Below are 140691 nucleotides of genomic sequence, written 5' to 3' on the forward strand. Positions count from 1 at the left end.
CACATAAGCAATTGAATAGGATAGAGGCAGTAGATTGATCATATACTATAAATAAAGACAAATATACAAGACAGATTCGTGAACGGCATACATACCTTTGCCAGTTTCACTAGCTGATCGTAGTTATCATGTCCATAGAAGAATGGCTCCTTATGAAATATCTGTATAGAATAAGGCTCAAGCATAAGCATCACAAGACATCAGTTATGATTTTCTTTTATCAGATAGAAAACCTAAAAAAAAAACCGCCAAGAAGGCCAACTGATAATGAAATGGAACTTCAGAAATCAAAGAGAAAACTAAGAAATATGTACTACTTTTTTATCAACTAGTTGAAATCAAGTTTAGACCCAGTCACTAAATCACTGAAGCAAATCTCTCATCAAGCACAATCCCCACTGCACTATAATCAAGTACAGTGGTATGACATTTTGGATAATGATTGGTGAACCTTTAAACTTTGAAAGTCTTTACTGTAACAATTATTTTTGTTTATTTTAGCACAACATTTTCTTTTCTTTTTTTCCTTCTTTTTATAAGTATTTGTTGTAAAGTGAATGCCTAGACTTCTCCTCAGTATTACTATAGATATCCAAATCTTCATGATTCTTACCATCAACTGATAAACACCTAATATTGTCACCGAGATGCACATTAAGGTGAGCATAGCCTGATAACAGATCATTCTTGCAAGTTTCAGTCATTTTTAGTTTCATTAGAAACTAGAACTGTGAGAAATGCAGTGGATAGTGACATTAAATTGATAGTTTTGAGTACAAATGAGATTTTGAGGCAGAGGGAGGGAAAGAAAAGGGAGAGACCTGTGGTGGTGCAGCCAAAGATGCTTTCTCTGTGAATATACCAAACACCCTTCATTTTTATCATGCAACCTTTGAAGAGAAAGCAAATCATCATTTCATATCTAGACAGAGCTGTAGGAGCATAATAAATGAGATTCAAAATATAGACTAAGAGATCACATTTTGATGTGTAGATACAAAACCATAAATGAAATAGGAGACTAGCCCATTGTGGAAGAGACTACGTAACACAACTATTGGCTCCAAAGGACCAAATTTTATTACTCAATCTAATTCAAAACAAATACTAAAAAAAGAAAACAAGAGGCAAGTTCAAAGGAGACCAGAACAGAATCATGCATTGTATGTACTTTACAGTAGTTTTTACATTGTAAATAAAAGAGAGTAGTCCCTGGACATATAAAAACAGAAACAAAACTCACTTAGCCACAATAAATAAGGAGCCCCTACATGAGTTTTCAAAAAACTCTGAATCAAAAGCAAGTTTGTTTCAATGAAAATAATCAAAGAAATTACAATGTAACTGTTTGGGGTTGTTATCATCAAAAGCAAGATTCTTTCAATGAATATAACTGGAATTTCAAGGCAATGCCTAACATTTGTTTCTGTATTTTACAATACATCCCATATGTAATGGTCTAGCACCACAACCATATTCATACATATTACCTTAATTAAGTTCACATACACAATTCTAATCTCTATTTGAAAGACCTTTTATAAATGGATAATAATAACAATAGCAACAATCCTAACAAATGAAATTGGCTTGTTTATCCAATTTTATTAAAGAGACAAACTGATACATGAATCAAAATATAAAAAAAGATACAGCTTGAGATTCATTTGGTGGAGCATACCTCAGCTTGGCATAACATGAAGATCTGGTTATACATGCAACAAGCAAGTTCCCTATGTCAGCACACATTGGAATGATCAAATCCAATTTACATAGCAACAATTATTCTTACAAAATGTGCAAGCCATGATATCTCATTTTCATATGATTGAAAAAAGAGCAACAAAAGAGAGACCTAAGAAAGTGTGTGATACCGAAACTGAGAGACAATGGCTTCAAAAGCTCCAATGTTGAAGATCAATTTTCAAGGCTTCAAGGGACAAAAATCCAATAGATGATATTACAAATCTTTTAATGATATACCAGAAATGTCTATAACTAAATCAGTGAGTCACTTACTTCCATAGTAGGCCATTTGCGAGCATCAAAAAACAGAAAGAAATAGACAAATCAAGACCAAGCAATTTGAGCTTCTTAGGTTCGTTCCTGCAACATGAGTACAAACATGGCTGTTTAATAAACTAACAATTTCAATTTCTGATAAAAGATTAACCAACTTTGGAGCACAGTTTACATCATAACCCTAAACCATAATGTATCGATACAACATTAAATGTAGAAACTAAGATGATATCAGACACAAAAAATTAAGAAAAAGCACAACACCTCGGGAAGCAGCTCTTGTCCTCCTAAACAGTTCATTCTAGTTAATTATATGTTTCAATTCACGGAGGGATTGGAGAATTCGATGCCAGACCAAGGTACTCTGTTTGGTGAAATTGACGAAGAGATTATGTCTCACCCAAATTCAAAACCCAGAGTAGAAGAAAAGTTTCATCTGCAAACCAAGTTTGATTTCCACTATCAACCTGGGCAGTTTGATGAGGACGATGATGAATAGTTTCTCAGTTATAGCATTATTCTATTAAGCTCAATCCACATACCAAAAGCAATCAATCCCAACAAAAACAAAATCAATTTTTCTAATTAAAATTGTTCTCTATGCTAGCTATTGAGTATTATATCAAAATAAAAAATGAACACAAAACAAAAATCAGAAAAGTGAAAAACAAACCTCGTGCCTGCGAACACTCAAACGCAGCCAAGGGAACCAGTTCTTCAATCCACCGGAAGAGAAAGTTAGGGTTTATGTTGGCTAGTATCTAGATGTCTTAACCCACCCTGGAATAACCTATCAACCATTGGCCAAATTTTCAATTGGAGATGTTAGTAACCCTCACTTTCTAGAATTGATTCAAGAGACCCAAGTAAGAGGAATAAGAAGATGAAGATAGATGAGTTACCTGAGAGGAAGACGAAATGACAATGGAATGAGTTTCTCTGTGTGTTTGCCATGTGACGAGAGGAAGAGAACGAGAGAGGAAACCAGATCTGGATCTGGTTTTTATCCTTTTTTTTTTTTCCCTCACACTCGTATCTTATTACCTAAAACAAGCGACGACTTGTTAGCTTTGTCACAATTGACACAAGCACATGCGACGGCATGTAACTGCAGTCGCAATTAATATAAGGACAAACGACGGTAATGCAAAGCCGTCGCATCTTATTTATATGCTTACGACTGCAATTAAAGGAGGAGCAATAGTTACGGCAAATTTGCGCCGTGGACCTTTGCTGTAGCCATTGCAATTCTTTTTTGTAGTGATACATATATATATATATATATATATTATATGATATAAATCAACAAATAGAGGGGAAGGTGGAGGTAGATTTAGATTACTCAAGTTGCTTCATCTAAGAGATTTATATATTGCTAGTTCAAAATCTTGAAATTTTTTGTTAGCTCAGTAGTTAGAGCATCCACTACCTAATGACGAAGTCATGGGTTCGAGTCATCATAGGGGTAGGAGTGAAATCCTTTGATCCTCTTTTAGAAAAGAAAGGGGGAAAAAAAAGAAAAAAAGATGATCAATGGCAGATTTAGATTACTCAAGTCTCAATATGCATCATTTAAGAGATTTATATATTGCTAGTTCAAAATCTTGGAATTATTTGTTTTTGTTATATAGGTAGGCCAAAGGAAGACAAAAAAAAAGAGACGAAGCCAAGATATGGAAGACAAAGCAACAGTTATCAATGGCAGAGTGATGAAGAAGCCCATAAAACCATCATCAGAAAGAAAGCAATTTTTTTTTCTTGTGTGTTTTAATTTAGGGTTAAAACAAGGGTAATATTGGAAAGTTGTAGTGAAAATTTATTTTGCTAAGTCTATTTACATATTTGCTGGGTACAAATAGTTAGACCATTTTTTTTTCTCAAGCCTCAAATCCGTGAACCAAACGAGCTAGAATAACTAAAAATATTACATGACTTTTGTCGAACTGGCTGATTACGCCCTCACAACCAGTTTGAAATCGTTCACCCATTATTCACTTTTGGAAAAATAAGACAATTCCCGTAGTCCTCAAATAATATCTAGGTTCTCGTTGTGTTTGCAATTAAAATAAAGAGTTGTGCAAGGGCCATGGTAATTTTTTTATGGATAAAAATATCAATTTTTTTTTCTTTTCAAAACAAAAATATCAAGTGTTAAAACTCAGTTCCATTAGCTATCTTGCTCTTAAATATAGAGAGCGGGATGAAGCTATCTATAATTTAAAACATTTATTTTAAGTTATTTTATGTAATTTATAAATACATTTAAACTATTTAATATTTATTTAAAAAATAATATAAATTTAAAACTAGCTAAAATAGATAGCATTAATGCAAATGTAATTTTAAAATGGCTAACTAAAATGACATTTTAGCTAAAGTGACTAAACATTAATAGTGTTCACCTAAAGTAGCCACTTTGCATAGTTACTAACCGTATATATTAGCTGGGTAGGGATACTTACCAACTCAATTATTTTAGAACGTATGCATGTAAGAGTACTATATCTGTAGCAGTGTCTTCTCTTCTCTTCTCAAGAGTGAATCTGAAATAATTCAATTGGGCGCACTGTGGGGTGATACAAGTGCTTTGGAGTTTGGACTATCTGGGGGGATAATTTGCAAAGTGGATCTAACAGACACTAAAATATACTTTGATTGTTTTCCTGGTGGTGTGTAAAGAAGTTTGCAGGAAAAAGTAACGATGGAATTGTGAGTTATCAGCAGGTCATTGCCCCCTACAGTGCAAGCATGGTGTGACACAGTGACTTACATAAATATATGACCCAGCAAAACCAGAAGATCCCCAATTTTGGGTGCAGAGCGAGAGAGAGAGCCCTCTTTCTTCTCACGGTCAAAGAGGTGAAGCCATCTAAATACCATTGAATGCTCCACAGGAAAAGTCATATGAAATGAAGTCATAGAAGGCAAAGGTTAAAATATTCAATTATAGCATGCAAAACGAACTGGAAATGCAAAAAGGGGTTGGGAACTTTCAGTTCATTTCTAACTGGCTGTCCCACATCCCCTCTTTTTCTAGTTCACCCCTCTTTTCCTTTTCAGAGTTGGGAGTATACACAGCTTAGCGCAGAGTTACACACACACAAGTCACAACATACACAAGAAACCCAACAACCCTCTTCCAAATCCCCACAGCTTGAAGCCAAACTTGCTGAGCCTGTCCATGACCTCTAAAGCTGTCCCTTAGTCCAGTCCTTCCTGTAGAGAAACACCAAAACTCAGTCTCTCTCTTCTTCTTCTTCTTGCATATTCATGACCCCATTTTGTCAGCTTCTTTTGAGTCTCTCATCTCTCCCTGTCATTTCTGCGTGGCGTGTCACCAAATAGCCTAATGATACTAGCTACTTCAGACTTACTTACTATAACTCCATTAGAATGAAGGGAAAAAAAAAAAAAACCTGTTTCAATAATTAATTAGAAGCCATGTTGAAATCGGTTGATGGAAGGAGGTGGAGGGGGTTGTGTTCCTGAGTAGCTCATAGACCCATCCCTAGCTCCACCACCAACACCGCCTCCTCCTCCCGATCCAGTCAACTCCGAACTCAGGCTGCTGCTGCCTTGCCCAAACCCCCCGCTATGCGAGACCGGAGCACCAATACAAGTATAGTTGTTGTAACCGTTGTTGTTGGACTGATGATGATCTTGTACACCCGCCGTGGCGCCATAGCTCACATTCAGATGATGGCCATACTGGGACGCACTAGTGTTGTTACCACCGAGGACATGACCGACATAGTAGTCATTTTGGTGTTGATAGTGTGAAGAAGGGTAGGACATGGGGCGTGAAGGAGAGGGGTATAAGTAGGGCTGCGAGGGCTGTACGGCCTGCGGTGGTTGACCTGGGGCCGCTGCTGGCGGCGGTGGTATGAGTTGTGTGGAAGGAGAACCAGAAAACATTCTTGCAGGGAATCTCAGAGGTAATGTTGTTGGGTCACCGGGAGCTCCTGCAATTGGGTGGGGATACCCTCCTGGAGATGTCATCGGATGGCAGCAGCTATTTAATCAAAACCATAAAATTTTAATTAGCAAACTAATCACTGAAAAGATCAAAATGTGGGAGAGAAAATTGATCAAAAATTCACATGCAAAGTTTGCTTTTTTACATTACCCTAAATGAGGAGGGCCAGGAGCGGCTAGGTTATCGTTGTTGAAGACCAGCTGACGAGCACGGTTTAGTGTCTCTGTCTCCCTCTCTGTAAACAAAAACCCCAACACACAAATCAAATCACATCAGAAATCCACAAAGACTTTCAATAACAAACCCCAACTTTTGTTTTTTACATTTGACATGACCACACTATAGGCTTCATGGCTAGATCGATCCATCATCAACCTGGCAGTATCCCCAATTTTTTTCTCAAATATAAAATTACCAACTTTTCGAACTTTATACGGAGAGAAACAACAGATAGTGAGAGACTGGTGAAGTGAATAATTTAATTTAAGTTAGACTTGCCTTCAGACCAAAAAAAAAAGTTAGACTTGCCTTGGCGGTGGCGGTTCATGTGTCCCCCAAGAGCTTGAGATTTGCAGAACTTGAGGGAACAAAACCTACACTCGTAGACCTTCCCACTCTCGTCTTTTCCATCTTTTCCGCCGCTTTTCTTTTTTCTATGGCCTGCAATACCAACCAATCAATCAAATCAAAGCCTTCTTCGATGAGACTAATCCTAGCTATCCGTAGCTAGCTAAAATTAATTACCCAAATCTCATATATTAACAGACATCAGTTTTAAGGAGAAAGTTAATTATGTACCCAAAATGTCCATGCCCTATGTAGACAGTTTTCATGATTCAAGGTTGTAACTTGGATGAAATAACAACTTGTTTCTAGAGTTGAGAAAAATAAAAAAAAGGAGCTCCGAAAAAAGAAGAAACAAAGGTTCACTTTAGAACGGCCTACGGCCCCTTTGGTCGGAAATTTGTGTATACCGCTACCTGAGGAGGAGGAGGCGTCGCCGTCGATGAATTGTTTACCATTTTCTCGGTCTCTATCTCTATCTCTGTCTCGATTATGATCATCAGGCAAGTTGTTGAGGTCTAATGGATTCCTGCAAAACACCAAAATAACAAATCCTACTTTAACATTAACGATGTACTAGACTTTGTGTGGGTTAAAGATGGAGTTGGATGAACTAGAGAGGAGGAGAGTTTGAAAGGGGTGTTAATGGGACTCTAATTAAGGACGATGATGACTTACATGGTACCGACAGAGAAAGACAGAAACGAAAATATGAGGCAAAAGCCCAAACCCAAAGCTATTTGTATCTCTCTCTCTCTCTCTCTCTTCTCTGTCTGAGTCTCTCTCTCAGATGAGATGTGGGATGGGGTTGGAACTTGGAAGTGAGTAGTAAAGCTATAGCTTTTAAGAGAGAAAATAATTCAAGGGACTTTGAGTTGGAGAGTACTGCAATGAAGAAGCTGGTTGAGTGATGGTGGAAGATAAAGAGCTTTGAAAGTTCTCTATCAGTTTTCTCTGCCAAACCCTTTGGATTTTGGCCTCATCTCCCTCTCTCTCTCTCATACAATAAATTAAAATTCAAAAAGGAACAAAGGACGACAGTACTGGGTCTCGTGACTTTAAAAACGGCTTTAGGTATGTGAAGTGCCATTTTGGGTTCGTTGTTAAGAGAACAATTTTCCCTAATTTTATAGTACTTGAAAATCTAAAACTCATTAGATCAGTCATTATTTATAGTGTATTTAACACAACAAACTAATTTAACTGCTCCTAACACCGAAATACTATAAAACACCCGCTGTCTTATTACATAAGATTTTCAATTCCTTGTTTGCTCATTATATCCCCATTTTCAAAATTCATAATAATGAAGATTACTGCTCTTCACCACAGGAGGAGATATATGTATGGGAATCAAATAGCTAGCTAGCTACTTAGCTAGTCTCTGTCCTTATGCTTGTCCTGTGATAGCGGTAGCTCAGCTCTAGCCAGGCATGTATATAATTAAAGCCAAGCCAGAACCAAAAGAGTGAAAGCTGGTATTTATAAGCTTTGGAAGTTGATCAGGGCAATCAGTGAAGACATATATTACTTACCTCTGTAGTGAATGATCAGTAGCTACGATCAATAAATGTTAAAGATATATAAGATCGAGAATGATATATAGATCGACATAGATATATGATGAGATTATATAGGTTATGTAATGAATGGTCCACAGTTTAATGCACAAAGTTACTAAGCTAAAGACTAAGGGCTCCTGGGTATAATTGTACCACTTTGACTGCCATGGATCATGGAAGTGTTACTATCAATGTCTGATTATCAATATTTTCATGATCTAACTTGGGATGGGCTCAACCTCAACCCCACCTAGCCATGTCTTGTTTTATTCCTTACTAGTACCTGGGTTTTTGTTCGTAGTCATTTTCAACCAACGTCGAGATTAAGCAAATTAATCAAGGGTCGATTGAGACTATATATGTGAATGTCCCATCCAACCCATATTCATATACTTATGTCGATGAATGAGTACTGGTTTGGTTGTCTTAAAACTTCGTAATAATGCAATGCAAAGTTACTTTTAGACAAAAGCACCAACGCCTCCATACCCGCTGTGGACCATATATATGATTATGAAAGAGAATGTTTGGCTACGTACATTTTGGTTTACAATATGAACGGTTTGGTACGAGTTCGCAATTGAATCTAATTGATTAATGCTAAGTACGTGAATCATTTCTATCTTTTGGAGAATCACCTAGAGTGCACCTTAAGTAGCAACTTATGTGGTGTATCCATATCATTAATATTTCTATATTTTCTTAATTACAAAATTTTTTTTTTGTTTTTTTGTTTTTTACTTTCTTGATTTTATCTCTTAAACTCTTTTTTTTTTCTTTGTGATATTATTTGGGCAAACGTTTTCTCTATCAGACGTTGTTTTCTTTTTTCCTCCTCTTACCCCTCCTCAACCCTCTCACCTCTTCTTCAATTGATCAACGCCTTCTCAATTTGATCTCGGTTTCCTCGCAAGCATCGTCAACAAACGCTCTGCCTAAATGTGGTTAGTTTTTTTTTTTTTTTTCCTGAGTATGAAACACGATTAGAATGGGCAAAGGCTCTATTAACAATGCTTGTAAGGAAACTAAAATTAGAATGAGAATGTGTTGATCAAATCCTAATTCAAATCCACTTCCCCCTAAACCCTAATTTTGAACAAGCTATGCTATTCGTGTTTCATACTCAGGAAGAAAAAAAAAACTAACCACGTTTAGGCAGAGGGTTTGTTGACGATACTTGTGAGGAAACCGAGATCAAATTGAGAAGGCGTTGATCAATTGAAGAAGAGGTGAGAGAGTTGAGGAGGGGTGAGAGGAGGAGAAAAGAAAACAACGTCTGATAGAGAAGACATTGCCCAGATAATATCACAAAGAAAAAAAAAAGGGTTTAAAAGATAAAATCAAGAAAGTAAAAAAGAAAAAAAAAAGAATTTTTGTAATTAAGAAAATATAGAAATATAAAAATAAGAAATTATGCTTTAATGATATGGATACACCACATAAGCTGCCACCTAAGGTGGGCTCTAGGTGGTTCCCCAAAAGGTGGTTCACCTAGAATTACTCAATCTAATTAGGGCAGTACTCTTTCTAATGAAAAATCTTTGTCGATGCCGAAATTAAGGAGATAGAGATGGGGATCAAATGTGTGAATAACTCGATTACTTGAGAGCATTATATATATAGCTACCTAGTTGTAATCCCTTCGATCTTATTAGATAGCTTAGTGAAATGGACGGTTAGGAAGCTCCATACAAGATAGATGTTGACTTGCGTATCTATGGCGCAATACATATGACGCCATTTTACATTGAGCGAAATGGTGTGTTCTATTGATCTATCATGGAATCCTTGACGGCAAATATATAGAAGGATTCAGTAAAGTAGGCAGTAGAACCCCCCCTGCTTATCTTTCCTTTTTCTTCAATCCATGTGGTTTTGCTCAACAAGTTTGTATTGTTTTGATCTTTTCCCTAGGGTGTTAGGATAACATATGTGTTTAAATATTTCAAAGAGGTTCAGGCATCAGCAACCAAACTGGACAAGGGATACATGTTCAGTAACTCAGTAAGTACGTGAAGGCCGTGCCCTAGGAGCAACTTCTTTATCCAAGCCCTTAAGCAAATATTTACGAATTAGTGGGTTACTAATCCAAATCTTGGGCAATATGACATATAACAATAGTGTTCATTTGTTATCACCCGTGGCCAACTCAACGAGACCGTGACAGATCACAAATGATAACCACATTTTTAGTCAAAAGAATCATGATAACTAAGGTGGGTATTAGAAAAAATCAAAATAGATGCTGATAAATACATAAGTATTCAGGTGGTTGATGGACCACTCTACACATAGACCTCGAGATGGACTCATGATTAGGATTTCAAATACAAATTTGTAAAGTCCGTCCATGCAAGCATGCATAGGCCGTGCATCCGAATACTGAAAAACAATATTGTTCAAGTGGTCCTCTCCACCAAACACCAATTTATATGAAACCATCTTCTTCTCTTTTCTTCTGTACTTCAGCGCAAGCTAGCTAGTTACCTTCATCTTCTAACATTATTCCAGTAATAATCGTTTCAGTCATCCTTTCCAGTCATACATTCATACATCTCTTTCTCCGGCGCAATTGAATTCGATCGTGGATCCCAAATCGAGCTCTATGCAACAGTTTCAGATTTATTTATCATACACATCAATATTGCTGTATCAATTTATGAAGCTTTTAAATAAGTAGTGGCACAAAAATAAAGGAAAAACGACATTCAAAAAAAGATAGAGAGGGAATCAACGTACTAGTTGCAGCAGACCTGCGCAGATTGTTGAAGCTTAAGCGTTTATTCTTACCTGGATTAAAGAATGCAACCCTCCCAACTTCACGTGTACCCAATTTGATGTTTTATTGCCTTAAGTGTGAAAGTCAAAAGCTCACTTCTTCTGGGCTGTAATTTATTCATATGAGGCCCTGAGTTTCAGTCGGTGTACACACCAGGCCCAATCAAAGGGGTCGGAATACTAGCAATCAGTATAGGTGTTCGATTTTCAAAACCTAAATTGCATCACTTCAGTTCAGTCCGGTTTGATTTCGATTATTTTCAACAGCGTTCTAATTAGTTGAAAGTGTAATTCTAACGAAAACATTTCCTTCTTCTATTTTAATAAAACAAATATTTTTTCTAAAAGAAAGGTTTATTAATTTAGATGACCAATCAATAAGTTAGAGTCTAACATACACTTAAAAACAAATATTACTTATGCTGAAATATCAATATTCATTATTTTAATATGAGCCGACTAACATGCGTTGAAATATAAAAAAGACTAGAGAAACTGAATCTCTAAGAAATAAAGTAAGTACAACTAAATTTACAATAACAAAAGAAGAAAAGAATAATTTTATTCAAAGACCCCTAGAACGATGAATTACTGTTTGAGAGCCTACAATAGAAATTAGGGTTAATTACATATAAGTGCATATTTAAATTTTTTTTAGCAATAAGACCACCAACTAATTTTTTCACTCATAAGGCCACTAGATTAAAAAGGGTGTTATATTTAGGATATAAACACCAACATATTTACATGAATGCCACTAGAGTAAAAAGTCAACAATCATTCTCTCTCTTCTCTTCTGCGAGGTCTCCGGCCGACCTCCGGCTAACTTCCGGCGGGTCTCCAGCCGACTTCCGATTAACTCCGGCGACCACAAAAGCTACTGTCATTAACATCAAAAGCTACTATGGCTAGCAACAAAAATTACTCTGATGAGATTTCCGGCAATGTCACAAAAGCTACTATCACAAGAAACAAAAGCTACTGTCACAAACAAAAGCTACGCTGGTGAGATTTCCAACAAGATCATAACAGCTACCGGTGTTCTAAAAATCGGCCGCCCAGGCGGCGCCTAGGCGCTGGACGGCAGCTCTTCGCCTCGACTAATGCAAAATCGGAGCTTTTGGGTGGGCAAGGAAGGGGCGGCCGCCTAGACGGCCCAGGCAGGCGACTAGGCGCTTGGGCGGTCGGGCTAGGCGGGTCTGTTGCTGGGTTTTGCTGGGCGTCGGCATCAGAATCTCTTCCTTCCCCATCAGATCTTGAGTCGAGACATCATCGTTTCATAGCTTTGGATCACAAAACACATCGATGAATCCCTTTGAAACAATAGCAACAAGGTTGCTGACATAATTACAACACCACAACCACAATCAAAGACTTGAAATCCAAACCAAAAATTGAAGAAACCCAAACCAAAAATTGAAAAATCAGGAATGCCCAAAAGCAACAAGCATTACAAAAGACAGTAACAAAAGAAAAATCGTTGGTGAAGGCCATGACCGCGAGCGAAACGCCGGCGAAGACGATCTGGGAAAGATGCAGAGGAGGCTAGCTGTTGGCGGTGCTGGGCATGCACTGAACGAATTGAAAAGGAATTGAAAAGGAGAGCAGATCTTAATAATCTCAATGAGACTATTGGGTTTGTCGGGATTTTGATTCTTGAACAAATTGAAAGGTAAAGCAGAGCTGCAGAGGTAAACAATGAAAGTTGGAAGTGAAAAGAAGAAATGAGAATGGGAGCTCGGCTCTGACATGAGCACATGGGCTGATGGGCAATGAGAATTAAAAATACTTTTCATATAATATTCTTATTACTCTTATTTATAAATTATAATAAATCTTTAAATATTTATTTAAGTCTTTATATATAATTATATATATATATATATGTACATAATATATTTGTATATGCATTAAAATTAAATTATAAATTTAAAAAAAAAAACCGCCTAGGCGCCTGGGCGCTAGTCTCTTGGCTACCGCCCGACTAGCGCCTAGCAATTTTTCGAACCTTGACAGCTACTGTCACCAGCAACAAAAGCTACTGTCACTAACAAAAGCTACGCTCCCCAAAACCAAAAGTTATTATCCCTACCAACAAAAGGTACTGTCAAGCATAACAAAAACTACTCCTAAAAACTGAGAAAGCTATTCCCAAATACTAACAAAGCTATAGAAATGTAAAGGATACAATAAAAATAAAAATGCTACTACAATCAAGTAAAAAAATCATATTCAATATTGATACAAAAAGTATCCAAGGTTCAATAATGATATAACTATGTAAAAAGCTAATTCCATAGTTGTAAAAAGTCACTAATATAGTTGTGAAAATCAATTACAATAGTTGTATAAAGTTGCTGTCAATGTTGTAATGCCACTGTCATTTTTCAATAGTGACGTCCTAATCCCATAGGCATAATATTGCCACCTTCAGCACAAGACTTCATTTCAACACTTCTTGGTTAGCCGAATAATCTCTTGGCTAATAGAGACTTCAATATCCAAATTCACATGATTTTCGAAATCTATTACTACAAATGCAAAAGGGAAGAATTCTGCAAGAACAAAGATACAATAAAATATTAGTTATGAAATAAAAATACTATAACACACGTATACTACCAGACACGTACAAAGCTACTGACAAAGGTACAGAAAACTACTATAACACACGTACAGAGCTAGTAGACCAGTAATAAAAAGCTACTGACATAGGTACATAAAGCTACTATAAAACAGTTACAAAGCTAGTAGACCAGTAACAAAAAGTTACTAACATAGGTACAGAAAACTACTATAATACATGTACAAACCTACTGAACCAGTAATAAAAACCTACTAACATAGATACTAATTACACAAAACTAGCTCATTATACATGTTGATAGTGTGACACAAAACCCAAACAAGAAATGCTAGGGTTATGAAATCACAGCAAGAAGAAAAATGAATTTCATTCATAATCATGTTTTTCTAATTTAATAAGCTATTAAGAAAAGACCACTTGAAATCAATCAAAATGAAAACAAATAAATTACTGACATTAGATTGAAAATATACTAATATAGGGATATAAAGCTACTATAAATATGTTGAAAAGCCACTATAGCAACTATAGAGAGATACTGAATAAAACTAAAAACCTACTGACATCAGCTTGAAAATATACTAACATAGGGCTAGAAAACTACTATCACTATGTTGAAAAGCCACTATAACAACTTTAGAGAGCTACTGAATTGAAATCAATCAAAATTAAAACTAAAAACCTACTAACATCAGCTTGAAAATATACTAACATAGGGATGGAAAGCTACTATTACTAGATATTCCATGTAATCTAATTGGGCCGTAGTGATTAAATACCAAGATGTTCCATTCACTAGTGTTCAATTGAAGAGTAAGGATCCATTCTCTAGTACTCAAGTGAAAAGTAGGGCTCGTTACTACCTATGAAGACTATAAATTCTGCAAGAATAAGCTTTTTCTAATTTCCATTCCAAGGAAGAACCTTTACTGAATTAGCAATACACTGAGATGCTTAACGTAAGTAATCATGAACCACTTTTTGCATGCTTGTTATATCTCTATGAATGATATTGAAAAAGGCAAAAGAACAATATGTTTGACTGAAAGACAATAAAGGTATGAATATTTTGAGGAATATAGAAAAGATAAAGTCGGAGAAATATACCATAATGAAGTTTCCAGTGTTTTGGCCATCTACAGGCATGTAGTTATTTGAAGAAGTCCTACTGCCTTGTTTTGGCCATCTTAGAATCTACATCACCAACATGATGGTAGGCTTCTGCCTTGATAAAAAACATAAACAAATTAGACAATATTTGGTAGGCCAAGATTGCTTGTAATATAAAATGTTTATGCAACAATAAGAAAGTGCCTTTTTATTTCTTTCCCTTTCCTTTTTCTGAATGTGCAAGTTGTTTTTCTTGTTTTTAAGACCAATATACTACTGCATAGTCGATTATAAACACTCTCGGTACCTTTATTTGTCAAATCTGAACTACACTATAGCCATAGACACAAATTTATTTGTCAAATCTGAACTACACTATAGCCATAGACACAAATTTAAAGCATATACCTCTACTGTTTCAGTCATCTACCATACACAACTGAAAAATGAACCTAATTTTAAAAACCTCTCAAATCAAAAACTTCCATTTAAAACTTACTCCGTTCAAAACCTAGTGGATCAGTTTGTACAGAATGGACTTTATTTGAAAACAATTTCATACATATCAACAAGCATAAATCCACAAAATGTAGCCACACATGCACATAATTCCAATATAGATCAAATCAAACCAACAGAAATATCTCAGTCACTTACCAACACAAATCAAATTGGGGAAAACACTTACCGTAGGGCGACCGGCAGGAACGAGGGCTGCGACGGAAACGCCAAGCTTATCCTGGTGTTGATCGACGAGGCTGGAGATGTCTGCATTCCAAAACGACGCGTTTCCTCTTCCTAAGAAGGTTCTCAGTGCACGCCGACGCCGGAACACGAAACGGACTTCGTGAGAGCGGTTATGGAGAGTAGAGACGGCTTGACGTGTAGATCGTTGACAGGGAGGGTGGTGAATTGGAAACTGAGCAAAGGCGTTGGAAGCGAGGAAGCCTTGTCAGAGTCAAAAATGGTTGAGACGGTGAGGGCTGAGTTGTTATTGATTTGGGTTTGAGATTTGGATCGGCGAACATAGAGAGATTGATGGTGAGGGAAAAATGGGTATAACATAAAAATAATTTGATAGTTTTAAGTCTTAAAGTGGCCTTATGTGTACAAAAAATATGAGGTGGCCTTATGACTAATTGAAGTTTTAAAATAACACTTGTGTGTAATTTTTTTATAGAAATTAATAAGATTTAACTACACAATAAATATAATAATTTAAATTATTATATTCGTGCGGTTCGATTATGTTTTTATTGGTTTTTCTTAAGTACTAATTGAAAACCGCACCATAAGGACTTTTTTTTTTAGAATAATAGTCAACCATTTTATTAATAATAATAATAATAAGAAAGATTACAAATTATAGATGTAGAGACTACATCAAACTGAAAAATAGCAAAAAAAATATTAGATGTAATAAGGCATCGGAAATAAAACCTAGCGAGGCAAGCACTAATTCAGTTCTGTTGTAAATATTATTATTTATGTGGCTGTCCACGTAAATACTTATTAGTTATGTACTTTGATGTAAACTCTACCTCTATATAAAGGATGATAATGAGACTGAATGAGAATACTTCTATTTCCTCCCAACTATTCTCTCTTCATCTTCTCTCTACTTTATAACACGTTAAGATCTTCACTCCAAAGAAAGTGATAGATATTTGAACGCATCTTTTGTGCATGGTCATAACAAGATAGTCTTCCCGCCGTTAGGGGAAGGAAAGACTACTGTCATTTTGAATAACGGTGTAAATTTGTGTGGAATGTATCCACCAGGTCTAAAGTTTTAAGCTCCCAAAAAGAGGAGATTATACAAACCCTATAATGCTCTACATGAGATTATAATTAGTAAAAAGATCCACATTCTCTACGTGATTCATCTATGAGAGATAATTGTCCTAGAAGTGACAATGTATATCCCAGAAGTGGCATGGATACCCAATATCAATAAGCTTACTATAGCTAATGCTTGCATATAAGAATGTGTGGGATCTATGATTAATGATCATCGAGGATATGATAATTTATAAATGGTAGCTACCAAAGAAAAATCATTAAGGGCTATATTGATGTGTACCACATTTCATTATGAATGTCGACAAAATATATTACTGGCCAAATTGGAAAGAGGCAATTTCAATGAAATTGAATATTTGAAACGTGATCAAATACTTGGACCTTTAACCCTACAAGTTACAAAAGGGTATTTACTAAAATGAAGATAAATCACTACGATACAATGTCTATTTATAGAGACATGAGATTATGAATACTTTCCCTTATACGAATGACAATTTTATATAAGGGCCAAATACTAGTTACACTACTAAAAACAATTGCATTCGCTTCGGCAATTTACGACGGCATTGGTTTCAGTCGCAAAAGCCTAGCATTAGCGACGGGATACACGACGGCAGCTTTACTGTTGAATACATTTGAGAAGTGTGCTACGGCAATTAAAAAGGGTCGCATGATTAAGGGTGGACACGACGTCGTATTCCGATGGGTGTTGTTTATTCAAGAGGACTCGGGTTCACACTCTATTTGCCGTAGCTCTGCCTCTCTCTCTCTCTCTCTCTCTTAATGCCGACGTTCTTTCTGCGTTATATGTGGTAGGCTCCGACATCGTTTTCAAATCTGTGGCAAGGCTCCCCAAATCATTATCTGCGTTGCACTCTCTCTGTTGGAGTTGGATCTCAAGATACTTCGCATCGTTTTCAGATCTATGGTAACCTATCCGTTATTTCTTTCCATGTTGCCATTATCGCCATGTTGTCTCTCCTCTCCTCTCTCATGCTCATCTATTGTGTTGATCTTTGATTGTAATTTGGTATTGTGCGAATTTATGTGGATTTCATTTGGGTCTGTTTAGGGCTCAAGATCTAATTTTGATTCGCTTTTCTTTTTGGGTATTCAGGATTTAATATTGGGAGAAGGACCTTTCCCCAAATGATCAGTCTCTCAGATTCGCCCCAGAAATCGATTTTAGCTCCAGTAATGGGCATCCACTCAGCACTATGTTTTTCATGGTGGTCTGTTTCTTCGTTCTTCTCTTGTTATATGCTTTTGTTGTTCCATTTGCTCAGTTCTTGTGAAATTTCCTTGACTAATTAGTTCCATTAATTATTTGATTGGCTGCTTAGAAATTTGGATAGATAGATATTTCATTTCATGGTTAGAGTTATCCCTATGAAAGGAAGAAGCGTTCTTTAATTATTGGACATTGTGCATTTTCTAATTCTAAATAAGAAAATAAATCACCGAGTGTCTACCCATACAATTTTTCAATTAGTGAATGTACAGTAACTAGCTTTGGAAGCTTGAGGTGTTTAGATCGATATTCAAAGTTACGAACTACTTTTTTTGAGCTTGATGGTCAATTTGGTTATGTGAAACATACAATTAATTATGCACTTGGTCAGTTGTCTTTGTTTAGCTTATCATTGCTCAATGTTAAATGGGTATTTGCAAAAACCCATGTTGAACGAGGTCGAGGATTTGCAAAAGGATTCGCCGACCTCGTGTAGTGCTGGTATAGGTTCCTTTTACCCCTCTCTTTCATGCTTATATCGCAATTTTTATTATGAAAATCCTGATTTCCGTTTCAGAATATATAAAATGACATGGGATATAGAAGGTACATATTGACTAGTTAATTTTAAGGCAAAGTACTTTTGGTTGATCAAGTGCAATTGACGTTACAAGAAATTTATCTAGCAAATGAATTTGCTGCTTTCAACTGAAATTTTCGAGGATGGTTTTAGTGAAGTTGCTATTGTCCTTTCTTATTCACTTCTCAGTAAGTGAATGGATACAAGTACATTACATCTGTATGCTATTTTAGTTTTTCTTGCTCTGGACTTAATTATTTTTTATTCCAATCTGGAAGGCAGTTTCCTAAGCATGCAATCAAGAGATTGTTGAAGATGAACTGGCAACCTTGCAGTCCATCATGGTGAAGCTTATTCTTATTACAAGGACTTTGGGAGACATTGCTATGGTATGCTTCTTCTTGCACTTCTACTGTTGTTTATTCCCAAATGTATTTCTTGTACCATGAAGATGGAATTTACTAACCATGATTGATGTTAAACATTGATTTCACTCACAAGCTTTGTGCTTTGATGCTTCCTCCTTTGAGGTTCCTGTTCCATTTCATTCATTCTTTTGCATTTTTCCTGACAAGTTTCATTGGTTCATTAATCGATTGATTTCTTTCCCTTTTCTTACAATAATGGGCAAGACTGCAAGAGCTTTCTAGTTTATGTCCTTAATATGGTTTTCTCCTAAACCTCAAGCTTAAAGTCTCAACTCTAAACTATGTGGTTAAGTAATGTCATAATTACTATAAAGGCTCTACTATGTAATCAAGAGTGTGTGTGTGTGTGTATATATATATATATATTGTTCTTTTAGTTTGAAGAGATAAATTTGTGTTTTTTATTCCCGGACATTCACTAAACTCTTGATTTCTTGAGTCTTTTCATAAAGCAGAACAAAGAAAAAACCTATAGAAACAACAGAAGCCCCAGAGTGCCATGAGCAAATAGACTGAATGAAGGGAAGGAGGTGCTGGTTAGTAAATCTCTTTTCCATACTCTGTACTTCTATGCTTTTACTTTAGCATGTGGTTCACGCATTATAAGCTTTGGTTTTGGCTGTAGCTCCTAGTATATAAGGTTTTTATGTTATCCTCTTATATATCTATGATATATTTCATAATGAAGAGTGGTTATAGTTAGAAGTTTTTATTTGTATACTGTGTTCCATAATTTATGATAGGCTCGAGTATTATTTAACATTTCGTGTGGACTTTTACAGCTATTCATTGGAGAGATTTGAGCACTTTGGAGCTTGCGTACATCATTGTTAATTGAATTTCAAGAGGGAATGAAACACGAGAGCATAAGTGAGATGATGACTGCTTACTACTCAGCTGCATTGTGGCTACAAGATCAATGCTTGCCGCATTGGAAATTCAGGCAACTCAAATGTGGTGGCATGTTAGAGAGGGAGATAGGATTTATGAACAAGATTTCTCAAGGGAGAAGAGGGTATGAACAAGATTTAATGAAACGTGTAGTTCGGCTCCATAAGCCATCATGTATGAGAAATTTCTAACAAAGGGTCTCAATGACTTTTGCATGTTCTTAGAAGAAATATATGGTGCAATTAGCACCAATTTTTTTTTTTTATAAAAAAATTTCTTTTTTGCTACAGCAACCTTGCCGTTGCAATAGGTTTTGTCTTGCGACGGAAACATTTTCGGTCGCAAATACTGTTTGCAACGGAAATTTAGTGTCACGAATGGATTTTGTGACGCCACCTATTGCAACGCCGTCATTTCCGTCGCAAATATTGAAATTGCCGTCGCAAAAAGTATTTGCTACGGCAATTGGAGTTTTTTTTAGTAGTGTTAATACCATGTGGTTTAGGTCCAAAATCAATTCAGTCCCTGGACTTCTAATTTCATCAAAAACACCCCTGCACTTTCAATTTTGATCTAATAAGTCCAATTCGTTAATATTCTGTTATGGATTCAAGTTATAGTTAGATTATTTGTTGAAAAACTATTTATTTTTTTAGTATGACTCGCTCCTAAATTGACTATGCAGTCCACCTCGACACCACATCATAAAACATAGGCCATATATGAGCCATTTTAACAAGTTAAATAACTCAATTGTCGGAAAACTAACAAATTAGACCTATTAGATCAAAATTGAAAATGCATGAGTGTTTTTGATGAAATTAGAAGTTCAGGGACTGAATTGATTTTGGACCTAAACCACAAGATAGTAATTTGTATTTAGCCCTTTATATAAATATAGTGTTACATATAGCTGTTATATTGACGAGGGATTTATGGCACGTTGTCATCTTATATTATGAAGATCTTCAGGACACATTGCTAAAAGCAAAGTCTCAAAAGTAAAGTGTCATTGTAAGCGTATAATAGTTTATCAAATCCTCAAGGGATTCAAATACATGAATGATTCAAATGCAAGTCCATAAAAAGTTGAAAGAGCATGAAGCTCACTCATGGAATCAAAGAGTCTAAAGCTAGCTCATACGTACTCATTTCGTTATAGTCAACAAGATCTAAATTTCCTTAATGAGTACTATGACGAGACTAGTATCGAATTCGAATTATGAATATAATGTTGCAACATATTCTAACTTTCGCGAAATTATGAATTACTTAGAGCTCTTGAAGAGTTTCTATGAAACATATCAATACACAAAGATATTGATGTGTATGGTTAGGTATGCCATGATAATTTTCAATGTTTTAAACTATACAAAGTTAAATGTGTCAATTTCTTTATATTGTTTAACTATTACTTTATGTATGAATTTGAGCATATGAGATTGTTTCTAACCTTATCATATGAGGTAAGGCTTATTGAAAATCGCCTAGCTTTGTTGGTATTGCTTAAAATTTGCAGGTATGAAAATTTGTGATGACACATGGTCTCACTTCAGTGATAGACACATCAAACTACTATACATGTTACATGTAGCTTATCGTATACATAATTGAGGCTTGCAACAATCAGGGAGAGATTCTCATCAAGGGGAGCATTCAGAATCATGTTACCCAGGACATATGCGCGTTGTGCTCTTTTTGTTCTTCGACTAGGGTTATTTTTGTCCCACTGAGTTTTGGTTACATGGCAAGGTTTTTAACGAGGCAACAATAAGCTCGTCCAATACCATCATTCATTGATGGACATCCAAGGCAGAGTGTTGTAAATATTATTATTTATGTGACTGTCCACGTAAATACTCATTAATTATGTATTTTGATGTAAGTCCTACATCTATATAAAGGAGGCTAATGAGACTGAATGAGAATACTTCTACTTTGTCCCAACTATTCTCTCTACTTTATAACAAGTTCGACTTCGGTTATTTTTAATCGGTTCAATTGTGTTTGTGGGTGTCTAGTTCCAAATCCAGACATATGAGCCCCATTGGGTTCGAGTGTTTTGTACGCATGGGCCCAAAATGATCTAACGGGCAAAAACAGCAGCTGTTACTAGAGGCCCAGAGAGCTAATCCAAGAAAAAGAAAAAAGAAAAAAGAAGAAGGAGAAAACGCAGCTTATCCTATCTGATTGTGTCACACTCTGGCAGCTCCAGCTCCAGCTACACTCTTTCTGTTATCCATGGCAGCGTCCCCGCTCTTTCTTTCGTCAAGCCCCGCCCTGCGTTTCCCTTCTTCGCCATTCAAGGTTTTCATTCCTTCTTCGACTCCGCGTCTCTAATTGTATGAATTGCCTAATCAGCTGAAAAATGCGTTTCAATTTTTCCGCAGGGAAATGTGAGTAACTTGAGGCCAAGCTTATGTTCAATCCCCTCGCTCAAGACGACGACTTCTCCTCCTCCTCAGAGAAGACAGCTGGTGGTTGTGAACAAGGCGGCCGCGGCGGTAGTCGGGGCTCCGACTGGGAACGTCCGGTTCAGGCTGGACAACTTGGGCCCTCAACCCGGGTCCAGAAAGAAGGGTAAGAGAAAGGGAAGAGGTATTGCTGCTGGGCAAGGCAACAGCTGCGGGTTCGGTATGCGGGGACAGAAGTCCCGGTCCGGACCGGGTGTCCGGCCCGGATTTGAAGGTGGACAGATGCCGCTCTATCGTCGAATTCCCAAGCTCAAGGGAATTGCTGGAGGTATTGACATTTCATTGTTATATGCACGCCAGGTGTTTGATGAAATGTCTGAATGAGCTTGTGTATCGGTTTAGGGTTTGTGCATTGCTCGAAATGTGATGTGTAATTGGTTGTGTGTGTGTGTGTGTGTGTTTTTGTTGCAAGGTATGCGTAAGGGGTTGCCTAAATATGTGCCTGTGAACTTGAAAGATATAGAGGATGCAGGGTTTGAAGAAGGAGAAGAAGTTTCGTTAGAGAGTTTGAAGGACAAGGGGTTGATCAACCCTTCGGGGAGAGAGAGGAAACTCCCTTTGAAGGTAGTGCTTGCTTGATTTGTTTAATTTATGCATTTAGTGGTTAAGATGTTTTACATCTGAAGTTTTCGACTAAGCTTTGCTGTCGGTAACGGTTAGTTATAGGCTGTCAAATATGATATGCTGCTATAGAAGTATGGGAATTTTCTTGTAAGAATAGAAGTTTGGGATGAGTGATATTAATGCATAAGCTTACATATGGTGATCATATTTTTTTATGCTATTTTTATCAAAAGGAGAATGAATCCGCGGTTACTCTTGGACTGTTTGTACAGGTTCACTTAGACTAAGTTAATAAGTTAGACATACCAACCATTGTAGATCTAGCCTCCATACCAAATGCAGCTCAACATTAAACTAAATGCACACAAAGCTTGGGAAAATCACATACGTTGAGATACCATCTGTGTTAGTATAATATGGCATGAGTAAGTATTAGTGTCAATAACTTTCATGTGTGTGTGTGTGTGTTTTTTTTTTATCTGAACCACTCTTTTTGAATAACTATGTTACTTGTGATAAGTTGACTTTTGCTCCTTTAAGGAGTTATAAGTTTTAGTTTGATTTTTCTTTTCTGCATACCCTGAGGGTAAAGGATAAATATGGACAATTATAAAGTCTGTGTATAATCATCGGTGAAGAATAATGCAACTTAATCTGTAGTGGTTGGTAATACCTATCATCCCTCTTATCAGTTAACAGCTTCTAATAAAATCTAGATTGTTTGATTGCTACCAATTAGTGGATCATCTTGCCTGTTTCATCTTCTGCTGATTCCTCGAATGTTTGCTTTTGTTTAAAGGAACTGATACTTTGAAGCGTTATGGAATTTCTAGCCAAAACTTGTCCAAACCTTCTATATGATCGGGCTTTGATACTTTGATGCCATTGGTAACATATTAAATGCTTTCGAATCCTGGAACCAAATTCAGCTTCTTGCTGACCTACTTGATATGAATGAAAGATGCATTGAAACTTTAACTGAAAAAACTATATCACGGTATAAAAAACTAACAGTATCATAAGGGGAATTCTGATCCCTGATTTGGCCAAATTTTCAATGCATATGGGATAGCATATACTTTTTATGGGGTTAGTCAGTTATCATTGTGCACCTCTTGATCAATTATCTGCATATTCAGTGGGAGCATGGTTGATTGCAATTCAAGTCACTGGAATTATAAACTGATTTAAATTCATTTGACTTCTCTCTTTTTCAAGATTCTTGGTGATGGGGAACTCAAAGTGAAGCTGAGCTTTAAGGCTCGGGCTTTTTCTGCAGCGGCGAAGGAGAAGCTTGAGGCTGCTGGCTGTAGTCTCACTGTTTTACTGGGCCGGAAGAAGTGGGTAAAGCCATCAGTTGCTAAGAACATTGCCCGTGCTGACGAATACTTTGCCAAGAAAAGAGCAGCCGCAGCTGCTGCTGCTGAATCACCATCTGCTTAGTCCCACTTCTTGGCCACACTGTTGAAACTTGTAGGCGGAGTAGTACATGGTAACACATTTAAGGCTGTTCAATTTTTTCATCCCTGTTATTCTTTTTGTTTACCAGTTCAGGATACCGTCTGTTGTTTCATATATAAATATCGAAAGTAATCTCGTCAATCCTTCAAATTCAAACCTCATCACCCCCCAACCCTTGAATCTGGCTTGAGGAATCTCATCAATCCTAGGTCAATTCTTTTGCTAAAGAGACTCCTAGCTTCTTGTTATAGTTTCTTGTCCTAAGCCGCTCATATTTTTGGACTATTCATGACGCATGTGATCTATAAGTAGGACCTTCAACTACGAAGCATCCAAATTGTTGGCATCCCTAACTACGAATCATTTTAGGATAAATTAATGATATCTTGGTTGATGAAATTGTTCGGAATCTTCTTTGCTTTCCATGTCGTAGAAACCTTTGAACTCGATTCTAATTCATTTTTAGTGAGTAGTGGTATTATTGTTGAGTGGTGCTCTATATTTAAGTCATAGTGGGATCGTCACGCCCATGTTTGCTTGATCATAAGAAAAAGAAAGGCACGAGGCACGGGATTTTTTTGCCCTTTTGTCTAATAACTTGGATCTATTGCCCTTAAAAACAAGGGCAGAGATAGACCAAACCCAAAAATGATGGCCATACTGACTAAAGTCGTGAGATGGAATCATTTGGGTGTGTTTAGACGAAGCATGTGAGATCATTTACACCAAAAAAGCATGGCAAACCCTTGCTTTCGTACCCTCCAATGTCTGGTTTTTTACAACAGTGGCAAAGCAGAGCCTTGCTTTCTGTCAAATATCATCCTCAGCAAACTTGCTCGATCAGAAAAATGTAGTTGAAAATTTTAATGTTTTAGGTATTTGATGTGAGAGAGGTAATTTATGGTAGAGGTTGGGGAACACTATATCAAATATTGTTGAAGGTTAGGATCCTATAATTGAGCCTAAACTAATCAATGTGTTAGAACACGTGATACTTTGAATTTTCTAGGACAGATGTACTTTGTGACCGAATTTAGCGATTAAACAACTCGAACATCATGTTCACCGAAGTTAACGGTTGAAACTCAAAAGATGATTGAATTTTCAAAACAGTTATTATCACAGCTCAATGAATTGAAATGGTGGGGAGGATTCTCTGGTCCCTGAAATTGGAATGCATCGCCATCTATATCTTAGGAAATTGATAGCGGTGTGGGTCCAAATCCCATTTTATTTGGTAGTTGTCAATTGCTCCATCACCTCCACTGCCTCCACATGACTAGAACATAACAGGGATGGCTCAAAATGCCATTCCAATACTAATCAAGAAACGTGATCAAATGTGTCATTTCCTTCGCCAATCGGAACGCCGTGACAGCCGTTTACAGCTCCTCCCTTCGCATCCGATTCCTTCTACGTGAAAAAAAACATGACATCCTCTCGCCACCAATTTGATATTTTACGCGGCTTTAGTTACTTCTAATTAGATCCCAATCCACGACAATCTATTTTTAATTAAAAGCGGTCGGTCATATGAATAACATAGAATAAATTGATAATGACCTACCTACCCTCCCTGCAAACTAATACCATCCAACGAAAGGCCCTTCTAATAACCATAACTAGGAGAAGCCCCAGTTATCCCGCGGTGAAACTGAAAAGCCTACGGTAGTTACAGTGGGTGAAAAGTTGAATTGAAGCACATCGTTTCAGTGTTTTTGTCTTGCAAAATATCTAGGTGGTAGAGTAGGTTCTGGCCTGCTATAAGTTTGACTGTCAGCTTTTTACTACTACCTGTCCAAACGTGGGTGAGGTACTAAATAGTCTAGTACTGGTACAGATATTTGTGGCGGCAAGGGTTTTTAAATGTGCAATTTTACCGCCCACATGTGCTACCGCTAAAATGTGGGCTGACCCCAAAAATATCCTTCACTTTTTTCTTCTCTTGGTTACAAAATATGAAAGTATCGCATTATAGATATTTTGTTGTAAAATACTAAATTATTCATAACCAAACACGATCATAGAAGACTTAGTGAGATATTTATCTTCACAGTTCACACCAGCAATGTTATCGTAGAATTTGCTTAGTGAAAAGTGAAAACAAACATTCGGTAAACCCTATTAGGTAGGCAAACTACTTGTTGAAAAAACAAAAAGAAGTACATGCCATGTTTTGTACCTATAATTGTAGTTTATATATGTTTTTTTTTATCAGAAATTGTAGTTTATATTGGATAATGATGTGTATTGATTCCTTTTAGCTTCATAAAAAATCTCCCCACCCTTTCAAAAGGAAAAAAAAATAAAAAATAAAATCTCCCTACTACTTTCAACTTGTTTCCACACACATAGTATATAATCAGTGTTAGTGTTCTTTAATATATCTCAAACATATTTAACGCAAATTTTGAATTAAAATTAAAAAGAAAACGTTCAATTCAGTTAGGGGAGAGTTAGGGTTTGGGAAAAAACAAAAGGGACGGTGTTGCCTGTCCAGCCGCGCCCTCTCACTGATGGTGGCTTCCAGCCTCGTCGGCGCTTGGTGGGTGCGGCCGGACGGGTGTGTGATTGGTTTGCGGTGGGTGGTTGTCGGATTTTGAGGCTGCAGTGGACCGTTTTTCCTCTCTCTCAGATGGTTGCGATGGTGGATCGGGGCTTTGCTGCAGATGCAAAAGAGCTCCATGCTGGCTGAGGGCAACGTAGTCGATCTAGGTTCCTTAACTTCAGTCGACCATAACGTTGTCTGGCGTTTGGTGGTGGGCTGAAACGATAATGATGGAGCTGCGAGGTTTGGTTCGCTATTGGGAACAGATTCAGGCAAAGGTGGTCTCCAGAACCAACCTTGCAAGTTTCAGACCTTTTGTGGCTGTTCCCGGAAAGCCGGAGTCGATTCTGACGGACAAAAAAATGGTTTGCAACAGTCTTTTAATTTTGTTTATTAGGTTTTGGTTTTTGGTTAGGTCTAATAAGTTCCTCCTCAAATGAGCGAGGATTTGGTTGTCTTGGATTTGTAGTTGTGCCATTGTTATGGTGTCTTTCCAGAGGACGATTTGTTTCAACTCTAGTTTACGTTTGTTGTCAATTTGCCGACGATCGATCATTTACACTTGGTCTTGTACTTTTTGGACGCGGTGTTGAAGATGATGACGCCTTCTTTGGCCTCATGGTATCTGTAACCGCGGTAAATCCATATCTATCTCTTTCTCAAAAAAAAAAAAAAAAACATTCAATTTAGTTATCAATTATTGAAACTTAAACGCACAAGCATGAAAAATAATTTCTCGTGCGGTCGTGTATATAAATTTATGTTCCAAAGTCAACAAATGAAATATCAACCTCATATCAAATTTTGATTTTCATGAATATATTCACCGAGTCTATTACATCAATTTTAATTTTAGAGAGTGAAATTCATACTCTCTATTTTACAATCCATATTTAATTTTCCCTTTTTGATTGAAATTCTTATAAAAAGACAAAACTAATTTATTGAAGATAAAAATTTAACTTACTAAAAAATGAAACATGAAATGTGGATTGTAAAATACGGTGTGTGAAGAAATTGGCGAGGGTTTAAAATACCAACACTTATGAATAATTGGATAACATTAAATATATTTTTTTAGGTATTAAAAAACTGTTAATGATAAATATTAGGAGTTTGATATTACTATCCTAAATTTTTCGAATTTCGTGCAAAACAAAACCACTTGGCCATTTTCGGAAAAACAAAATAAATTAATACTTTCGTTAAGATGCTGTACGCACGTGACACGTGGGAGCTACGGGTGGGAGGCACCGCCTCTTCATTATTTAATTACACCTTTGTAATTTTAAAATCAAATCCCCAGAAAACAAAAAAAGGACGACATAGCCTCTGTGGTTCTTGTCTCTCTTCTGGCACGCTCCACACCTCTCACCTCTCTCTCTCTCTCTCTCTCTAGCTGTGCTGGTAGCCTGTGTTGCCCAATACCCAACCCCCCTCTCTCTGCAATTTATTTATGATTCTTTCTTCCCTCTCTTTTTCCTCACCCTTTTTGGCTCTATAAATTCTGTAGAGCCCCTCCTCTATTAACCTTCTCTCCTCTCCTCCCCTTCGCCTAACTTCGCTTCCGTTCTATTTTCAACTTTTCTTTTTCACTCTGTTAATTGTAGTATAGATTTCTCCCTCATCAGACACAGCTCAACCAGCTCAACTCATCACTCTTAGCCTAAAGGTAAACATCCTTCTTCTTTCATTTTTCTTTTTCGGTTTTCTTCTCCGAATTGTAACGAAAACGCGTCGGCGGTTTCAATTCTACGGTCATGGATCTCGTGCTTGTCCGGAAACGAACGTCTTCCAGATCTGCGGCTTAGTTTGGCCGGATCTGTTCAATTTTTTTTTTTCAATTAGATCAGATCGATTTTGGCTTGCCCTGATCTATTGCAGAAAATTGGAAATGATTTTTATCCGGATTGAAATTTAATTATTGATTTTGGTTTGACCAGGTCGTGCGTTGACGTTTCAAAGCGAGGAAAAGATGAATCACTGTGCGATTCAGCAGAACAACGCGTGCGAAGAGATGAGGAATTTCAGAGACGGCGTCGTTTGCCCCAAGCCTCGACGTTTGAGGAACGCAACTCTTCACGAACCCGTCAGATCTTATCGATGGCATCTAGGGTGAGTATTTCACAATTTTTATTTAATCCACTTTATTGTTTTTTTGGCTTAAGGGTTTCGAATAAATGGATAGTCGTATGAGCCTTTTGTTTATAATTTTTTGTTGATTGAATTTCAGCCACCAAGCTGAGCTCTGTGATGGGAGAGCAGGGTCAGATCTTTTGGAAAACCTCCTTACAAAGGTACAAATCCTTTTTACTTGTAAGAGTTTCGGATTTGCAATTACAATTATTGTTTGTAGAAAGGAAATTTAGGTATGATTTGAGTTACCATGCTTAAGTTATGTTTCGATTGTTCAGCAAGATAGTTAAATAGGCAGTTCAGGACATTCTGAACTTCATTGCAGATTTGCAATTAGATTTAGTATCATTAGATCAGTTCTAGGTACCATGCCTTGTTTATTGGCTAGGATAGGAACTACTCGAACCCAATTGTTGTTCTTCCCTTGTCAAGAAGCTTGATTAGGATTTACGGGCATACGGAAATTGGTGTGAATATGAGATGAGCTTCGTATTTGGTTTCCTTATGTGTGTGTGTGTGTAACTTGTATGGTTGTCTAATACAAGTGTTTGTATTGTATTTTTGTGCAGGGTTCTTATGGTGTTGAACAATTTTACTGTACAGAAATAGCCTCGTCGCACCCATTTTATAGCGGGTCGCCACCGAGCAGAGTAGCTAACCCACTAATTCAGGATGCTAGATTTGGGGACGAGAAGCTCACCCCATCTTCACCAATGTCACCTATACCTCCCCCTTCAGGTCTGTCATCGTCTCCATCATCCTCTGCAAGGAAAGGAGGCTGTGTTCGGGCCAGTTTTGGGAGCAAGCCAGCAGTGAGGGTTGAGGGGTTTGATTGCCTGGATAGGGATAGGAGAAACTGCAGAATCCCTACCCTGGCATAGAGCTAGCCCACTCAACAAACAATGGAAGAAGGTACATAAGATGAGATTAAGCTAAAGTTTGCTATAGACAATTACGAAACTCGGATAGCGTGAGAGGTAATTTTGAAATTCTCAAGCGAGGATGAAGGAGATCCTTCTGCCTTCTGTAAATATGTTCGAGAGATTTGTGTAAATGAGATGTGTCATGTAAGTAAATGAGATGTTAACCAAATAAACAGAGGGGTCCTAGGTCCAATTTTAGGAGAGGTTTATGAGGGGGTGAAATTTGGTTTGAGAAGAGTCTGCACCACCCTCTTGTATTGTACATAGTAAGAGTCTGGTGGAAAATTTTTCTTTCTGTTACCATTTAGGTATTCCGGAGTTCCCAATGAGCGGCTTATGAAGTGAATCTGTACAAAGGAAGTTGCTGTTGAGTTGATTTAAACAGTTATTGTGTAAATATGCCGTTTGTGTTTTTATAGTTTTGTTCTACTCTCCTTGTGATTGCATTCACCTGCTTTTCTAAATCGTGCTGTACCATGTTCAACTTCCATCCCCGAGCAATGTTCAGTACTGATTGATGGTTTTGAACTTTCGATCTTTCATTTGTGGACTACTCTGGTTATGATTTCGGGATCCTGAATGCTGTATTAATCATTGGATCTATCATTTGTGAACTTCTCTGTTTATGATTTCGGGATTCTGAATGCTGTTTTAATCATTGGAAATTTGGAATTGATCTCGCAAACCTTTCCCGGATGTTTATGGATCTCTAATCTCTTACAGTAACAGATGGTGTTTAATGTTTTAACAACTCTCTTGGGAGTAGTAATATATGACATTATAATATTGGCAATTGCAATTCCGAGGGATTCCAGGCTAGAGGGATGTTTAAGACTGCAACAGCACAATCTGGGAAGTGAAACATGTAAGTTTACAATACCGCTTATTGGAAATTATTCTATGCACCGATGGTGTAAGCGACCCAACTCTTATAAAATAATCTCAACCGTTGATATTTATTATCAACTTTATTTTTAATAAACAAAAAGTGTATTTAATGCAATCTAACCATTCATTTATGTTGGTACAAGTGCACGGCGGTGCTCTGAATAATCTCTCTACCGCCTATAGGGGATGTGATTGCAACAGTTACTTATATGTAGTATGAATATGGATTATATCTTATTTCAAGTGGACTGGTGATGATGTACGTACAATGTCACATGCAGAGTTTCATAGAACATGCTAAACTCAATAATTTTACTTTTGCTGATAGAAACAAGTGTTGTGCAGTTTCCTCAAAAACAAAATTATGTTATTTGATTACGTGACCATTAGGGCATTAAGCTCTTTTGCGCAAACTTACTCCTATTCACAAATGTATAGCTTATCTCGATATGCTAGACGGTTATGGGAAAAACTTTGTTATAAGTTCGTAATCATATTTATAGGGCCATTTTATCATGGAGATTCGAACTTAGGTCCTCTACTAATATCTGTGATGGAGAAAAAGCTCTTTTCCACTAAACTAACCAGTTGCCAAAAATCTTTATGGGACTAGCAAATGTCATAAAACCTTAAATTTTTAGAATCTCCTAAATTATGGTATGGTAATGAGAACGGGAATTCCAAGAATCTTTGACAAACGACATAGGAGCTGAGATTTATTGGACCTAAATTATGGAAAAAATTTATAGTATGTCGGAGAATCTTTATATACATAAACTCTTATCAGAGAATCTCCTAGGTAATGAGAACGTGAATTCCAAAAATCTCTTAGATAATAACAACGGAGAATCTTTGTATACATAAATTTTACCAAATCGATTACTTATATAAGACGGTTTGTAATTTAAAGTATAATTTGCTTTCCCATCTAGCAGGAAAAAAATATATATACATTCGTTACACAAATTTGAGATTCACAAAATTTATTGCAAACTAGATTCTATTCGATTTACAACGTAAAAAATTGCTGAAAAAAAATTAATAATTTAATAAAAACCCCAAATGAGAGGAACGGAGCGTCGGTTCTCTCCTTTTATAGTTCTTTCCCCTTTTGGAGTTTTGGTTGTGCCTCTCTCTCACTCACCCCCCTATAAATCGCCTCCATGCCCTCCTTTCTTTCCCTTCGCATATGTTTGCCTTCGTTTTCGTTCTAGGCTGAACAGACCCACCTCACCTCCAGCTCCACTCAAACTTGAGGTACTCCTGCCTTTACTTTCTCTTAGATCCTTCTCTAATTTCAGTTTTGGAGTTTCTTGTTCTAGATCTACCGGATCTAATTTAGCTCAAATGCAATTTTGGACGGTTTGGTTTTAATCTATTGCAGAATCTGTTTTTGTTTGAGCAGGTTTTTCGAAGATGAACCACTGCGTGATACAGCAGAGCAGCGCCCTTTCGGTTTGCGAAGAGATGAGGACGGCGAGAGACTCCGTCGTTTGCCCCAAACCGCGCCGTTTCGGACTCCGCAACGCCACCTTTCACGATCCCGGCAGATCTCTCAGATGGCATCTCGGGTAATTCAAATTTTGCTTTACTGTTTCTCAACACGTTTCCAAATTATGTGGAATTTTTGTTTTTTAATCTTTTATTTATTTATTTAATTTGAAAATTCCAGCCATCAAGGGGAGCTCTGTGATTCAAAGGCAGGCTCTGATGCTTTGGACTGTATCTTAACAAAGGTATGGCCTTTGAATCCCCTATTACCACATATTGTCATTTCAATTCGTAAACAAAATTAAAAAGAAGAAGAAGAAGATTAGGGTAAGAAATCCATTTTTATTGGTGTCTGTGACATGTTGGGGTTATGGTTGTTAATATGCTCTATGCTTATTAAGATTGGATTTTGTTTGCAGGGGGTTGAACAGTTTTCTTGTACAGAAATAGGCTCGCCGCACCCATTTTTCAGCGGATCGCCGCCGAGCAGAGTAGCTAATCCATTGATTCGGGATGCTAGATTTGGCAGTGAGAAGCTCACTCCAGTGTCACCGCTTTCACCGGTGTCGTCATCGTCTCCATCATCGTCCACAAGGAATGGAGGAGGCTGTGTTCGTGCTATTTTCGGGAGTAAACCAACAGTGAGGGTCGAGGGATTTGATTGCCTGGACAGGGATAGCCGAAATTGCAGCATCCCTTCCCTGGCTTGAGGTACATAGGAAAAGATTCACCTTTAGAGTGTGCTATAATCAATCACAAAAATTGAGAAGAATATTGGAAATTCTCAGTACGGGAATGGAGTTGGTCCTTCTGCCTTGTGTAGATATGTTTGAAGGATTACTGTAAATGAGATGTGTCATGTAATTACATGAGAGTCTTTAGGCAAATAATTCAAGAGGTTATGAGGGGTGGATTTGTTTGAGAAATTGAGTCTCTGTACTACCACCCTCTTGTATTGTACAAAGTTTTGAGTCCAAGGCTGGAAAATTTTCAATTTGTTTCCATTTAGGTGTTTTGGTTTTGATGAGCGGTTTAAGGAGGAAATCTGTACAAATTGAAGTTGCTGTTGAGTCCGTGTAAACAGTCGTATACAATGTATATATTCCATAATTTACATTTGTCTTTGAGCTTTTTCTGTTTTCTGGGTTTGTTCCACACGTTCAAATGATGCGACCAAGCATGCTTACGAATCACGCTAATTTGCGCCGTGACAAGCTTTCAGCTGTTCGGCCATGATCTGGCCTTCAGCTATATCTGTTGATTTTAGCTTTGATTTTTTTTTGTTTTTGGACGACAGATTTTAGCTTTGATTTGCGGACAAGTCTATTTGAATAATTGGAATCGATCTTACATCATAGATGCTTTATAAAAAGAAAGGATCATTCATCCATCTGTATGATCTGCTTTTTTCTACGCACCTTTATTCCTAATGTTGAGCATCTATGATCGAGTAGTGGACCTTTTGTTGCTGAAAGCAAGTTGTCTTGTTGAAGCTAAATGAGGTAATACAGATGTTGAAATTTTGCCAATTGATTTATCAAATTTGTTGAAGAACTTCTCTCTGTGTTTTGTTTTTCCCTCTGTGCTTAGCATTTTTGGGTCTGGTGTATACCAGAAATTGAAGTCTGGTACCGACTAACAAGATTATTTCACAGCAAATACTCGTTTGTCGTTTGTAATTGTAAGACAGACTCGGAAAGTAGATGCAGTGGTTTCCAATAAGACAATAAGTCAAGTGACTACTAACAACTTACTAGGGAGGATCTCACTTTAATATTTGGGATGGGTTGCACATGCATTGTCAACTAATCTCATCATTACACACAAACTTTACTGCTTGTGTCGTTGAAATTAAGTAATCTCTTTTTCAAATTTTTTGTTCAAAGAATTGGATCTCAAATAAACATTAATCTAGTCTCGTCCGGAGTTAATTTAATATTATTATTCATCCGTGAAATTAACTAGAATATCAAGGGTTATGCTCAATGAGATCTAGGGTTGAACCGTCTGCAATACTACATACTTAAGAGGAAAGAAATCTATATATTAATAAAAGGGATCCGACTTCTCTGCTATAATATTAGATGTTAGGATCTGCTAGACTCTTTACGTGAGTCCACCAATAATCGAATGACTGAAAATGTTTTTATAAAATCAATTTTCTTGTTGCTGCAGCATGTCTTTCTCTCCCTTGCTCTGTAAACCAACCCAGAAAGAAGAAAGACAGGACCGCACGAGAGACGACCTGATAAAACGCCAAGCAAGAAAGATTGTATTGAATCGCTAGCCATTTGAGTAAAGACAGAGAAGAGCAATGACGAATTTGGAGAAGAAGAAGTTATTTTGTCCCTTGAATCAGTTAAAAATCCTAACACCATTTTTGAATCGAATTGAATTCTCTATTTCCTTCTTCTTCCATTTTTGATGGACCATTCTTTTATTCTTGGCTTTGCTTTTCTTGCACCTTCTTACTTGGAATTACATTGATTACATACAAGAAAAAAGAGAGAGGAAGAGAGGAGAAAGGAGGAGACCATCCGTTTGAAAAAAAAAATATAAAAAAAAACAGAGAAGGAAAGATAGGAGAGAGGAGAGGGGAGAATAATCTTCTGCTTCAACATCAATGCTGGAATTTTTTCATCTTGAACCATTAGATCGTGGTTTGTTGATGTGGCAACCTTATATTAAATTATAGCAGATCCTAGCATCTAATATTATAGCAGAGAAGCTGGATCCGACTGGCCAGTTACTTCTCAGCTGGCCTGCCCTAGCCTCAAAGGTCTCCCTAGTCCCAAGCTTAACCATTTCATTTCAGTTTGGGGCAGTCCCTCTCTTTCTATTAGTTCGTTGCTGACCTAAAATGGGTGGCTGCTGCACATGGCGCTTCCATCACAGATAATAATAATAACTCACTACAGTCTGTGCACAGTTACAGAAAAGGAAAGGCAATCATGTAAGAGATTGTTAGGGTACGTGTATGTCTAACTGCCAGACCAGAGAGGCTGAGGCTCTCCATATTCAAATACGATAAATTAACTGAAGCCCGTATCTTACTCAAAGTGGGCTGTGGATGGCGGCGGTGGAAGGCTGTCCTCTGCTGATACGGTTGAGCCACATTTCCTAAAATATCTAGGAATGTTGTAGACATCACAAATATCTCAAATCCAGTTGATATGTTAGCAATTATTCATAAAGATCGAGTTCTGTGACACCACAGTTTCTATCCACGTTCATGAGTTTGGCAGAGTTGGTTTTAAACAAATTCGGGATCCAATGTAACTTACAGAGGCAAATAGTTATTTTGATTATAAAGGCCGGGAAGTAAATTATATGTTTTTGTTACTTTATAAAGACAAACATTTAGAAAACAAAAGAAAAATAAGAGTGGAAAACAAAAATTAAAATAGTCAATTTGCTCACAATCAATTTTTTTGGTTCAAAAACTTTCTCAGGGATTGCAAATGGATGATCAATCATGAGTACTGATATTGAACATAATGTATGTAAAATCAAACAAGCCAACTAAAACAGTAAAGAACACATGTTTTGTTGACACAGCAAAACCCTATCGAGGGAAAACATTTGTTAGCTTTTAACTCTTGAAAGACCAAAAACAAATCACTAATGAAAAACATATTACAAATTTACAACACAGGGATTGCACTGATCGCGACAATCCTTCCTAGACTGACTCATTAGGCTGTGTGTAACCACTCCTTGCTAAATGTTTATACAAGTGATACAGTCAGAAATCTTAGCTATGAACGCAACAAGTTCTTCTTGGAGATTTCACCTTTAAAGCTTGCAGAACCCAAATGACCTCATGGGATGCAAGAGATGAATATGCATTAATGAGTGGTTTGTGTTTTTCATATTGTTTTCAACATGGAACAAGACACTTTGAAAGACAAAAAACCAAAGAGAATAACTATTGAGTAACAAAGTGATTGAAAAGCAAAACTATTTTCAATCCAAGAGAAGGAACAAAGTTTCCATATATATATATATATATAGAGGAGGAAGAAAGTCAGTTTACCAAAGAGAGCCCCTTAATATCAGTTGGAGTAGGTAAATTCATACTCCTAATTTCATATTGCAATAGTAAACCCATACGCACCCCTTAATTTCATATTGCAATAGGAAAACCCATACCCCTTAATTTCAATTGGAAAATCCAATTTAGAAGTCAACACTCAAACCCCTTAATCAAAGCCGACACAAGAATGGAGGCCAAAGAAAGAACCCATAACTTTGTAGCAATTGAAGAACCAGCAGATGCCATGCAGGAGCTTACCTGAGCCATGAGTATGAAGGACAACTTCTGTTCTTCAACCTTGATCTTCGACATCAAGACAACCACAATAGAGAAGAATATTGCAATTAAACAACGAGGTTTTGACTTTCAGACTTGGATTTTAATGGGTACAGTGGTTTTGTTAAAATAAGGAATGTCATATACATTTTATACTAACACAGTCAGTGTTTTTCAAACAAGGAAATAAAACAAAAAAATGCATAGATCAATAAACTGTGTAGATAAGAATAGGTGAATTGGGTTATTTTGAATGGTTGAGTTAGGAGGATAGTCATTAGAGAAGAAACATAAGGAGAACTACCAAAATTTTATCTGAATAAGCAAAATGTTCGAGAATCGTTGTTGCGATTTCGTAAACTAAATTTAGATATTCACTTTCACAAGTAAAAGATGTCATTTATGTTGTCACGTCTTGTAACACATACAGGAACCCATAATAGGGGTAATTTTTTCGTGACTTTGCAAACAATCAGCCTTCTAAGGATAAGTATGCACCACCAGAACTAGTAGGATAAGATATGTCTACATGCCCAAGTGCGATTCTTCAATTCAAAGTTTTATGACCCAACTCAGCCGCCAGATTAGGCCCTATATGAGCCCAAGGGACAAAGCCTAGGTCGGCCAGCCACCACTCAAAAGCTGTCATTTCAAATTAAACAAGTTGGAGCTGTTTTACTGCCCTCTTGGCTTTTGCTACTTGCCACCAACAACTGGAGATAGCTTTCTAGTTGTTGTCACAATCGAGATATATAAACATTATCGTAGGAACCTATTTATTCCACAGACACTGTGATCTAATCGTAAACAAATATTTGGGAACTGTCAAATGACAACGTGTTTGTGAATCCTGATGACTGCACAAAATCAAAAAGATCTATTCTGACCAAAAAAGTCTCTGTGCGAAAATCTTGAAAAACCCGACTGTTATCTCATCATAGATGCAGAGGATCAAGTTGCTCAACTCCCACTCCTGATAACATAGTTATCTACAGTCCCATATTTTCCCCAACAAGTCTATTTGTAATTGTTGAAAATAGACCACGATACATGAGAATATATATATATATATATATATATATATAAAATAAATTAGATTCATCTAGATCGCTCTATTTATTGTCAACTGATTTAGATTGATAATTGTAAATTTGATAGAAAGAGAGTCATGTTATAAATCTTAAAAAATATTGCTCAAATTAAAGCTCGTTTGGGATTTTTTAAGTTCTTGAACATTATCACACACTTCTTTTAGAAAGAAGGAGATCATCTCACTTCTTTTAGAAGTATAGGATGCTCTCGTCTCTGACTCCTGCAAGGGAGGTTCCTCGACAGCGGCTCCTTTCGGGTGGTGGCAGTCTTGTGCTGTTGATTGCGTCGGGTGTCCTTTCACCTCTCTCTAGTCTCTTTCTTGGTGGTGCCAATGGGGCTACTCGACGGGGCTCCTTGCTTCTAGGCTATTTCCTAATTCTCCTCATCGTCGGTGCTAGCTGCGGTGATGGTGGGTCTGGGGCCAATTTGAGTTTGGATCGAAGCACTAGTGATGTGGATTCTCTGGGGAGGATAGATGCAAGGATTGGTATTGGTGTACGACATGTGGCTTGTGATGGTGTTCGCATCTTGGGTGATCGTAGCATTGATTCTTCAGGTTGGCACTACTGGGATCACATGGCTCTGAGGGGGGTGATGGTGGATCGGTCTTGCTTGTCAGGTTTGGGTTATTGTGGATCGGATCAGATTATGCGGTCTGCCCATGATAGTGATTATGCAGACGGTGGTCAAGGTTTCTATCTGTGTGGCGGTGTTCGTTATGGTGGCAGTGGTGGTTTAGTTGGAGGCGTTAGTTTCTATGGTGACAGGTGGCGGCTTCCACAAGGAGGGCGACGACGAAATCATACAGGAGGCTAGGGTTTCTTCTCAATGGGCTTGTTGGGCTCTAGGGTTATGGTCAATTTTGGCTGGGCTCTGGGTCCTTGGGCGTATGTTTTTGTTGTTTAAATTAGTGGACCTTTCTCTTTTTATTCAAAGAGAGGATGGTCTATTTTTTTTCTTGGGTTGATGACTTGATGGGAAAGATCGCAAAGGTAGTTGTGGGCTCCGTTGTCTTTTTTACTTTTTCTTCGGAGCTCTGACTTATCTTTTTTACTTTTTCTTCGGAGCTCTGACTTCTAGTGACTTATATAATTTTCAATTAAAGCAGTTATTTATTTATTTATCAAACATAATAAAATCTAAAATTTTAGACAAAAACTGAAAATTTTTTTTAAACGAAGCAATCCCAAAGGGGGCCTTAAAATTCTTTCTTATTTGCGTAGTTTTACTTTACATTTTCATAATTTAAACTGTTTATATTTTAAATTCTTTTAAAAATATATCTCTAAAAAGAGAAAGTTAATTAAAATAATATATTATTTTTTAAATAAAATTAAAAACAAAATATCATTTTCTCATTCAACTGCTTGAAACAAATTAACAATTCATTCTACTTTAATTCGGTGCATATTCTCACATATTCTCTTATAATGACAACTACTTTGAAAAACTCATAAGTAATCGTACGTTAAAAGTTTTGCCGAGGGCACGATTACTTACTTGGAATAGGAGAGAATGATTACGGGGTAAAACTATTCCTACGTTTACTAACACATAAAGGAATCGGAATGATTCCGGGTAAAAGTATTCATGCGTTTACTAACACATGAAGAAATCAGAATTGGTGTAGGTCCCACCTCCTTCTAAGGATTCGATTCCTGAATACTCATAAATTTGATTACAAAGGGGGGAGATGAGTTTAGGAATCAACTCATTCGGAATCAATACCGATTCATTTATTCTCTCATTCCAGTTGTCTTCGATTCATGATTATTTTCCATTCCAAATAAGTAACAGTGTTATGAATTCTCACGTTGAAAAATCTTAAACATCAACCAATTAATTTTCGAATGACCGAAAAATGCCTGATTCTTTTATCCACTGAAAATACATCGAATTTGACACCATTCAGAAGAATGATCGGTGTATGAATATTTTAACCAAACTGGGCTTGGCCGACATTCATTCAGCTAGTTGCTCAGTTGTCCTTTGGAAAGTTCAATAAAGAACTGCCACTACTTGGCCTTTTGGTAGTTTTCAGGGTTTACGCTTCGAAAACGACAAGGCAAAGGCACGTGAACACTCTCCACAAAAACATCAACCACTACTGCGCTGCCCCCAGGCTCTCAATTGAGTCAATTCTAATCAAACTACTTGTCCAGATACCAAAACAACCGTCCATCCCTATATATACCTAAATAAAGTGTGATCATCATCAATATCTTCTTGCCGTCTCATTTACGAAGTTAGCTCACCTAGCTTCTTCTATAATAACCGGCCTTCTTTGTAATAAAGAAAACCCCAATTGCATCAATGAAGAGGCAGAGACGTGTAGATCATGGTGGTGGTGCTACCGCGGAAGCTCCAAAGCTTGACGCTGCAACAATGTCAATGCCGAGCAAGAAGCCCCAGATCAGAGCCGCTGCCAAGGTGAAAGAAGAGGCGGCCATCAAAGTGGAAAATGTGAGTCTTGATGGTGGAAACGATCAAATGGTGGCGGCTCAGGTTGCGATGGCGGCGGCGGAGGAGGAGAATTACTCGTGTAGTCATGGGTCAGTTTGGTTGGATGAGCAAATGTCATGGGGGTCAGTTTGGTCACCATTGTGGGATGTGGAGTTCATGGGTGAAGCACACTATGGATTGTTTAGTGATCATGTGGTTTGGGATGATGATATTTGGGGATTAAGGACCACCAGCAAGGAGATTCCAATTTCGAACCGATGAGAGTGACAATTGATACCTTATCAGATCAATAATTCTGCTTTTGTATAAGATCTTTTTCCATAGAAGGAAAAAATAGTATGTGGCTGTAGAAAAATTGGAGTTATGTAGTAACATCTGGTGTTTGTATGTGTACAGAGTATTCAGGCCTCTAATTTTGAAATCGAAATGACTTGTCTGCAAACCCCAGCCTGCAAATACATATTAGATCATATATAGTTCACTTGTCTTCTAGCTCCATGCATGAAAAGTTTGAGACAATAACCATCTGATGGAAATTATTATAACATATATGCGGAAGTTCATGAACAACAAACTCACTCCATTATTACCTCTGTTCTCAGAAGGAAATCAGAAGAGTATCAAGACGATTACAGAAAGGAAACAGAAAAAATTGGAATTGCTACAAAACGAATGATACACAGCAGACCCTAGATATTACACAACTTGCAAGTCAAAAGCCATATATGATAGGTTTAGTATCATGAATATGGGCTTAGAACTTAGTAGCTTTTTGGCTTGTAGGCAATGAAACTAACGCACTGTGTTTGGCGAACGTTGTCAAATCCGATGATCCTGATGAAGGCTTCGGGGTAAGTCTTCTTGGCCTCTTCGAGCTCAGCAATAACCTGGGAAGCGTCGGTGCATCCGAACATGGGGAGCTTCCACATTGTCCAGTAACGTCCGTCATAGTACCCGGGGGACTGGCCGTTCTCACGGTAGACGAAACCGTGCTACATCACATCCATCAACACAACAACGAGTTTAAGTCAGTACATAAATTCTATAGTAACCTCTTTCAATAAAATTCACAAGCAAAAGTCCTTTGAAAAAACTAGAAAATAATTATCGGCAACTTTTCTTAACAAGTCGATATACCAACACATGTAATATCAGGTTGAGGACAGGCTGATCCTCACACCTAAACTGTTAAAATGTTTTTGAATATCTTTGTAATAACTAGTTATAAATAAGTAAGATGGAAAGTAGATCGAATGGTTTTAGGTTTGGTAACGATTCATAAAATGATCTTGTCACACTTGTTATCCAATCACTATAATAATTAACATATTTTTTTAGAAGAAATGAAAACACTATTCATTGACATATTTTAGTTACCTCCAACTCAAATTCCAAGCAGGGAACCCATTTGTTGCGGAGAAGGTACTCTATTTCCTTGGCCAATGACTCGACAGTTAGAGGAGGAAGGTAAGAGAGGGTCTCAAACTTCTTCAATCCAACTGTTGGCCACACCTGCATTCATCAAACCATAATTTAGTTAACTCTAACCCGATTAATCACCCCAACTCTAAACCATCTCAGAAGTAAGTTACTAATTAGTGTGTAGCTAGCTAGGTTATATATGTACCTGCATGCACTGGACTCTTCCACCGTTGCTGGCAACAGAGGTAATATCGTTGGCCTTGCGGGTCACAGGGAAGGCGGAGGCCGACTTGAGCCCGTTGAAGGGTGCAACCATGCTAGCCTGAACCGGGGCACGGTTAACTGAGGCAACGGTTTCTGAGGACATCATAGAGGAAGCCATTTCTGCTCTCTACCTTAGCTCTCCTCCTCTTCTTCAGCTAAGTAAGTTTAAGAGGACTTGGCAGTGTTTCCTACTTCTTTCTATATATAGTAAAAACCTCAATTCTAAGTCCAAAACTGCCATCCAATGGTCACAACCTCATCTACTGGTTTTCGCCCTTCTATCCGCCGGCCATTGGATCATGCTCGGGGTGACATTACAGCTCCAGGGCCATATAATTGGGGAAAATTGAATCCACAGCCTTATCTTATGCACTCCATAGGTTATGACACCTGGCTTGCACCCATATCTTTTGTCGGAAGCTATGAATTATTTTCCTGACGTTCGTAATGTTTTTTTTTTTTTTTTGAAAGGACGTTCGTAATGTTTGTGAGGCTTAGATTTTTATCTGTTGGGTTGTGGAGAGGCTAAGATTTTTTTGGTTGGTGTAAGTGTGTAACTTCAGTCGATTGCGACAGAATGAAAGTAACTCCCCACTCGCAAATGCCTACCTTTACCAAAAATAGAAACTCGAAATTTTCCGAAATCAAGTAAGTTTTTTACTCATATCCACGTCACAATTATTGCAGAGACGGTGGGTGCTAATCAGAACCAGTACTTTGCTCTTGGCTGGAGTCTCCATGGTTGGGTGTGGCAAGAAATATCTAAGCCTCCTGACTGACATAGGTCAAAGCCTTTTTTGAGATACCACTGAATCTCTTCGTGTGTTCTAGCCCACGAAAAAGATGGGAAAAAAAATGAAGAAAATTTAGCAGCCCACTAAAGAAGGTACTAGAAAATTCTTTGCCAAACAAGTCTGTAGCCCACTCCCTTTCTTGGCAAACGGACATGACAGTGAAATCCTGAAATGTCGGTTTCTTTTTGTTTGTTTTTTTATTTCTCAAAAATATTGTTGTGCCCATGAGTCTGTGAACTTCCATTTTTTTTTTCTTCCTTTTTTTTTTTTTTTTTTTTTAAGAAAGAAACTTACAACGAAAAATTTCTACAACAATCCCCTTCCTATGATTAACTAGCAACGGTGTTCACATAACAATGGTAAATTTGAATAACTATTAGCTAAGTTATTAAATGTATAAATGAAGAAGGGGATTCAAAACTCTTTATCGACAAAAAATTGGCATAAGCATAACACCTATGCGTATTAAGATACTCGTTCTAGATATTAGATGTTTAGCTTTTTCCTTTGAAGCAATTCTTAATAGATGCATTCTTATAGTGATTAATTTTAAATTATGTACGGGTATTTTTAGCTTTTCAACCAAGTAGGACGTATTCTGAGTAACAATTTATTCTTTTAAAATGTAATGAGTGAGATGGGGTGATGGACATGTAACATAACATGACTGATCAATTAAAAACGTCTTTCTCATTTTATTTTGCCTCTGTATAAAAAAAGAGTATAAAAAGAAAAGGGCTCATGAAGGGCAATATAAGAATGTTACTACCGGCAACCCTCTATGGACCCAATGGCCCAATCCAAAGGTAACCCTTATGCTTTAAATATAACTCAGTACCATTCTTTTTTTTATTTTTACTATGTTAAAATGTAAGAGAATTTCCATGTGTTTCAAAGAAAAAGAAAAAGAAAAAGAAAGAAAATAAGGTAGCAGCTTCACCCCTAGGCCCTAGCCCTAATGAGGTAGAGTAGTTTACAACTGAAATATCCGTCTCTCGTTCAGAATCCAGAACAAAAGACATGAGCTCCGAGTTTGGTTTCTATACTTCTGAGTTCTGAATAGCTAGATCGGAGAACAAAATAGTGATGACTGATGAGAAGCAAATAAGGTCGTTTCGAGGGTATGCAAGCAAAATATAAAAGACAGGGAGTCATGACATGGAACATTCGTCGTTTCGTGCCATCCTACAATTTTGATTCAAATGCTTGTTGTCTGTTTGTGACGGTGCAGGGTCTACAAACTCACAAATGTATGGTGAGATCTGTTTCAGTTCCTTAGAAGCAAGTGTCTTCAGACTTCAGGGTATTTTACCCTCTGGAAAATGCAGAGGTCCCATGCCTAATTGGCTAATTATACCTTTAACCCCATTATATCTTTGGGAAATTATGATATTTATTTCTCTAGTTGAATAAGAACAATCTTAGACCTTCATTCTCAAAAAAAAAAAATCTTAGGCCTTGTATTATAGATTACAAAAGACACCTTAAAGAATGAAGGGTGGAATATTCAGACTTCTTTCATTGTTTTGGTTGATATTTTTACAGAAGACAAGATTTAAGTTATTAAAAAAGAAAAAAAAAATTCAATGTGATTGTAAAATAAATAGTGTAAATTTCAGTATCTTATAAAATTAGAGGTAGTAGTACATCATGTATGTTCTTGGATATTGCACTCTTAGATTACTAATTAAGGAGACTTTCAAGTATATTGCGATGAATGTTTCTACAACCAGTGGTTCAGCATGATGTTTGATACTGATGTGGATTGCATGATGCTCAAAATTATGAAGTTAAAATTCAGGAAGGTTTCATTTTTCTTTAAACACTTTTTTCTTCTATTGTAAAAAAAAAACCAAACAAACAAACAAACACATTTGTTTTTTTCTTATTAACTAGGTATTTGGTATGAGAACCTTTTTAATTTTATTTTTGGAAGTGAGAAACTGAGAATCATGTCAACCATTTATTGATCTACAAAATTATACATAACTACTCATCCTTGGGGGCTAACAAAAGAGCCAATATTTAAGCAATTCAAACTTATTAAGAACAATGAAGTCCATCCAAAATTACATCACTCATGGAACAATCAAAATGACACAGGAGATGCGGGTACTCTTGGTGACATATCTCAAACCTGAAACTAGAAATACCTTTCCTATAAGGCCTCGTTTGGTTCGCAGAAAGGAAAGTAGTTCCAATAATGTATTGTGAGTAATAAATGCAAGGAAATAAGGGAGGAAAGTGATTCTTTTGGAGTATGGAATGAACCATTCCCCCCCCCCCAATTTTCCTTTGCTTCAAGAAAGTATTTCCTTTCCTTTTGCATCCCAAACACAGGAAAGGAACAATTTTCCTTTCCTGATGCTTACTTTCCGCGAACCAAATGAGGCTTAAGAGAAGGAATTCTTCTAAATAATGATGAACAAAAAAAAAAAAAAAACTCAGCCCAAAGGCTAAGGTTCATACCCATTTCTTGTAAACTTAGGCCCATCAAAAGATGACAAACCCTAGAGAACCTTCTGCAATTTGTCGTAGCCGTCCCCATGATCACGTTGCTAGTTGCAACTCCGTACAACGCCTAGGCCAAAGATTATTGCCACCGTCATCGCTAGTAATCCACACCGAGAATAATGCTAGGTCAATGGCAGTACGCTACGACACCCAAGTTGATTCCATAATTCATTGATCATTGATGTACAAGTCCATCACCAAAGTCTTGAATAACGGCCTAGTGTTTGTAGCCAACTCCAACCCCAGTCTTGTTCATTGTTTTTTTTTTTTAAATAAAATTTAATTTTTTATCGAGATCACATGGTACCCTTAAAGGCTTTCTAGACCCATAGACTTAACCATGCTAGAGGTCATGTCAAAATGCTTCATCCCCCTTAACCACAAATAATAGATTAAGATTTAAACTCTAATCAGCGTCGACAGAATTCGAACCCTAGTGTGGGAGTTCCACGCCTGAAGGCTCTTACCAACTCAACCACATATAGTGTGTTAGTGCAATGTTTATTTGATTGGCATTTCCTAAGCGCAACAACCAAGAGTCATGTTTTCATTTAATAGCTTTCTACTCTTGGATCCTTAGAAGAATGGAATGCTTCGAGCTTCATGCACAACTCTCATCAATCAAGTATGTCTTGCATACATGTGCATGCATGTAAAGTGGTTAGCACTGAACTTGCCTTTAAATCCTAATATAAGATGCGATCCTCTTTTCAATCCTATTGTACTGATCTGCGAATTTTCATATGGTTTTATCCAAAGCATTCAAACTTTCTTAAATTGGTTTATGTGCTTTTCTAAATGATAATTCTATTTTAATCCATGCTTTTTAAAAGACGTCATGAAGCCCATGTACATAAAAAACCCTAGCTCGTACTCTCCTATATATATGTTTCTCTTAGGGTTGTTCAATGTGTGGAACATATCAGAATATTTGGTCGTTGCCTTCTTGAGAGTTTTCTGCCTTTATCTTCAAAAAACATTGAACTAAAGTTTTATGCGAGAATCTTTCATAAGCTGTTTTTTGTTTAGCTTTTAAAGGATTATCAAATCCCAAGTTTTTTTTGTCAAAAAAGTTTTCTGGTTTTATGCTTCATGTGTGTTGGTAGTTCATGCATGATTTGTGCCTTGAGGTGATTGACAGCCGAGGTGAGAGTTGTGCCATCTCAAGATTGACAAAGGAGAACAAGTTCGCTGATCTGAAAGTAGCAAAGACGAGAAGACACCGCTGCCCACTAGATTGGTTCTAGTAGATGAGTTGTGTAAGATATTTATGTACTTTCCTATTCATATAGTGGATTGTTCATCGGCATAGTGCCCGTAGTTGTTTTCCTCTTTGGAGGGTTTTATTGTGTCAACAGATCTTGTGTTATGTGTGATGCGTTTACTTTGAATGGTTTGGTTAATTGAGTAAAGCATAACATCGTCAGACTTATTGAGATTGATCTGCAGTTTCGATTAGAATTCAAGTTATACAGCAATCCTATATTAGGATGCGAACAAGCCTGCACTCCTAAGACTAATTCATGAAGTTGTTGACATACTGATAAATTCCGTTAGTTGGGAAACACATATCCATCCTGTAATTACATAGTGGTTTAGTCTTGTCCTTGTTAACCTCTCCAACAACACCAAAAGGTCGTGTAGGATATGTTAACCTTAGGTTCAATACCCCAGCCTTCCCGATCCGACGAAATATGATCTCTTCCTTCTGCTACTACCCTTCCCACATCACTGAAAAACTCGACGAAGAGAACCACCGCAGAGTTGAAACCTACAACTGCAAGGTAATGGCTCTGTGTCACGGGCCGAACTTTGCAATGCGCAAAGTGGACTGTGCGGCACTTATTAGCAAGTAAGTCAGTCAAGTGAGTACCTTGTAAGGAACAATGAAAGCCACACAATATTAAAATAGTGCTACCAACAAGCAAGAACACAATTATATAAACGTTGGGCAACCACGAAGAATAATGAATAATCGAAAGGAAAGATCAAAGGGCAATCTCACGAGACACAGATAATTGAATAATTCCTCTTTTATTGATGGTAAGACGGCAAGGGAGACAAAAGTACATGTGCTTACCTATACTAGTTCCGTAGTCCAAACTATGCCGACTAGGAACCCCTCCCTAAAGAGCAAATCGGCCTTACATGAACCTGGCAGGAGGAAACATGAAAAAGACCGAGGAGACTAAATGCTAAATAAAATAAATTACATAATTTGTAAATTACCAAAACACCCCTAGCACACAAGCAAACCAACCAAAGGCTTGACTAATGACCTTGGATAAGGTTGCTTGCGGCATTACAAGTGCGGCCCCTAACATCCTCCCCCACTAAGCTGTCGGCACTCTCGACGACGGCTTTGGTCTTGAAGTCTTCAATCTTCTGCTGGAACTTCTTCTTCAGGGCTTCAGCATTCTCCCAACTGGTTTCTTCGTCCCCAAGGCCCTTCCACTTAACCAGGAACTGCTGGCATGGACGCCTTAACACTCTGATCACTCTCTCTGCTAGGATCTCTTCTACTTCTTTCGGCTTGGGTGGTCTGATGTTGACGTGCTCTCGAACAGGCTGGTTACATGCTTGATCTACATGGTCTGGCTGGTGAGGCTTGAGGTTGCTGACGTAGAAGACGGGGTGAACTCTCATCCAGGCGGGAATATTGACTTTGTAGGAACATTTCCCCACTTTAGAGATGATGGGGAGAGGTCCTTCATACTTCCTGAATAGTCGCTTGTCTCTGGAGCGCAGAAACCTGAGTTGTTCCGGGAGCAGTTTGACTAGGACCATGTCCCCTGCTTTAAACTCCCTGGGCTTACGGCCTTGATCTGCCCACTTCTTCATTCTCCCCGCCGCTTTCTCTAGGTAGGCTTGAGCAATCTCAGCATTGGTCTTCCACTCTTTTGTGAAGTTGAAAGCGCGCGGATTCTCCCCTTTGTAGACTTCTTGCACAGTATGAGGCAAGAGAAGCTGTTGGCCAGTGACAATTTCAAAAGCACTCTTGTTGGTAGATGAGCTCTTCTTCGAGTTGAAACAAAATTATGCAACATCTAGCAATTGCGCCCAATTCTATTGATTGGCATGAACGAAATGGCGCAAGTATTCCTCCAACATCCCGTTGAACCTTTCTGTTTGTCCATCAGTCTGTGGGTGATAACTTGAAGATATGTTGAGCTCAGACCCGAATAGCTTGAATAGCTCGGTCCAGAATGTTCTCGTGAACCTAGTGTCCCGATCGCTGACAATGTTCTGAGGCACACCCCAATACTTCACCACATGCTTGAAGAAAAGGCTTGCTGTGTCTTCTGCCGAGCAATACTTTGGGATTGGCACGAAGGTGGCATACTTCGAAAACCTGTCAACCACCACCAGGATGCCTGATAAGTCTCCCACATTTGGGAGGTTAGTGATAAAGTCGAGGGAGATACTCTCCCACGGGCAAGTCGAAATAGACAGTGGTTCCAATAGCCCTGGAGTCTTTTGACGCTCAATCTTATCTTGCTGGCATATTAAGCAAGTCTTGGTGTATTCCGTGACATCATCTCTTATCTGGGGCCAATAGTAGCCTTGCTTGAGGAGTGCGTGGGTTCTCTGCCATCCAGGGTGTCATGACACTCCCTCATGAGCATTCTTCGTAGTCCGTCAGCTCGCAGAACAAATACTCTTCCTCCTTTGGCCATCAATATGCCATCCTCCATCCAAAACCGATGGCTCTTCCCTTCCTTCACCATTTTTATGAGGGATTGCGCTGTGGGATCTTTCTCCAAACTCTCCTTGATGTTTGTGGCAATGATACTACTCGAAAAAGTGGCCAACACCTTGAGGGTAGCAAGGTCGGCCTTGCGACTTAGAGCATCAGCAACTTGGTTTGTGTGCCCAGCCTTATGTTCGAACTGGAAGTCAAACTCTGCGAGAAACTCTTGCCATCGAGCTTGCTTTGGAGTTACTTTTGGCTGGGTTAGAAAGTGGCTGAATGTAGAATTGTCTGTCTTCACAAGGAACTTCGACCCCAACAAATAGTGTCGCCACGTCCTCAAGCAGTGAATTACGGCTAGCAACTCTTTCTCTTGTGATGTGTACTTCCACTCGGCTTCTGAGAGTTTATGACTTTCATATGCAACAGGATGCCCCCGTTGCAGCAGGACTCCTCCTAAGGCGAAGTCAGAAGCATTTGTCTGGACTTCAAATGGCTGATTCAGGTCAGGTAAGGCAAGGACCGGATCTTCCATCACGGCCTTCTTTAAATCTTGAAAGGCCTTCTCACAACCACTACTCCAGTCCCATGTCACTCCCTTCTTCAAGAGCTCAGTTAAGGGGGTCGTCTTCTTCGAGTAGTTCTCAATGAAACGTTGGTAGTAATTAGCCAGCCCAAGAAAAGAACGTAGCTCTTTCACATTCTTGGGGTTTCGCCACTCCTTTATGGCTTCTACTTTCTCCATATCCATCCTGATTTGACCCCTTTCAATAATATGACCTAGAAACTTGATGGTCACTTGTGCGAAGGAGCACTTTTCGTGCTTGACATACAACTGATTGTCCCGCAACCATTGGAACACCAGCTTCAAATGCTCTACGTGTTCTTCTAAGGTAGAGCTGTACACCACAATGTCATCTATATAGACCACCATGAACTTGTCTAAGTATTCATGGAAGATTTGGTTCATCAAAGTGCAGAATGTGGCTGGCGCATTGGTTAACCCGAACGACATCACCAGGAACTCAAAGGCGCCATAACGGGTGACGCACGCCGTCTTGGGTTCGTCACCTTCTGCAATGCGGACTTGATAGTACCCCGAGCTGAGATCTAGCTTCGTGAAATACTTGGCACCACTGAGTTGGTCAAACAGATTTACAATCAGAGGAATCGGGTACTTGTTGCGCACAGTGACTTTGTTAAGAGCCCGATAGTCCATACACAGTCTCCAACTTCCATCGTGCTTCTTTTGAAACAACACGGGCGCGCCAAATGGGGCTTTAGATGGCCTAATGAATCTTGCCTTGAGCAGGTCTTCGAGCTGCTTTCGAAGTTCTGCCAGTTCTGGGGGAGCCATTCTGTAAGGTGCCTTTCACTAGGCCAATAAACTTAACATACAACACTTTTTACACAACGAAAAAAAAAAAATTGTTGTGTGATGTGGGAAAGTGAATCACACAACATGTTTACTAAACTTACGTTGTATAAGGTGGTTAAAATTCTGAATTTTTTTTTAGAAGGTCATTGCACAACGGTTACAAGAATAATCTGTTGTGTGAATCAAAAAAAAAATGCGGTGGATTTCCCTCCTAGATGGACTCAAATTTGGATCCAAATTGTACCCTAGATGCCACTAAATTGTACAACAGTTTAGTTACTTATGTTGTAGGAGTGTACTTGCAAATCATCATACAATGGTTTTTAATGTGCCGTTGTGCAAGTGAGTGGCAAAATTTGGAGAAGTCTCCAAAATGACATTCATTCTCTCCCCAAAACGAGTAAATTTGGCTTCAATGGTTTGTTATGCTTGCAAGTTCCTACAACACAATGAACTATTTTTGTTGTGTGATTGAGAAATGTCTAACCTCAGCGCCAAAACTGAAATTTTGATTGCACAGGCGGGAAATTTCCATCTTTATTCCCTCAGCTTTGCTACACTTCAGACAACATATATAACTCTATACGTTGTCTGAATAATTAAAAAAAAAAAAATCAATGCGTGGTGTCTTATACAACTCGAGGGCACCATTACACACACTTTCGTTTTTCAAGTCTAAGAGCAAAACCCGAGTCTTTCTTCACTTCGAGCAAAATCCCGAGCCTTAACATCTCTCACTCCCACTTTGGCCTTAGAGAGTTTTGTTGGATTGGGAATTTAGGGTTTTTTCGATTAACTGTTCAGCTCACTTTGCCTAGGCGAAGACGGAGGCTAGGTGGAAGACGGAGGTACAGTCCAATGATTTCGTCTTCATTCTCTCAAGTCTGATTGTCTCATCTAATTTCTGAAAACCCAAACCTCCTTAAAACCTTCAACCCAGTCTCTGCGACGATCGACGGCAGCGGCACGACGACCTCGTCTCGTTCTCGCAACGTCACTCTGTCAGTCACTCAATCTCGGTCTGTCCCTCTCTCAGATTCGATCTGATTTACCTTTTTGTTAAAAGATTGCTTGATAATTCGATTTGATTTACTTTTTCTCTGAAAAAGATAGCTTGATTTGATCTGCAAGCTTGAAATTTTATGTATTTGTTGCAGCTTTTGGTGGTGGAGCAGAAGAAAGAAAATAAAAAAATAGGAAGGGGTCGGGAAAGAGAGGAGAAAGAAGAGAATAGAGGGATGTTGAGAAAGATAGAGAAGAAAAGAAGAAGAAATAGGAAGAGGGAAGAAGAAGATGTTTATCTTCCGGAGGGTTGCTTTCTAAGGGAGAGGAGATCATAAACGAGAGAGAAGGAGAGAGACGAGTTTGTTTGAAGTTAAAAGGCAAGAACATGGTGTTGGGTTCAGTTTCTTTTTGGTGAGTGGCTTCTATTTTCCGGATTGTGTTTGTTTCTTTAGATTATGTTCTTGTTGGTTATTCTTTGATTAATATAGCATGTTATTGATTTGGGTTAGTTCAATTGTGCTAGTTTTCCATCTTATTCCTGAATTTCATAGAAGTTTGGGAACTGGGCAAAAATACTTGAGCTTTGTTTCAATTCTATTTTTATTCCGTTTAGGATTTGAGGTGAGTGACTTCCTTAATTACTTGATTTCATTGGGGAATTTTGGGTTTAATGCAGTTTTGGATTTTCCGTTTGGTTTTCTTACAATTTTTGCAGGTAATATATGAGAAATTTATGAATGCTATACGTGAAAGTTGGTGTCTACTAATATTGGTTCCAGGTAGTAATTCGGTCTCATCTGTTCTTTTTGTCTTCAAGTAATCAATTTGTATGAAATTTGATTGGGAAGCAAGTGCTTCAATCTCATAGTTTTTGTTTTTGTTTTTCATCACTATCAAGCAGAGTAGGTATTATTTGAGATTAGGATTAAAACTCTACTGCACCCAACAAGCAAAGGAGCATGCAGTGGTAAATCTTTTTCATTATTTCTAGGGATACTAGTGAATTGCAGTGGTACTAGTAGTTGTATCAGTAATCTATTTTTTTTTTCCTGTATTGTTTTTGATTTGGTGCATAAGGGCAGCTTTGAGGTTTTCTTTCTTTGATCTCTTTAAGGTCAGAAAAGCCTCAATTTATTCCTTTTGTATTTGTTTGCTAACATTTTCTTTGAGCACATGCATATCTATAGTGTCGCTGGATTTAGCTTTTACATTTAACCATTTAAAAGAGCTGCTGGTATTTGCCTTCTTGCATTTTCAGTTGAAGCTTGTAGGAGAAACATCAAGTTCAATGGTTCAATTGCATGTTCAAAGGTGGAATCACATCTTGGTGATGTTTGTGTGCATATATATGTTAATTCCTTGATGGTCATTGCTTTCTTTTTTCAATTCTTTTGCCACTGGTTTTGTTAATCTCACTTGCCTTGATCAGAGTAGCTCTTTCAAGGTCTTTGTATTCCTTTCTTATAAAAAAAGGTCATTTCAAACCATGAAGCATTGTTGACTTGTTGAGTTTCTGAAGCATGTTACCTTGCTATTTTTATTGAAGTTAATGTTGATAAAATTCAAGTTGTCTTGCTTTGTTGTCTTTGAGTAAAAATTAACCTGTTAGATTTCTTGTTGTGCTTCTAGAAATTTGAAAATTTAAGATCAAGCATTTTTGATAGCTACCAAAATAAAAGCATATATGAAGGAAAATATCATTGAACAAGTGGTTCAACTATTTGTGTTGTAGATGCTTAATCCTTTGCCGACCATTGTGAAGTGTAAGCTTGGCACTTTGGTAGGTTGCTCCATTGCAACCTGAAGGTCCCGGGTTTGAAGGGGGAGATAGCCTCTCCCAGATGGGGTCAACAGTCTCTAGGCTCTGCAATGGCTGGATTCCCATGCATATTGGGCTGTCTGTGTGAGTTGTGCTTGTTATTCTCTCTTTTGTCTTGTAACATCATGTATGTGATTTTAAGATGTTGCTCATTATTCTTTCTTTGCACGGTTTCATCATGCACTCCTTCTTGGCATAGACAAGGAAATTTAGCTATGAAGCTCCTGATATGTTATATATTTTTGCATTCCCAGAAAATAGACGAGAAGGCAATCAATGAGGTATTTCTGAAAGTCCTGGATAATTAGATCAAATGGTGCATATACCTGCGGATCTGGCTTGTATGGAATATGTCATTTCAGTAACCTAACGATTTCCTAAATTTATTGATGCCTAAATGCCTTTGCACCCTGCTAATTAATATGTATTTCCACAGCACAAGCAATTAATCGGGACATAAACTTTTTCTGGTGTCATTGTACTTTCTGATATGGGGTGAGGCTGCAAATGTCCACTTTCTTCCTGAATGCATTTGCTACATGTTTGACCATGTAAGGCTCCAACATTTCTAGTTAACTTTGCTTGCAGTTTGATCTGTTCAGTTTTTTCATAGTAGCTTTAAATATCTGGTTATTTATTTGTCTGCTAAATAGCCTCATTAACATTTTCTGTTATGGAGACTGAACTGAGCTAATTGCAAACGAGCTCCTTGTAATTTTTGATTGTTCTACTATACTAACAAATGTCTGGGATCATAAATCCAACTTCATCACAAAATCATTTGTCTGCAACATTGAAGAAATTTAAATATAGGATTTTTGGTTTATATCCAAAGTAATTTTGCAAGTTATAGTGGAATGATCTTTGTACTGAAGATGGTACTCTTAGAAAACTCTATTTTGTCAATATTTAACAACATTTCGCTGTTGAGGATGATATCTACATGATTTGTTTAGATTTTTTACGGCAAGTGGGAAATTGCTGGATATGCATCATGATACCGTTGCTTCTTTACTGTCAATTGTTTGTATTTTTTGATTGTGCGGAGACTTTTCTGAGAGATATTAGCAGTACATTTATTCAAACTTTTCATATCATTACTCATGAGATTTAACATCATCACTTATGGTTCTGCAGATGGCGAAGGAGTTAGATGCTATTCCTGCTGCTGGCTGCACAATAGAAAATGATTATGTGTCCTTCCTCAAGCAGATTGTTTATCCTATGCATGAAACATTGGCAGCGGTCTGTGCATCTCCATTTGATTTTTAGTGATTGCACATTTTATGCATCTAGTTGTATTTTCTGTCCAAGTATAAATTAAATGTTCAAGTGTGCCAACTTTCTTGGATGCCTTCTCAGTGGTATTATTTGGTCTTTTACTTGTTTTTTTATATCTTGAACAAGATCACACTTCTCTGAAAAGGTGTGATAAAAGCTTACTAGATCTTGCTTTATTTATTTATAATTTTTTTATGGGTACGATTCTGGAGATCATAGTGGTGTCATTACATAAGATTCTACGACACCTTGGTTATCTTAAGTTGACTGGTCTGGATCTATATGAATTTATGGTTTCTTGATCAAATCAGCATGATTTTCATTTTCACCCAAAATAAATAAAAGAAAAAGAAGAAACAAGAAAGTAAGTCTTACTTTTTTAGGTTGCTCTTCAAGTCATTGAGGTAACAATTCAATATCTCAACTTCTGTGGTCTTTTGCTGTTGAACATTGCTGGAAATATTAGGAGTGTCTATTTGTGCGGTACTTATAGATTTGAAATGTTGAACGCATGGGTGGTATTTTCGGCATTATGGTATCACTTATTATTGTTAAGTAGTCGCATAGTCTGGCTGATATATACTCCAATGTGGGAAAGGGAGTAACAGTGGTTGCTTTGTGGGCATTACTAATATGGTGACTTCTTTCTGATGCTTCTTTCATTTTTGATAAAGCTATCTTGTCACATAGTCTACGTGATGTGTACTCCATTTGATCTTGAGAATAACTTCTGCTTTGCTTTAACCTTGCATGTAGGAAGCTGCTAGAAACAATAATGGGAAAGCTGCGCATTTCAGCGTGGCGGAATTATGACGACTTCAATGAATACTTTTGCTTTGTTTGCTTGTCATTCAATTATGGATGAACAATGTGATTCCTTCTTTTTGGTGTGTGAAGCGTCTGTGGAATATGCAGGTCACCTGCTTGTTTAGTTGAGCTAAGAGATTGGATGAAGATTGTGGAATCGTAAGTCGCTTGTATTGATCATACATATTAGGTTGTTGCTGAAGGAAAGCATCATTTTTGTGCTTCTCTGCTGGTCCAATATTCATGCACTGTGTGGCATGTTTTGTAACAAATAGTTTGTATTTGTATCAGCTTTTGATGTCCCAGGTAGATGGGCATGCATTTGAATGCTTTTCTTCTTTTAATGTTGGCTTGAATGATTGGGAAATCCTCCCTTTTAACGTTTGAATGCTTTTCTTCAAATAGTATGAGTTGGATTACTCTTTATTCATAGATTCCAGTGTCTTTTATTTACAATTAATCACTATTCATTAGGATAAAATGGAGCATTATTATCAATGCACAAAATCCAGAAAAGACGATCATACAACAGAATTTCTAATGTTAATAACATTGTCTGAAGTAACAATTTGGATGTTCACACAATGAATCCTTATATAACCATGCAACGGTTCTAACAAACTTACGTTGTCTTATTTACAATCACACAACTGTAATAACTAGAATGCGTTATCTAAAACTAACACACAACAATAAAATTTCCAAAAGTGAAGTGTGAGGATAATTCATACAACAGATAAAATAAAATGCAGTTGTCTGATTTCCTTTCATACAACGGCTCGGAAACAACTTTCGTTGTGTGAATGATGCCAATGACATGTGCAGCATGACTGCGCGGCAACTGTGGCTGCCATCTGCCGAGAGAAGGCACAACGGTTTTAACCAAATAAGTGTTGACTGTTTGTTATTCACACAACGGGTTTCCACCGTTGTGTGATTTTTAATCACACAACGCTCCGATACACAACGGAAATCGTCCAAATCACACAACGAATTTGGTCCGTTGTCTGTTCACTTTTTTGGCCTAGTGTTTACAGGTGGTTTGGCCCCCGGAAGCAGTTCGATCTCATGGTCCACACTCCTCCTTGGAGGTAATTCTTTGGGAAGTTCAGGTGGCATCACATCTACATAAATCTCCAATACCCCCTCAACCTCCTTTGGAATCACTTCTCCTTTAGTCTCATCCCTTATCAGGGGAACTACTACATAGGTAGGCTCGCGACGCTTCACGCCTTTCTTGAACTGGAGGGCGGACAAGAGACGGGGTTTACTCGGTTGTTCAATTCTTGCTGGAACCACACACGGCCTTTCTCCCATAATGAGCAAGTGTTGGGCACTAGGAATGGGAATAGCTTTGTTCGCCAACAAGAACTCCATCCCCAATATGACATCAAAGTCGTCCATCTGGACAACTACCAGGTCGGTCTTCCCTTGCCAGTGACCCAACTTGAGTGATACCCCTCGAGATAATCCAGTCGTGGGTGAGGCCTTAGAGTTCACTGCTTTCGTGCGGCCAACATCCTTCTCCAACTTCAGCCCCAACCTCCGTGCTTCAGTTTGTGACACAAAGTTGTGAGTGGCCCCTGTGTCAACCATTACGCTCGTGGCTATTTTCTCATTAATACTACCATCTACGAACATCAAGCCTTTAGCCTGGGACTTCTTAGGTGAATAGGGTTGCTTTTCCACCGCACCCAAGAATCTTAAAGCTCCCATGTGACCAGGTTCCTCCTCTGGCTCTTGCTGATCCTCCATTTCTTTCGATTGGATATGGGCCTGTAGAGTAGAAAGGGCAGTCTTATAAGGACATTCATTCACTCTATGGGGTCCTCTGCATAAGAAGCATGCTAGTGGCTTTGGAGCATAGCCTGAGGGATTAAATGGTCGAGGGTTGAAGACCCCTGTCGAGGCAACAGGCTTGGACGTTGCCGTGTCCCTCGCATTCACTGTTCTCCTGTCCCCTCCTCCTGAGTTGGAAAATTTGGACTCCGCTCCCCCACTTCTACTCGGTCAAGGCCTTATATTTCTATTGACATTCGCATTCGAAAATGGCTGAATCTTCTTAGTAGAGTTCTCTTCGAATGTGTAGTTCATCAACCTTTCAGCAGCAGCCTGTGCAGAGGCCAAATCTTGGACCCTCTGCTGCTGAAGTTCTATCCTCGCCCATGACGTTAAGCCTTCAAGGAAATAGAACAATCGATCCTTCTCTGACATATCCGGGATGTCAAGCATGAGCACAGAGAACTTGTTCACAAAGTCTCGGATATTGTTGGTGTGCTTGAGCTCCCTTAGCTGCCTTCTGCCAATGTATTCTACGTTCTCGGGGAAGAATTGAGTTTTGAGCTCATTCCTAAGATCTTCCCAAGTGTCAACAGTGCATACTCCTCTTTGGATGTCATTATATTTGGTCCTCCACCATAGTTTAGCATCTCCTGAAAAATACATTGTCGCCATGTTCACCTTCACCTCTTCCGAGTCTGGCTTCACTGCTCGAAAGTATTGTTCCATATCAAATAAGTAATTCTCAAGCTCCTTGGCATATCGCGCCCTTCCAAAAGCTTGAGGTTATGGTATCTTCACCTTCCTGTAGTCCGTCACAGGTTGGTTTCCCTTCGCCTGAATGGTTAGGTTGAGCTTGGTATTCAACTCCATTAGCTCATTCCTGAAAGCATCAATGGTGGCTCGGACATCATCTACCATATTGTCCACTGTCACCTGAAGTGTATCAAGGGCATCACTCATTGCCCCCATTTGCTCATTCGGAACAAGAGTTTCTTCCTCATTTCTCTCCCTTCCGCTTCCTCGAGCTTTACGTTTTTCAAGGGCCACAACTCGGTCCCTTAGGCTCTCCACCTCTATCATCCGTGCCGCCAACCCATCTAGGTCGACGCGGTCCAACACCTTAGTGATATCAATCAACTTGTCGGGCACCCCCGCAAGTTCTCCGAGTTGCTGGTCATACCAATCGAATCTTTGTTGGTTTGTCATCTTGCCTGTCATCGTAGTGAGCTTCTTGAGCCGAGTTGGCTCTGATACCAACTGTCACGGGCCGAACTTTGCAATGGGCAAAGCGGACCGTGCGACACTTACTAGTAAGCAAGTCAGCCAAGTGAGTACCTTGCAAGGAACAATGAAAGCCACACAATATTAAAATAGTGCGAGCAACAAGCAAGAACACAATTATATAAACGTTGGGCAACCACGAAGAACAATGAATAATCGAAAGGAAAGATCAAAGGGCAATCTCACAAGACACAGATGATTGAATAATTCCTTTTTTATTGATGGTAAGATGGCAATGGAGGCAAAAGTACATGTGCTTACCTATACTAGTTCCGTAGTCCAAACTATGCCGACTAGGAACCCCTCCCCAAAGAGCAAATCGACCTTACATGAACCTGGCAGGAGGAAACATGAAAAAGGTCGAGGAGACTAAATGCTAAATAAAATAAATTACATAATTTATAAATTACCAAAACACCCCTAGCACACAAGCAAACCAACCAAAGGCTTGACTAATGACCCTGGACAAGGTTGCTTGCGGCATTACAAGTGCGGCCCCTAACACTCTGCAAACCGCCACCGCCACCCTCAAAGTAACCATAAAGGAAGAAAAGACCCCCCTCGAGCCCATGATGCCAAATTGCCGCCAAGGGAACTAGACGACTGCCCCCAACCTCTTAAGAGTTAGTACAGTCATCATGTTACATATTAACTTGATAAAAGAAGATTTGAATCTTAGACCCTTTACATAGTTTTCATCGGGAGAAACTGACTAATTTATTAGACCAAATACTAGTTACTTAAAGTAATATTTTTAAATTACATATATACATATGCCTTAATATAGAGACAGTGTGGAATGAGAATCTTGTAAGAATGACTATTAAGCACTCTCAAACACAACCATTAGATAGCTAGTTGAACATCTTAAATCTAGATTAAAGAAATTTCTGTAAGTAATCATTACAATTTTCTAACAAATAACTATTTCTACATGTACATGTTTTTTGAATGAATAGATGTTATCCTCTTTGAATTATTATGTTTCCTAATCTTATATTGGATTCGCCATAATTACGAATTTAAACTCTATATATGTTTTGATTTTTCTCTATTTTAGGAAAATTGCATATTTTGCTCAAACAGATTCCTATAACTATCTAAATTTTAGGGATAGTGAGGAAAAATTTTTTTTCTAAATTTACAGCAATATCTAAAATTTTAATAAATAATTATAGAGATTTTAGAGATTGCAGTAAAATAAGAAATTTATTGGAATTGATGAAAAAAATTAAACAAAATTTTAAATTTTACTTTCCTATAATGCAGTAAAATAAGAAAACGGTTGGATAATTCCGGTGAAAACCCTCACATCTCTAAAGTGGTTTCTTTAAACTCGAACCCGCCTCCTCGTTTCTCCTACTAAACACACGACCCACCGCTACTTCCCCGCGTGGCCTACACTTTCGCACAGCGGCGGAACAAAGACCACCGTCCTCTGTACTTTGACCCTCGCGTGTCGTCAACTCTCCGCAACCCTAGCGTGGGTCCGAGAAGCTTCCCCTTCCGCCAATACAAAAGCGCTTTTTCCACTGCTTTTGAGAAAAGCAAAGTTGTCACTTTGCTGTGTTGCTGTTTCACTCTGTGTCAGTAGGCACCGGCTTACAGCATCTGATTCCGGAGATGGGAGAAGGAAAAGGCTCGACTCTGGTGCACCTTCTGGTCGTCGTTCTCAGCTTAGTGGCTTTTGGGTTCGCCATTGCCGCCGAGAGACGAAGAAGTGTGGTATGCCTCTTTTACCCTTTTTTGCTTTCTACTTCGCTCATATACTGTTCCTCTGTACTTGGGGGTTAATCTTTCTACTAGCTACTTCTTGTCTCTGTCTCTTGATCTGGGTTTTATAGTGCTTACATATCATGGATTCTATGTTCTGTATTTGAAAATCTGTTGTGTGTACTCTGTCAAGGACTATGATTGGGGTTCTAGAATGGCATGGGAGTTTTTATCAGCGCCCGTTCAAAGTGGGTTGCTTCATAATTTTTTAGTTTGGATTTGCTGATGTTGAAATTTGGGTTTGGGGCTTCGGTGATGGATGCACAAGTTGGGATTTTTGATGTTGAACTTAAACAAAAAATATATTATAAAGAATATATTTATTCTGCTTCTAGGAATAAGAGGGTTGAAAATTTTATATGCCGCCATAGCTGATCTCCCTTCTATTGATGTAATGAGATTTCACTATACTACAGATTCTTCTTGGAATAGAGAAGGTTGCTTTGTACTGCTTGTGGTTATATTCTTGTTTCAGGGTTAGAATTGTTGCAATTGTCAATCTGTGATCTATGATGCCAGAGATTGTTTTTTTTTTTTTTTGTGATTTTTAATCAAGTATTCTAGCTTATTCGTACTATAGACTGATGTTTAACATGTTGCTGACTTAGTGACTGCTGACTGTGTATGTTTAAAATGATTCCTGGCCCTCTTTACTTATTGGCTCTATAGGCTTCAGACCATAATTTTCAATTCATCAGTCCGGCGGTCCCTTTTTTAAGGATGATGAAATTTTTTGTGAAGAATTATGCACTTCCATGTAGGCATATAAGAGGAGTCAATTCATGCGTCCTTGGATTAGCTTTATGAAGCCTGTATCACCTTGATTCAGTTTTAGAACATTTCAAAAGTTGTTTCTTTTTTTCAAACAAAACATTCAAATAGAGAACTCAGAAAGAAACTAACAGCTTGCAACATTTACCCTGTTCTAAATATCAAATGTTGTGCTAGTAGGGAGCAATGTTATAGGTGCTATTACTTTCAGTTTCCTATATAGAGTTTCACTTTGTAGATTCATTAGTGAAATCACCTGAGTTTTTTCATTTCTCTGGTAGTATTGGTGTAAATATGGGGAAGGAAGAGTGGAAACTGGAAAGAATATATGTCACAGTATTCTGCTTTGTTTTTCTCCCCACTTTCCGCTTCTTTTCTTTTAGTTCATTAGATCTGGTTTCATTACCATTACTTGGTTTACTTTTTAATTATTACTCATCACCATTAAGATCTCCTGTCAGAAGCACATGGGGAGTACGACTATCATATTTTTTGCTCCCTCTCTGTTAATTAAGTATATGAAGTTGTCTCTCTTTGGATGATGTGGCAATAATCCAATTAATTCAAACCTTTCAATCATATATTTGAGTGAATATAAGAGCCATATGGTCATTTTTGTGGTTTTGGCACATGAATGTATAGATTTGTATGAAACAGGACTACGGATGTGATTGTAGACTTGAGGATCTTATATTTGTTCTGATGTATCAGAAGAGATAAGGTTTTCACTGATAGATCTGTAATCGATACTCTTAACAACTTTATTTTAGTTAACTAATGAGAATAGTCCCATTACTAAAGAAGAAATAGAGATAGCAGGACTCCTTTACCAAAAGGTTCAAAAATAGTATAAGGGCTTGATTTTTTTGTTCTTAATACTTCCCTTTAATTTCTGAGTTACGGATGGAAGATATTCAAGCATTTCGGCAGTATCTGATTGCCCACAGCATTGCCATTTCTTCAGATGTCTTTCATCTCATGTTAGAATCTTTGACAGGCTGACATATTTTTTGTTGGAAAAAAAATCTTTAAATAGCAGCAAGTACAGTACAGTATGTACTATCTCCAAGTCAAGTATGTTAGTACAGCTTACTTTCCATATGCAAACTGGATTTAAGGATTTTTGGTTTAACTTTTTTGGCAAATCTATGTTGACATTTTGGGATTAAGCTGGATTGTGGTGCTTTATGGTCTCAAATTTCTGTACCATCAATTTAAAGTAACCTTTGTTTCCTGGCAGGGTGTAATATATAAGGATGAACGAACAAATGAAACTTACTGTGTCTATAACTCAGATGTTGCTACTGGTTATGGAGTGGGGGGCTTCTTGTTTCTTCTCTCAGGGGAATCCCTACTCATGGGTGTCACGAAGTGCATGTGTTTTGGAAGACCCTTAGCCCCTGGCGGAAATCGAGCTTGGGCCATTATTTATTTTGTCTCATCATTGTGAGAATGCCAGTTTCCTTTGATACCATGGATTTACACTAATCATATTTAAATCATAGCATGTCAGAAACTCATAATTAGATCATATGGGATTATTTGCTGCTGCCTAGATTGAAGTTGGTCTCTTGGATTAAAATTTCTTCCATTTTTGCATCTTCAGGGTAACTTTTCTGATTGCAGAATCATGCTTGATTGCTGGTGCTACAAAAAATGCCTATCACACCAAGTACCGGGGGATGATATATGCTCAGAACTTCTCCTGCGACGCATTGCGAAAAGGCGTTTTTATTGCTGGAGCAGTATTTGTGGTTGCAACAATGGTCCTCAACGTCTATTACTACATGTACTTCACCAAGGCAATCACTACTGAGGCAGCTCACAAAGCAAAGCGTACAAGCTCAAACATCGGGATGGCTGGGTATGCATAGATAGAACAGTACTACGACAAGCTAGATAGCTTCCAAGTCGAGTTTTACGTTTTGATTATGATTATTGGTTTCTCAGATGTTATATGAGTATGAGATGCCTCTGTGATTGCAGACTTGGTTTGTGATTACTTTTAATATATAATTAGATTACATTAGTTTATCTCATGGTTTATAACTTTATATACAAGTGCCTATTTGAATAATCCTTGGGAAACAAGAAGCCCAAAAGTTACCAATGATTCGGTAGTTTATGGTTGTATGAAATATTACCCATGTGGTTTCAAAGTATCTAATTATGATTGTAACAGTAATCCGAGTTTTGTCCAAATGAAAAGTCAACTTTTAACCTTAAATCACTATTTCTATTATGAGCAGGGGCGGTTCAGGATAGAATTGGGTGTTCCTTTGCAAATGGCCACATACTGCAAGGGGCACCAATAAAGTTACATGTTGATGATGCATGTAAGATTTGTTCTCATATGGATCTTAAAACTATCTCTATTCTCTTGGCAAGTAGGATGGTTTTCGAACTGAAAAATTGTACATATGAAACTTCGGGCCGGCCCCCCTGAATATGAGACCCCTTCTGGGAAAAGGAACCTTCCCTTGACATATTGGTCAAAACTAGGTCACCTCTGCCCAACTGAGCCATTTCATTTCAATGGTGTACATCCTGTTGGAATCGTCAATCAAATATTACGTACCCCTGAATTTACAGTACCTCTGGGATCGAGGTGCCATGAGTTCATGAATCATGACTTAAACCGCTGAATAATCAAATTACAGGACAGAGCAGGATTATATGAGGCCAAGAAGAAAATGGCAAAAGCATTAAAGCCGGGGGTAAGAGAAGACTGAGAAGTAGTAAAGGGTGCTCAGTGCAAATGGCAAAGTGGAATAGTTACTGACTTACTGCAAGTCAAAATCTCTGATTGTAACTATTATCTATTAAATTTATATATATACACCACAGCAAGAGCCATGGAGGAGGACAAAGTCCAAGTAGAAGCTAAAAGGTGTCAACTTTGGCTGCAGATACCTAGAGGGTCAGATTTGAGATAGGGTAAGCTTTTTTCCTTTTTTAAGACTATAGGCTGTTGCTCTTTTTTCTTTCTTTTTGCAGCCATAAAACAAAACACACTTTTCTAGTTTTCTTTCTGGGTAGAAGAAGAAGACGACCAAAACAGAACCAGTGTCTAAATTTAACCATTAGACTTGGTGTTAAACAACACGACTATGTTTCACGTGCTCTTCTTCGTTTCCATTATGCCCTTGGCTTTGTATCGAATTCACCAATTCCACCACAGCAAATTAATAATTGGAATTTACCGTACCAACTACCAAGTACCATAAGCAAGTGAAGAAATTGCTCGAGTCCCGTCAGAGTTTTTACACGGAAGTGACGATTGCTGAATGAATAGAGCAGCCGTACCCCATTTTTTGTTTTATCAATTCGGCAACGACATGCCGGGTTGGACATTTCCCTCGATCTTTTCCATTTTCATTATTAATTTTGACATTTTCCCTTTGTTTTTCTCTACCATTCGGACTAAACCCCAAGCTAGCTAGGCGACCTTTTTCACATTCAGCTCGAAAGTGCTAATCAACCCTTGGTTTTTGACTCGACACAAAATTTTTATAATACTCTGAAGTATCAAATTATAGAATTGAAAACTTTTAATCACTACTTTTTCTGGTGTCTTTGAGCTATTTCAACGATTTTTGACTAACTGCGGAGCACTATAGAACTCTCCGCGCTTGCATCCTTCCAACCTATCACTCATAGACTCATAGTACTTCATAGCGGATATTTAAATTAGGGTTTTCACTAATAATTGAGTAGCCAGCAACGTATGTCCAACTTGTGGTTAGGCAATCCGTCTCTTCATGACAAGACGTTACCTTCCCCACCATCTCTCCGTTTCCACCAAATTCCAGTTTTTATGTGTCCTGAAGCCAATTGTGATCAGCATTCAAAACCCCTTTTACCTTCCTTCTAACGAATTCCTTTTTCTTGATTCTCCCTTCAGGAGCCCATTATTTTTGGTCGATGCCCTCGAGACAAACCCCTTGCTTCATCATTAGCAAATAGCAATCGATGATCATGAACTGCTCATTATCTCATACATTACTCGACGCGTTATGGTTCCCTTTCTCGTTGGCTCTCGATAATGAGGTATATGAGCTGGCCAGAGATTGATTAATTGGAAGTAGGTTCGAGTCTATTTGTTGTTGAATGGTGATCGATCTAGAAACCGGCATGTATGGCATAGTTGTGCTAGCTTCTACTTCTGGGCAAACGATGAAAGATATGTTCGTCGGTCCACCGTCCCCATTAACCCTCCTCACCTAATGCCATGACTCACAAAATTGAAAGCATTGATAAATATTGACCCACTGAGGACACTCTGGTCATTCAAGCTCACCTCCCTCCCTCACTCACAAGATTGCATTAAATTTGGCAACCTCTAATTATAATTAAGATCGTACGCAAAGGTATTAATACACGTTTAATGAATTAGGTACAATTGTCTCCAACACCCCGGCGGGATTCCCGGCCACCTCTCCTCTTCCTCCTCGACTGCTTATCCCCATGTTTTTCCAACTTCGATCTCACTTAATTATTCAAACAAATTCCAAGCACATATAAATAATTCGAGTGTGCATTCCACGCTTTGCTCTCCGCGTGGTTCATCTCCGGCGAGACATTACCAACGAGAGCCTTCTCCATTCTCAAGCATCGACTACTGTGGTCCTCGGCTCGCAATCCTACCCAATGATTTTCATTATCACAGTCAGACAAACCGAGAGAGACTCATGGCGCGTGGACAGTTTATTATGATTACACTACTGTGTTGCTCACCGACATGCAGGATTGAAATATTACGTAGTGATGCATGAGTAGCATTAAGGTTTATTGCTAATTAATATGCTCCGAGGTTTATGCAGTTTACGTAGTTTAGTGCTAAGTTAGTAAATAATTACTCCATTTTTGAAATTAATAGAGGGAGTGAGAGAGACCGTGGACATAGACTGGCAGAGACTGGTGCTGTTTTCTCTTCACGTGGGCCAGTGTGGGCAGGCATACAATACAAATCACAACACCAATAGCCGTCAATCCCTTGCTCACAGGTCACAGTATTTAGACCCCAGAGAGAGAAAGAGAGAGGGAGATAGATTGGCTTACAGTGAGAGAGAGAGAGAGAGATAGCGCGCTAGGAATTTTCAACAGTCAACACTTCTTCATGAGCTAGCAGCTAGTTTTTTAATTTTTAGAATTCTAGAAATCTAAGAGATCATATCTATCTATATATCGAGTTGTTTGCATTAGCGATTTGGAGGAGGGAGGCGCAGGCAGAGCTTTAATTTATGTAGCAGAGCGCATATTTTTCCGGTAATGTCGTTCGCAGGCGGCAGCAGGAGGTGGCAGTTGCGGTATTCATCTCTGGCGGTGGCGTTGACCGTGATGTCGGTTTTACAGATTTGGGTCTGCTCCGACGACCGGTACTGCAAAGCAGGGGCAATTCGGGTACTTCCCGCACCAGGAAATGTAAATCAGCATCATCATCCTCATGTAACATCACAGCACCCAGAAGAACATGAAAAGAAGAAGAAGGCTAGTAAAGAGGAGCTGTTTCGTAAGTTCTTCAGCGGAATATCATCGGCTTCAAAATTGAACAAAACCGAAAAGGGATTCGAAGATAGCAAAAGAAGAGTGCCCAGTTGCCCAGATCCTCTCCACAACTAGTAAATTACATTTTTTTGTTTGTTTCATTTCTTTCTTTCTTCTTCTTCTTCTTCTGTCTGGAAAATTTTGTTGGTCGATGGGAGTTGTTACTGGCCAAAATACCCGCGTTTTTCTCACCGCAGTGATTCCGATCGATGTTGGGTTACTGTCTAATTCAAGTGGGAAAACCGAGGGTATTTTGGTATCCTAGCTAATCAAATCCCGTAGTCTAATTTATTTTATTTACTTAGAATTAAAGGACGATCATGATCAATGACAATGATGTGTATAGAATCAGCAGTGGAGAATTAAATTTCCATTTTACTTTTATTTCATTCACAGTAATGACCACCGGCCATTCTGTAGCTTTTGTACTACTAGCTCCTAGAATCTCCCTTAAGATCTTCTCCATTGCCTTTGATGATTCGAAGAAAAGACTCTGTGCATATCTAATCAGTCTCAGTAGTAGTACTTCGGAAACAAACCATATAAAGACAAATCTTTTCATTTAATATTTGGATCAAGAATGTTAACTCTAGCTTTTCCATAGACCGAATAAAGTGAATGCTATTTTGGTGAAAAGCTCTGGTAATCCATCTCAGATGGTTTCTGGCTTTTATTATTATTGATCATGAAGTTGAAATGCATTGTTGACCGGGTAGTCCTCTAGCTTTTGTGATGAATGATGATGCATCATAAATTAGTAGTAGATCTCTCGGTCGAGTAGTTTGGCGTATGTGGTAAGTTTTACTCTGAACATGTATAGGTTTTCGATCCTGTCCTATTACTTCAACTGGTAGAAAAGAAAAAGAAAAAAATTTGAATGTTCCATCACTGTCCTCTCCTCTTTCAGAAATGATCTCAAACCCAATTCTTGCATGACCCAGCTGGTCATTATAGTATTGGTTTTGATGCCTTTTGCTGTTCTAATGCAACATATATATATATATATATATATAATAGCCTTGATGAGATCGCTTTCTAGTTGAGGTGTCTGAATAATTGCTGGACAGTTGCTTGTTCATATATATATATATATATACATATATATATATATATATATATATATATTCAGGCCTTTCTGCTAATAGCTATCCGTTGACTCTTTGGTCTTTTAAAAACACTTAATAGTTTACACTAAAAGTCTAAAACCCAACAAATGTGGCTTTTATAAAACCTAGATTTTCACTTTTGTAACTTTAGCAGAAAGTGGCATTTCGAGGTTTTTAGACGGCCATACATGGATACGACCTAGCTTTAGGTCAAAGAAGAGATCAGGAGTTAATCTGTATTAAAAAGAGACATCACGGACGGTGTATTAACTATTGATGTATAAATTGTTATACATTAATAAATTAGTTCAATGCAGTGGTAAACTAAATTCATATGAACGCTTTAATAGTAAGTCATATCTCCATAGTTGAGTTAACTCCCCAAACAACTAGGTTTTACTTATCGAGGTTAATTATTTTCCAAGGAAGTGGGTTTTCTTTTAGGATGACTTTCAAGCTAGGGATAATGAGTGGGATTTGGAAACGTGGGAGTCATCCACTGCAAAGATGTGAAATGATTAAACTGTAAAAAGGGTGCTTGTGGTTTACCCCGTGGTTTAATGTTGGGTGGACTCTAGTGTTTGTAAACTAGGGTAAATACAGAAAGTATATGATATCATTCTAGTTTTGTGGTTTTCTTGCAAAATCTTTTTTGTCAGGTTTATTATATACCAAGAAATGCATGGAGACAAAAGTTACCACCATCCAATTGAGAATGAAAGGGAGGTGGAAATAATAGTAATTAACTGAGATAGTTTAATTCTTCGATTTTATAGTGCCCCTTGTTTGCATATGGTTAAAAAAAATTGATAGGGTTTGTCTCGTATTCTGGAAATTTGGGGTGTTTATAAGTTGAAAGAGGGAGCAGAGAAACCGATGTGAGAAAGGGTCACGTATTATGCGGCGAAGATGGTAGAGTTTTTTGTCTGCTAGTATTTTGGATGTGGAATCTATTTCTAAATTCACAACACCCATTCATTCGTTCATTCATTAGCACAACAGTCAACAGATTTTAGCTCATCGATGCATTAATTTCTGAAAATAGTACTCGTATCTTAGATCTTTTTGTTTTTTCTTTTACTTTTTTTTTTTTTTTTCAATTAAAAACTTTTTGATTTGAAATTCTTGAGTTCAATTATAGTAATTCAAGTTGATCAAGTGAAACGGAAGCTACCGAGCTTAGTCACCGGGGCTTGTGTAATATGGAGAAATTAAAGTGTGGTTTGTTGGAGGTGTGGAAATATGTCATTAATTGAAATTTCAGTGGAATGGGATCCACAACATCCGTGAGATTTTGAGATCGATCTATAATGGATCAAATCTTCTATTTAGTTTGCTAATGCATTTTAAAGAATGTGTGTTGCCACTCTCATCCATGACTTAGCTTTTTTGGATATCTGGGGTGGTTATCAGTCATTTTAGGTATCTCTTTCGCTACTAGTATTGGTGAAATTTCATAAAATTAGTTTGGTAAAAACCTTCTTTGCATATCATGATTGTGTGTATTTTTTTTTTTTTTTGAGGAAGGGCTAGAAACGACTACCCAAAGGCCATGATCATTAATGAAACCATAGAATACATTGGGGGGGGGGGGGGGGGGGGGGGGACATAGTGCCTAAACCCCAAATAACGATAAGCATCAAGAGAAACACCCGGGATAATACCAGGCGTCTCAAGTAAGAATATGTATTCTAAACTGAACCAATTAGCGAAGAGTGCACTTCTGGCTACTCTATTCGCTTTACAAGAATGGTGACATACCGGAAAATAAAAGCTTACTTGAAGCCATATTTTACTAATAAAATCAGCTTTCCCACTATGTTGCCACCGGAAAATAAATCCGGGGATACTTAGTTTCATCCTACCACTAGGAGGTTGCGACCACTTAACAAAGCGAAGAACTCGCTGCCTACCTAGGGTAGACAATACCTAGGGTAGACAAGGCACGCAAGATGCGCAGATCTGGACAAAGCCCACCTCGTCCTACCATGTGGTAGTGACTTATTAACGACCTAAAAGAGTAAATAAATAAAACAAAATAAAATAAAACTCTAAACCAGCAGACAAAAAGGGGCCAGGCCCAACACCCAGGAAACATGACCATGAGCCCACACCAGCCTAAAGCCCAATCCCAATCAATACCGTGCAAGACCGCCTCCGTCGCGACATCAACCCAGCAGCGCCTCCATTTTCCCTCCATTGCTGCTGTCGCATCAACCCCGGCGTTTAAGAGCCAAAGTAACGACACCTTGTTGCCCCTAACAACCACCAGCACACCGCCACCAAACAAGCCAGAAAAGCTCTAGGTTAAACCCAAGTCCCGCACCTGCAACCCCAAACCAGACTACCCACCACCATCAATCCCACCTTAAGCGCATGATCTGGTCCTTGCGACCCTCCTCCACCTTCTATCACCGGTGGAAAATGACGAAGATGATGACGATACCAGATTGTTCTGACGACTGAGCCTCTCGACGTCCAACCAATCCTCTTTAACCCACTCGATCCCCATAGTCATCTCTCCCAGATCTGGGCACACAGAACAACTAGAACACCAAGCCGACGAGCAGCAGAGAAGAGCAGCCCGTCCGACGACGGCGTCACAGGGACGCGCCGCCGGATGGAACAGGGTTTTTTCGAAGGTGACCTAGGGTGTGAGGCTCACTATTGAGAGAATGAACGTCCAACTATTCTTTCATGATTGTGTGTATACGTAGATTAAGAACGTTCACCTTCTTTCATGAAATAATTTTTTAATTAAAAAAAGTTGCAAAAACAAAAGATGAAAACCCTAACCTTCCCAGCAACGCTTCTCCTCACGTTGACACTAACGCTGCATTCTTGTTGTAGCGACGAACACAACGGCTCCGTCCGACTTCTAACCCCAGGGCACTTTCATCTGGATCATTTCCCCATCCTTTAATCCATCCAATTGGGTACTTTTTTCATCTACATCTCTCAGGCTTTGCCACTATTATTTATGAGCTTCTTTGCAGCGGAGCGAGGGATTCAAAGGATTGGCTGCTTGATTGGCCTGATGATCATCCTGTGGTTGTCTGGTGGTGTCCAGTTCAAAGCGGCGGCTCGAACCAGGTCGTGATGGCGGCCATATTCCCTCTCCCGGGTTAACTCTTAAACTTGGGTTTGGGGATACAATTGGGAAGAGCCTTCCGCAGGTGGCGGTGGCGAGGCTGGTGGTTGGTGGCTATGTGACTGGAGAGATGATTCGCTGCAAGGCTGCAACAGAGTTGTTACAGATTCTGGCAGCGGTTGTACGGCATCAGAATCTTCACTTATTGGAGTTGCGGAGAAATATGACGGGTACAAGTCTCAATGGATCAAACTTGGAATAATTTTGGATATTATTGCTTCTGTTTGCAGTTGTCCTTGAACTGATGATAGTACTAACGACGAATGTGTAGTTGTGAAAGGACTCGCCCAAATTTTACGTTGAAATATGAAATGGCCATGTTGGGCCCACTTTAGGAGAAATAATACTATTGAAAATTTGGCAAAACTTCTCATAAAAATGGATTACCCAATCCTGCAAAACAAACTATACACTTCTAATAGTACAAGTCCAACCTCAGAGTCCTAGAGCCTACCTGCTCCTCTTATAACAACCACACTCCAACTGAAATATATGTAGCTCACAACCAATGAATCTCAATAACTAAATACCAGTATAAACTAAATAGTGGCATTCAGAGAAATCTATTTAAACCAAAAAATCGATAGATGTCTCATACATCATCAATTATAAAGATTTCAAATTAACAATCCTAACGTCCACAAGTCCATCTCCTTTCTTCTAGTGCCACAATAATATAGGCCACCACCTCTCTTGGTGCCACAACTACAATATCGCCAGTTCATCCCTTCTCTTCTGGTGCCACAATAACAACGGTTACTAGTCAATCCTCTCTCTCCTAGTGCCTCATATTCTGCCATGGCCACCAGTTCATCCCCTCTCTCCTGGTGCCAGAATAACAATAATGGCCAGCAGGTCATCCCTTCTCTTCTGGTGCCACAAATCGAGACCACTAGTCCATCCCCTATCTCTTAGTGTCTCAAACAACTGAACACATTCGTCAAGTTATTATAAAACTGACAGACATAAAATACTCCAATCGATAATTATAATGTCCATAAATCATAACCAAAATTCAATCAAAACATTTATTCCAATCACAACCAAGCTCAAATGCGAGATATTTATTAAAGGCCATAAATAAATAAATAAATCCAAACTATTTATTGGAAATCATAATTTATAATTGAAACATGATCTGCATTATTCATCGAAAATCATAAATCATATGTGAAATGAAATCCAAAGATATCACAAATCGAAATTACTACTCACGTCTGACATTCTCGTCGGAAATAAATTAATATTTAAATATAATTGTGTTCATAGGAAACTCTGAAACCCTAATTTAATAATTTGTCAAAATTCTCGATATTCCGAAATCACACCAGGATCGTCTCAAGCTTCAAGGGTTTTGTAAATTCGATATTTCTAACATCCTAATGAAAATTCACAACAACCCAATTGTCGGATCATTACGAATTGAAATTCAAAATTTTCGATCGATTACCAAACATTCACTAAATTCAAGAAAAGTTATATCAACATGCTCGTAATACTAAGCTCTATGCAATGCGATAAAACATAACTTAAGAAGAGGCGGTGTGGGAGTCCTACGCGCCACCACTCTGATTACCTAATTGACCTGCAAAACCAAGGCCAACAGAATCCCAACTCACCCAACCATTCCTTAAACTACGACAAAGCTAGAAACATAGCCAATTGACCGGAATTACCTCGAAGAGAAATCAGAATCCCTAGAATTTCCATAGCTCGATTACACCTCCTTACTTTAAATTGATGCAAGCCATTTGAAGGGTGTTGACACCCAAAAATCCAGCTAACAAGCCCAATTCGTGCTTTGAGGCGAATCACACTCGCAACCATCACACCACGCATGTGGACCCAAGCCACATTCACGCATTTGGGGCTTACAAAGAATGGATGTAGTGTGGAAGGTTACGGAAAAGTATGAACCCATCGTTGTTTTAGACACTGGTATTTTTGGACTTGGAAACCAAAATTCAAGCCCAGTAGTCTAATCCTAACATGGGTAAGTGAAGAAGAGGGCCCAAAAGCCCAAGCCCAAGCCCAAATCCTTTAGAACCAAACAAAATAGTAAATGCTAAACATAGGATTATTGATTCCAGTAGCATAACAGAATCTCATAGAGGAACATAATCCAAGCAGCACAGTAGAAATTCTGGGATTGCAATCTTACGAGGTGATTTAAGCATCGGGAATCCTGCAATAGTAATCCCAGTAACAGATTTCACGGCAGAAATCCTGGATAGCAATCCCAGCAGCAGATCTTAGGGATTAGGATCACAACCATACGCCTAAAGCAGCAAGATTAATGAGGCATCATGACTCAACTCCTATAAATTCAGAGTTCTTGTTGCTGCAAGGGGGCATTCAGAAACAACCCAAAAACACCATGCATATGTAAAGCAATCCCAAGAAATTCCCCAATACTTATCCCAAATATCCATATCCAACCTAGAAACACATATACAAACCAAGCAATTCTCCCAACATCTATCCCACAAAAAAACCCATTTCCAATCCAAAACTCATCAACCACAATCTGAAACCAATCTTTCCTAGCTATTATAAATCTCTCATCTTCACTATAAATCATGCTTTTCTAGCTCACATGCCATACGCATCTTGCTAAGCCTTTTATTGAAAGATAATACATAACCAGTTCACCACCATGAATGAGGAAGGAGCTGTCGCGAGTGATACAACAGCAAGCTTCCTATGATACTCAGTCATTCGAAGTTTGTTGGGCTTAGTCTTTGCTAACTCAGACAAAGAGAACAAAGATTTTAGGCTCGGCCATGGTGATTTCATTGTTGTATAACCTTGATCAAAAGTGCCTCTATAAAGGGATTTCTAGACGTCGAAGGGGCTTCCAAATGAGAGTGGTCTCGTCGTCGGAGGTTGCTGGAGAAGCGAGTTCCGATTAGGACACATGGTGAGGACTGCCAAATCCTAAATTGCTTCAATTCTCATTCTATAATGCAAATCGAGCTAAACGAAAGGCAGAAAACTAGGCGGTGTGGAGAGGCGTAACTAATCAGACTGGTGCGGCGGCCTGGGTGGACCAAACGGCGAGAAACTCGTCAGGTCTCCGGTTAGAACCGGTTGCATCTGTCTTTGGGTATACAGCCTGAGAAAGATAGGTCTCTCCCCTCCCCCTCTAAATGGTCGAAAGAAAAGTATAATCGTCGTTTATGGTCCAAATGACTAGTAAACCGGTAACTTTAGGTACGGGGCATAACAAGTTGGTTAGCGCCTATCCGGCCTCTGGGGTCAGGGTGTAGGCATCTTTTTTTCAAGGTGTCCATAGTGAAGTAGAGTCTTTGGTTTTTGGGATTTGGAAAAGTTTGGGTCCAATATTGAGCTTCTGGTGTCTGGATTTGGAAACTTTGGATATGTAGTGCCTTCTCTTAACCTGCATCAGCGATTTGCATATATCAGCCAAGATGAGGTGGTCTGTCGACCATATCCGTACTCTAGCTTGAAGGGCAAGGAAAAAAATATTGGTTTATGTGGTGCTATGTCTTTATACTATGTCTTAAAAATCTCCATAGTTATAGGCTTGTTTTAATAAGTAAGCGTTGAGTTCGAATATAGGTGGTTTATTCTTATGTATCATCATAGCCATCTTGACATGCGTTTATTGAAATCTACATTTACTCAAAAAAAAAAAAAAAAAAAATTTGTTGGCAATGTGTTTTCCTAATATGTAAATTTTTTTTTAATTTTTGTTTTTTATGCTTGTTGGGTTTAGGACCATATGCCCAGGGCCGATTAAATGTATACAAGTAATTAATAAGCCGAGAAGAAAATTTTCGAGCTCAATCCAATGGGATTGTTACCCAGCATGAGGGAATTTGGGGAGGTCAGCATGTACCTTGGGCCTAATGCATAAATAAGTCCTATAAATAACCCTTTTTCGAAAGAAGAAAAGGAAAAAAAAAAAAACTAAGAAAGTCGCATCAGATCGACATAGGGAAGAGTGTCTCAAAACAAAAAGGTAAGGTGTTCAAGAATTCAGATGCAATAGGAAGCCTCACGTTGTAGACATTATATGAAAGTTGAAAATGCAATTTCAAAATTTTCTTATAAGAAAGGAGGAAAAAAAAAAAAGGCCAAGAAAGGATGTTGCTTATCTCACAAGGAGGAAAAAGATGCTTAAAAGGAAGCTTTCACCTTAATTTAGATGAGATTGAGTTTAACGACTATAATCACAATTTTCTCTCCACCAATTAATATACATAAAAGGACCTCATAGTTTCATTATAGAAAATATGACCCCATATTATGAATTGGCCTTCCCAATTAAGAAACAAAAAATGAATTGACATATGTAGCCACGTGATATATGTCAACATCAAATGACACTTATAGTCAGTCCATATATAACATTGCCACATAAATTGGAATCTCAAAATCAGGTGCTCCCAGAGTCTTGATTTAACATTTCAACTAACACAGAGAAATTAGAAAGGAATTTAATTTGATTCCGGAAACTAAGCCATCTTGGCATCTTAGAAGGAAAATTATATGTTTGAGAGAGAACAAATGTCCACGAAGCTTTGCATATGCTCAAAACTACTAGCACAAACAATGGGCTTCCCTCAGAGCCCGGCCCACATAATTCGTGTGGACTCCCAACGACCAGGAGTATCCGAATTTCATAATTTTCTTTCTATTGTTCACCATAATAATATATTCCATTACATGGCTAGAGATTTCATAAGTTTTGTTCACCGTTAAGTATCTGCCAAACTACATTTATTCTTGGGATTTATCATACATCCCACTATCTTCGAGCTATTCCGTATTTAATTTAAGGGGTTAATTTAATTCAAATAAACAGCTCATTAATTTATAACGCATGTTGCGCAACTATGTGCGCTCAACGATTACATTGTTGTAGTTTATAATGAACTTTTGTAATCTACCAAACTATTAATAGAATTTAAATTTTCTCCGCGACATAACCGATAGTTTTGCCCAACACGATAAATTATTTTAATTAAGTTGTATTTTTCATCTTTAACGCGCACAATTTGGACACTCTTTCATCTGATGTAGTAAAAATCGAATAACTAATTATCACTCATTTGCATCTAGGCAAAACTCTTTCTGCAACAAATAACCAAATTTCGTATATACCAAATCGAAATATTGAGAGTTGCGGTCAAAAAGTGTTCTTCCCATTTCTGATAATCCATAGTTTGAATCACCTAAATCCTGGAATCCATCGTGTTTATGAGTTGGATGGTATTACCATGTATAACCATAAAAGCAAAGAGCAGTTAATTACTTAATCAGTTCAAATTCCTGTGGTTGGGTCCGTAATAAAGTCCTGCATGCAGGGTTTTGCTGAAACAAGAAAACGCAAAAACAGTGCAGCTGGATTTTCCGGTTTTTCCTGAGCGCCTTTTACCTTACTGGGAAAAGGTACCACCCATACCGCTGGTTTTAATCCCACACTCCTCAGGAAACAACTGCGCCCCCACACACATTTCCCGTTTTGCCCTCACCAACTCCGCTCATAAATGCACCCTCTACACCCCCTCTGCATTTCCGTACTGTTCCGTATGAGTTCATGAGCCTCTTCTCTAATCTCTGATTAATTAGTCTCAAGGGGAGTGTTTAGGGGGGGATAATTAAGCCATGAGGACTAGCTGCAATGGCTGTAGGGTTCTTCGCAAAGGTTGCAGTGAGAACTGTGAAATCCGACCCTGCATTGAGTGGATCAAATCGCCGGAATCCCAGGCCAATGCCACTCTTTTCTTGGCCAAATTCTACGGCCGTGCCGGGCTTCTCAATCTCATCAACGCCGGAGCAGAACACCAGCGCCCAGGTCACTTTCAAACTGCACCCAGTTTATTCGAGACTTTTTCCTTTTTCGGTGTCAGATTTTCATTAATCAAAGATGATTTTATATATATGATTGTGTTGGATTCTCAACAGGGATTTTCAAGTCGCTGCTGTACGAGGCATGCGGAAGGATTGTGAACCCGACTTTTGGGTCGGTGGGGTTGCTCTCTTCCGGGAACTGGGCCCAATGCCAGGCCGCCGTAGACGCTGTGCTCGCCGGCTCACCGATCGTTGAAACCAATGCGCCAGTCCCACACCTGAACCCTAACCCGGTTCAGGGTCCTCCTGCCAACTCCTGTGACATACGCCACGTGTCCAAGGACACGAGCTTGGGTAAGACGAGGAACCGGTTCAAGAGGTCCATGACCAGGCCGAAAATCCAGCTCGGCTCGATCACCGAGGCGGCGGCTGGATGGGGGCGGGTCAACCCACATGAGTTGGGCCAGAGTTCTAGCGGAGGTGGAGGGGAGAGGAGTATGCACTCTGTGGAAACAGTGGAGGCTCCGTGGATGATGAACCGGGGCGAACCGGACCCGGTTGGGAATGATGATGAGGAGGTCGGGTTGGAACTGACTCTTGGCCTTGGCTTCGGGAAATTAAACGGAAAAGAGTAATCATCAAGTTTGGTTATTCTGGGGTTTGGTTTTGACGAGTGGAAGGTAGAGTTAAGACAAGTAATTACAAGTGTGCTTCATGCAAATGCAAAGAAGCATATGTTTTGGCGGCTTCGAATTGGTCACCTGCTTTTCTTTTGGTCTTTTCCAGTCTCTGTGTTCTTTCTGGTTTTCTTAGGAAGTTAAATTTGGCTTCATGTAAAATTAGGTGGAGTATCTTTTGGGTGTAAAACATTAGCACAGATCATAAAGATCGTAAGAGATACATGATGGATATGATGATACATCATATGCAACTATACAACTTTTTGTAAACCGTGAGTATTAAGAAAATAAGAAGAATAAGCTTCTCTCTTTTGGGGTGTGTTTTTCGTTTCCTTTCTTTTCTTGATAAGAAAGATGATACATGTAACCTACAACATTTACTTTTAACGAGTGCTTTTTTTTTTATATCCACTTTTAGGTGCATTGGAGTACAAATATTAAGATTTATTGAAAAGTTGGAGAACTTTGATTTTATCTCTACTGGTAGAGGCCTCAGAAAGAATGTGCGGATGTTCATAAAAGTGACTAGACTAGTTGTATTGACATAATTAATATAAGTATTGCTTGATTTGGTTTCAAACACACCTGGGATCCACTCCAGTGGCAATTTGTATCCTTATGTTCTATTAATAAACTTTGCATTCATAGATTTTTTGAAAATAGGGCCATGTAAATCTATAATGCCAAATTGACTAAAAACTCACATGCCCATCGAATAATTTCTCATAGGAACAATGTAAGTGACAAATTCTCGCTTACATGATGGACAAATGCTAATGTTTTTTTAGATTAAAAATCTGTCTGAACTGATAGATAAATGGAATAACTCATTTTGATGAAATGGATCAAATTGGTCAAAATCTTAAATGCAAATTTGGTAAAATAGAACTTAATAAGAATGGAGTTTGACATAATAATGCTTGACATTTTACAAAATTCCAAAATGGTCTAATTGATTATTGTAGTTCACTTTGGCTCGCAACTCAGCCGTTGTCACAATAGCAAGATCATTTCATTTGTAATCATAGTTAGTAAAAAATGGGACGTGTATAGTACGCGAAACCTACGTACGTGCATATATTATTTGGACATTTTATCAAATTGTTCGTTGGAAAGTTCGGCAAAATATTTTTAATTAATTAAATAATTATTTTTTTAATTAAAAATATTAATTTATATTTATTTTTGTTCAATAATATGTGTAAAATATGGGAAAAAAGTAAAAATCATGTATAATACATGTATAATACTTTTGACTTCAAAAGTACAGAAAATTTAACGAGTCCCTTTTAAGAATACGAAGTACGGAAGTATTTTAAAAAAAAAACGTAAGTATATGTTTTATTCACGTATAATACAAAAAATTACTAGCTATGTTTATAATTAAATTGCCATGTTTCCCAAGTAATCCCCAATTTGCTAAGGCAACTGTTTCACATGAAGAATGAGATTTGATGCTCAACTTGATTGATGAATTAATTTGAATCAGTTTTGGTAATACAAAGAACTAAATTAATCGCACTGGACAAATCCTACATCCAAAAAACATATGTAGAAATAACATAGATACGAGTCTAAATATTATTAATTTGATCCGTATACAATCTCACGTTTATTCGATGTGTATACAAAAAAGTGTTCTTGCTGGTTTACTATAAGTAAACTTCACTACTTTAGCTGTCCATGACTTCTTTATTAAGCGTAGGAAATGTAGATCCTGAAGCTGCAAACGAAGCTCTCTTTACAAACCTTCCTTTCATTCTAGGCCTCTTCTCAGCATTCAGCTTCCGAACTTCGTATCTTATTTTCTTCGAGAACAGCCTCGTCCTCCTCTTTTCTCTGTACCTTGATACCCTCGCCTCCCTCCCTCCGTCAGTCATTGCCGGATGTAATCCAATTACTCCATTCAAATCTCCATAAGGGTAATGAATTAATTCAGCTCCATTTGACGTGCCCTGAAAGACATTTTCACAAGTAGCATGAGTTTCAAAATTAACCTTTAAAGTAATTAAGTAACTAGCTAGTACAAGGTAAGAGCTAGAGGGATTAATTGGGTCAAGAATTACTAACCATGGAGTCAGGCAAGCAATCGGAGTCCAAATCGGGCCTTTCTCCGAATGTCCACGGAGATCCTTTACTTTCGCTATCCCATTTGGTAATCACAGCATCGTAGTCCAGCCTCAAAAATATCTTCCTCTTCTTGCAACTTTTATGCTCTTCACTACTACTCTTCATCTCGCCATGACTCATTGTCACTCCCAATTTGTCATCATCCTCCTCATCTTCAGCGCAGGAGGCAGGCGAGTCGTCGTAGTCTTCAAAGTTCAACACAAACGGCTCCCTCATCAGATCGATCTCCGTCTCAGCTTGGCACTCCATATAAGCATCTTCCTCGTCTTCAAGCTTCACTCTTCCGGTACTACCCTCCTCCGTTGTTGTGGATTCCTTTTCATGACAATCCAATAACCCCAACCCTTCCATGCCAAAACACTTATCGTCATCTAGCCCTCTCCCCAATAAGCTATCAACATCAGCTGCAAAATTCGCAAGATCCATATCACTGGGAAGATCAAAACCATGCGACGAAGATGAATTTCCACTTCCCACACGGGAGTAATTCGGCTTCGAAACCGCTTTGGATTCGTTGGAAACGGTGTTGGAATTAGGAGAAGTGCAGAGCTCCGCAACAAAGGGATCGTATACGGGAACCCTATACAGAAGCTGCTCCTCCTCATTCTCCTCATACGAAAGGTCGTCCGCTCCGACCTCCGGAACAAGAGGAAACCGATTCCGATGAGTACCGGACTTGCCGTGCCGTGGCGTCCGCGCCTTTTTCGTGAACCCTCGGTGCCATGATGGCACTTCTGATTTATCACAACTCCCGGAGTTGGTCGAGGACTTGAGAATCGACGACGCCGTTTTCAACCGGACACGTTCGTGTCTGCGTGCCAACTGGTTCGCCGAGTGGACGGAGGAGTCGCACGCTTGACAGAGAAAAGCATCGTCAGCAGCACAGTACCATCTAGCTCTCTTCTTAATACAGCTGTCACACGCTCTCGCCGTCTTTCCGCCAACGACGTTCGCTGTTGCCGCAGAAGCAGAGGCAGCTGCTTTCTTGTTTGAAATCATCTAGCAGAACCAAAAAGAGAGTAGCAAATTCAAGATTCAAATCTCAGAGCAAATCCAAGATAGTATACAGAAAAAAGAGAAGGTTGCTAGGTTGTGCTCGCTCTTTGCTGGAGTGTTCTGTGTACGTATATAAGGAGGAGAGTGACCCACAACCGCGCTTTTCCCAGTAGATTAAGCTTTTGGATTGCACTTTTGGGAGAGGATTGTACTTTTTGGGTCCTACGATACGCCTTATCTGTTTCCCGATTGGTCGAGTTCGGAAAGTTAATCCTAACCCTCGGGCTCTCATTGGCTGCTTTCCCCATCTAGGGATTTCCCATTTGTTTTCTTTATATTATTGGGTCCCCTGCAAGGAGGTGATAAGTCCTTGCATACCATTCCCATCATCATCATCATCGTTGTCGATCTCAGTTTCTCTTCTTCTTATTTTCTGCTCGACTTTTCATCGCTAAATTTGAAAGAGACGCTTTTTTGTTGGTTTGTCCTGGTTGCTCCATAATGCATACATTATCTGCTTAAAGTTCGGACTTTTGTATCAATGGTCCCTATGGACCCTGTAATCCACATGTCTTCTCGTAAAGTTTTGGTTCCTATCACATAAATCGTCTCCGGAGTGTGGCATGACAACTCGGCCAATAATATCTTTCCACCTTAACATAAAGATCATCAAGTGCTCGATCCGACTCTAGATCTCACCCTAGAAAGCTCACCTACATAAACACAATGAACGTGCAATTAAACACTACTATTGCTTCATATATATATATATATATATATATATATATATATATGCTATATGTGTCAAAAAATTGAAAGAGTTCATATATAAGTATTTACATAAGTATCTGTATTTATGTTGGATTTCTTTTTATTATACATGTCTTGATGACCTATTCAATCACTCAAATCATAATTGATGTAGGACGAGAATTTGACTGAAGAATTTGGAGATAAGAACTTGGTATTAAATTAATTTTTTTTTAAGTCTAGAATTGCTCGTAAGTTATTTTTTTGAATATATCAAGTTGCTCGAATAAAGAGTAGATTGTCGACTTCGGATGAGCGTCATTGATAGTGAACTTATTTGCTGAAAGGAAAAGTGAGATCTTTAATGTGAAGCTTACATTAATTTAGACGCATGTCTTCCAACACATGTTCGCCAGTGATGCAAAATTGAAAAAATTTGATAATTTTTCAGGTTTCTTAAGGTAATTTATTTATCTTACTATTTAAGTTTACGTTTTCTTTTCCTAGCAAGAATAAGTTTATATAGCTAAGTAAGTTTTCCTTTTAAGTAGGATTGTTTACTTTCCAAATGGATATTGGTTAATGCTTCCATAAGGAACCTCTTTCGTTATATTTTCATAGAGATGTACGTAGGGAACATGGTCTTGGATCATAATACACGTAGTGGTCCGAGTTGATGTTATTAGTCCATATGACTTTTAGTTATTTCTGATTGGTTTGATAATTTAAATTTTATTTTTATTTTTTCACCCCTGCATGGTCTCTAACAAATTCAAGTGATATTATTGGTTTGGACCACCACATGACAGTGACACGTGGTAGTCCGGGACCACATAATAATTTCTTAGGAAATGGATTGTGGGATTGTAGAATTATATGATCGAGCCTAATTGTTAGAGGGTATCATTTTTTTTTTTTGGAAAAGAGCTGGAGCAGTTGCTTTTTAGCTTTGATTAATGAAATTGCGGAACATGAGGGGGGGACATAAAGTCTGAACCTCATATTACAATAAGTATTAAAAGAATGTCTTGAAACAATACCAGGATTCTCCACAAAATATATGTATTCTAACAAGCACTTATTAACAAAGAGTGCATGAATGACTACTCCATTTACTTTGACGTAGCGGTGACATACCGGAAAGATAACTTTATCACGAAGAAGCATCATTACAAATAGCACATCTTTCCCACTATGTTGCCTCACATGAATAAATCTAGCGCACTCAATTTCGTCCAGTAGGAGATTGCATTCATTTGATTAAGTAAATGGCACACCGTCCATTTATCAGAGGGTATCATATGTGTACTAATTTTGCCTTTTTTCTAGGCCATGTATTGTTTGATATCATTATTCTTCGTTTGGGTTGGTTGCTGGAATTCAAAGTTATATATCCTTAGAAATCAACGTTTTTGGGGTCCATAGTAATGTCAAATTTTTTTTTTTTTAGAATAATAGTAATGTCAAATTTAAACAATCAATCAAGACGAAAAATAATGAGATCAATCAACAAAGCATCACTAAGAAATGGCGAAATTAGTACACATACACTTAGGAATATATAAATAGAAAATAAAGCTCGAATTTTCATTATGGCCATAAATCTACTCTTGCCTTAGCATGCATCATTCAATTACCATTTACCACATTGAGAATAAAGTGCACATATGAACTTCAAGCACAAGAATCTTATAAATTGATTAGCAAAACATTGAATTTCCCAAAGTCATGCTCTCTATCATTTTGAAACCATATAATCATTTAAAGTTCATTCTCATCAATTTGCTTGGAAGGTTATAAGGCTCAATCGAAAAACAAAAGCTACTCAAAACTAATATAATAACAAGATTTTTTATTTTAAATTTATTTTTCTTTACATTAAAGATCTCATCGCGGATAACTGAACTAAAATTTACCAGCATTTGAAATTGAGAATTTTCTCAAATAGGAATCGACTTTACTTGAATATTACTCAAAGTTTGGACAAAAGTCACTCTTGGATTAGTATTTGTAGAGAGAGACGCATGGAGTAATCAACTTGGAAAATGAACTGATGATCAAGCCATATTTGTAGGTATGAGCTTGACAAACGATGGATAATGAAAAGATAAGTCTTTGATTGACTAATGTTGGCAGGATTTTAACTTTAACATCTGCTAGAAGAAGCATCTGGATAAAGCTGATGTGGAGATCTCATCGTGGATGGTAATGTATGTGAATGAAACCCGAGCAGAAGATTACCACAAAGGACGACGGAATTCTCATGAAGAAATATCGACCATATTCCTTGGCCACTTTGAAAACGATTTGCAGTGTAGCCATCCTCGTAGGGCCTCCCACCTAGCCCCTTTTTGGCCATTCCCTTATGTCTCTCTCCAAAATTATTTTAAAATCTTGCTCACTTGTGTATTTTTGTCTACTATATACAACCCTACAAGATGGGATAAAATTTGAAAAAGAAAAAATCACAAATAGTTCTTGAACTATCGGTCACTAGTAACTTTCGTATCTCAATTTTTAAAAATATTAGATTTGTACTTGGACTTTTAACCCCCGACCCAATATTAGTACTTGAGAACATTAAATCATTAACCCCGTTAATTTTTGAAGGGTAGAATCATCCTTTCACTGTTCATCTTCTCCAAAGCTCTCTCCTATCTCTCTGCAATCCCAGATTTTTCATCTTCTTCATACCTCAGTTATCTCGATTATTAGGCGATGCCACGAATCACACACTCAAACCCAAAGCGAGCAAAAACGTATAGGGAGGAAGAGATATTAGAACCCAATACAAGAAGTTATCTAAATCTCTCTCTCTAAATTTTTGACGATTTATTTAAGAGATTGGAGGAGGAGATGAAAAAGATCGGCACCTTCATTCGCGAGCTTCCTCCTTCTTTTGAATGATGGTTGGTTTTCGTTTTTACGTACATTCCACCCATTTTTTCTAAACACATAAAAGTATGGATTTTGGATGAAGTTATACTTGAATCTTGTGGTCTTGAATGTGAATGGATTTTCGTGGAGCATATATATATATATATATATATATATATATATATTTCATGAATTCATGCTCTCGTGAGGTGGACTGTTGGTAGAACCATCGGTAAGTGTGAAGAATGTATTTGAAAAGAATAGTGGTGAGTTTTAATGGTAAAAACCTAAGTAGAAAGAGAAGCAAGAAGAAGCACATGGACTATGATTGGAGGTATGGTGTTAGTGAAGGAGTGGGGGACATGATTCATGAGAGATGGAAGACATTGGAAACGGCTCTAATAAGGAGTGTTTCATGGTCTTCTGAGCTTTTGCTTCTTCCAGCTTGAAGCCTATTTCATGGGTTTTAGGGTTAGTGGGAAAACACAAAGAACTCAACCTTTCGGGTTATCAGAGTGAGAACCCAAATACTGGGGAAGGAGGGAGAAAACCCAGAAGAGAGATTATTCAGAGCACCGCCGTACACTTGCACCAACATAAATGAATGGTTAGATTGCATTAAATACACTTTTTGTTTATTAAAAATAAAGTTGATAATAAATATCAAGGGTTGAGATTATTTTATAAGGGTTGGGTCACTTACACCGTCGGTGCATAGAATAATTTCCAAACCCAGAAGGCTAAAATAGCTGTATGAAGTGATAGTGAAATAATGGAAGGTGAGAATTCCAAGAAAACTAAGGTTCTTTAATTTTCACTCTCCTAGAAATACTAAGGGATTTGTTGGTGATTTATTTTTGTTTGTTTTGATTTCAGGAAATGATTAGATGATTGTGCGACTTATTGAAGAGAGAGAGAGAGAGGAGTGGTGTTATTGAAGAATAAGAAGATGAAAAATCTGAGATTGCAGAGAGATAGGAGAGAGCTTTGGAGAAGATGAACAGTGAAATAACTATTCTACCCTTCAAAAGTTAAAGGGGTTAATGATTTTATTGTTCCCAGGTACTAATATTGGGTCGGGGTTAAAAGTCCAGGTACCAATCACTACAAGAAAAGTAGTCTACGACAACAACATAATTACAGTCTTCTACAACGAGCAAAGAATATACATTATAGAAAACTGTTTACCACCACATGAGTCATTTACATGTTGTTAATTTGATTATCAACAACTTACCTCGCATGTTGTTATCTCCAAGTTGTGAATTGAGCTATTAACAAGCGGGCGTGCATGTTGTGACTTTGCAGTTCATTAAGGACACATCCCTATATTTTATTGAAAACAAAATGTTAGAAAATCTCACTTATCAAAACTATCAAAATTAGTCATTCAAAAAAAAAAAAAAAAAGTCATCGAAATTAGCCTCAGTTAAGAGTCCCCTATCTCTGCTCTCTACAAATCTAGTGTCTCCTCCCCAATCTACATGGACCTCCGCCTCATCATTTCCTACCCTTCCCTCCTCCGCCAAATCTCCCAACCCTAATCGCCGTCGTCCCCTCCTCCACCCACGACGACCTCATCTGCGGTGTCCCCTAGACCGCCCTCCCCATCGCCACCTGCATCAGGACCTCCCATGACGTCCCAATGCTCATGCGCCGCCAAGGAGGTCAAGGACTACGGTACTGCCAAGGCCATCGAAGGCGAATTCAAGCCCGTCCAGGTCTGCCTCATCATCGAGGACCTCGTCACCAGTGGCGCCTTCGTTCTCGAGACTGCCGCGCCGCTCAGAGTGCCGGGTTGAAGGTCAGTGACGCTAATTTTGGATTAAATTGTTGAAATTCGAGCTAATTTTGGATGCTTGGCATTGCTGATTGAATTGAGCAATTTTGATTGTGATTTGTGTGCTAATTGATGTACTTGCTTGGTGAAGCTGGAAGAGAGGAGCAAACATGAGCACTGACAGGGGCAGAGGTGAGTGCTTTGTTCAGTTTCTCATGAAATTTTTGCTGTAGTTGATAATTGGGTGAGGTATATGGTGTTAGGAGTACAATTATGGCTTCTACTGTTCTATTGTGTATGGCAGTGTCAGGAGTACAATATATCAGCAGAACCTTAGATCACCACATTTCTAGTTAGGGTTGAGGAATGGTCGGAAAACTTTTGCTAAACGCTGAAAGCTAGACACTGGACTATAATAGTGAAGGGGGAGGAGGCTTTTTTGTTTTTTTTCCCTTCTTCTTTCTTTCTTTCAATTGGTATCTTTGGTAGCCTTTGATGCATAACGTTCCTGATGTACAAGTGTTTACACTCCTCTAGAGACTAATGTAGTTGTTCAGCTTTCCCAGGTTAGCACCTGTTTTCCCTAAACAACAAGCATTTATCAGTCAATCTGTCAATCCATAGCAGCTATTATTATCTCCTTTCTGAAATGTATAGAAAAGTTGAGGAGTTGTGTCTGGGCTATGAAGCAGTGATTTGAAAAAAAAGCGTCTATGAGTCAATCTGTCATTATAATTATTGAAATTTTACATGCCTCTTATTAAACTAAATTGTCTTTTGTGGATTTTTAGTGTCGTTAACATTTGGAGCAAATTGCTGGAAAGTAATCCAACTATGTTTCAAAATAGTAAAACTGCTGAATCAGCTTTTGGTGCAGCAATCAAGGTATGCTCGGATAGAATGGGACAATTTGGCATGAGAGAGGTTAGTTGCTGCTTTTTGCAACTGATAGTTTTGTTCATATGAAATTTGGCATGTCACATGGCTTGTCTATGCTCGTCATAGCAGCTTTGAATATGTTTCCAGCTTTGAAATTTGGCATGATTTTGAACGCTATATAGGGCATATAGTGGCTGATCTGTGTTTATATTTGATAATGTAGTTTTTTACCGTGGCGTTTAATTTTTTTTTTTTTGGTTGATGGTATTGATACAAGACAAAGGGACATATGCTTGATGGTTTTAGATAGGAGACAAAGAACAAATTTGCTTTTATTCTGCTGATCAGGTTGTGAGAGATATCCAAGGAAAGTCTTTTATTCTCTATGGCACTACTTCAAAAGTCTCGTTTGTAGCTGCTGTAAGTAAATTCTTTAAATTCTTTCTTACAGGGATGTATCATTAATGTTCACCCGTTCCTCTGTATTTGTTTTCGAGTTCCAAGAATCTCTTTCTTACTATCATACTGATCATTAGCTTATGTTATTGAGCTTACTCTTTTGTCTTGCATAGGATGTTGATGGCAATGTTCCTTTCTTCTGGGGAATTGATTTTGAAGGCAATCTTGTTATTGCTGATGATGCAGAAGTTGTGAAGGACCGTGGGAAGTTGTTTGCACCATTTCCTAAAGGTATAAGTTTTCAGTATAACACAATATATCTTGCTGATATTTCATCCCACACACTATCCGACTTTATCGGGTTTAAATTCACTACTGTTCAATTTGTGGATAAGTCTAAGTGTGGTATGCTAATGAGTTTTGAGGCTTGATATGGCAATGCTATTACCATCGCGATCATTTAGATAAATGGTGTTAGTTTCAGCTAATATGCTGGTTTTGGTTGCTACACAATGATGTTATTTTACATGCTGTTTGTATACAAGTTAAAGGATTTCTGCTGTGTTTCTCATAATAATGATTTCTTTTTGACAGGGAGCTTATCAACAGAACGGAAACTTAGAGAAAATGATAGAGTGGTGGCTGAAGGAAAGATATCATCAACAAACCGAAGTACAAAAGTTCATTGTGTGCCTCTTGGACAAGAGTGTTGGAAGGTTTGGGTTGATGTGGCGCTTGATGATCTAGCCTGCTTCTTTTGGTTTACTATAAAACTGGAAGTATGTACCAGAACTGGAAGTATGTATAAATGAGCCCTCGGATCTTTATTTGTCCAAGAATTATGTATCAGAACTTCAATGAAGTGTATATTTTTCTTTTACATGGTTATAGTGGTACACTAATATTGTCATGTGAATGTGCTTAAGTAATGGTGAATGTTTAGAGGTACATGAAAGAAGAACCCAGCAAATTGTGCAATAATATACTGAAATGTTATAACAACGCATTCAGTAATATGACAACATACTATGTATGCTGTTGAAAACTAAAGACAATATGCTGAGAGCGTTGTTAAAACTTACAACACGCGCTTGAAACGTTGTTGAAACTTTATGACAACGTGCAAAGCTCATTGTTGAATAATTACAACAACGGCCTTCGCCTCTTTTGGCAACGTGCAAAGCGCGATGTTAAGGAGTCGGGGACTTTTAATGACTCTGGCATCTACAACATGCGCCAAACGTTGTCAAAAGTGATTGACAACGTGAATTGCATGTTGTTTAACATGTTTTTTCTTGTAGTGAATCTGATATTTTTAAAAACTGAGGTATGAAAGTTACTAGTGGCCTATAGTTCAGGAACTGTTGTGATTTTTTTCCCAATTTGAAAAGGTGTTCAAATTTATGTGACCAACTAGATGAATTTTGAGTGTGAAGGTATCACCGGAGTCGGCCAGCCAACTTGCGATTTCGTCGGAGTGTCGAAGTATTACTGGAGTCTGGCCACTGGTTTCACGGTTTGTCTCATCCAAGTTGTGTTTTGGTCGAATTATGATTCACTTTAATTGAAAGATAGGGGGTTGCTTTTAGAAGAGTAAAACTAATCCCAAGTCACTCGGCAAATTTCTTAAAACTTCAAGACTTGGTGGTTTCTTGTAAGAAGCACAAGCTTGATTAATCGATGGTCTCTCAATAAATAGTCCGTAAGAAGTCTTAGATCATGCATCAATCTTTTTTTTTCTTTTTTTTTTCTTTCAGTTTTATGATGGCAAGATATGTGATTATAATTTTGAAATATGAATGAAACTACTTAAATATGACTCTTTTTGTCGTGCTCCCAAAACGATATTGTTTTAAAATTTAGAAAAAAGGGTGAAAAGACAATACTCGCCTAATACCATTTGGTCTAGCGCCATAAGTCTCTCATTAGTAAGTGAGAGATTCTGAGTTCACCCTTTATGGAAGACTAATTACTGTAATCCTGAGTTGTTGATTTGATAAAAAAAAAATTAAACAAAAAAAATCAATGCACACACTCTTTGAACTTTGAAGCAAGGGCTGAAGACATCCAAACGGCCCATTTGCCCATTCATGACCATTGACTTTTATGCCAGAGGCCCATGCGGCGGAAACATACAGTAGTCTGATCCTGGTACGCTAGCTGTAGGTTTGGTTGTTCCGCTGACCTGCTCTCAGCCGAAGCATCGTTCCCGTTGAAGATCGAAGCTTTTTCAGGCAGTCACTCCTTCTCTTCTCTGTAAGTTTTTACTGGAACACCTTCCTAATTCTCTTCAAATTACTTTGCTTTGTTTAATTTTGCTACACCTATGGATATATGCTATCTCTGCAATTTCTTCTTTCGCATGAACTTCTGGATAGAGCTGAATTTGTCTGTGTTAAACTTTGAGCCCGAGAATTCTTTTGTTTTCCTTCTGGTTATTGTTGATAGTTGTTTTTACTTGAGGAGTTTCCTGAGGCGGTAATTAGGCAACATAAGAAAACGATTACAAAGTTGTATAGAGCTAAAGGGCATCAATTATTTCAATACTTTGTCTATAAAGATCAAAGTTATTTACTTTAAAGAGATTGGAATGCAACCAATGATATAATGCAAGGAGATGAAGACTTGTAATCAAAGGTGTGTTGGGTGAAAGAGGACTAATGGGTTGAGAGAGCTGTAATGCTGTTCATGGTCACTGTAGCTGGATTATCGATACTTTGATATATAGCTTTGCCCATATAAAGTTTGGTCCGTGTTTAAAGTGTTGAATTAGTTTACTAGTGGTATAATGTTACGATGATGACCAAGGCAAAGAGGGTGGTTTTCCCCAAATTCCAGTGCTTCTATTAGCATTCGAGGATATGTGATCCTTTTGTGGAGTAGGATTTGACTTTGGTTCTAAGTATGTATAGAATTAGTTGATGTTTGACTGGTAAACTTATCTCGCTTACAGTAGAAGTTTACATTGATGATTGACTAGTTTGTAGATGTAAGTTGAAACTTGCAAGATCAGTTATATAGTTTAGATGATTAAGCTGGTAGTGTATATTCACAGAAATAGGATCAAGCAAAAATTCACTTCTTTGATGTTTAGATTAGTGTTTAGGTTTGAGTTCTTTGTGGGGACAACTTGAGATTGATATTAATGGTCTATGACCGTTTGTTTCTTATTTGAAGAAGAAGATACAGCTTCATAACGTCTTTTACTGAGTAAAATTAGGATATTGATTCATTATCTGATGGAAATGGAAGCCATCTGAGGTCTATATTTCTATTTGAAAGAGGAAAAAAAAAAGAAACGGGATTCATAACTTCTGATCATTTAGCTGAGTCCTTTTAATAAGGAAAGTTTAGGATGTTGGTTCATTATCCAATAGAAATGGAAGCCATGCGAGGTCTGTATTTCACATTGAAAGAAAAAGAAGGGTTTCACAACTTTTTGTCCTGGTCAAATCCTCTTAAAGGATATTGATTCATGATCTGATGGAAATGGAAGCTATTGTAGTGTTTCATGCATATCAAAGAGCATTAGTGAGACGGGCATGGAAACAACAGACATAGAAGGGTGTTTATTGTGTTTCCATTAGTCTTTACGTTTTGGCAGCCTGGTTTATAGGTCTGTTGGACCAGGGGTGATAGTTCATCTTCCATAATACTTTATGTTATGCTTGGTCATTTCGAAATGCCAGTGATGATGCCATCATTACTGCAGGATCACTATTATGGCAGGGAGAAATCGTATGCCTCGCCATGCTGATGGCTTTCGAGGTTATCGTGATGATCCTCGGCCTGTTATGCACCGTGGACCACAACCGTTTTCTATTCACCCTGCAGCTTTGGAAGAAGAACTTGCAATGCAGCACAGAGAAATGCAACGAATAATCGCTGAGAATCGGCTTGTAATTGATGATAATACCCTTCTTCAAAGGGAATTAACAGATGCAAAAGATGAGATTCATAGATTAGGGCAGGTCATACCCAAACTCCGGGCTGAGAAAGAGGCAGAGACTAGGGAGTTGATTGAGAGAGGATTAAAACTTGAAGCTGATCTCCGTGCTGTTGAGCCTGTAGGGGCAGAGGTTTTGCAATTGAGAGCTGAAATTCAGAAATTAAATGCTTTACGGCAGGAGTTGTCTACCCAAGTCCAAGGTCTCACTCAAGACGTCACTCGATTACAAGCTGAGAATCAGCAACTAGTTGCCATGAGGGCTGATATTGATGGCATGCAAAAAGAGCTTGTTGAGACAAGGTTAGATAGTGGACTTTTAATTAGTTTTCCTGCCGAAGTAATATTTTGTACTTTAGGAGGGAAGTTTGATACTTGATGAATTTTTGGCTAAGTTAGGAAATGCTTTATTTTGCATTGTATTTGAATTGATCAACACCTTTCTAGGAGAGCTTATGAATATGAGAGGAAAGCCAATGAAGAACAAGTTGAACAAAAGCAAGCAATGGAAAAGAACCTGATTTCCATGGCTCGTGAAATAGAGCAGCTACGAGCAGAGCAGATGAATGCAGGCAGGAGGGCACGGGGGCTAGGTGAACTCTCTCTCTCTCTCTCTCTCTCCATTTTCTTCTCTCCATCTTTCTTTTTCTCTCTCTAGTGATTAGGTGTCTCATACTCTGGGATTTCTAGCGTACTGAACAAACCTCTGGAAGGCAAGTTGTTTTAACTCCTCTCATCTTTTGTATAGGTGGCGGGGGTTATGGAATGATGAGTGGAGGTCCTGAAATGAGATATTCCGGTGGTTCGTATGGCAATGTCTATAGAAATGGTTGGGGACCTTATGACAGGCCTGGACCACGGCGTTAATTTTTGCATAATTGGGGTTGCATGTCTGGGTAGAGTAAAAATGGACTCGTAGAGTCCACACACAGACTAACTTTATCAATATTAAGCGTTTGGTGGATGATCTGTAATGATGAAATTTTGAGTTGCCTGTTGCATAGTTTATGACACTTATTTATTCCAGCATTGTTTTGGTGGATGATCTGTAATGATGAAATTTTGAGTTGCCTGTTGCATAGTTTATGACACTTATTTCAGTTGCCTGTTGCATAGTTTATGACACTTATTTATTCCAGCATTGTTTTGGTGGATGATCTGTAATGATGAAATTTTGAGTTGCCTGTTGCATAGTTTATGAAACTTATTTATTCCAGCATTGTTTTAGATAATTGTAGTTAACAATTTCTTTGTTATTTGATACTCGGATTTGTAGTTAGAATACAGGATAAGAACTAAAAAGAAAGGTGTTCTTACCAGGGGCCACGGGTCCTTAAACAGTATGTATGTAGTACTGTAGTAACTTTGCTCGGTTATGATTTTTGAAAAGATGAATTTTGTGGCGGGTTCTCCTATATTAATATAAACGGAAAAACCCGATCAATTTCTTCACAAATTTTACTTGCCCTGCTTGTGATTCTCTGGTGTTGGTGAAGATGGAATCGCAGAAAAGTCAACTTGAGAAACAGCTTGCTGCAACAACCCCTAGTTCACCCGCTGCTGCAACTCCCACATCATGTCGAAAGAAGAAGAATGAACAAGCCAATTTTCTGGAAGATGTGAAGGATCACATTGATGAATTTATCAATGCATCTATGGATGAACACGCGTCTTGCTTCAAGAAGACCATCAACAAGATGTTTAAAATGTCAAAGATTGTTGCTGAGAAGAATGCTGCTGATACCAAGGAAGTCGAAAGTTCGCTGCCCCTTCAAACAACAGTAGTAGACTAATATCATCTCTTGCATTCTCTGCTTCTGATACCTACCGAACTAAAACTTCGCTGTAGGATTAAGCAACAGAATTCGGGTGACGTTTAATCTTTTGTTAAAATTGTGGCTCTGCAATTTCATTTTGACCGAGTCGAAAATATATGCTTTTGCTACGATCAATCACAACTCTTATGGGGTGGATTTCGTAGTTGATAATGGTAGGACTGTTCTTGTGATATTTTCCTGTGGTTGACTTGGTATTTTTACCTAGTCACTGTTGGATTTGATCGGAATCAATTATGGAATAGTTTTGTATTTGTCTTTTTGGTGGAAACAGATGGAATCTGTTGATGGGATTTTACTCAGTAATTAATTTGTCGATGGGGTTTTGCTGCAATTCCTGCTGGGCATTCAGAGGGTCTTCATCATAGACTCGATAGTAATTAGCCATATAAAAAACACACCCAATAGAAAAGGAACAAGAAGAAAACGTTGCATTCCCTTGAAAACTAGCTTGTAACAATTTTCATTTGCCAATACATTAAAGCCTAACGCGTCTAATGCCAAAACAAACAAAGTTTCTATAACCAAGTCGATCGTTTTCCGTTTTGGTTAACCTAGAATTCCTAGACAATAAATATAACGGTGCCCTTCCTGCTCAATCTTTGGTACCAAATATCAAGCTAGAATTCCTAGAGAGTAAATTTAACACTGTCATTGTTGCTCAATCTTTGGTAATAGAATCATTGGGATTTTCCCTTTAGAACCTTAGAAATTGCTTGAATGGTTGATGGTGTTGTCCGGCAACAGCCTCCAATGAGCTTAGCACCTGAATCGCGCCATCTTGTCGCCAAGCATTCGAACTCGTCATCATCGAAGCACTTGGAAGGCTGTTCATTCAACATAAACCAGAATTGTTTAATGCTCGAACACAGAAACTCATAATGTCTATGTATTGTGTTGAACTATAATCTTTAGAGGATAAAATAGAGGTTCTAAAACAACTGACTCACCAGCCATCTCTTTGCTTTGCCATCCCATATCTCACCACTATTAGGGTACACAACAATTGCCTTACTGGTTAACTGTAGAAACATGTGTGTTAGATAACTAATCACAAGATCACTTGGTCGTTAGTCAAGTTATTAGGTAAACCAAGAAATTACCTGCTTCAATTTGCAGATGAGACTTTCAATCAACTGAGGAGGTGCACAATTTATCCCCACTGCGTTTACTTTGTTACTGCTATTTATTATGTCAAGGCATTCCTTGAAGTTCTCTCCAGATGGTGCATTCTCACCATCTACAGAGCTGAAACATATCCAAGATGGCATATGAATGTTTTCTTCTTCGAGCAGCTCAACGCAGGCCTGCAAATGTGTCCGAAATCTTAGATCAGGTGGAGATCTAATATATTATATCTTTCTGGAACATTAGATTGGTAAAACCACAAACCTGAGCTTCAAGCTTATTAGGAATGGTCTCAAATGCAAGTAAATCCGGACCTGCTGCCACAAGAACTTGCAATCTGCGGCGGTGGAAATCCTTCAGCTTATCCATATCCACATTTGGTCCATAATCCCCACTGTAAAGGTCGACACTTTCAACATTGTTATATCTGAACATCTTGCATTATAAATGTTCAACTGGCCAGAGTTATTCAGGATCTAATGGATCTACCTGTATTCAGAACCATCAGCAAGATAAGCCCCATAGCTTCCGATAGAGGCCGCAACCAAAGCCCTGTTATGGCGATGATGCCGGGGACTTACTTTCACTGCCTCCCAGAAACTATTACGAGCTTCGACAGCTAACGTCACACTCTTCTTCAGCAATGACTCCCCTTCTTCAATGGACAGTCCCTTGGACAAAAATCCCGGAATTGTTGCCTGTCAAAATAAGTTGGTCCATGTAAACCATGCATCCCACATTTCTGTTCGCAGATGAGACAGTAATGAAACACAATGTTGTTGATACTGGCCCAAAGATTTGATCATATTTTGATTGATGGAAAACATTCTAATCACATTCCAATTGAATCTCTATAGTATGTAATAAAAGACATCACGGTCCAGGCACAAATCAGATATGACCTTACAGTGTCCAACCAATATAGATCAAAATCCTAGAGGATGTTCTATAGTGCTCCAAGTATTATGACTTTGGACTCAAGAGATTTGGAGTTTCAATACTGTAGAGCTTACGGATTACTGCTATTTTTTTATTAGGAGAAGAATTAAGAATGGAACCTGGTAAGATGAAGTGACCAGAACATCGGCGCCGGCTTCCAAGTAATCCAAGTGGACCTGAGGAGCAATTACCACTTCAAAAAATTCTCAAAGATCCATCGTGGCAAAAGTGAGAGAGACAGAGGGAGGTATATATGATACGTACCCTTTTGATGAGGTCGGGGTCCTTGATGAGGCAAACGGCGCTCCAGAGAGTGTCGTTGATAGCAGCGCCGTGTTTCTCGAGCTGTGTGGCAAACCCTCCGTCCACGACAGCGCAACCTCCTGCATTCTCTATCAAGTCCTCCAAGGAAGTCGTCGTTTCCTTCTTCTTTCCGACCATATCTGCGTTTGTCTGCAAGCGAAGAGAGACTGAATTGCGGAGGGTTTTAAAGCAAAGCAAAGCGAAGACTGAGAGGAGGGGGTTGTTGGGGGTGTTAGGAGAGAAAAGAATATGGACGAAATGGCATACAGGTTCGTTCTTTTCACCTTGTCCGTTTGACGTTTTTACGTTTTTTTGTGTTGCGTTTGTCGGACGGTGATGACGCGTTGGATGCGTCCACACCAATTTGCGTCTTCTCGGATCACAAGCCAACCAACTCTGGTTGATTGTTTAATGAGGAAGGTGCAGGGGGCGTAGCCGGTATCTTAGAGTTGGGTGCGGCTATTGCCACCCTATAATTTTTTCATAATATACATGACATCCTAAACTACCAACTTTGCCCCTTATTATAATTAACAAAATGAGAACATAAAAATCATTAAAAAAAAATGAAAATGAATCCAGCCACCACGTTCTGACCACTTTCCAAATATGCACCTCCGTTGTCATCAATTTTCCGGCAGGCCTCACCTCTATGGCTATATTTTCATCTTTCTCCCTTCTTTATCTAGCATTCGTTATCTCTCTTCATCGGCTAATAAAACCAAGAAAACATGTATAACTGGAGGAAGCCGTCGATGGCCTTCATATCTAACTGATCAGATTACCCTTTGACATATCTATGTCCAGTATAGCAATATTACGTCGAATACCAATCACACCATATTTTTTATTTAGTGTGATGCATTATTAATCCCTAAAGCTTTCAGGCCACACACATGGATTCAACATTTAGTTCAATTGCAATATATCCTTTCAACTTGGAAGATGAGGCATAAATACATAATGTGAGACACGGAAGAAAGAGGGAGATAAAATAAGAGCAAGTCCACCCGTTGTCAAGAAATGTCAAGGGATCGATCAGTCAAGAAATTGTTCACTGTCACTGGATATGAGTTTCCACCCGTTCTGTTTCTTGACCAGTCAGTTACTGTTCATTGAATTTTTTTTTTTTTGGGTGTAACTATGAAATATAATTTTTTGGGTGTGAGCTGTAAAAAAAATGGTAGGTATTTATAGAGAAACTTCAGAATTTTTTACTTATCGTTTTGTTACCGTTACCTATATAATCATACATATTAATTATATACCATCAGATCTTCACAATCAATTGCAACCAACGGCCAAGATTAATTGACAGTTGGTTTTAAAATTCCAAACCGCCCAACAGTTGACTGCCACGTCCCTGCGGCTGTCCCTCCCACTGGCACTACGTGACAAAAACGGCGTCTCCTGCACGCGTGAAGCAATCCAGCTCTACGCGACAAAAAAAGGGCTACTCACGCGCGTCTGCAGCATTTAGCCTCTGCACCCCTTCGGCTTACGTCACCCACATTGCTTCTTGGGCCAAGCTAGCAGCTTCTTCGACTGAGCAAGAATTATGTCAACCCCTTGCCCTATTTCTTGGATTGGGTCAAGAAAATCTCAATTTTGGCTGGTAAAGGAGAAACCGGTGGAAGCTACAATTTGGTGTTTGAGGGTCACCCCGTCACCAAATCCATGTTTTGGCCGGTCAAGGAGGAACCGGTGGACATGCTCTAAGGAAAGAGGAAAGAGGGAGGTGGTCATCGAGATGTTGGGAGAGGGTATTGGAGATGATACAATGTTCTCAATTTTTTATACTTTTTGTTTTTTAATTGTAAAAGGAGGGTAAAATTGTTGGTTTATGGAAAAAAAATGAATGTATGGTGTGAAAGAGAATTGGTATCAAACCTGGACATGACACGAGAACCGTGAGTCGGTCGTCTCAGGCCCGATGTCTCGTCAGGGCTAATTTTTTTTAGGGATATTTAAAATAATTTATTAAGTAAATAAAATGTAACTCTTTTACTAAATAATAAAATTGGTTTAGTTGGCAAGTTGTATTCTTTCTTTTATGTTACTCCTAGCCTAGGTTCGAATCCCCTTTTTGTTGTGTATTTATTTTTCGTTTCAATTTTTTTTTTTGTGAATATTTTTTTGGCTATTTTTTTCTTTTCTATAAAAAATGTAGACCTATTTTTATTTTTTGGCCTCAAGCTTCAAAATCTCAAGTCCGGGCCTGTTGGTGTGGTGGCAATAGTCATACCCAATATAAAGCATAGGGTTGGGTGCGGCTATTTCCTCTTTCATCATACCTACTTTTTTTTTTTTTAAGAATTATGTCAACTCATTTATTGATCAGAAAAAATTGCACATAACGACTCACTCTAGTGAGGCTGACAAAAGAGCCATCACCTTAGTAATTAAACATTTATAAGGGCAATGAAACTCATCCAAAATTACCATACATCACCCATAGAATAACCAAAATGCCATAGGAAATGCGGGTTGGTGACATATCTCAGTCCTCATAAACCACAAGCTCTTCCTCCATAAGAGGAGAAATTATGATAAAAAAGAAGAAGAAGTAAAGTACTAAATATGTTAGTCCTCTTCCCGCTTCTTTATAAAAAATAATAAAAAAATAAAAAATCTAGCCTTGTAACTAAGTAACTCTAGCACATGAACCTCAGAAAAACCCTAGCCCACACCAGTAAGCTTCGACTGCCTTTACCAATGACATCATCCTCAGCACCACACAACCAGCTACCAATCAGCCCTGACCATGGGTCAATTTCACCAGAAAACTAAGTAACTCTAGCACATGAACCTGAGAAAAACCCTAGCCCACACCAGTAAGCTTCAACTGCCTTTACCAATGACATCATCCTCAGCACCACACAACCAGCTACCAATCAGCCCCGACCATGGGTCAATTTCACATGAAAAGCACAACTGTAGCCACCGCGCGACAACACCAATAACCACAACAGCATAACTAGGCCTCATCATTTAGCCCTTCGACCTTAAACCCGCCCTAAACCCGCCGGCCCGTAGGGCCGAAGCCCGACCCGACCCTTACATTAGGGCTGGCCGGCCCTACCCTTTCTCAAATAGGGTAGGGTAAGGGTCATGCAAATGAAGCCCGGCCCTACCCTACGGCCCGGCCCTACCTTAAAATTTATATATTATTTTTATTATTTTCTATTACATAGGCTTTGTTTTCTTTAACTATTATTTTCCTTGTTATACAACAATTAATATTGATAGATTTAGAGAGATAGTTAATTGAATATAACCACCTTAACTAAATTAATAAATGTTATAAGTTAATTTCTATATGTGTGTGTGTGTGTGTTTGTGTGTGTGTATATGTATTAAATACGATCAACAAAAAACAATGAGTCTTATATTACCTATATAATCATTTAACCACATTTTGAGGAAAAAATACATTGTATTTTTTTTTTTTTGGTTATACAAAATAAGGCCCTTTTCGGCCCTATTTGGCCATATTCGGAAGGCCGGTCCTTTCGGCCCTAACTAATCGGGCTTTTCGGGCGGGTAAGGGTTAGCATATTTAAGCCCCGGCCCGGCCCGACCTTCAGCCCTAAAATTTAGGGTAGGGCCGGCCCTAGCCAGGCCTATGATGACCCCTACACATAACCCGCGCAATCAACAGCATAACCAGTACCACCTGTCACTGGCCTTGTCGCATAACTACCATTACCAGAGTTGAAATCTTTCCAGCAGCATTTCGATGTCCAGATCGCGTCTACCACCACCACTATCCATAGATTAGGCCCAGCCAAGACCCCCCGCTTCTAATAAACTGCCATAAACTATGCTTAGAGCCATCCTTAGAATATCTTGACCCCTATCCTCCTCAATCTGCTATCCAAGACCTTTGACAATGGAAAGCCACCATATGTTTAGTTGTTGTGAGGACGTCTTTGATACAGAAAACCATAAAAAGTAATTGAAACCAAATTTCGATGAGTGCAAGGAAAAGCTAGTGAAGAAGAGCCTTGTCACCCTCATCTTCACAATAACCAGAGAATGGAAAAACCCCAACTCCTCCTGTCCAAATTTTAGAGTCGCCGTCATGAAAACTTAGCAAGACTCATGCTCTCCAAGAGAGTATATCTTCTTGCTCAATCTTACATGCTACTTTACAATTCATCATACCTACTTTTTTTTTTTTTTGAAAGGTTATCATACCAACTTACAGAGAAGTGGAAGTAAAATCTAAGTTGTTGTTTGCGGTAAAATTAAAGAAATAATACTCTAGATTTTTTTCTCATTGAATTTTATTGGAAGCCCATTAGAGTTTTCTTTCTTTCTTTTTTTGTTCCCCACACCTAGCCGTTCATTCTATAGGTTTTTTTTTTCTTTATGTGAATTATAGAAAAGTCTGGATTTTAATTATTTACAGTTAATTATGTGGGTTAAAAGAGGTTTTTTTTTTTTTTTTTTTTTGAATAAAGGGATGGTGCGGTTGCCCTCAAGCCTTAATTAATGAAATTGTCGAATACAGGGTGGGGGGACATTGAGCCTAAACCCTTGATTACAATAAGCATCCAGAGAACATCCTGAAATACTATCACAAGTCTCTACCAAATAACTGTATTCAACTAGGCATCAACTAGCAAAGAGCGCTCTACTGGCGACTCTATTTGCTTTGATATAGTGGTGACATAACGGAAATATAACTCGATATGTAACCCAATTACAATGTAGCATAATTACCATATGCACAGGTTTCCTACTATGTCGCCCTGCCACTAGAAGGTAGCGACAATTTGACAAGGAAGCAAGGAACTCGCCGCCTTCCTAAAGCGGACAAGGCACTTTGAGTGCACACACATGCTAAAAGCCTGACTAGCCCTACACAGCAAATATAGGGATTTATTGCTCGCAAAATGCGCAAAACAACTAAATAACCTAAAACAGTAAAAACATTAAATAAAATAGTAGCTTGGGAAGGGCCCACAAAGTGAGCCCAAACCCCATCTCCAGACAGATCGGGCCCACTAGCAGCATCTAAGCCCAAAAGCCCACACCAGCAAGGTATCCAACCTTCCCGGTCCAAAGCACCAATTGCGTCGTCCCACCACCAAAACCGCCTACCCATCACCGGCATTAGGCCACCATCACGCCTCCGTCACTGTCCAACCAACTTCAGACACCTGCAAATGTCTCAGGCCACCCAACACCAGCAATTACATGAAACTTCTACTATTGGATCCAGATCCATCGTTGCAGTAAGCCCTATGTCCCAACTGACCGTCGATCTGCTCCATCCGGCCATGGAATTCGTCAGCCAACCACTAACTCCCAGCAGATGTCGCTGCAACCCAACAAAATCCAACTCCTCCTCCGATATCAGCCCTCTGCTCCGACACAGCCACTCCTTTCGACCCAGAGAGACGAAATCGAATGCCGTCTGATCCAAATCTTCGAGCTTGAGACACATCCTAGGAACAAACCACCCGTCCGACCTCACCCAACATGCATCGGTTAGGCCAAAGGCCATCACCGGCGCTGAGGCGCAGCCTGACAGGCACTAGCGCAGACATGACGTCCTCTAGGGTTTTCCTCTACCGAGAGAGTATTTTATGTCAAAAAAATATGAGGTGTGGGTTAAAAGAGTGCTATTTACGTATTAATTCTTTTATTACCAAGAGAGCAATGCCAAAGAATAGGAAAAATTAATTGGTAAATTTTGAGTAACTCAAATAGTTGAGGAGGGTCATGTAATTATAAAAAGTGCGGCTCACCTAAGAGACAGTTTTAAGAAACTGTGAGAAATTGAGAATCACTTCTGAATCTTGTCGCATTTATATATTAAAGACTTGCATCCAAATGTTTTGTTCCAATTACATTGATTCTTTTTTATTTTCATAATTCTATTGAAAGCCCGACTCACCATGATATAGAAGAAAAATCATTCTTTTGACCAAAAGGAAAGGAGAGAAGAAAATCATTCTCCAATCAAACTTTATCCTTTGTGTTTCTCTACTTATACATCGACAAGAAAATATACTAGAGGTGTCGATATACTATTGCTCGATCAAATTATAAATAAGAAAAATGTACTTTAATTAAATATGCAACTAATTAGTAATTATTAGGTCAAAGAATAGGTGATGAACCGGTGATGATGTGTTATAGGTGTACATGTCATTTTCTCTTCTTCTTTTTTGTTTTCGTAGGTAAAATATAATTCTATGTATAAAGAATACTTCTACAAACAAAATGTGAATAGAAAAAAATTATAGGTTTCCACCGACCGTCGGCAACGTAATGCCTGATGCCCTGATCCATGCTTTAATTTGAGCCCGACTCTATCGTGCTTGCTTGCAGGTGCATGCAGGCTTTTAGTTCATAATTTCTGGAAACTAACATGCTCGATCAACCTACTCCTGATAAAAGTTAATTCAAGGTTACACTATTCACGTACAATTCAATTAAATAGATATGTAAGATTCTGTTCAAAAAACTGATGGTTCGTGCTGATCGAGTTTCAGTTTCTCAGTCTTGCATGGACCAAGTCTGGCAGCTGCTGGTTTTGATGCAAATGGTGGGTGAAACAATAAATTGCCGTATTGCCCCAATTTAAACCCATGATGGGATGTTTGATTCTGCCATACTGCCATTGCATTTGTAGTTGTGAAACTTTTCAATGAAGGAAAGTATCAAATACGATCCCATCTTATAGGAGAGCTAGCCGAGAGCGAAAAGAATGTTTTTCCTCTTATCTTGTCCGAAATTTTACTGCATGCATTGTGGTTAATTGTTTCTTTGTATTGGCCACATTACTAGCCTAGCTCTTCGATCGACCTTTTTCAAAAGATAAGAGAGGCAACGTAAAGTTGTTTAGTTGTCCATTGTTTTCTTTTAAGAACATGTTTTTAGTTTTTTGAGTTGGATATAATTCAGTAAGCAATACATTAATTATTCATAATTTATAATCACAATAGCTTCTACCTCTGATCTTTGGGCGAGACTTATCAACCTTCGGTTTGGATTTGGGAACCCCCTCCTGCTTAAAAGGACAAGTTAAAGTCCTCAGGTTAAGCTAGAAAGCAGGGCCAATCATAACATTTTGGAAGTCTGAGGCGAATAATTGTGGCCTCATAGAAAGGTGTTTAATAACAAAATTTATTTTTCATGTAGTAGTTTCTTACATCTATATTGTTTTCTCAAATTATAATGGGCAAAATAAATTAAACCCATATACATTATTATTTTTTTAATCAAAGGAGGTCAGCCAATTTTATAATTCAGCAAGCAGTACCAGAAACGACACACCCCAGAGGGGCTGACAAAAAGAGTTGTCCTTTAGGACATACAAAGGACCCCTATACAAAGAAGATAGAGCCTCGCACTTCCGAGTACACCCACATTTTAAGGACAATCAAGCACTTTTCTTCTAACAAAATCTAAAAACTTAGAAGCAAATAAAGTAAAAGTGACAACCGAGCAACTAGATCTTGCGACCCAAGGGAAAATTAAACATTGCTATTTGAGGATGCTGCACCTACATCCCCTACAGTTCCACCATCAGTTGGCGGCAAAAACCTAAAAATTTTGTGAGTCCAAGTTAACCCAGCCCACACTAGTACCAAGGCCCAGCTTTGAGAAACCCTAGCATACACCCAACTGTCAAAGGCCAAAGCCCAATTAAGTTGCATGGCAGCTTCCACCGCCAGGTTCAACCACACCGACCGCAACCAGATCAACTGGAGATGCCACCACCTCGCCGCCAACAACCACGTCGTTGAGGAGAAAGAAAAGACCAAGAGCCGCGGGTCTGGACACCCATACCCCACCGCCTCTAGTAGTGTCACGCCCCTGATTTTTAACAAATAAAAATCGATATATAATCCCATAATTATACATGCGTGAACGTTCAGTCATCAATAGCAAATACCTGAAAACTTTTTCCCTTTAATTTACACATATATTGATGCCCTGAACGTACTATATCAATATTAACCCGCTCCACAGAGTCATATATTACATAACCTTATGAATTAAATTGTCAACAACAAGATAAAACGTAAATGCTTCTCAGAGTTTAACTACAACGGAAAACCTTATCAACGGTAAAGTCATAAAAATGGCTTCCTACCGTAAAGCTGCAAAGGCGCTACCTCAGCTTCAGCCCCGATTATCCTAACCTGCAGGATTAACCCCTACACCGTTTGAATAGTGTACCGGGTTGTCACACAACAAACCCGGTAAGCTTTTGCAAGCCCGTATGAGTAACTCAAAACAGTTAACACAACTCACACCAGAAATAAGGAAAACAACTCACGCTTTGATTCCTTAAAACACGAAATAAAGGAGAATAATTCATACTTTAATTTCCTTTCAAATCGAAACATAGAAAACAACTCACACCTTGAATTCTATCAAATGTACCATAATCGTACCATAGAAAGCAACTCACACCTTGATTTCTATCAGTAAAACATAGAAAACAACTCACACCTTGAATTCTATCAATTGTACCATAATCGTACCATAGAAAGCAACTCACACCTTGATTTCTATCAAATCGTTAATAAGGAAAACAACTTGCACCTTGTCCCCTTAAAAACCATAATAAGGAAGCAACTCACACCTTGTTCCCTAAAAATACATAATGTCATGAGTTATCAATAACCAATTCCCGTTACCCCATGAATTACCTATATGGCAGACAGATTAGAGCTCTAACTGAAAACGTAACCACTCGTCTGGCCAAAGACATGATCACCTGATATTCTGCCCAAGGTCATAGACCTTCGATCCTCAGGTCGCACAGTCCCTTGGAGCAAAACATTAAAGGAGTCACACTGGACCCAAAATGTTACACAAATCGCAACGCTTTTGAAAACAATCGAAATCAACATTTCCATAATCATTGTTTTCCGAAAAGCCATAACACAAAATAATAAGGATCATCAATTCATGCATATTGTTTTCATACCCAAATCTTAACGTTTTTTCCCAAATCTCAACGCTTTTCAAAACAAATCGAAATCAATCATTTCTACAATCATTTGTTTTCCAAAAGCCACAACCCAAAACAATAAAAAGCATCATTTCATGCATATTGTTTTCATAAATCCACAAACCACCAAAACATATATATTTCACGTAAATATATATCTATATGTAGTCATCCGCTCAGGAATGCCTACTAATACCAACTATAGTTTGCAGTTAATAAATAACTCTCAAATCAATAAGGGTATTCCCGTTCGTGAATGAACTTCGTGAGATTACTCACCTCGAACTCCTGCTGCGTCTTCAATAAAGCACAAAGCCGCCAATCCACAAAATAACCGTCCAGAATACTTCGTCAAGTACCTAATCACATACGGTTCCAACTTAGTGACGATTCACATTTGATTTAAGTTCGAAACCCCTGTTTTGAACTAAAATCCCCAAAGTGGAGCCAATCGAGGCAAAACCACATCCGAGACCTCCCAAAGTCTCCAGAATACGTCCACGATCGATGTGACCAAACCACAAGTCGATCGGACGCTCGAATCCTCACGGATCGAATAAATCGATCGGTATGAAACTGTAAAAATCATAACAATTTCATACGAACTCCAAAATTTGCATATTATATATCGAAACGCTCGTATCAACGACTAGAACATATATAATACCAAAAAAGTTCTCCACATGGCCGGAAATCCACCAGAAAGCCGCCACAGACATGGTGCACCGCCGCAGGCCAAAACTCAATATTTCATAAAACTCCCAACATAAAAAAGCTCCATCTAAGCATGCTTGTGAACTTTCATAACTAGCTCGAAGTTAGAAAACAAGCATAAAGGGTCGAAAACTACCTCACAAGCCGTGAACAGTAATCCAATCTGAGTTGAACCAAGTTTTACGTGAATCGATCCAAACAACCACCAAGGATCGATCAAGGAGGCTGCTCTGAGCTCCCCAAGCTCAACTTGAAGCCCCGCCGACGTCGGAGATCGGAGAACCGATCGGGTCTGAAAACACTCAACTGCGCAGCCTTGCAGCGCCGCCGCGGAGGAGAATCGGCGCTAGAGGACACCAGAGGGACGACCAGACGGAGGAGACGATCTTATCTGGAAAGTTTCGTCGCCGAAGACAGCCGCAGTTCTCAGGAAAAGCCAGGTCGGGTCAGGTCAGTCGCGGGCGAGGAGAGAGAACGGAGCGTTTCTGATTTTTCCGGAAATGGTAAATGTGAAATGTAAATAGTAAGTTTCCGAAAATGGAAACTCCTATTTATAGAACTTTCCCAAAACTTCAAATGCTCATAACTTTCACATACGAACTCCGATTGACGCGTTCCGCATGTCCACAAACTCGTATCAATGCGCTCTACAACTTTCGTGAAGGAAGTTTTCCGAGAATCCCAACGTACCAAAATTCAACCTTGAACCCCCCCTAAATCCACACTTCACAAATGAAAATTCATCCGAAACACTTCTGCTCTGTCCAAGAGCCACGAAACCGTCCAATAACCACAATTTAAATTCCAGAAAATCCTCGGAAAATAAATACGAATTTCCGGGGCATCACAAGTAGAGGGATAGGACTGAGGTCAATCACCGCCACCATCCATCACAGCAACAATAGGAAGAAGCGATCCACACGCCGACCAAATCACCATACCGCCGCCACACCACGCACTACCAGCCTCGACTGCGATATCACCATCACTGTCTCCAGCCAAACACCCAGCACAACTCTGCGAATGAAGCCTCACAGCCATGCTGGAAAGAGACCAATCAAGGTCTGAAGTCCCACCTCCAGATCCAATAGCCACCGCTACCAGAAAAGGTACGTCACCGAAAACATCCGCCGGCCATAGAACAAAGCCACTTCCGACCAACACAAGAAGGCCGAGGACAGCAAAGAAGGAGCCACGATGTCGAACAGTACCGTCGTCACCCAAAAGACGACCAGAAAAGAGGGAAGACCCAATCTTACCGGTTGTAGGTATAGCGCCGCCACTATATACATTATTAACAATGAAAAAAGAAAAAGGAATGAAGGGTGTTTATCTACACTATTATTAAGAAAATAGGCTTTGTTAGTCAAAATTGAAAAAAAAAATTACCAAAATAAGCCTAAAATATTAATAAATTTTAGTACTTATAAAATATATAGGGATAATATAGTCAAATTACAAAATAAATAGAAAAATAAGAAAAAAAATGGTGAAACAGATAAGTAAGTGGAAAAACTACCCACTAAATTCATTTTTTCTATAGATAGCTACCCACTATCAGCATATAACTTTTTTTTTTTGCTTAAATAATTTAAAAAAAAATTACAATAAAAAAATCTTTTTACACATACAGAGCATGTGGTTGAAGACTAGTACTTTACCAAAAGAAACCAGAAAGATACAGAAAAAAAAGGTAAAGTAAATCAATAAAAAATAACAATAAAGAAAGGCAAAAAGCATTAAATAATTTGTTAAACGAACTTTTTTTTTAATCGAAGGAGGTCAGCTAATTTATAATTCAGCAAGCAGTACCAAAAACGACACACCCCTGAGGGGCCGATAGAAAGAGCCGTCCTTTAGGACATACAAAGGACCTATTCTAAAAAACAGAACCTAGCACTCTCGGATACACCCACCTTTTAAGGAGATTTACGCACCTTTATTCTGACAAAACCTAGAAACTCAGAAGAGGTTTAAATTAAAGTTACAACTGAGCACTAGATTTTGCGACCTATAACATTTAAGCACTAATATGGGCCAAAGAGACCCAAATCTTCCAAAACCACATCAGATGGGCAGTCCAAGTCCAGTAGAGACTGGCCCAGTACAACCCAACACAAGGAAACCCTAGCATCCTTTCCCATTCACCAGCCGTCGTCGTAGACCATCCCACCGCCGCTGACCGTGCCATCTCAATCACAGGCCCGCTGATGACCGTGCAACACCAGCCAGCCGTCACCATAAAAATCCATCCGGCCACCACTGTAACTAGCGCGCCACCTTGCATATCAGGACCAACCAAATCGCCCTGACCCTCGCCGCCAGGTTATCCCCACCACCACCATCGAACGAGAATCCCAACAAGAACCTTGGTCCACCCGAAACCAAGCCAGCCAAATTCCATGCCCGAGCAGAGCCCCACCACCATCGACAAACCTCATTTGCCACAGCCCAAAGCATCATCAAGCAGCAATCACCACCATCCACTTCAACCACGAACCCGCTTCCACAAATCCAGTTCTGGTTAGGCACTAGATCATCCCCATGGCCAACATCCGGGGCTTGAGAAAGGAAATTAGGAAAATGTCTTCGGACTACCCCGCCTTCACCACCACAGTTTAGATCACACAAGGAGGATAACCCATCCTGCCAGATCGTAGATATCCTACCTCCACCAGCCAAGAAGAGAGACGGAGGAGAAAACTCTCTTACGAGAGGCAGAAGCATAGGCATCATGGTATAGAAAATTCCATAACTTGAGCTTACCGATATTTGACCGAATCTGTGAAACGAACTTAGGTGGATGCTTTCCAAAGAAAGGCACACCATTCCCTTACCACTAAACTAATACAATCAGTGGTATAACGTTAGCTAAGAAAAGTATATAACTAGTTTAAAGTCTCTCTCTCTCTCTCTCTCTCTCTCTCTCTCTCTCTATATATATATATATATATATATATATATATATATATATATATATATGCCGGAGGTATGTGCCCTAAGGGGCCTTGGATGAATGTAGACTAGATTTAGGGAGAATATATTGATAGACAAAGATATGATATGAAGTAACTTGTCATCAAAGTGAAGTTGAAATTGAAAGAAAAGGGAAAATATGTAACCAAGAAAGGGAACTCATGTGTGCCATTATATCGCCGTGTATAGTGGTGGAGGTCTGCCAATGACCTTTACGTACCAAAGCAAAGTCATCATTCCGGTGCGTAAATCCATGTGAGATTGGACTCCTGGAAATCATATGATATACCTTTGTATTCTTGAAAAATTTTGAAGTTAGACATAATTCACCAAAATCAATGTGCAAATTTTGGTTAAAATCTCATATTTTTATTTTTTCACAAATTTTTTTATACTTTTAAACAATGATTTTTAAAGACTTCCTGAAGTTATGGATCTCAAAATTGTCAATCCGATTTTTTGGTATAATTTTTCAAATTCAAAATTAAGAAAATTCACAAAATAAAGTCGGGTCAAGACGTTGTACGATGTTTGGCGAGTGACTTAATGCAAGTTAAGAATATGAGAAGAACTAACATAAATCTAAAGGTTTTTGAGCACAAATTAGAGCCTACATCATGTACCAAAATTTGCATTCCATCAAAATAAATATGTCAATTACACTGTAGATTGTTTTGTTTCTTGTAAAATAACTATTTCAAATAAAGGATAATTTTTTTTTTTGAGAATAAAATAAAGGATAATTTTGAAATTTTGAAAACTATCTCTGAAATTATTTTCTGATGACCTAAAGTCCTTGAATCATTATTAGACGGTCTCTGGGCAGTTAGTCAGTTACATTAATCCCTGAAGATATTGGTTGGTAGTTGGCACTTCCAGAGAACCTTCTGCCTTTCTATTAATTTGCTTAAAGTCAAAACCTCTACCTGCCCAATTGAAAGCGAACTTCAACTACTAACCTGTATTTGTTTTGTTTTGTACTTTGGCTTGACATTGGTAAATTTTAGAGCTTCTGCTCGGCAAATCAATGAGCTCAGTTTTACTGCCATTTTTCAAATTGTGAGCGACATACCAATCAAACAAACAAACGAGCATACTAGTGTTGATATTTTTGCCAAATAACTACTTTGGATGGCAGAAATAAATGAGACATTAAAGAACTTGACACTCCAATATTAAAAACAAATTATTCAGATACTTACTTCTATCTTATTATGTTTATGTTTCAATGTTAAGACTTATCGAGCCTTAAAACTTCAATACATGGTGGAGTAAAGCCTGGAACCGTTGTTAGCACTTAATTGGAGAGAAATGCTGGTTGACATACTCTATCCACTAAAATTGCCTAATATGCTGGGTAATATTGTGCTTAACATTTCTTTTACTTCTCCTCAGCTAAAATAAAATTTAAATATTTTACCTAATACTAAGACCGAGATGAAAAGTTCAAATTAACTTGAGGAGAAGGATAACATATACGTCAAACCGAAAAGAAAATATACAGATTTATATCTATCCAAGACATTTCAAACAAACAAAAAGATATTCAATAAGCTAGCAAACGTTGCAAAGAAATTGATTTGCCTTTTTCACCTTCTGATAATATCTTCTGATCAATATATAATTCCCTCATCAGAGGGTGAGGGCAAAAGATTAGTTGGTTTATTGACCGCCAATATATAGGTACAGCAACTATCTTATTGCCATTGCAGAAACACAGAAACCCTGTCAGTGAGAAACTTTTATATATATATATATATATATATATATATATATATTTTAAGAATCTCAATATGGAAATAAATTTAGAATAGATGGATATGCTTAGGGCTGCCACTTGGTTTGGTAATTACTAAACTGACCGAATACCAATCGATGTTTTAGGTTTGGTAAACCGACTTTTTGGTAACCGAGACCGATAATACCGAAATCGAAAATTACCGAAAAAGTTGGTTTGATTTTGGTAAATACTGAATCTACCGATTATCTAAATATTAGATTTATATACTATAATTTTCAATACACATACATGTATATTAAGAAATAAACATAAAAACTTTTATAATAGTATGAACATTACTATATACTACATTAATAGTAAATGTATTTTAAGTAACCTAGTCAAAGATGGTTAAATAACCTAGTTTTATTGAAAATTGCTAAAACTTGATGTCATATATACAAAAGAAAGCTATAATTAGTAGGGGTAAAGCTATGGTATGTTAACATTTTTCATACATCAACTATTTTTTATCCTTTTAAGGACTCATGTTACCACTTTGAGGACTAATATTTTTATTTTGAGGACTCATCTGGTAAACTAAGAAAATTTGCTACTTTAAGGACTCATGTTACCACTTTCAGGACTAATATTACTATTTTGAGGACTCATGTGGTAACTAAGAAAATTTACCACTTTAAGGACTCATGTTACTACTTTAAGGACTAATATTACTATTTTGAGGACTCATTTTACCACTTTTAAGGCAATTATATGCATGTCATACGTTAACACATTGTAGAATTTTCCTAATTAGTAGATGAATACAAAGTTTATGACTATAAAATAAAAAAACCTAGTTTTGTTCATTCTAATTTATATTATAAAGAATTAGTTGTTTTAAAATTGGTAACACCGAAAACTGAAATACCGAATTTGGTAGATATAATTAAAAACCGAAAATTTTGGTTGATAATTGGTAGCTCAGTTTTGAAACCGAAAGTTTTGGTTTTGAAGTTGGTAATACCTATAACCGATTCGAACCGACCGATTGACAGCCCTAGATATGCTATAGATCAAAATGTGGGGAGTACCGTGAAAAATGAGAGAACCAACAAGAATGGAGGATAACATCAAGTACATTTTTTTTATTATTAAAAAAGTATTATCTATAAATATTAACGGCTGAGATCAACTGAATCTGCTAGTTCAATTGCATTAATAGTGCATAAAAGAATTTTTCAGTGAAAAAATTCTTAATTTCTTTTCTTTAGGTTTTAGGTGTAACTGGCCACAGCTACTGGAACAATAAATAATTGAAACTTGAGAGTAACGTTTTAATGGGAAGGCGTGTGCACACAATTTATTTTCTTCTAGGTTTTCGCTGCTTGCTAGGTAGCCCACCCCCTTAAGATCGAACTCAATGACTACTTCACGAATATAATGTAATGGTCTATCGCTTTTGAGCCTTTCAATTGGCCACAGAAGGAAATTAAAGAGAGGATGGCAGAGCAGCTGCAGACTACATATATAATTCATGGCACAGGAATTAATGTGAATCCATCACTCTCCATGTAATAAAACTTGTTGCTCAGATATTGGATAGAAACATATGTATAGATATGCAATCTGGGTTCATGTCTAAAATTAATTGGTAATGGATGGAGTGGCCCAAATCCTTATAAACTCATAGACCAGGTCCTATTTTTTTCATGTGGGATGTATGTATTCTCAACACTCCCCCTCACGTGTGGCGAATTTTCAAGCCATACACGTGGACAACTTTGGGTGACGTGGAGCACATGTGGCCGTTAGGCATGCACACGTGGGTAACCTGGCTCTGATACCATGATAAAGTAATCTGGGGTTCACATCTAAAACCAATTGGCAATGGATGGAGTGGCCCAAACCCTTATAAACTCATAGGTTTTCCCATGTGAGATATATGTATTCTCAACAATATTAGTTAACTACTTGTAATCACCACTTCACGTAAGGCTAAGTGATTACGTCAAGTCTCTGAGTTTTTGAGGCAAGAAAAAATAAGATTATAAAGAAAAGCTTATGAAGCAACTAGAGTTTACAACGTCAAATAATAAGGCTTTAGAGGCCTGGGCAGGCACTCTATCAAGCCAACACAAGACATTGTTACAATTGTGGCCTAAATCTGCTAAGGCATCCGCTACAAAATTTACTTCCCTAAGCACATGACGAAAAGAGATAGAGCCAAAAGTAGAATCTAGACATCAAATATCTTCCACCAATTTACGCAGTCTCCAGGGAGGGGGAGATTGAGTGACTCCATTGACTGCATCAACAACAATTTTTGAATCTCCCTCCACTTCCAAGCTGGTGAAACAAGTCTCTGAGTTTTACCATGCATATGAAAGAGTCTTAGTTTGAGGAGTTAATATCTGCATGGTTTAATATAGACGTGAAACTAAAATGGAGGCTAGGGTTCTGCATGTTTATGGGAGTTGCGACTTTCACGAGTCCACAAGATATGGTCACAATCTTTTGTGTATATTCGTAGGTAGCTCGACCACTTTTATTGATTACTGTTTTTTCCTTCATACCAGAAAGTTCAGGCTTTCAATGCATTAACGCTTATTAGGGCATTGAATGAGCATGTAGCTAGCTAAATCAAGAATTAGGATCTTATTAATCGATGCCTCAATATTTTTGACATCTGGAAGTGGGGTACTCGCCTAGCCTACCCTACACCCCTATTTCAGGGTAGAAAAGCCATATCTATATCTCTACAACTTCAATTCCATCATATCCAGAACCTCCTTATAAATAGTTAAGAAGTAGCTGGCTGGCTAGCTAGCGGCCGGTGTAACAAAAAAATTCAATGCATCCATCCCTATTTAGGGGTACCCTTTGTCACTTCGTCATTCATGTATGCATATACGGATCAAAGTTGGAAAAATTGTCGATCCTTTCGGTCCTTTTAATGGTACTTAATAAAAATGAGTTTGTATGTATATACAGATCGATTAAAGTTGGGACAATTGTCTATCTTTTTAATGGTACTTGATAAAAGTGAGTTTTTACACGTTTGAGATGGTGCGAGTATGTACGCATTTTTTGTTAACATGTAAACATATTTATATGTTACATAATAACTTTTTGAGTATGAGCACAACCACCATTAATTCTTTCGAGCTATGTCATGTCCCCCGATGGTGCTCTCATCATTTATGTATATACCGAAACAGACATTGGGGCACTGGTCATATCACAATCGCAATACAGATTAAAACTGGGCACACGTCGAGTTTAATGTTGCTTCAGTTCGTCACTCTCTTTCCAACTAGTTCTATAATTAAGTACCAAATTTGCAAAAGCAAGCCTAACAAGACGACCCAAATTCAATACACAACATAACAAAAGTAGGAAAACGAAATTTAAAGCCGCCGATCAAATCGAACCATATATCTCATCCTCATCCTTGCTTATTGTTCAGTTATACGAGGGTGATGAAAATCATTATCTGTGCGAGTGAATTGTAGCTATTGTAAGTAAAATCTTCTTCCTTGACACATAGAGACTAGCTCCCATCAAATATACCTGTTAAATACTAAATAATAGATCGACCTAATAATTAATTGCAAACTTCAATAATAACTCGATCAACTGTGGTTTCCTTACATGGAATACAATGATTAATACATAAAAGAAGAGCACATTTTGAACTTCTATGCAAATTGGTAGCCATAAGAATAAGAAAAAAAAAAAAATACGGGAGACCATGAACGTAGGGTAAATGCAACTTTGTGAATTTAGCGGCAAATTGATAAAAGCTGAAACCAAAGAAAAGATACCACCAGCACCAATGCAATTCTAGAGTTTGACGACTTCAGGAATATGAACCGGGTACCTTTCAATGCAATCGGCCCAGGGCCCATCATCATTAGCCGCCGTCTTGATGGTCCGGTTACACTTCCACACGGCGCTGTTGCACTTAAACCCACTCCCAAACGCAATCTGCCAAACCCTATCTCCCTTCCTCATCCTCCCCTTGGCCTCAATGTACCCCAACTCGTACCAAAGCGAAGACGACGACGTATTGCCGAATCTGTGCAGCGTCATCCTCGACGCCTCGCAGTGCTCCGCCGACAACTGTAGATTCTTCTGAAGCTCGTCGATAACGGCTCGACCTCCAGCGTGGATGCAGAAGTGCTCGAACGCCTGCTTGAAGTCTGGAATGTAAGGCTTCCACTTGGGGTTCACTATCTTTCTTCCGATGAGGGTTAGCAGGAAGAGGAGCTGCTCCGACGCCGGAAGTACTAGAGGACCGATAGTGGTGATGTTGGATTTCAGGGCCTCGCCGGCGATGGCCATCAGATCTTTTTGGAGTGAAATTCCGACCTTGCCCTCCCTGTCTTCCTCCTCGAACACGCAGCGGAAGGCCTTGTCGTCGGCTCCCTTGTGGGTTCGGACCACGTGGACCAACCTGTACTTGGCACGCCTTCTCTCGGATCTACGGTTGGACAAGAGTATGGCGGCCCCACCCATACGGAAGAGGCAGTTGGGCAAAAGCATAGCCCTCTCTTTTCCTTGGTAATAATTCGGAGTTATGATCTCCGTACTGACCACCACCGCATTTGAGTTAGGATGAACCTGAAGAAGGTCACGTGCCAAGTCGATGGATATGAGACCAGCGCTGCACCCCATGCCGGACAAGTTGAAGCTCCGGATGTTACTTCGGAGCTTGTACTTGTTGATCACCATAGCCGACAAAGAAGGAGTCGGCGAGAACAGGCTGCAATTGACGATCAGAATATCTATGTCTTTAGGTTTAAGGCCGGTCTTCTCAAAAAGAGAGTCCATTGCGGAGAATATGACGAGCTCCGCCTCGCCCCTCGCAGCCTCCATGGTGGGTTGGGGAGGGATGTAGTGAATGGCTGGGGGAAGGCAAGTCTCTTCCCCAAGACCAGAGCGCTCGAGGATCCTCATCTGGAACTCGACGCTCTTAGGGTTGTTGCTGAGGATGAGGCGGGAGTGTTCCATAAATGTGGAGAAGGGGACGCGGCAGGTAACAGGTGGCTTGTAGCAAGCGTAGTCGACGAGGTAGATGGTTCGTGGCTTAGACATGAAGTAGACGGTGGCGATGAATATGATGAGGAAAGAGGAGCAGAGGATTTGGACGAGATCCAAGTGGAGGGAGGTCCACAAGTTTAGAAGCTCCTCCGGGCCGATGCGTAGAACCTCGAGAAAAATCCCGGCCATTATAGGAACTAGAGCGAGGGTGAGGAAATGGTTCACGAGGTATTGGTACCCGAGTTTGACATACTTGAGCTTGACGGAGTTGGAGAAGTCCGGCAAGATTGGAGGCATTGCTGTTGTGTTTAGTTTGTACGAAATGTGAATGAGAAAGATGGAGAGATCGAGGCCTGGGAATGGAGAATGGTGAGGAGGATATGATATTAGGTGTAAAGGAGGGGGTGGGATTTAAAGGCAACGGGACCGGGGAATTGAAGGAGGCAGATGGGGGGCTTTAATGGAGGGACTTCACGTCATTCCAACGCTCACTTAACTCGTTATTAATTTTTTCCGCAACTCCCCCCTTCCTTTTCCACATGTAACTAAACTAAAACGCCAGAATCATATCATCCCGCCTATGCCAAATAGCAAGAGCTGGTGACAAAACTGGGTTTCGCTAGCAACTACTTGTTTCTATTTTTGGTTGTTATCCTTCCTTGTTACACACCCCATTATATTTGACCTCTCCTTCCTATTACCAAAGTATGCATTGCATGCAGAACCTAGCTATATCCATGCATTTCTATATCTTTTCTAAACCAAAAAAATCATACAAGTTAAAGCCAGTAAATTGGTTATTATGGGTCATGGGTGTGTGTGTCATTTTAGTTTGGATTTTAATGTCATATTACTCATATAATTATGTTTGGAGAACTGTGGTAAACTAACAATTTCATTACCAGAGTAGAAGATTCAACGGTAAGTTAGTTTCGGGAGATGAGTGTTGGAGCTAGAATTAATGATTGTTAGCCCACATCTTAAACACTATAAATTGGACATTGAGATCCAACTGCGTCCTGAAAAAATAAAAAGAAATAGATTAAAGTCAAATCAAGTCAAGCATTTCTTTTTTGAAATAACAAAGTCAAATCGCTATTTTGTTTTGCGAAATAAATTTCCCAATTAATGTGGTTGTTAACTAGTTGTTAGTGGTTCCTTTCCTAATTTTGTAGTGAAACTAACACATGAATGAAGAAGGCCACGGTTGGAACACTGACAGATTTTTTTTTTTTTTTTTTGGAATTAGCCCATGGGGCAATAATATCATTCAACTCAAGCCAAAATAGGCCATTACATACCATTCCGCTGCCATTTATAGACAGACAAGAAGATAGTGATAGTACCCACAGTGGCACATAGACAATAGACCTACTCATTACACATTGAAATAAGTAGATAACGGGAATTCTCCTTTGGTACTACTCCAGAGGCGCTAGAGGTACATAAAGTACACCAAACTGACAGATTTGAAGAGAGAAAGAATGAGAATAATCAACTTTTTTGTTTTCAACCTAATATCGGAGGATTTTTTTTTTTTAAAGATGATAAAAATATTTCACTCCTACCCCCATGTGACTCGAACTCATGATCCGAATCTTAGACAGTGAATGCTCTAACTACTGAGCTAACACCACCTCGTCAGTATTGATAAATTTAACATCATTAGTCAAATTTTATTGAGTTTTTCTATTGGAACCTCCAAATTTACTCACTTGATCGACCTCTTATGCTTTTTACACCTCCTATAAAATTTTCTAATACTAAATTTACTCACTAAACCTCATTGAATTTCCTCAAATAACCTCACTCATATAGTTTGCAAACAAACTAGGCAAAACAGTCAAATTACCCCATAACTTTTCCCATAGTTGCCAGTTTACCCCCTGACATTTCAATTTTGATTTTTCACACCCTAAATTTTCTAACTCTTGCCGATTCACACCCTACCGTTAACTTTTAGATTTTCCATCCAATTTTTCCGTTAACTTGCTCGGCGTTTTCGTCGTTCCAATTGTCACCCAAAAAACAAAAAAACTAAACAAACCAATTGTTCAAGAATATCAATACGTACAAATGATACATTGGTATCCCCTAACTTTTCCCATAGCTGCCAGATTACCCCTAACTTTTTCCATAGCTGCCAAATTACCCTCATTTATACGTATTGATATTCTTGAACAATTGGTTTGTTTAGTTTTTTTTTTTTTGGGTGACAATTGGAAAGACAAAAATGCCCAGCAAGTTAACGGAAAAATTGGATGGAAAATCTAAAAGTTAACGGTAGGGTGTGAATCGGCAAGAGTTAGAAAAGTTAGGGTGTGAAAAATCAAAATTGAAATGTCAGCGGGTAAACTGGTAGCTATGGAAAAAGTTAGGGGGTAATTTAGCTATTTTGCCAACAAACTATTATCTTTAAAATAAAAACTTAATTAATTCAATGAATTAATTACTCTATAAATCATAATTACACATCCATTCCTTAATCAGACAGCATAAAAAAAATTAGACACAAGGTATTGAGTTTTAAAAATTAATTTCTAATCAACAAGAAAATAACATGAACTATTTTGTGTGTGTGTTTTTTTAAGTTTTTTTTTTTTTTTAAGTTTTAGCTCTGCAAAAAATATGAAGATTAATTATTTTTTCCTAATGTTTATTTTATGTACCTCATGATTAATTATTTAAATATTTGTTTTAAAAAATTGCTAGCTCATTTTTTTTTTTTGTAAATATAATGGATAGACTTAGATTTAGGTCATAATAGGATTTTTTTTGTTTTTCCTCACCAATATGCGTTCAACATGGATATCATATAATTTTATGTCACATAATCATAGTTTTAAAACTCTTATTAAATATATATATATATATATATATATATAAATGCTTTAATAAGTATGTAGTGAAATTGGAAAATTAAAATAGATAAGGAAAATAATAGAGAATGTAATTTAATATTATTGTATTGGAAAGTCTATAGAAAATAAATGTAATATTTTTTTGGTATAATTGGTTGTCCTTAATAGTCATTTTATAGTAGGTTATATATGTCATTTTATAATTCATAATAGAGTGAGGTTAAGTGAGCAAATTTGGAGGTCCCAATAGCAACACTCAATTTTATTCTTGTTTATATGGGGTGAATTGGATTTGCCTTTATAAAATAAAAATAAAATAAAATATAACACTCAAATCCATGTTTATATAGGGTGTTTCTCACACCTATATTTGAGGTAACTTCTTCATGTTTTGTGAAAAATGTTATAATTTTTCATTTTTTAAATTAATTTACTATTATATCTTAATTATTAATTTTTTTTTATCAAATAATTTAGATGTAAGTATTATATGAGGGTATTATTGGCGCTTAAAAATTTAACCATATTAAGGAGAATTGACTTAATATATAAGAACATATATAAGATATATGATTACACTAATTAACTTTTTGTTTGAGTTGAATGATTTTAGACTTTATTGATAACTAATAAAAAGATTAAGGAGTACATTTTTCAGACCCAATTACATCTTGGATAAAAGATGGAGTATTAGACCAAAAGAAAACTTGGTCAGATTCAGCAGCAAACGCTGCCAACTTATGTGCAGCTTTATTAGCCTCCCTTCTAGCATGAACAATCCGAACTTGATGCCCTGCGTCTAGATCTTGTCTGAGAGCCTCGTATAACCTTCCAAGATATGAAGAATGATGCAGCTCCTCTTGACACAATTGTTGTTTCAAAACTAAACAATCAGTCTCCAACAACACAGGAAAGAGACCATGGTCTAACACAATCCACTGCCTCCCTACAAGAAATGAGTTCAATATGTTCAGCAGATTGAACATGAGTCACCACATTCCTAACTGCTCCCAGAAATATCTCTTAAGAATATCTAACCAAGAATCTGTTGAGAATATATACATCCCACATGGGAAAAATGGGACCTTGCCTATGAGTTTATAAGGGTTTAGGCCACTCTATCCATTGCCAATTAGTTTTGGATGTGAACCCCAGATTACTTTATCATGGAATCAGAGCGGGTTACCCATGTGTGCATGCCTCATGGCCACACGAGCTCCACGTCACCCAAAGTTGTCCACGTGTATGGCTTGAAAATTCGCCACACATGCGAGGGCGTGTTGAGAATATATACATCCCACATGGGAAAAATGGGACCTTGCCTATGAGTTTATAAGGGCTTGGGCAACTCCATCCGATTCATTGCTAATTGGTTTTGGATGTGTACCTTAGAATCCAATAGCTGTCTTGCTAGACACAGGATTGTAAGCTTTATCAAAATTCACCTTCAACCAACCCATGAGAGGACATTTCCACTTTAAAATTTTCCTAGCCCCTTGAGAACTTTGTAGCTTCATATTGTGAAAAATGAAATTACTCAGTCTAATAGATGACATGAGAGCGATATCACAAGCTGAAGTGATTTACACTCTATCATTCCTTTCTTTCCAAATTCCCCAAAGAAAAAACAACAACTGATCAAACACTGTCTTTGGCAGTTTCCCAGAACAAAGATTCAACCAACTGATAGCATCCAAGGGATCAGAATGCCCACTAAAACAATTACCAGCAATCTGTAAATTGGTATTCAATACTTCTCTAGTGAAAACACAATTTCTGGATAGATGAATAATTGTCTCCATTTCGTTGCAAAAATTATGAGATTCTAATAGCACATTCTTAGACGCCAATCTGTCTAAGGTAGGTAAAATATTATGACAAATCTTGCATGCATTTACCTTGGCCGAGCTAGAATTTTGGCATACCAAATTTTCTTCCAAACTCTTTGATTACTCACAACAGAAGTAGAAAGAGACACTAATTAACTTGATATAGTTGATCAAGTTATACCGACATGTATACCTATCAATCTACCATCAATTTTTTGTACAAGCTCTAGTATCTATATACATATGATATGCATGTCTTTAAACAAAGATATGAAACCCTTCAGGAAACTAAGGAAAGTCGAGAGGGAAAACATCTTTTTTTTTTTAATTTTTTTTTTTTTTACAAAGTGATAGATATTTCATTTAATCCCAATTCAAAGCCAAAACAAAACATACAATTAATTCCCATATGTTTGTATCCTAACTTATTGGTCAAAACAGGAAAGGGAAAATGGGTACCACCCACTAGTACATTTTTGCTCACTTATTCAAGAGTCTACACAACCATGACAATTCATCCAACACAAAGAAAACTACCTTGGATATCCCTTCGTCAATGCACTCAATTGTGGTACTCCAAGAGATTCATTAATTTAGTGTAAAAAGAACCCATAGTTTATTATAGAAACTCTAGGAGATTCATCCACCACTTATTCATTAATTTATCTAAAAACATAAATAAAAACTAAAATTTAAACTTTCTTATTGCCATTAGAATTAGGGCAATGAGAAATGGTGGAATAAGTCAACCTTAACGATTCCATTATTAACAGTGTTAGCCTAATTAACTAGTTGGGCTTCAATCAAGAATATGGGGTAGATTTTGAGGAAACATTTTCACCTGTTGTGAGGCGTACTACAGTTTGATTAATTCTCAGTTTAGCTGCTAGTTCTGGTTGGAAACTTCATCAAATGAATGTCAAAAATGCCTTCCTACATGGGATTCTAAATGAAGAGGTCTACATGACTCAACCAAGTGGATCCTACATGTTCCTCATTCGTATGTAAGTTGCAAAAATCTCTTTATGGACTGAAGCAAGCACCTAGGGCATGGAATGAAAGATTTACCAGTTTTTTGCCCTCTATTGGTTTTAAGTTCTCTTATGCAGATCCCTCTCTATTTGTCAAAGTTTCTGGTTTTTCTAGGGTCTATCTTCTGTTATATGTTGATGACATTATCATCACTGGGGATAGTGAAGATCTTATCTCAGAAGTCATGGCTGCTCTCCAAGCTCAATTTGATATGAAAGACTTGGGGGATCTCCATTCTTTCTTGGCCTAGAAATTGTTAGGGTTATAATAATTCTCTAGTTATTAGTATGCTAATTAGGGTAATTAGTTTGTTCTAATTAGCGGTTAATTAACTAGTTAGTTGCATTAGTCTCTTCATACTGGCCTACAGCTGTCCTCCATGTAGGCTATTTTCTCACTCTATCCTAGCTACTATATAAGACTTGTCGGTGTGTACTTTGAACAATTAAGATCAATATCAGCTAATTTTCCTTGTTCATTTTACATTTTCTATAGATCTTTCATGGTATCCGGAGCTCGGTTACGATTGTGGTGACCTTGGAGCCCTAAGCGTCCAATATCGTATCGTAGCTCAGATTCTCTCTTCTGCAAGCTTTCTTCGATCTCAGATAAGTTGCTCAGTGATGGTTCTTGTTGAACTTGTGAAGTTTTAAAGCCAATTTTGTTGAAGCAGTATATGAAATTGATATGATTTACCTTCATAATATAGCATCGAAGCTTTGGATTTGAGTTGTGATTACTTGCCTACTGTTTTTGTTCACTGAAATTTGTTGGAAGCTTATAGATCTTTGATTTGTGACTAAATATAACATCGAAGATTATAGATCTGTGATTTGTGACTGAAATATAACATCGAAGCTTTGGATTTGAGTTTTGATCACTTGATTACTGTTTTTGTTCGCTAAAAATTGCTGAAAGTTCCTAGATCTGTGATTTGTGGTCATAAATATGATTTGTGTTGCTATACGGTGAATCGAAGACTTCTATTCTCATTTCTATGCACTACATGATACTGAATCTATGTGATATGTGATTTCTGCTCACTATTACTGAATCACTCATCTCTCTGCGTATACTCACTAAGATGTCTTGATTGCATGTCTCTGATGCTTGCGATAACTACAATGCCTAGACTTGTGCCTCTCTCTTTGGTTCTATGCAGCTGCTAAGTCTCTAGCTCAGTTTGTACTTATTTTCTTGGTGTACTCTCACACATATCACTTGGATGATGATTACTACTGCTCTACTGCCCTGAAACCCTAGCTTAAGCATCTTAGCTGTTTCCACTACTCATTCTCTGTGGATTGATATGTTTGTGTCTCTACACATAGTGTGCCATGGCTGCAGTGCCCTCTGCTGTTGCTCAAACCACTGTTTACTTGCCTACATTCTGCTGGATGACACCAACTATCCTACTTGGCTTTTTCGGATGGAGTCGTTTCTCCGGGGCCAAAATCTTTTTGGCTTTGTGGATGGGTCCACTCCTTGCCCTCCACAGTTCAAGCTCTCATCTGATGGCACGACTAATCTTCCATCTACTGACTACATAGCTTGGAAGACTCAAGATCAAAGCATTGTTAATATGTTGGGACAAACTTTGAGTGCTGTGGCCATGACCTATGCTGTTGGCAGCAAGTTTACTGCTTCTAATCATCAGAATATCTTGCAGCTCAAGTCTAATCTTCAAAACCTGAAGAAAGGGTCCGATGACATTGAAACCTACCTGGATAAAATCAAGGCTGCCAAGGATGCTCTTGAAATTGTGGGCATTGACATTGATGATGAGGATATTGTTGTCACTGTACTAAGAGGTTTACCTCCTAAATTTGCAGCCATCAAAACTGTCATTTGAGCCCAGTTTGTTACTTGCTCACTTGGGGAACTTAAAACTCTTCTCAAGGCTGCCGAAATTGATATTAGTAATGAATCCCAAGGTTTACACAGTCTACTCACTGCCATGCTTGCAAAGAGCTCTACTGACTCTCTAAGCTCTACTAGCTCATCTGGTTGTGTCACACCTTCATCGACCTCTAACGCCTCGACTACTGCTCCCACTGTTTCAGTGTCAACTGCTCTCCCATCTCAATCTACTATGCTGCTCCTAGTGTACCTCCTGGCTTCCAACCACTATCACAAGTGCCATCTTGTACTTCAGTTCCATTGATGTCTCAGCCGTCTTATCTTCCTATCCAGCCCATGCCTTTTGGTTACACACCATTTCCTTCAATTCCTGTGTTTGATCCAAGTGTGAGTATGACTGGCCTCTATTCTGGTAGGGGTGCTCCAATGCCTGCTTCTAATTTTGGCAACAAGCCATTCAATTTTGGGAGAGGTGTTGCACAGGTTGTACAACCAAATGGCTTTAATAACAACTCTGGTGGCTTCAGAAATAACAATGCAACTGGTCCTAGCTCTATGACTTGTCAACTTTGTGGTAAAGTTGGTCATGGTGCTAGAACCTGCAGATCCTTACTCAACTTTCAGCAAGGCAACTCCAACTTCTTTGTGCCTGGTTGTCAATATTGTGGGAAGACTGGCCATACTGCTGATCGATGTTATTTCATCATTGGCTTCCCTAGCCAACAGCAACAACAACAACAACTCCCTGCTGATTCTAACAATACCACTGCCAAGATTGCTGCCACCAACCTTGCTCCCCAATTTTGGCTTGCTGACACAAGAGCTACAAATCACATGACTAATAATGCTCAGATTCTTGCACATACTATTCCTTATACTACAGGAGATTCAGTACAAGTTGGTAATGGTAATCATCTCTCTATCACACACACTGGTAACATTACATTGGGGCCTTTGTTACTTGATAATATTTTGATCATTCCTGAACTAGCTGCTCACTTATTGTCCATCTATCAATCATGCAAGCAGAATAATTGCTTGGTTTGGTTTGATGAATTCATGTGTGTCGTTCAGGACAAAGTGCAGGGCAACATACTTTACAAGGGTCTGAGTAGGCAAGGTCTCTATCCTATACCATTTGAGCTACCTTTGCTCAAGCAATCATGTGCTACATCAAATAACTTATCTGCTACATATAAAGTGTCTTCTTCTGCACCTCAATCTGCCTTTGTTGGTCAGCTTATCAAGCAGTCCATATGGCATCAGAGATGTGGTCATCCCACTAATGAAGTTGTCAAGTACGTGCATGCTTGACAGATCTCATATTTCTGTTTCTAGTGATAATGAGTTGTCAGTTTGTGAACCTTTTTTGCTAGGTAAACTTCATAAACTTCCTTTTCAGGTATCTCAGTCTAGTAGTCAGAATCCCTTTGATCTTATACATTCTGATGTATGGGGATCTTCCCCTCATATTTCTATGATGGATACAGGTACTTCGTTCTATTCATTGATGACTGTACACGGTTTACGTGGTTGTACCCGATCAGAAATAAAAATGAGGTGTTTGGCTACTTTGAATCTCTATGTGCCTTTGTGACAACTCAATTCTCAACTACTGTTAAAGTGCTTCGAAGTGATGGGGGTGGTGAGTATGTGAATGCAAACTTTAAAAACTTTCTTACTCAGCAAGGTATTATTCATCAGATTTCTTGCCCTTATACACCTCAACAAAATGGTATTTTCGAGAGAAAAAATAGGCACGTTAGAGAAACTGCAGTCACTTTGCTTCAAACTGCTTCTCTTCCCAATTAGTTTTGGTTCCATGCTTGTGCTACAGCTACATACTTGATCAATAGAATGCCAACTCCAGTTCTTAATATGCTATCTCCTTTTGAGAAATTATATCACACTGTGCCTCCAGTTGATACTTTTCGAGTGTTTGGATGTGCTTGCTATCCCTTGCTGACACCATATAGATCAGATAAGTTACAACCAAAGACCATTAAATGTGTGTTTGTGGGGTTTGCTGCTAGCTACAAAGGATATGTCTGCTACAGTCCAACAACTAAGAGATACATTATCTCTAGGCATGTCTTCTTTGATGAACACTCATTTCCATTTGCTGCTTCTCCCAAGCCTAGTTCACCGATTCAGTCTTCTTATGTTTCTCATCAAGATATTTCACCCTGCGTGCCTGTTACTCGATCCCACATATTATCTCATGTTGATTCAGGTATTGTATCCACTTCTAGTTCTACATTTGCTTCTGCTCTGGCTGAATCTCACTCTCTTCCTACTGTAAATGAGAATCTTACTATCACTCCTGAGGTTCATCATAATTGTGACTACGTTGATAATGATCCAGTCCTTATCATTTCACCCTTTTCTACTGTTCCCAATACTGCTGTTCCTTCTTCTGAAAATCCATTTTTTGCTCCATCATCTTCCACAAATGTACATTTTGATGAGCACAGTGGTGATTTGTCTCTTAGCTCTCAGCCTGGTGGTGGTGCCATCACCATAACTCTTGACTGTGTTCCATCTGAACCTTCATTATGTCAAATCTCTGAATCTAATGTTTTACATCCTGTGATGGGAGTCTCTATTGCTGAGGATAACACTCATCCTATGCTCACTAGGTGAAAAAGAGGTATTCCGAAGAAAACTTGTTTGTCTGCTTTACTTGCTCAAGTCACCACTGAATCTGCTTCCACTGAACCTTCCAATTATAAGTCTGCTCTTCATATTCCTGAGTGGAAACTTGCTATGGAGGAGGAGTACAATGCCCTAATGCAACAGAACACTTGGACTTTAGTTCCTCTTCCGCCAAACAAGAACCTTGTTTCCTGCAAATGGTTGTTTAAAGTCAATCGCAATGCTGATGGCTCTGTCGCAAGGCATAAAGCTCGTCTTGTTGCAAGGGAATTTAGTCAGGAATATGGCATTGACTTTGATGAAACCTTCTCCCCAGTTATTTGCCACACTACTGTTAGGCTTGTTTTATACTTGGTTGCTCATCATAAGTGGAACTTACACCAACTCGACGTTAAAAATGCATTCCTTCATGGCTTACTTCATGAAGAAGTCTACATGACTCAACCAGGTGGGTTTGTTAATCAGCTTGTTCTGAACTATGTTTGCAAATTGCATAAGTCCCTCTATGGACTCAAACAAGCTCCTCGTGCTTGGAATGAGCGTTTCACAAGTTTCTTGCATCCCTTGGTTTTAAACCATCTTATGCTGATCCTAGTTTGTTCATCAGAACTTCTGATTCTTCTCAGGTATTGCTCTTGTTGTATATTGATGACATAATTCTCATTAGTGATTCTGATGATCTCATCACTACTGTCAAGATTTCCCTTCAACATGAATTTGATATGAAGGATCTTGGTCAGCTACACTTCTTCTTGGAGCTTGAGATTCAGTATCTGCCTCAGGGCTTATTTGTCTCACAACACAAGTATGCTAAAGATCTCCTCAATAAGTCTGGTTTTTCTGATTGTCAAACTCACACTACACCCTGCAAGTCCGGTCTCAAGCTCTTAAAGGACTCTGGCACACCATTGCTACCCCATGAAGCTCTAGCCTTCAGAAGCCTAGTTGGATGTCTTCAATACTTAACCTTTACAAGACCTGATATTGTCTTTACGGTCAACTCTGTGTGTTAGTTCCTTCATTCGCCAACTGATGTGCATCTTATTGCTGCTCAAAGGATCCTCAAGTATGTCAAGGGCACATTGTCTCATGGTCTTTTCTTTCAGCACATGACCTCTGATCATCCTTCACTTCTTTTGAATGCATTCTATGATGTTGATTGGCCTGGGGACCCTAACGATCGGAAATCCACCACTGGATTTGTGATATTGATCAATGTTTCTCCTATTTCCTGGTGTAGTAAGAAATAATCATCTGTTTCAAGGTCATCTACAGAGGCTGAATATCGTAGTATGGCTGATACTACATCTGAAATCCTGTGGCTATCTCATTTGCTTAATGATCTTCACATTACTCTTCCTGAGGTTCCTACTTTGCATTGTGATAATATTTCAGCTTGTTACTCAAATTGGTTGTGTGCAATTCTTCAAACACTAATGCTCTTGCAAGCAATTCTTCAAAACTTGTTACTCAAATTGGTTGTGTGCCTCAACCGACTGTTATATCTACCACACCTGGGTATGTTTCTGCATCAACTCATGCGACTAGTGCTGTACCTGCCTCTAATACTATGATGTTTACAAGTAGTGTTACTTCTCCTACTGGATGCACTATGCAATACATGCCTAATTCTGAGTATATGATGAGTGCTGCTCCTGCTGCATTAAATGGCTGCATCATTAGTCCTTGTCCTTCACCATACATGTTCAATGTTCAACCTCAAAATGTTGGTTATTCTCCTTATAATAATGGTTTGGTTAAGTCACAAGTGAACACAGGATTCATTCAACCTAATGGTAGTATTCAATACGATGAAGGACTTATTGAACCACATGATACTTTTTCATGTCAAAATCATTGTGGTCAAGATAAGAATAATGGTGTCTATGGACAGAGAAATAGGTTCAATTCTGATGGTGGGAGGAGTGATTCATTTGTGCACAATAATCAATTCTCAAGCAAGATCTAGTGACTCTCCAAGTGTGTGTTATGATAAAATTTGTCAAATATGCAAACAATTTGGACACCTTGCTAGAACTTGTCCTCAAAGGTCTGCTCCTCGGCAAATTATAGCTTCTGGATCTTATATGCAGTGTCAGATTTGTATGAAGACAAGTCACAGTGCCGCTGAATGCTTGTACAGGCATAGCTATACCTTTCAGCGTCCAACTTATGTCCCGGATGCTACTCAAAGTCTTCCCTTGCATATTGACAATGCAACTCTAGTTTCCTCTGATCTTTCCAAATGGCAACGAGAATTGCTTAAGGAAATTAAAGCTTTTCCAACACAAGGCACTTGGCGACTCTTATCTACTTCAAAAAATCTGGACTATGTTGTAGGCAGGCCTCTTATCCTCCGAAGCCATGCCAATAACTGCCACTCATTGATCTTGGTTGAAACCAATATTACAGGTTCTGTGTTGCTGAAGTCTGTAGCTATTTTCTAATGCAATCTGATGGTAGCTGCTCTCCCATCAGCTTGAGGGAGGGTGTTAAGGGTAAAATTGTAATGTTCCAACTCAATTGCTATAGTATAAATATGGCTGATACTACATCTGAAATCCTGTGGCTATCTCATTTGCTTAATGATCTTCACATTACTCTTCCTGAGGTTCCTACTTTGCATTGTGATAATATTTCAGCTTTTTCTCTTGCTACAAACCCGGTCTATCACTCCAAACTTAAACATATTGAGGTTGATGTTCACTTTACTAGAAATCAAGTGAAAGCTGAATGTCTCAAGCTTCAGTTTGTCTCCTCCCATGATCAACTTGCAGACTTATTTACGAAAGGTCTCTGTGCACCACAACATACCTTCTTTTGTTCCAACTTGATGTTACTCTCTCGACATCAAGTTGAGGAGGAGTGTGAAGGCTCTGCTGCGCTGCTAGCTGCTACTTAATGGGACTGCTACTTGTTACTTCTCCTAGCTTGTTTTCGCTCAACTTTTTTCCAACTTGATGTTGCTTCCCACATCAAGTTGAGGTTATAATAATTCTCTAATTATTAGTATGCTAATTAGGGTAATTAGTTTGTTCTAATTAGCGGTTAATTAACTAGTTAGTTGCATTAGTCTCTTCATACTGGCCTACAGCTGTCCTCCACGTAGGCTATTTTCTCTCTCTATCCTAGCTACTATATAAGCCTTGTCGGTGTGTACTTTGAACAATCAAGATCAATATCAGCTAATTTTCCTTGTTCGTTTTACATTTTCTATAGATCTTTCAGAAATTAGGTATCTAAAGGATCGCATTTTTCTTTTTGAGCATAAATATACCAAAGATCTCATTCATAAAGCTAGTATGGATGCTTGTCACACTCATATCACTCCATGTCAATCTAGTATTAAACTGTTGAAAGACTCTAGTACTCCTCTTACTAATTCTGATATTACACATTTTCGAAGCCTAGTTGGCTGCCTGTAATATTTGACTTTTACTAGGCCTGACATAGCCTTCAGTGTTAACTCTATTTGTCAATTCTTGCATTCTCCAACTGAGGAACATCTACATGCTGCAAAAAGTATTTTAAGATACTTAAAAGGCACCATGGATTATGGCATTGTTTTCAAGAGGGGTGCTTTTGACTCCAAACATAATAGAGTTCAAGCTGATTTGCAGGCATATTGTGATGCTGATTGGGCTGGGGATCCCAATGATAGAAAGTCTACCAAAGGGTTTGTAATTCTCCTCAATAATTCCCCAATTTCTTGGTGTAGTAAAAAGCAAAATGTTGTTTCCCGATCTTCTACAGAGGCTAAGTATAGAAGTATGGCAGATACTACCTCAGAACTTCAATGGCTTATCAATCTGCTCACAGACTTGCATGATGATCTTGCTCACATTCCTGTTCTTTACTTTGACAACATCTCTGCTCTAGCCTAGCTTCAAACCCTGTTCAACACTCCAAGCTTAAGCATGTTGAAGTCAATGTTCATTTCACAAGAGAAAAAGTAAAAGCTGGTTCCATTCGAGTTCAGTTTGTCTCTTCTCATGATCAACTTGCAGATATCTTCACAAAAGGCCTGTGTTCACGTCAACATAACTATCTTTGCGGCAGCTTAATGAGTGCTCTACCCTCATCAAGCTGAGGAGGGGTATTAACAGTGTTAGCCTAATTAACTAGTTTTTCAGTTAATTAGGGTTTACTTTGTTAATTAGGGTTTAATTTTCTTAGCTTAATTAGCATAATTAGATTACTTAGCTTTCAGTTAGGCTTACTTCATTATAATAGTATGATGCCAGGCTGTTATAAAGTTAGTTAACTCTCTGCACAGATGACTGGCACGTGGCCATCATCTGTGCATTCATTTATTGTATAAATAGGGTTTGCTCCCTCATTCTGTTATAGTGAAGCAATACGATCAGTTTTAGAAACCTTTCTCTCTTTTCTTTAAGCAAATACTCAAAGCTATCATCCATAGCAGCACATTCTTCTTGTTCTTTCGCGGAAAAGGCCTTCCTCTTTTCTTTTTGACCTCCTTATTTTCATCATCTACCCCAATTATAGGTACCATTACACATTTCGGTGTTTCCACAAAACCAAAAGATTTTGCAGAAATACGTGTAGTGAATTCTGGCATTCTCACTTTCTTATGAGGCAAGAAAAAAGCCTGCCTACCTACCTTCCATCACCTCTTCCTTTGCAAAGGCTCATTCACTAGTACCATAGCCAAAACATCTTCCGCACTCATCTTAGACCTAGAGTTTTCATCTCTTATCACTATTGGCCTCTTATCCTTCCTAGGTTTTCCCAGCAAACCGTAAACAACGGACGTGCCACAGGAGATGAAATAAAAGACTGAAATTTCAAAGTTACACTTCCCAATTGAAATCTGCCTTCAACAAAATTAATCATTGAGGTCCCAGCCTTAGTCGCTAACTTCTTTGAAGGAAAAATAGCAGCAGTGCACACACCATTAGCATGAAAAATCATAGCACAGTTTCAACACCTGCCAATCAAATTCTCAAAGAAGAAGGAGATCTCCTCCTCAATATCTTATGCAAGTTTCAATTCTTTTTTTTTTAGGAAGAAAGGCTTAGAGATTTCATGTGAAACCCTAACCCTAATCTCCTTCTCATACTTAATTAGAACGCTCTTCATCCATATCAAGATATTTCCTTACCACTAAAGCTATCTTCACAACAGTATCTTTCACCTCAAACAACGGTGAAATATTAGTAATACGTACCCAATAGAAGATCGACGACAAAATCCACTTTGTCAATCAAGGTTGCACAATCATACTATTGCGACATCAATGTAGCCCGATTTAAATTCCATGTTCGTCCCTTAAAAACAATTATGCAGTCCCTACAATCCTCAAAAGAAAACAGAAGGCGGTCTTTGGGTTTGGGCTTCTCCTGGATTTGAAACCCCTTCTAGAGCATCCATAGTCGCTGGAAATAATGGCGTACGTCCCTGATAAGCACCGTCTTTATGGTCAAGAATGCAAGAGAGGCGCGCTGCACAAGCCTGCAGTCGACTTGGTGATGTCCACCAATTCATCCCCTGCCAGCGTGAAGGTTTTCCCTAAGGCTTCGAGATGCCTTCGATGAGTTCTGGTGCATCACCTGGGATTTCTATTTGTCCTTGGGAGTTCATGGGCGACCTCGATGCGGCCTCGCCTTCTCCTCCACCAGCCCCAAAGGCACGCACCTTTGCATCAATTCTTTCCAACTCGAATGAATCTTCTATTCCTCTTAGTCAATTACCTGCTCCTGTCGTTTGAGGGGATAAAATCTATGTTAAGATCAATGAATCCCTATATCAAGAGCAATTGAAGAATTTCAAAACCAACCTTATTGGTCGATTATTGCTACGAAAGGGTTCAACACCACTAAAGACTGCTACCCTGAAGGGATTGCTTGCTACTCTATGGCGATCTTCAGAGCCATGGCGTTTGGTACCTCTTGGTAAGGGTTACTTTGACATCCATTTTTCCACAGAAGAAGACCTTCGTAGGGTTTGGGGTGGAGGTACTTGTACCCTCCCTGATGGAATTTTTTGTCTAACACAATGGAAGCTAGACTTCGTCCCAGGCGATACTCTTCCACAGACACATGCCCAAGTTTGGGTCAGATTATATGGTATGAGTCAGGATTATTAGCATCAGCAGCATCTAATGGAGATTTCTAGGGGTGTGGGCACTCCATTGCAAATTGATAAAGCTACAAAAGAGCGGCAATTCGGGTATTTTGCTCGAGTCTTGGTAGACGTGGATCTCGCTGGCGAATGACCTTCGTCTTTGATGGTTGAGCAGGAGACTCATTGCTTCCCTATTGAAATTGTTTATGAGAATTTGTGTACGCATTATGGGATGGTCGGTCACATGGCTGATCACTGCAAATATTTGAAAGGTTCCAATATGGAGCCCAATGCTTAAGGGATAAAACTTGTGCAGAAATTTGATCGTGTCTTACGTCAAGAGTATCGACCCAAGCAGGCTTCCAAAAAGAACATTGTTTTTTATCACCAAAATAAGACTATTCCACCAGAGCTTCCTGTTCATGAGGTGGTTCCGACATCAGTGGAACTGATTGTTCATACCAAAAACCATTTAGGATAACATAGAATTCAAACCAATATTGGTGCCTCTCCTGCTACTACTGATTATGCAGTGGCCCAACTGGCGCAATCGGTTATTGAAGAGGCGGTAATGGAGGAGTTGGATGCTATTGCTCAAAGTGTTGTGGATGAGCCGTCTAACCAATTTCTTTTACAAAACACTAGTATGGAGGAGTGTGAGGTTGATTCTAGCTCTAATGAGGCTGAGGAGCCAGAACCAATTGTTCATGTGTTGGTGCCTTATAACTTAAGTGGTCAAGATTGGAATGATCTGATTGAGGAGGACCAAATTCCTACTCGAAGTCAGAATAATTTTTCTAAAATTAATCAAACTCCGGTTACTCCTCCCAGAGGACAGGTAGAAATGGTTGCTGTGAATTCCTTGTTGAAAGGTGATGGTAATACATGACTAGAAGATATGACCCTTGTTCTTTCCAAAGGGCAGAAAAAGAAACTACAGAAAAAGAAAAGAGACGAAAAGCAGCCAGAAGAGGGCATTGTGGACCATTACCCCGTTAGAAATAAGGGTCCTCCCCAAAAGCTTAATTTATGAAGATTATCTTTTGGAATATTCGGGGTTTAGCTAATACTTCTACAAGAACTGCTCTTCGTAGTTTGATTAGAAAGCACTCCCCTGATTTCCTTTGTTTATCGGAACCAATGACATCTTTGACGCGTATTCCTGATTCTCTTTGGAGATCTATTGGTATGCAATTGGTAGGTGTCAATGATCGAGGTCAGTTATTTCCTAATATTTGGGTTTTTCATTCAACAAACATATCACCTCCTACTATGATATCTTCTTCTAGTCAACATCTGTTTGTGCAGTTTTTTTTTGGTGGTATTGCTCATGGTCTGGTATTTGTCTATGTGGCAACAGCTAGTGTGGCATGTCGTCCTTTATGGTCAGAAATTGAACAAATTAATACAAGCTTCTCGGGTCCTTTGCTGTTAGTTGGTGATTTCAATGCAATCTTAGGAGCCCATGAAAAGACTGGTGGTAGGCTACCTACTCGTGTTTCCTGTGACGACTTTTAGACTATGGTGGATGTGTGTCATTTGACACAAATTGATCTTAAAGGGTCACCGTTTACATGGACAAATGGTTGAGGAGTTGGCTCACATATTGAAATGTTGTTGGACAGGTGCTTTTGTTCTATTCCATGGTTAGATTCTTGGCCGATGACTAGTTGTTCCACTTTGGTTCGGCACTCTTTTGATCATAATCCTCTCTTGATTTCTTTCACCAACTATGTTGCACAAGGGCCGATTCCTTTCCGTTTTCAGAAGATTTGGTTGGGGCACTCAGATTTTCTTAAAATTATTCACGCAGCATGGCAATCCTTTGAGGTATGTGGTTGTCCTATGTTTATTCTACAAAGGTAGCTTAAACTTTTAAAACCAATTTTGAAGGAGTGGAATGTTAATGTCTTTGGTAATGTTCATACTGCTGTGGATAGTGCACGTGTGAGCCCCGAAAAATTTAACGAGCTAAAGTGAGATCGTTCGATAAACTACTTAACGATTTCGATAATCGTCAAAGGGCTCGAGAATATTTTCAGAAATTTTCATAAATTGAAATCTTCAATTTAAGTGTTGGATAATAAAGTACACGACACAGCGAGTTTGTGAAAATTTTCGGGGAATTTTCCAGTTACCCGAGCTATTTATAACGATTTTCCGAAGTGGTGGAATTTTAGAAAATGAATTAAAGAAATCGGATTTTCTGCTGTGCAATCCTAGCCGTTGATCTAACCACCCCTTCATCCTAGCCCTTGATTTCAATTTAGGTTGGGGTATTTATAGTCCTTGATCAGATCAAGGATGGGGATTAGTTGCAGAAAACACGAGAGAGAGAGAGAGAGCTGGGAGCTCTGACGCGGTCGCCACCGACCCAAGAAGGAGACCCGGCTGCCGCGCCACTGTCAGGCTACCGATCGTTGACGGACGACCACCATCTGCTTCATCTCCGCGTCGCCTACCTCCCTACATCCTCAGATCGTCCATGCACCGACGATGAACGGAGCAGCAACGACGGGAAGCCCTGAGCTTTCTCCGGCCACCTCTACAACTTCCGGCGACTGATTAAGCTGCATTTGGTCTGGAAACTCACCTCCTCATCATGCTCAACACCCTAGTAAAATTAGTTTTTCGATTTAATCAAGTTTTGACGATTTTGGGTTTCTGGGTAGCCACGGTTCCGCCGTGTTCTTCGACTCCGGCGACGTTTCTGGCACTTCTGGGCTTGGCTTCTGGTTGGAATGCGTCTGTAGGTGAGGGCTGACCTTGGTTTGGGAGTAAATCTGGAAATTTTTGGTTGGTGACCGAACTGAGAAGTTTGGGTTTGCTGTGTTCTTCATCGGGTGCAAACTTGCAAATTTGGAGTTCTGATCTTGATCAAGTTTGATCACATGGTGAGTTGAAATCTATTTGAAAATTCTGGGATTTGCCTTGTATAGTTAACTTCTGGAATGGGTTGCCATGCTTGTATACGTACTGTGAATTCAAGTTGATGCTTAATGTAAATTGTGTTATGAGAATGAGGAATTGGACTTGGTTTCATTCTTGAATGATAGTTATAAAATGCAGAATTGAGAAACTGATTTGTTGTTATGACTTTGAGAAGCACACGTAAGGGACTATTGTACTGATTGGAATAAAACCAAGTAAATTGGTATTGAAAAGGGAAAGAAAAGTAGAGAAGAAGGTTATTGGGTGCCCTTAGTAAATTTCGGTGCACTTGATATAATTAGTTGATATCTTAATTTCAAGTAAAGTATCCGATAATTGGGATTTTTGTGAAACTTGTCAATATTGGTCAAACTGGAAAAATTGGTCGGACGATATATCGACGAAATTGAGCCTTTATTTCCTTAAGGGAAAGTTATTAATATCATTTATGTCGGAATCTAGGACTCTAGTTACCCGAGGAACTGAAGGTTTGTGAATTCCGGATAACGTGGATTGGTAAAGCTTCGAAATCCAGGTAGGGGACTCGGTACTCATTCGGTTAGTTGTTTTCCGTTTTGAATTAAACGTTTATGCATATTTGAGTTGCATGGTTTGGTTATTGATGGCTTGAGAGTGAGTGGAACATAGCGATTCCTTGGGCTTCGATCTCCTAAACCTCCGGAGGGGCCGTATGGACGGAATGGTGTCTGACATCCTCTGAGGTGTGGCACTATTTTTAGGTGATATGGCGTAAGTGGACACTCTCACTACGCTTACCTGGTGATGATTTTATTTGAGGTAAGGCCGTGTAGTTGGTCCATGGGACCGATGGGACCGGCCATCAGGTATTATGCATTTCTTTGAGTTTCGTGCATTGGATTTTGAGTCCGAAAGATATTTAAAGTTTGTCGTTCTTTAAAGAAATGGTTTAACTTTTTCATACTGGGATCCCAAATTATTATCTTATGTGTCGGTTTTCAAACCTAGTCGAGTGAAGCCCCTGTTGAGTAGCGAGGACGAAAGCTCACCCCTACAACAGTGTGGTTGCAGGTACTGTGCACTGGGAACGGGATTGGAACGGACGGAGCTGGGTGTGCATATTTCAATAGAAGTCAGGTTCTGGGTTCCAATCTTATTCCTGTTCCTTAAAATTGTATTTTCGGAACTTGTCACAATTTGTTTGTTATATGCTAAGTCCTTTATTCCTTGGTTGTTTGCAACGTTAAGTCCTAGATGAACATTTGAATGAAAAGTTTTAAAGTTTTCACCTCAATATTATTTTAAACGTTTTCGCTGTGCGGTTTACGAAAAATTATTTAATAAAATGCATTGCTGGTTTTTGGAATGTAAATCGAACCTTCGGTTTATGTTTTGGGGTCTTGCGGCACTGTGACGTGCTCAAGCTGGTGAGGTGCAGTTTGGGGCGTTACAGCACGCGCTGCCCTTGAAAAAATTCAACTAGCCATATCTCTTGATGGGTTTACTGAAGCGCTTCATTTTGAGGAGCTTTTAGCCCAGGATGCTTTGTCGAATGCTTTATTGGTTCAGGAAAAATTCTGGGCAGAGAAGGCTAGGGTGAGATGGGTTAGGGAAGGTGACAGAAATTCTGGCTATTTCCATACTTTGGCAAAAATTCGAAGAGCACGCTCCTCTATCCCTTCTCTTCGCATTGGGAATGACTTGGTGGATGATGTTAATATTTTGCATGATCATGTTGTTCAACATTTCACAAGTGCCTTTTCAGAGGATGGAAATATTGATGATACATGATTGGTTGAAAATCTCATTCCTTCAATGGTTTCAGATTAAAAAAATTGCTATTTACTTGCTATTCCTTCTGCTGAAGATGTCAAAAATGTTGTATTTTCCATGAATGCTGATAGTGCCTCAGGTCCGGATGGTTATACTGGTCATTTTTTTCAAGCTTGTTGGGATGTTGTTGGGTTGGATGTGGTTTGTGCTGTTAGATCTTTCTTTCAATCAGGTTATATATTGCCCAATATAAATTCTAGCTTTGTGGCGCTCATTCCAAAGGTTCAAAAGGCTAATGTTATCACTCAATTTCAGCCCATTGCTATGGCTAATTTTTCTTCTAAAATTATTACTCGCATACTAGCAGATCGTCTTGCTCCTATTGCTTCCAGGATTTTATTGCCAAATCAATTTGCTTTTCTGAAAGAAAGACAAATCTCTTATTGTATCTTTCTAGCTTCTGAATGTGTTAACTTGTTGGACAATAAATGTCGTGGAGGGAATATTGCTATTAAGTTTGATGTAGCAAAGGCCTTTGATACTCTGAATTGGGACTTCCTTCAAAGGGTTCTTAATGCTTTTGGTTTTCATGCAACATTTGTAGAATGGATTAGTTCTATATTGGCTTCAGCTCACCTCTCCATCTTATTTAATGGCTCTCTAGTGGGATTTTTTTGTTGTAGCCGCGGAGTTAGATAAGGTGATGCACTATCTCCTCTTCTCTTTTGTCTTGCTAAAGAGGTTCTAGCCGTGGTATCTTGCGTCTGGTTGATATGGGGCATGTCCAAGCTATTTCCTCTCCTCGTCCTATGAAAGTCCCTTCTCATGTCTTATTTGCTGATGATATAATGGTTTTTTGTAAGGGTGATAAAAGAAGCCTACTAAATCTTATGGCTTTCTTTGAGGAGTACGGCCTCAACTCGGGCCAGTTGGTGAACAAAACCAAGTCTCATGTTTATTTGGGCAAGTCAGCTGTTCATTGTCGTACTCTGATATATTCTTGGTTGGGTGTTCCAGTGGGTAAATTGCCCTTCATGTACCTTGGCGTGCCAATTTTTGTTGGCCGACCAAAGCAAATTTATTTCCAAGTCTTGGCTGATCGAATTCGTAATGTCATGTCTCACTGGAGAAGGCATTCTCTCTCCATGGCAGGACTGGTAACTCTGGTCAATTCTGTGGTGGTTAGTATGCTTTCCCATAGTTTCACAATTTATGCTTGGCCAAAGACTGCATTGCAACAAGTTCGAAATTGGATGAGGAATTTTATTTGGACTGGCAATGTGTCTTCTAGAGCCTATCATCTGATGTCTTGGAAAAAGTGTTGTGCTCCTTTGAAGGAGGGTGGTTTTGGAGTTCGTAATATTATGGCTCTTAATAAAGCTTTCCTCCTAAAAAATTTTTGGGATTTCTTAATTAAGTCTACACCAGCGGCTGTTTTTTTTTCTGCTCAATTTCTTCAACATTCAAGTCAGCCATGTTCTTACTATAAAAAATCATCTATTTGGCCTGGCATGCGACCCTTGTTTATGGATATTTTCTACAGCTCTAAATGGTTAGTGGGCAATGGTCGTTCAATTGATTTTTGGCATGGTAATTGGCTTAATGGTTCAGTTGTTGATAAATTGGGTATTGACCATCAACTTGGCAAGTTATTATGTGCCAAAGTTTCTGATTTCATCAAAGATGGCTCTTGGTATTGCTCTACTAATTCATTTGTTGATCTTGCTACACTTTGGTCAGAAATTTCAGCTATTAGACTTCCTTATTCAGACATGGAGGATAGGCTAGTGTGGTTGGATTCTTCTGATGGGAACTTACCTTTATCTATAGCCTATGAGTTGAAGAAGAGTAAACAAGCAATTGTTCCTTGGGATAGATGGGTTTGGCGTAAGTGTTTTCGCCCTCGAAACTCTATTACTTTATGGAAATTTCTTCATGGTAAGCTTTTAATAGATGATCTCTTGCTTCAGCGAGGCTTTTCTTTTGCTTCTATGTGCTCTCTCTGTCATGCATCTGTTGAGATAGCCCACCACCTTTTTTTTGAGTGCTCTTTCTCTATGAAGGTCTGGTCCGCAATTTTATCTTGGTTTAAAGTCACTACTCTTTTCTTAGATATATACGCTTTCTTCTCTTACCCACTACAACATGGTTTTGGTACTCAATTGCAATTGCTATGGTGGGGAATGATGGGAGCTGGCTTCTACTCTCTTTGGAATGCTAGAAATTCTATTCGTTTTGATGAGCGTTGCTTAACAGTTGATTATTTGATTCACTCTATCAAGCTGCAAATTCGAAAGGTTGAATCTTGGGGTTTTGGAATTATGCGTAACTCAGTAGATGAGTTTTGTATTTTTAGTGCTCTTGGAATCAGCGATAGAGCCTCAAGAACACATCAAATTCGTGAAGTAAATTGGCTTGCTCCTTGTGTTTTTCAATTAAAGGTTAATACTTATGGTGCTGCTCGTGGGACGGCTTGCAGGCTATGGAGGTATTTTTCGTGATCAGTTGGGCAATTGTATGGGTTGTTTTGCTGGTTCCATGGGTATTGCTACTGCCCTAGAAGCAGAGCTTCAAGCCATTATTCATGCAGTTACAATAGCATCAAGAAAAGGTTGGACTTCTCTCTAGATTGAGTGTGATTCAGCGGTAGCAATTCACTTTCTTGCCAATAAAAATTGCTCAGTCCCTTGGCGTCTATCTGTTGATTGGGTCAATTGTTGTACCATTCTCTCCTCTATACAGATACGATTTTCACATATTTATCGAGAAGGGAATCAAGTGGCTGACTGCTTAGCTAACTATGGGGTGGATCATGAGGGGCATTATTAGTGGGACTCTTGCCCTCCTTGTGCTTCGGCTGCCTTTGTTCACAATCTACAAGGTTTACCGAATTTCCGTATTAGCTAATTATGTGGTGCTTGATAGACTTCATGAAAAGGTGGGCTTGGGTTATGGTGGTTTCTGCTGCTTGGTTGTTGATGAACTATAGGTGTGTTCCATATATGTGGTTGCTGCGTGGTCACATATATTTGCATGGTTACTGCATGTCCTTTTTCTATCCATCAGTTTGTAACTATTGCTTAGTGCTCACTTTGAGTACTTTACTTCATTTTGTTCTCAGAGAGGTTTTGGTTCATGTCCCCCTCTCTCTTCTTGTATTTTCTTTTCTTCTATTAATAACATAAAATAGAGGGATAAGCGGTGGGTTCCCGGTTGCGATGGCCCCCTTTCTTTCGAGATTGTGGGTGGATGTCAGTCACCCCAAATTGGCTATCGCATAGGAACTAATATCGCCTAATCCTCTATTTAATTTTTAAAAAAATTAAAAAAATAAAAATAAAATCCCCTGCCAGCGTGAAGGAAAAAGCAAAACTTGCCGTCATGTCTTCAATTGACACCATGGAGAGAGAGAATCGGAGAAGTCAAAAAAAGATGCCGAGCAGAGGAGCATGGCATGAAAATGATAGCGCTAGAGTTAGGGTTTTCTCACAAAGATAAAACAAAATTGGGTGGTTCTAGTTAGACCTCTAAATTTGATATTTAGACCTCCAATTTTTTTCAATTATTAATAAATTTTGTCAAGTCATATGAAAAGACAAATAACGACAAGGAGAGAAAAATGGAAAGAAAAAAAAAAACTCTTCTTACCTCCCTAAATAAGTAAATATAACATTCAATTAAATTATTTTTTTATTTCTTCCAGAATTTCGGTATATTGCCAGATAGTTTTATAATTTATCTAAAATAATTAAGTAAAAATAATAATTTCTATACATGGTATATCATTTAAGACAAAAATAAATTCAAAACAATCTGATTTGGAATTTCCTTAAACTAAATTCATTGAATATTATGATATAGTTATTACTCGATGTTCCAACAAAAAACCCATGAAATCCTTCTCTTAGCAAATTCAAAAGGATTCCAGCAACATATCAAGATCGAGAACCTCTGATTAATTTTGGTGGAGGAGAGCAATATTATGTGATTTTGATTCATTCTTCTTCTCATGGTTGAAGATAGAGATAAAAAGTAGAGTGAAAGATTGTTGTATCTCATGTTCAAGGGTGTTTTGGTAAAAATAAGAAGGTCTGCTTAACTTTTCAAGTATTATAAAAAGTAAATTAGAGGTGTACTAAAATTTGGAGGTTCAACTAGAACCATCCAACAAAATTAGATATGGTAACTAATTGAGCTAGCTAGTTGGGTGCATATATATATATATATAGGCCTTCTCCACTGCGGACGTCCGCAGTTTTTCATTGGTGCGGATTTCCAGTTGACCCACTTTCCGATCATATTTTCACATCTTAACCGTTCAGTTTTTAGGTCCTAATGTATAGATCACCTCTGCAAAATTTCAGCCAAATTGGTGATCGTTAAGGCATCCAAAACTGCAATTTACAACAATGTACACGAACGGTTCCGGTTCGGCAGATTCGGTCCGTTCGTGTAAATTGCAGTTTTGGATGCCTTAACGATCACCAATTTGGCTGAAATTTTGTAGAGATGATCTATACATTAGGACCTAAAAAATGAACGGCTAAGATGTGAAAATGTGATCGGAAAGTGGGGAAAAAATGGAAATCCGCACCTTTTTTCTTAGGTGCGGATATCCGCACCTGAGAATGATTATATATATATATATATATATGTCGTTGATTAAGCCTTTCATATTGTATAAATATATCAATAACAGTTTTTTTGTTCGAGGACTACCAAAACAGTTAACTGTTAAATGTGCCAACAATTGCACTAATAAATCAATTGCACAGGACTACCAGAACTAGAACAATATACATGTTATCAAGTCAAAAATTTAATTCTTAAAGGTCTTTATCTTCAGTACATCGGTTTGGTACACATCATTTACATACTTATCTGTATTCTTTTCCCTCTATGTTTCCTAGCTAGCCTAAATAGTTATATCACAACCCCCTTTTTTTTATAAAAAAAAATAGAAGTTGATATTCATTAGATCAACAGCTAAATTGGCTATAGTCTGCAAAGCTTACATAAAAAAGTCAAAAATAAAAGACTGCCCTATCCAAGCTATAGCAAACTACTAAAGTCTCTGGTACGCTCATTGATTAGCAAACCTGTACAAAAGTGATCAAACCTCGCCTTCTACGAAAGAAATATTCAACTAATCATTGCTTGCCAGACACGCAATTGTGGTACAAACACATATTGGAAACGTCATAGAAGACATATAGAAGCTTCACCCCCCTCACATAGGCTTGAAAGAGAAGTAAATAATTTAACTAGTAACGAACCAGTTCCTTCCCTTTCGAGTTGGAGCCTGAACTTGCATCTGCCTTATTGAGCTTTGGTAAAAGCTTCTGCTTGACTGCCCTATTCTCATCCTTTTGTGTTGCTTTTTTCTTTTCACCATAAGGTAATTTGTTCCTACTACCTGCAGGCCTGCCCTTCTTTCTCTTCATCTGAATAGGCTGCTCCTCAGACTGTGTTGAGTCACAAATTATTTATGCAATTGTGCCCCATAATTA

At 38.4% G+C, this 140691-nt stretch overlaps 13 protein-coding genes and 3 long non-coding RNA genes across 42 annotated transcripts in view; 10 read left to right on the forward strand and 6 right to left on the reverse strand.

Annotated features, from left to right (window-relative positions):
* LOC121052456 overlaps window positions 1-3146 on the reverse strand; it is a 3559-nt gene extending 413 nt beyond the window's left edge. Inside the window, exons 1-8 of one of the 4 annotated variants that reach the window (XR_005809104.1) lie at window positions 2925-3146; window positions 2696-2812; window positions 2287-2458; window positions 2020-2106; window positions 1856-1930; window positions 1682-1705; window positions 822-890; window positions 96-161 (exon numbers count right to left, since the gene is read on the reverse strand). This is a non-coding gene — a long non-coding RNA (uncharacterized LOC121052456). Of the gene's footprint in view, window positions 1-95; window positions 162-821; window positions 891-1681; window positions 1734-1855; window positions 1931-2019; window positions 2107-2286; window positions 2490-2695; window positions 2813-2924 lie in introns of all 4 variants that reach the window. The other 3 variants (XR_005809102.1, XR_005809105.1, XR_005809103.1) reach the window with 3 other exon arrangements.
* Window positions 3147-4940: 1794 nt separating this feature from the next.
* Window positions 4941-7533, reverse strand: LOC112200981 (zinc finger protein JAGGED). Of its 3 annotated transcripts, none has more exons than XM_040519073.1 (6): window positions 7241-7533; window positions 6979-7091; window positions 6527-6658; window positions 6149-6233; window positions 5439-6034; window positions 4941-5238 (listed from the first exon to the last, which is right to left on the reverse strand). In XM_040519073.1, coding segments are annotated over exons 1-5 (912 nt in total). In that variant the 5' UTR covers window positions 7243-7533; the 3' UTR covers window positions 4941-5238; window positions 5439-5454. The 3 variants fall into 3 exon arrangements, with proteins under 3 accessions (XP_040375007.1, XP_040375006.1, XP_024197753.1); XM_040519072.1 differs by having other exon boundaries at window positions 4941-5344; XM_024341985.2 differs by having other exon boundaries at window positions 4941-6034.
* Window positions 7534-17102: 9569 nt separating this feature from the next.
* LOC112201052 lies at window positions 17103-19717 on the forward strand. 2 transcript variants are annotated; one of them, XR_002936562.2, is made up of 5 exons: window positions 17103-17333; window positions 17523-17637; window positions 18495-18605; window positions 19100-19180; window positions 19427-19717. It is a non-coding gene; the product is annotated as an uncharacterized LOC112201052 (long non-coding RNA). The 2 variants fall into 2 exon arrangements; XR_002936561.2 differs by having other exon boundaries at window positions 18499-18605.
* A 1964-nt stretch (window positions 19718-21681) lies between these two features.
* Window positions 21682-24200, forward strand: LOC112195861 (50S ribosomal protein L15, chloroplastic). The gene is made up of 4 exons (XM_024336086.2): window positions 21682-21842; window positions 21926-22277; window positions 22422-22573; window positions 23792-24200. The coding sequence occupies exons 1-4, from the start codon at window positions 21777-21779 to the stop codon at window positions 24014-24016; spliced, it is 795 nt and encodes a 264-aa protein (XP_024191854.1). The 5' UTR covers window positions 21682-21776; the 3' UTR covers window positions 24017-24200.
* A 3681-nt stretch (window positions 24201-27881) lies between these two features.
* LOC112199663 lies at window positions 27882-30247 on the forward strand. The gene is made up of 4 exons (XM_040518314.1): window positions 27882-28254; window positions 28526-28697; window positions 28816-28879; window positions 29288-30247. Exons 2-4 carry the CDS (start codon window positions 28558-28560, stop codon window positions 29597-29599), a joined length of 516 nt encoding a protein of 171 aa, XP_040374248.1. The 5' UTR covers window positions 27882-28254; window positions 28526-28557; the 3' UTR covers window positions 29600-30247.
* Window positions 30248-31613: 1366 nt separating this feature from the next.
* LOC112197043 lies at window positions 31614-33145 on the forward strand. Of its 2 annotated transcripts, none has more exons than XM_040518316.1 (4): window positions 31614-31786; window positions 31914-32100; window positions 32202-32265; window positions 32440-33145. In XM_040518316.1, the coding sequence occupies exons 2-4, from the start codon at window positions 31946-31948 to the stop codon at window positions 32728-32730; spliced, it is 510 nt and encodes a 169-aa protein (XP_040374250.1). In that variant the 5' UTR covers window positions 31614-31786; window positions 31914-31945; the 3' UTR covers window positions 32731-33145. The 2 variants fall into 2 exon arrangements, with proteins under 2 accessions (XP_040374250.1, XP_040374249.1); XM_040518315.1 differs by having other exon boundaries at window positions 31625-31786; window positions 31935-32100.
* A 6481-nt stretch (window positions 33146-39626) lies between these two features.
* Window positions 39627-40275, forward strand: LOC112195800. The gene has a single exon (XM_024336001.2). It carries the CDS (start codon window positions 39738-39740, stop codon window positions 40146-40148), a length of 411 nt encoding a protein of 136 aa, XP_024191769.1. The 5' UTR covers window positions 39627-39737; the 3' UTR covers window positions 40149-40275.
* A 139-nt stretch (window positions 40276-40414) lies between these two features.
* LOC112195799 (ribulose bisphosphate carboxylase small chain 1, chloroplastic) lies at window positions 40415-41915 on the reverse strand. 2 transcript variants are annotated; one of them, XM_024336000.2, is made up of 3 exons: window positions 41515-41915; window positions 41272-41399; window positions 40415-40879 (listed from the first exon to the last, which is right to left on the reverse strand). In XM_024336000.2, exons 1-3 carry the CDS (start codon window positions 41689-41691, stop codon window positions 40642-40644), a joined length of 543 nt encoding a protein of 180 aa, XP_024191768.1. In that variant the 5' UTR covers window positions 41692-41915; the 3' UTR covers window positions 40415-40641. The 2 variants fall into 2 exon arrangements, with proteins under 2 accessions (XP_024191768.1, XP_024191767.1); XM_024335999.2 differs by having other exon boundaries at window positions 41265-41399; window positions 41515-41899.
* Window positions 41916-51153: 9238 nt separating this feature from the next.
* Window positions 51154-55288, forward strand: LOC121053041. 3 transcript variants are annotated; one of them, XR_005810556.1, is made up of 7 exons: window positions 51154-51366; window positions 52214-52287; window positions 52740-52858; window positions 53029-53115; window positions 53211-53325; window positions 53912-54019; window positions 54812-55288. It is a non-coding gene; the product is annotated as an uncharacterized LOC121053041 (long non-coding RNA). The 3 variants fall into 3 exon arrangements; XR_005810557.1 differs by having other exon boundaries at window positions 52214-52282; XR_005810555.1 differs by having other exon boundaries at window positions 52214-52266.
* Window positions 55289-59461: 4173 nt separating this feature from the next.
* Window positions 59462-62579, forward strand: LOC112195940. Its single transcript, XM_024336180.2, has 3 exons — window positions 59462-59650; window positions 61710-61915; window positions 62076-62579. The coding sequence occupies exons 1-3, from the start codon at window positions 59549-59551 to the stop codon at window positions 62341-62343; spliced, it is 576 nt and encodes a 191-aa protein (XP_024191948.1). The 5' UTR covers window positions 59462-59548; the 3' UTR covers window positions 62344-62579.
* Window positions 62580-75853: 13274 nt separating this feature from the next.
* On the forward strand, window positions 75854-76984 carry LOC112196195 (LOB domain-containing protein 42). Its single transcript, XM_024336502.2, has 2 exons — window positions 75854-76097; window positions 76208-76984. The coding sequence occupies exons 1-2, from the start codon at window positions 75908-75910 to the stop codon at window positions 76726-76728; spliced, it is 711 nt and encodes a 236-aa protein (XP_024192270.1). The 5' UTR covers window positions 75854-75907; the 3' UTR covers window positions 76729-76984.
* Window positions 76985-78321: 1337 nt separating this feature from the next.
* LOC112197692 (zinc finger protein CONSTANS-LIKE 16) lies at window positions 78322-80155 on the reverse strand. The gene is made up of 2 exons (XM_024338465.2): window positions 78844-80155; window positions 78322-78728 (listed from the first exon to the last, which is right to left on the reverse strand). The coding sequence occupies exons 1-2, from the start codon at window positions 79900-79902 to the stop codon at window positions 78447-78449; spliced, it is 1341 nt and encodes a 446-aa protein (XP_024194233.1). The 5' UTR covers window positions 79903-80155; the 3' UTR covers window positions 78322-78446.
* Window positions 80156-84885: 4730 nt separating this feature from the next.
* On the forward strand, window positions 84886-87500 carry LOC112197693. Of its 13 annotated transcripts, none has more exons than XR_005809897.1 (7): window positions 84886-85330; window positions 85458-85498; window positions 85796-85872; window positions 86098-86191; window positions 86463-86605; window positions 86758-86875; window positions 87179-87500. XR_005809897.1 is itself a non-coding variant. In XM_024338467.2 (7 exons), the coding sequence occupies exons 4-7, from the start codon at window positions 86141-86143 to the stop codon at window positions 87394-87396; spliced, it is 498 nt and encodes a 165-aa protein (XP_024194235.1). In that variant the 5' UTR covers window positions 84900-85330; window positions 85458-85498; window positions 85796-85872; window positions 86098-86140; the 3' UTR covers window positions 87397-87500. The 13 variants fall into 13 exon arrangements, 8 of the variants coding, with proteins under 8 accessions (XP_024194235.1, XP_040374210.1, XP_040374207.1 ...); XM_024338467.2 differs by having other exon boundaries at window positions 84900-85330; window positions 86098-86230; window positions 86534-86605; XM_040518273.1 differs by having other exon boundaries at window positions 84901-85330; window positions 86534-86605.
* A 1147-nt stretch (window positions 87501-88647) lies between these two features.
* LOC112197483 (protein FLX-like 3) lies at window positions 88648-92624 on the forward strand. Of its 5 annotated transcripts, none has more exons than XM_024338183.2 (4): window positions 88673-88840; window positions 90297-90833; window positions 90978-91123; window positions 91279-91786. In XM_024338183.2, the coding sequence occupies exons 2-4, from the start codon at window positions 90307-90309 to the stop codon at window positions 91395-91397; spliced, it is 792 nt and encodes a 263-aa protein (XP_024193951.1). In that variant the 5' UTR covers window positions 88673-88840; window positions 90297-90306; the 3' UTR covers window positions 91398-91786. The 5 variants fall into 5 exon arrangements, 4 of the variants coding, with proteins under 4 accessions (XP_024193953.1, XP_024193954.1, XP_024193951.1 ...); XM_024338184.2 differs by having other exon boundaries at window positions 88673-88835; XR_002935674.2 differs by lacking the exon at window positions 90297-90833 and having other exon boundaries at window positions 88648-88840.
* A 146-nt stretch (window positions 92625-92770) lies between these two features.
* LOC112197481 (homocysteine S-methyltransferase 1) lies at window positions 92771-95179 on the reverse strand. Its single transcript, XM_024338182.2, has 8 exons — window positions 95020-95179; window positions 94697-94885; window positions 94552-94608; window positions 93983-94191; window positions 93758-93887; window positions 93469-93672; window positions 93316-93387; window positions 92771-93192 (listed from the first exon to the last, which is right to left on the reverse strand). The coding sequence occupies exons 2-8, from the start codon at window positions 94871-94873 to the stop codon at window positions 93046-93048; spliced, it is 996 nt and encodes a 331-aa protein (XP_024193950.1). The 5' UTR covers window positions 94874-94885; window positions 95020-95179; the 3' UTR covers window positions 92771-93045.
* Window positions 95180-112691: 17512 nt separating this feature from the next.
* Window positions 112692-114598, reverse strand: LOC112198227 (3-ketoacyl-CoA synthase 6). Its single transcript, XM_024339312.2, has one exon. The coding sequence runs from the start codon at window positions 114469-114471 to the stop codon at window positions 112975-112977; it is 1497 nt and encodes a 498-aa protein (XP_024195080.1). The 5' UTR covers window positions 114472-114598; the 3' UTR covers window positions 112692-112974.
* Window positions 114599-140691: the final 26093 nt, after the last annotated feature.

This window comes from Rosa chinensis, chromosome 4 (assembly GCF_002994745.2).
Source record: "Rosa chinensis cultivar Old Blush chromosome 4, RchiOBHm-V2, whole genome shotgun sequence".
In the NCBI taxonomy this organism is placed as follows: Eukaryota; Viridiplantae; Streptophyta; class Magnoliopsida; order Rosales; family Rosaceae; genus Rosa; species Rosa chinensis.

Excerpts from the sequence above, each read along its gene's own strand:
- LOC112200981 (XM_040519073.1), bottom strand. Across the intron at positions 6,234-6,526 it reads CATGAACCGCCACCGCCAAG|AGAGGGAGACAGAGACACTA; the intron begins GCAAGTCTAACT and ends TTTTGTTTACAG. Across the intron at positions 6,035-6,148 it reads CCTGGCCCTCCTCATTTAGG|CTGCTGCCATCCGATGACAT; the intron begins GTAATGTAAAAA and ends TTGATTAAATAG.
- LOC112195861 (XM_024336086.2), top strand. The coding sequence starts at position 21,777 with ATGGCAGCGTCCCCGCTCTTTCTTTCGTCAAGCCCCGCCCTGCGTTTC. Across the intron at positions 21,843-21,925 it reads TCCCTTCTTCGCCATTCAAG|GGAAATGTGAGTAACTTGAG; the intron begins GTTTTCATTCCT and ends ATTTTTCCGCAG. Across the intron at positions 22,278-22,421 it reads GCTCAAGGGAATTGCTGGAG|GTATGCGTAAGGGGTTGCCT; the intron begins GTATTGACATTT and ends TTTTGTTGCAAG.
- LOC112199663 (XM_040518314.1), top strand. The coding sequence starts at position 28,558 with ATGAATCACTGTGCGATTCAGCAGAACAACGCGTGCGAAGAGATGAGG. Across the intron at positions 28,698-28,815 it reads TCTTATCGATGGCATCTAGG|CCACCAAGCTGAGCTCTGTG; the intron begins GTGAGTATTTCA and ends ATTGAATTTCAG. Across the intron at positions 28,880-29,287 it reads TGGAAAACCTCCTTACAAAG|GGTTCTTATGGTGTTGAACA; the intron begins GTACAAATCCTT and ends ATTTTTGTGCAG.
- LOC112197043 (XM_040518316.1), top strand. The coding sequence starts at position 31,946 with ATGAACCACTGCGTGATACAGCAGAGCAGCGCCCTTTCGGTTTGCGAA. Across the intron at positions 32,101-32,201 it reads TCTCTCAGATGGCATCTCGG|CCATCAAGGGGAGCTCTGTG; the intron begins GTAATTCAAATT and ends TGAAAATTCCAG. Across the intron at positions 32,266-32,439 it reads TGGACTGTATCTTAACAAAG|GGGGTTGAACAGTTTTCTTG; the intron begins GTATGGCCTTTG and ends TTTTGTTTGCAG.
- LOC112195800 (XM_024336001.2), top strand. The coding sequence starts at position 39,738 with ATGAAGAGGCAGAGACGTGTAGATCATGGTGGTGGTGCTACCGCGGAA.
- LOC112195799 (XM_024336000.2), bottom strand. The coding sequence starts at position 41,691 with ATGGCTTCCTCTATGATGTCCTCAGAAACCGTTGCCTCAGTTAACCGT. Across the intron at positions 41,400-41,514 it reads GAAGAGTCCAGTGCATGCAG|GTGTGGCCAACAGTTGGATT; the intron begins GTACATATATAA and ends TGATGAATGCAG. Across the intron at positions 40,880-41,271 it reads GTTCCCTGCTTGGAATTTGA|CACGGTTTCGTCTACCGTGA; the intron begins GTTGGAGGTAAC and ends GATGTGATGTAG.
- LOC112195940 (XM_024336180.2), top strand. The coding sequence starts at position 59,549 with ATGGGAGAAGGAAAAGGCTCGACTCTGGTGCACCTTCTGGTCGTCGTT. Across the intron at positions 59,651-61,709 it reads CCGAGAGACGAAGAAGTGTG|GGTGTAATATATAAGGATGA; the intron begins GTATGCCTCTTT and ends GTTTCCTGGCAG. Across the intron at positions 61,916-62,075 it reads ATTTATTTTGTCTCATCATT|GGTAACTTTTCTGATTGCAG; the intron begins GTGAGAATGCCA and ends TTGCATCTTCAG.
- LOC112196195 (XM_024336502.2), top strand. The coding sequence starts at position 75,908 with ATGAGGACTAGCTGCAATGGCTGTAGGGTTCTTCGCAAAGGTTGCAGT. Across the intron at positions 76,098-76,207 it reads AGCAGAACACCAGCGCCCAG|GGATTTTCAAGTCGCTGCTG; the intron begins GTCACTTTCAAA and ends GATTCTCAACAG.
- LOC112197692 (XM_024338465.2), bottom strand. The coding sequence starts at position 79,902 with ATGATTTCAAACAAGAAAGCAGCTGCCTCTGCTTCTGCGGCAACAGCG. Across the intron at positions 78,729-78,843 it reads ATTGCTTGCCTGACTCCATG|GGCACGTCAAATGGAGCTGA; the intron begins GTTAGTAATTCT and ends AATGTCTTTCAG.
- LOC112197693 (XM_024338467.2), top strand. The coding sequence starts at position 86,141 with ATGTTTCAAAATAGTAAAACTGCTGAATCAGCTTTTGGTGCAGCAATC. Across the intron at positions 86,606-86,757 it reads AAGTCTCGTTTGTAGCTGCT|GATGTTGATGGCAATGTTCC; the intron begins GTAAGTAAATTC and ends TGTCTTGCATAG. Across the intron at positions 86,876-87,178 it reads GTTTGCACCATTTCCTAAAG|GGAGCTTATCAACAGAACGG; the intron begins GTATAAGTTTTC and ends TCTTTTTGACAG.
- LOC112197483 (XM_024338183.2), top strand. The coding sequence starts at position 90,307 with ATGGCAGGGAGAAATCGTATGCCTCGCCATGCTGATGGCTTTCGAGGT. Across the intron at positions 90,834-90,977 it reads AAAGAGCTTGTTGAGACAAG|GAGAGCTTATGAATATGAGA; the intron begins GTTAGATAGTGG and ends ACACCTTTCTAG. Across the intron at positions 91,124-91,278 it reads CAGGAGGGCACGGGGGCTAG|GTGGCGGGGGTTATGGAATG; the intron begins GTGAACTCTCTC and ends TCTTTTGTATAG.
- LOC112197481 (XM_024338182.2), bottom strand. The coding sequence starts at position 94,873 with ATGGTCGGAAAGAAGAAGGAAACGACGACTTCCTTGGAGGACTTGATA. Across the intron at positions 94,192-94,551 it reads TGGTCACTTCATCTTACCAG|GCAACAATTCCGGGATTTTT; the intron begins GTTCCATTCTTA and ends TTATTTTGACAG. Across the intron at positions 93,388-93,468 it reads TCATCTGCAAATTGAAGCAG|TTAACCAGTAAGGCAATTGT; the intron begins GTAATTTCTTGG and ends ATGTTTCTACAG.
- LOC112198227 (XM_024339312.2), bottom strand. The coding sequence starts at position 114,471 with ATGCCTCCAATCTTGCCGGACTTCTCCAACTCCGTCAAGCTCAAGTAT.